Below are 144,179 nucleotides of genomic sequence, written 5' to 3' on the forward strand. Positions count from 1 at the left end.
CCTGGTCACAGTGACTTGATCAGTTGTACTCTATTTTTAAGGTTGTATTAATATTTGCTGAATGATGAGAAATGGTAATTATCTGCCTGCATCTGTGGTCCAGTAATTAATCAGAACTCGTTGACACTATGCACAAAGAATAGAAATGAAAATTGCTTACTGCATGTCTGGAAGTATATCCTCTGTGCTGTGTTTGCTTTTTCTATGACTTGTTAGTGGCATGAAGATTAATTAGCCAATGCTCTTTGAAGATGAAAAATGTAATATTAGAACAACTATAAGTCAGAATTATTATTAGCTTTTATTAAGGGAAACTGGTTGTGTATTTACTAGTTTGAAGATCAGAATTTAACATTCAAACCATGGATGATGTTTAAATTGTGTATTCAAGTGCACAGGTGATGTTCTGTATGGACTCAGGTCATTAATAAGGACCAGCATGTTTCTAACCCATCTGATGCTTTGGGAATTTGGGATGTTAACAAATGTGGGTTTTTTTGGTAAACGTGTAACCACTGAATTTTTTAGCAGTTACACATTTACACAAATGGGTGCACACTGTAGCTGGCTTAAAAGCACTGGCTCCCACCTTCCTCCCCCACCCCCACTACTGCTACATGGGGTTCCTGTGTGTACCAGCTTCCTCCTCCCCTCTCCTCCCCCATGCTACCTCTGTGGTGTGTGATGAAGAGCAATATATAAATGCCATTTATGTATGTATGTATGACCTTGAGACTGCTGGAAGATCAACAACGGTTGTTGAAGTGAAGTCCCATTTTGCTCATCAGACAGTCATACAATACAAGTAGCCACAGTGCAGTCCTTTGTGTTGATCAAGCTGAAACTCAATCTGCCTGAGAGACTGAAAGGTGATTGGAAGCTTACTTTTAATTAGTGAAAGACAGTATCTCTTTCTAAATAAAATCTTCTATGTGCACACAAATGATGCAGCAGATTTCATGGGAAACTTGGTGGTCCATCTCCTCGAGAAGAATAATGTTTCTTTGTAGACTGACCATCATCATGCAAAAACCAAGATGGTGGCAATGAAAAGGAATAAAAAAAGAGCATGGTCCATTTTGCTGTTTGATGGTCAGGATTTCACTCTGCAGATATTTCCACTGAGAAACAACAAGAACAGGTTAGAAACTATTTAGAAAAAGCTAAACATACACAAATCCACGGGTCTGGATTTAATGAATCTGAAAGTAGTGAGGGAGTTGGCAAATGTCATTGCAGAGCCTTTGGCCATTATCTTTGAAAACTTGTGGCGATCGGGAGAGATCCTGGATGATTGGAAAAAGGCAAATGTAGTGCCCATCTTTTAAAAAGGGAAGAAGGACGATCCAGAAAACTACAGACCAGTTAGATTTACCTCAGTCCCCGGAAAAATCATGGAAGGGATCCTCAAGTAATCCATTTTGAAGCACTTGGAAGAGGGGAAAGTGATCAGAAATAGTCAACATGGATTCACCAAGGGAAGTCATTCCTGACCAATCTGATTAGCTTCTATGATGATATAACTGGCTCTGTGGATATGGAGAAGTCAGTGGATACCTTGACTTGAGCAAAGCTTTTGATACGGTTTCTCACAATATTCTTGCCGGCAAGTTAAGGAAGGATTGGATATATGGACTGTAAGGTGGATAGAAAGCTGGCTAGATTGTTGGGCCCAACGGTTAGTGATCAATGGCTCAATGTCTGGTTGGCGGTTGGTTTCAAGTGGAGTGCCCCAAGGATTGGTTCTAAGGCTCGTTTTTTCAATGTCTTTATTAATGATCTGGATTAGGGGATGGATTGCACCCTCAGCAAGTGTGCGGCTGATACTAAGATAGGGATAGAGGTCCACTACATTGGAGGGCAGGGATAGGGTTCTAGGCAAATTGGAGGATTGGGCCAAAAGAAATCCATTGAGGTTCAACAAGGACAAGTGTAGAGTCCTGCACTTGGGATGGAAGAATCACAAGCATTGTTATAGGCTGGGGACTGACTGCCTAAGTAGCAGTTCAGCAGAAAAGGACCTGGGGATTAAGTGGATGAGAAACTGCATATAAGTCAACAGTGTACCCGGGTAAACCAAGAAGGCTAATGGTTTGTTAGGTTGCATTAGGAGGAGCATTTCCAGCGGATCTAGAGAAGTGATTATTCCCCTTTATTCCGTACTGGTAGGGCCACATCTGGTGTATTGTGTCCAGTTCTGGGGCCCCCACTATAGAAAGGGTGTGAATGCATTGGAGAGGGTAGAGCGGAGGGCAACCAGAATGATTAAGGGGCTGGAGTACATGACCTACAAGGAGAACTGAAGTTATGTAGGCTTAATTAGTCTGCGGAAGAAAAGAGGGAGTGGGGATTTGATAGCAGCTTTCAGCTTCCTGAAGGGAGGTTCCAAAGAGGATGGAGAGAGGCTGTTCTCAGTAGTGACAGATGGCAGAACAAGGAGCAATTGTCTCAAATTACAGTGGGAGAGGTCTAGGTTGGTTGTTAGGAAAAACTATTTCATTAGGAGGGTGGTGAATCACTGGAATGGGTTACCTAGGGTGTTGGTGGAATCTCCATCCCTAGAGGTTTTTAAGTCCTGGCTTGACAAAGCCCTGGCTGGGATGATTTAGTTAGGGTTGGTCCTGCTTTGGGTAGGGGGCTGGACTTGATGACCCCCTGAGGTCTCTTTCAGCCCTATGATTCTATGACTTGAAGTGACTCAACAGTAGGGATGTTTGTGTAATAGGGTAACCATGTAACTGCTGAAAATCTTAGCGGTTACACGGTTGCCATTCTCTGAGCTCTGCAGGATAATGCTTAGTTTTATACTGAAGAGCCTACAGCAAAGACTCTCTTGGAGCAGGGTCGCCAGTGCTTCCTGGCTCAGCTCCCGGGGAGGAGGTTTCACTGTGGCAGCAAAGCCACCTCCTCGGCAGTTGCGCAGGCAGCCCTTGTCTGCTTGTCTCCTGGGGAGGCAGTTTCACTGAGTAACCTTACTCAAGGGTAAATATAAAGGCACAAAATGACATGTGAGGAAAATTAACACAAACATACTTTAATGTCAGCGAGCACCTTGAGAAATAATAATACTGAAAGAATCCGGAGGGTTATAATGAAGAACAAATTAGACATGAATTTGCAGTACAACATAGCGGCAAAACAGGACAATTAAACTGGTTAGGGAACAGAAGGGACTGATTTATGAGAATAGATTAAAAATGAATCTCTGTAGATCCGTGATCACCGACCCATCTATCGCGATCGACTGGTTGATCCTGGAGGCTTTGGGGGGCTCCCAACCCCAAGATGCAGGCTGCGCTGGTGCTACCTCCAAGGACCACAGAGGTAGTATGGGCTTCCTGCGAGGTCGGGGGACAGTTCTGCAGCTGTACGCCAGGTCCTGGAAGTGCACGGGCTGCTCTTCCCCCACCCCAACAGCCGGTGTGGTACCTAAAATGGTGGTCCATCATGTGCTGGGCACTTCTTTCCCCTGCTGCCTTCCTGCGCTTGGCGGTGGGGGTGGGATCCGGGACTGTGCCGGCTCCAGCTGCTCGGGAGGCACGCGCTGCCGTGGGGAGCAGAGAAGCAAGGTACGCACTGTCCCAACAGTTGGGGCTGGCACAGTCTGGGACTCCCCCGCCCCTAGTGCAGGAAGGCATCATGCATGCGACGAACCAGCGTTTCAGATACTGTGCCGCTGTTTGGGAGACGGGGGTGTATCCCGTGCACTTCCTGGGCCTTGGCGTGCAGCTGCAGGATCCCCAGGTATAGGTCCCTGTCCCCTCTCCACCACGCAGACCTTCACAGGTACCTTGCCCCAGTACCCACCGGCACTCTGTCCTCTGCCCCACCACCCACAAGCACCCTGGAAGGAAGGGGTGGGGTTTTGGGGAAAGAATGGGGTAGATCTTGGCTTGTCCTGACATATAAAAAGTGATCTTGAGTGTAAAAAGGTTGGAGACCACTGCTATAGATTGGCTAAGAGGTGATTGAGCAGAGACAGGGATGTAACAGTTTACAGTTTTGGGCATAGATACTGAAAATAGAAATTATTTAGCATTGTATTAGGGGATGTAATTAGGGTAAAGGGCTGTGAGGGGGTCACTCACCACCGTAGCGGGGGTCCGTCATCTGTCTCCGGAATCAGTCCATTCCGCCCGCACAGGCCTCCGCTCACGTGGTGTTCCCCCTCTGGAATCTTCTGGTCGCGTTGCTCTCTTCGCCACACTGCCCTCCGGCAGTGCCCAAATCACTCGCTCTGAGCCCCCCTTCCGGGGGATTGATGTCTCTCCAGCAGGCCTGTCCGCAGGCCTAGCAGGCTGGCCGGCTGGCGGTCCGAGCGCCCTGGCCCAGCCTAACTCTCTAGCCCTGCCCTAGCTCCAGAGAGCGTCCTGCTCCCTCGGCGGCCAGGCTCACAGCCTTGCCGCAGGCCTAGCAGGCTGGCCGATTGGCTGTCCAAGCGTCCTGGCCCAGCCTGTCTCTCTAGCCCTGCCCTAGCTCCAGAGAGCGTCCTGCTCCCTCGGCAGCCAGGCACACACTCTTGCCGCAGGCCTAGCAGGCTGGCCGATTGGCTGTCCAAGCGTCCTGGCCCAGCCTGTCTCTCTAGCCCTGCCCTAGCTCCAGAGAGCGTCCTGCTCCCTCGGCAGCCAGGCACACACTGCCTGTGCTGAAGCAGCCCTTCCCCTTTATAGCTCCCAGCTGGGCCTTAATTGGCCAACGCCGCCCAGCTGGGCTGAATTCCCCGGGCCTGCTCCAGGCCAGGGTTTGGCTCTTAAAGGGGCCAGTACAGGGCAGCTGCCCTGTTACAAGGGCTAAAAAAGAAAGAGTAACTTGAATGTCAGAAAAGCTTTCTGACATAAGTAGTTATTCAACTGTGGCATAGTTTTCTGAGAGAAGTAGTGGTAGCCTCATTGCTTTGGATACAGGCAGTCCCCGAGTTACGCGGATCCGACTTATCCACCCAGATGCACAGTGGTCCCTCCACCACGTCCTCCGGGGTGAGAAAAGCTGCTCCGGGTGTTCCTGGTCCGCTGGGGGGGTCCCCAGCAGACCAGGGACACCCCGAGCAAAGCCGCAGAGGCGGCGGGGTCCCGCACCTCCAAGGCTTTGCTCCGGAGCAAAGCCTTGGAGGCGTGGGACCCCGCCGCCTCTGCGGCTTTGCTCCGGGTGTCCCTTGTCTGCTCGGGGTGTCCCTGGTCTGCTGGGAGGGGTCCCCAGCAGACCAGGGACACCCCGAGCAAAGCCTTGGAGGCGCGGGACCCCCCGCCTCTGCGGCTTTGCTCTGGGTGTCCCTGGTCTGCTGGGGGGGGGCGGCGCAGCTAGTGTGCCCCCCCCCCCCCAGCAGACCAGGCTTTTGTTGTGGATGCCTGGGGTAGAGCAGCTGGGGTGCTGCCGGGTTGGTCCTGGGGGGACCTACCCAGCAGCGCCCCAGCTGTTCTGTCCCAGGCTCCAGATTCAGCCGCTGTTGAAACTGATCAGTGGCTGATTCCAGGAAGCTGGGGGCAGAGCAACTCTGCCTCGGGCTTCCTGTAGTCAGCCCCTGGTCAGTTTCAGCAGCAGCAGCTGAATCTGGAGCCAGTTCCGAGTTACGTACAAATTCAACTTAAGAACAAACCTATAGTCCCTATCTTGTACGTAACCCGGGGACTGCCTGTATTTAAAAGTAACCTGCATAGAACTCTGAAAAAATGTACTGTAGGTAATAATAGAAGGCTGTGTAATGATACTCCTGGCTAGTTCATCTCTGGTGACTGAGCTGGGGTCTCTGTATCTAAAAGCCTAAACCTCTGCTGCTTGATCTACATGACCAGATCCACTAGCTCATAGGGAGTAATAGATGAAAACATCAATAGGTGGTCTAATCAGATATGGTGTCATAATGTGTCAGTGTGGGCCACACTTGCAGAGGGAGGGAAATAGAGGGAATGAACAAGTAGATATTTTCTAAAACTAAACTGGTAAGGTCCTATGACTCGAATATTTGCTTATATAGGTGGCAATTGCAGATCTGGTAGACATACACAATGATCCTTTAGAATTCTACCTCCTGAAGAAGTCTAGAAAGTAACTGTTTCTTAAACATTTTACTCCTTCACATTCCTGCCAGTATTTGCAAAAAGAGCTGGGTGATATTGTTGGACAATACCTTTTCTTTATAGATTAATCTTTGTGCATTTGCTGAAACTTTAGAAGGAACTTTAATAGATCTAGAGATTCCAAAGCCAGAAGGGACCACTGTGAATATCTAGTCTGACCACTTGCATTACACAGGCCACAGAACTTCCCCAAAATAATTCCTGGAGCAGATATTTTGGTAAAAAATATCCAATCTTGATTTAAAATGATCAGTGATTGAGAAACCTCCATGACCCTTGCAGATTGTTCCAGTGGTTAATCACTTTCGCTGGTAAAACATATACCAGCGTCTGAATTTCAAACTCTAGCCAGTTTGAATTTCAAACTCTAGCAAGTGGATTATGTTGTACCTTCTCTGCTAGATAGAAGAGGCCATTAGTAAGAATTTGTTCCCCATATAAATAGACTGCATAGATTGTAATCTAGTCACCTCTTAATCTTCTCTTTAACTAGATTGAGCTCTTTGAAGATGTCATTAGAAGCCATGTTTTCTAATCTTTAATCATGATCATGGCTCATCTCTGAACATTCTTATATTTATCATTATCCTTTCCAAAGTGTGAGCACCAGAACTGGACACAGTATGGCTACGTCTAGACTGGCCACAAATTCCAGAAAAGGGATGCAAATCAGGTAAGTCAGCATAGGGAAATCAGCGGGGGATTTAAATATCCCCCGCGGATTTAAATAAACATGTCCGCCGCTTTTTTTCCGGCTTGGGGAAAAGCCGGAAAAAAAGCGTCTAGACTGGCGCAATCCTCCGGAATAAAGCCCTTTTCTGGAGGATCTCTTATTCCTACTTTCAAGCGGACATGCAAAAAGCGGCGGACATGTTTATTTAAATCCGCGGGGGATATTTAAATCCCCCGCTGATTTGCCTATGCTGACTTACCTGATTTGCATCCCTTTTCCGGAATTTGTGGCCAGTCTAGACGTAGCCTATGGGTATGTCTACACTACAGTGTTATTTCAAAATAGCTTATTTAGAAATAGTTATTTTGAAATAGCTTATTTCAAAATAACTCATCTACACACAAAATGCATTTCGAAATAGCACTCCTCAGGGTGGAAGCTCTAAGAGCCTCCCTGATCTGCCGCACTGGGGGCTTGTGCCTCATTCCTCCCTCACGTCCTTCCACTTACCTCTCCCTAACCCCCCTTCCTGATGTCAAATAAAATACATGTATTTTCATGAATACAGACTCTCTTTATTTAACAAAACTGGGGGGAGGGAATGAAACTCTGGTGAGACTGGGGAAAGGAAGTGGGAAAGGGGAGGGGGAAACCTGGGAGGAAGGAGCTGGAAGGGGGAAGCAAGGGGAAGAAGAGGGAGGGGAGGCTCAGGGTAGGAGGTGTCACCGGACCAACTTGATTGTCATGCAAACCTGCTCCTGGGTTTGCATGTGGCCTTTGGTGGCCAGGCTGGCAGCTATCCTGCTATAGACGGCTGCGTTCCTCCGTCTAGTGTGGAGATCATGGACATTGGGGGCATCCCCCCCCGAACCTGAATAAGGTCCGTGATCTCCGCCATGGACCAGGAAGGCGCCTGCCTTCTCCAGGCCCTGGCAGGCTCCTGGGAGCTGGCAGACTGCTCCTGGGGAGAGGTGAAGGGCTGGCTGCTAGTGGCTTGCTGGCTCATGTTTTGGGGCCACTGGGTTAGGGGCAGTGACTGCTGGCTCTGGGCTGGCAGGCTTGGAGCTGGCACAGGCACTGTGGTCAGAGTCTACCCCTTTAAGGGCTCCAGGGAGGGGAGAGGGAGAGAAGTGTTCTTCATTGAGGCTGGAGTAGCCACCAGGACACCCTGGGAAGGCTGGAGGCCCCCATTTCGAAATAAGTGTCTACACAGCACTTATTTCGAAATAGCTATTTTGAATTTGGTGTTATACCTCGTAGAATGAGGTTTACCAAATTTGAAATAAGCACTCCGCTATTTCAAATTTATTTTGAAATAGCGATTTGGCTGTGTAGACGCGATAAAGGTGTTATTTTGAAATAAGTTTGCTGTGTAGACATACCCTATAGCAGCAGTGGTCATATCAGTGCCAATTGTAGAGGTCAAAGAACCTATCTGCTCCTGCTTGTGATTCCCGTTTACGCAGCACAGGATTGCATTAGATTTTTTGGCCACAGTATCACAGTGGACGTTCTTGCTCAGCTGATTATTGACCAGATCTTTTTCAAAGTTACTGTTTACATTCTTTGTTACACATTTACATTTAGCTGCGTTAAAATACATATTGTTAGTCTGTACACAGTTTACTAAGTGATATGCCATTCCCTCAGCTTCGTTATTCAAAGTTTAAAAAGACTGACAAGTTTATATTAGGGGTCTGATCCAATGAAAATTCAAATTAATGGGAAAACTGGCTTTTACATCAGGCCCATGAAATTGTTTGAATTTCCGTTTTAAAAATATAAGTAATGGAAAATAGGGGTGTAAAATGGAAGTGGCATCTCTAGTTTCATTATCAAATTGTTAGCACACTACTGCAATATGATGGTCTCCATTCTCATTGGCCTCTGTTACAGCAGGAATGAGCAATAAGTAGCCCACAGACCAGATGCAGTTCACTAGAGTTAGCCCCTGGCAGGACGCCTGATGCTTTATTTAGTTGCATGTGTGCAGGTATGGCTGCTTGCAGCTCCCATTGGCCAATAAGAGCTGTGGGAAGCAGCAGCCCGCACTGCTTCCTGCAGTTAGATCTGACTTAAAATTATGATATACTGTAATTCACCAAATTATTCCTCTGATAAACAGCATATATGCTAATCGAGATGAGCACCAGATGAGAGAGTCCATGCAACAAATTTCAGTGACTTTGGTGAACGGATTAATGGATCACTTTCTGTAGTTCCATTTAAATGGAACATCTCATGTTTTCTGTGTTAATATGTGACGGTGAATTTGTTTTATTAATTACCAGGGGCTTTATTTATTATGATAGTAAATTATACAGGCAGCTTGTTATTCACTTCTGATTGTTTCCATTACTATTATAGTGGCTATGGTGAAATTATTTCCTATATAGTATTTTATTGTAACCAGGTTCATTGAGTGGGTTTCACTTTCCTTGACATCGGAGGCATAGGCTATTTTCAGCAGCATATATGATTTGATGCATGATTGGCCCAATCTGATATGGCAAATCCTATATTCTTGGAAATGTTGTCTCATAAAGTGTTCTCCCCAGTTTTACCAGAGGTTTGGAAATGTCAGATAAGAATCCAAAGTTTAGATCTATTATTTTTGAACTTTGCCTATGTGGATCAAATTTGGCTTTCCATAATACTTCTGAAATAAATTTCTCTAATTTATATTCTACTGCAACACAGTTTTCCACTGCACAACCTGTCCTTTTATCATTATCAAATAATTACCTGGGTTAGGCATGCTTGTAAGTATTAGTTTGTATTTGACTTTGTTTTATATTAGACTGTCCTGTATCTCTTTTCTGCATGCCTTACTGTGGGATTGGTTGATTCTGCTCCAATTGTGTATAGTTATGCATGCAAGATAACAAGCTAAGAGTAATTAGAGTATATTATTTCAGAGTATAAAATTATTGTTATGAGGTCAGGAAGGAGATTTTTCATTCGTTGTACAGAATTGCACAAATTGTTGGACGCGTTGTGAATTTCTTTAAATTTCCCTGAAGCCTTAGGATTGGCCCCAGCCAGAGACAGGATACCAGACTTATGTTGGTCTGGTCTGACATACAAAGACATAGCTGTCTCATGCTATTTTAGAATCAATTTTTTGGCATTGGTAATATGTCTTTCCACTGTCTACTTTTATGGAGTCAGGTGGATTCATTTTCCTTTCTTGGGAGTATTCAACAGTCACCTTTAGTTTAGGACAGTGATTCCCAACCTTTTCGAACATACGAATGCCTTTTCAATGGATTAAAACTTTATGGACTCCCAAGGGGAGAGGTGGGAAGCAATGGCCAGCACATCTCTGGGCCAGCGCTGCTTCCTCAGCTCCCGCCACCTCTGTTCCCTACCCATCCATGGAGCATACAGAAAGAGGTGGGGATCTTGTGGTCAAAGGCAGCTCCTGCCCTGGCATGGAGCCATGGGAAAGAAGAAAAAAGAAAAGGAAAAGAAAAGTAAGGATTGGGCCTACCGCGGGACTGGGATGGGGAGAGGGCTGGACCATCCACTGCCAGCTGTGCTGCTGTTTAAGGAGGGATGGTGCCTCCTGGGGTATCAAGATTCCCTCCCACGGGCGGGAGACAGCATGCATGAACTGTGAGCCCTGGGCAAGAATTGCCTGGTGGAAAGTCCCAGTCCTGCGGTGGGCCCGATCCGTTCCTTTCCTTACCTAAACTTTCTGTTGACCCCCTACAGTACCGTCATGGATCCCCAGGGCTCTGTGGACTACAGGTTGGGAACCACTGGTTTGGGAGATGTATTTAAATTGTGGAACTGATATCACCTTGGTATGACTTACTCTTCCCCGTACCTTGAGATTAAGTGGCTCCTGTTTAGTTAGGTCTTGTAAACATTTCTTGTATTCATGAGTTCTAATCCCACCTCTGTAATGAATGTACTGTGTGACATGAAATTCTGATACGCCTACTTACTTTGGGGAGCATTTGACTTCACAAGTGGTCTCTTTGACTTCAGTGCAACCAACTGAGAAGTAAGATACTATTCAACATGAGTAAGAATATCAGAATCTGGCCCTTAAGATATCAGAATCCAGCATTTCAGTTGGTCCAATAAAGGATATTATGTCACCCACCATGTCTCTCTTAGATCCTGAGACCAGCATGGATTCAATGCTGCATGCAGTTTCTTGCCTAACAGGAGTGTTTTAGGATTAATCAATGAATATTTGCACAGCACTTCAATAATATAAAGAGCTAAGTATTTTTCTTTCTGTGCCATAATTACGCCTTCATCTGTCCCTCTTGTAACATTCTGTCTGTGTTACTATCTAGTACTTTCCCCTTATATAATTAAATAGACAAGGCATGCAGAGTAGATTCTTTCTTTGCTGATTATTTATTCTGGATCTCAGGGCTGTTAGCTGAAGAAGACACATATAGGTCTCTAGGAATGGGAGGGGAATACATGTCAAATTTTATACCGAGGTCATATTATAACATCTGAATAAATTTCATAACAATGCTGTCTTTTCCAAAACCAGATCTCATTTCCCATGAACATTTGAAATTCTAAAGAGTCTAAGCAGAAAAGGTTTGCCTTTCATCTGTCTCCTTAGGTTATGAGATGCTTATTCTCACACACATTTTCTTTCTCTCATCTCAGTGACTGGCTGATGAATGCTTAGGTGTAAGTATTCCCCTATTGAGGTCTAGCTTGATCATTTTTTTTTTAAAAAATGGTTTCTCTAGTTAAAGGAGTAGCAAATTTTATAGTAATAAGAAAGTCACTATTATGCACACAGACCTCCCTTTGCTGCATACTCTTGTGAGGGATTTGCAGTGTTACATGGCAGGAGTTATGCAGAAGGCACAACTAGAAAAGCATAATGGCCTTAAAATCTATGAATCGATGAAGGCAAGAACAATTATACTGATATACTAAAGTTACTGATAGTTGCCTTCTTGAGTCTGGACTTCTTGAGTATGGAGCATTCTGTATCAGGCTAGTGTCTGGATTGTGATTATTCTTATTCAGGGTCATGGTTTCAGGCATGGAAACAGAAATTCTTGAACCCGGGTCCTCTTCTAATCACTCAACACTTGTTTGTTCTTTAGTTTTGCATTACAAATGTGGTTTTATTATAGAGTGAAAATGTGGTTCTATTGAGATTTTTTGTCACTTGTCAACATTAGCATGTCCTTTGGACAAAAAGGAACCCTCTAAAGACTTCGTATTTGCATGCTCTTGACCAAACACTGTACTGCCTTGTGGCCTGTATAATCCAACTGACTACAGTAGAATTTTATGAGCTTTAAATCAGCGAAGAACATGCTTTGTGGCTAGAATTGTGCCTATTCTATGCTGCTGCACTTGGTACGAAGAGTGAGGAGGGGGTCTGCTACTTTGCTGACTCATTCACTAGCAGCTTCCAAGGGACGCTTCTGGGTCCTAGCCAGCTGGTGTGAGCACTACCATATGCTAAATGGGCACATGCTGTTGCTTTCCATAATAGGTGCGTCCCACTGCATGTCTGGTGAATTCTGACCAATCTTTTAGGATCCCCAGAGCAGAGGACACATCTGGTAGAGATGATGTTCATCATTGCACTTACCAAGGAAGGATTTGGCCCATAGGCAATGCCAAAATTAAAATGACATAGCTTTAAAATCTGATAAACTAAGAATGGGTTTGATACTCCCTTTTGCTGCTCCTTGATATATAGATAGAAGAGGACTGCATGGTCTAGTGTGCTAATAAAGCCTTCCATCCTGGGATTGTCTATGCAAATTCACAATTAGTTTTGTGTGAATGTGGGAAGGTGTGGATATTTGTCGATATAAAACCACCATATAGCTGGCAGCTGTTGTTCCTTGAAAAAATCCTATTTTGGAACTGTAGGGGTGTTGCAAGTTGGGAAAACCAAGACTCACTATTTCAGCTTAGTATTTGTGGGATGTGTCTTTTGTATGCATGTTTATTTTAGGCAGTGTGGCCTAGCGGGCTGAACTTGAGACCTGGGTGCTATTCTGTTTCTGCCGCTGGCTTGCTGAGTGACCTTTGGCAAGTCACTTCACTTCTATGTGCCTCTGTTGCTCCAACTATAAAATGGGGATGTTACAACATATCAGTATAAACTTCCTTAAAATCCACTGATGACAAGCACTTTATAATAGCTATTGTATGTGGGGTACTGACATATCACCTGTTTGTGCTACAAATAGTTCTAACTATTATTGCCTTGTTCCAAAGTCACATGAAAGTAAATGATTCATAAACTTTAAGGTCTCCATCATGATCATCTAGTCTGATGCACCATTAGTTGAGGGTTGATGTTTACATCACAATTGCCAAGCTGTGTTTTGTACATTCTCCTGTCTCTGTGAATAGGGTGGAAATGCAGTGAATGTCATTGACCTGGCAGAGTGAAGAACAGGAAATGCAATGAAATTAGTGTATTTTGGAGAAAATGATGACATGTTGGGCAAAACGATATGCTGTGCTGAAAGCAAGGTGAAAGCATAATGTGATTGGGCAAATTGTCATACTATAAAAAGTCAGAGAACTTTTGAAGAATGAGATAATTGCTCGGTTGAGCTTTAACAAGCGGCCCTGTGTTTTGTTGACACTGCAACAAAGCTCTCATTTTCCTGCTTTGAAAACATAGTAAAAAGCCTTAGGCATAGCAGTGACACATGTTCCTTAGAGAGACTTCAGAACTGCAGTCAGTTTTATTTTTCGTTTATTCCCTTTGCTTATTATGAAGAATTCACTTATAGTCCTGAGGGTGTTAGTGTTCAGTCTCTGCAAACTGTTGATTTGATTCTGCATTGTTAATGATGCATGTAGTTTGATTCCATAGATTCTAAAAAATATTTTAATAGGCTAGGGAACACAAGTGCTATGTTGTAGGGGTGCTCAGAAAGCATGGGAGTTGGAGTAATCTGAATATATGCAGTGAAGTATTGAATTCTGACTCCTTAGAGTACTGCCTCTGTGTCTATAATATCAAATTGTATTATTCGGTTTATACTGTTTTATTCTTTCTATTCTAAGACCTTACACAGAACTGTGTGCTCTCCCTTTTTGTTGCTTATGCTGTAAATTTTATTACCTGGTGCTGGTGTTGATGCCACAGACACTAGTTGCTACTGATGATCCGTGTTTTATCCTAGTAATTCACTTTTTTCCATCCAGAACAGTAGATGACTCTAGTAGGGATTTTTCCTTTTTGTCTGTACTTCTCTGCAGAGGTAAAAGTAAGCGGGTGTACTCTGGTGTGCAGCTCTGGCAAGAGCTGGCGGACCTGTGGCAAAAGGCATCAGGGAGCTATTGGAAGAGCTGGCAGGAACCCGGGTTGCAATAGGACAGTCCCTGTAAGATAAGTTAAGTTACTTTCATTGCTGCTTCTCTGTTTTCAGTTTTTTGGAGTTGCGATGGCACAGCAATATCTTCTGTTCTATATTTTAGAGAGTCTGCACCTCGGTCTGATATATGTCTGTCCATCTGTCTGTGAGTCAGTTTGTTCGAGAATTCCACCTAAACAATAAGAGAGAGCTTCACCAAATCTGATATGCAGCTTCCTCTTATTGTAACTGAACATGAGGACATGGTTTGGTTGTGGCAGAACAATGGGATGTGCATGGAATGTGATTGTTTCTCATCAAACAGAAAGGGAGGAGTGTGATAGCAGTGACAGTTATACTCCAGAATGACCACAGGTGGCAACAAGCACCCCACCATCCTGGATTGTCTCAGGGGGCAACTGCCAGTTGGGCTGGACTGTGGGTGGCCCCCGTTGCCCTCAGGCCACCTCCAGGGAGAAGCTGCAGGTAGAGATGTAAGAAATTAGTCGACTATCTGATCAGCATAAGCTTATCGATTAGCAATGCGACTAGTCGATTCCCCCTCCCCCTCCGCTGCCTCTATCAGAGAGAAGCGGGGGGGGGGGGGGGAGAAGGGAAGGGAGAGCAGAAGCTGATGCTGGGGGGTTCTCTCAGCACCATCTCTGTGGGGGGCAGAGGACGTAGAGGCAGATCAGGAAACAGCATGGCTGGGGACTGAAGCAGACTCCACTCGTGCCACTTCTGCTGCAATTCTGCTTTTGAAAGGTACGAGATCCCTGCCGGGGCTCTTGTACATTTCAGAGGATTGGAGCTGCATGGAACAAGGGGCCAGTAGGGCCCCTGCTGGTCCCGCTCTCCCTGTGGGGCATCCTTTTGAAATGTACAAGAGCCCTCCTGGGGCTCTTCTTCATTTCAAAGGCTCAGGTACCGCAGGAGTAAGGGGCCTGTGGGGGAGTTCCTTGTTGGTCCCACAGTCCCTGTGGGGCTTCCACTTTTGCTACAGTTCAAAGGTGGAGGCGCTTTTATCGACTAATTTAATAGTCGATGGAAATCCCTAGGCTGTAGGTGACTACTACTGCCGCTGAGGAGAAGCCAGTGTGGGTCACGCTGGCTCCAGGGAGAAGTTGGCAGTTGGGCCACATGATGCCCTGGGGAGAAGCCAGTGGGTGCCCCAACCCCCCTCCCATGTCTTCTAAGCCCCTGAGCCATGTCTTCTAACCCCCTGCCCTGATGCTGGCATACCCACCCTCTGCCCTGAGTTCCTCCTCCCACTCAATCCTAATTTCTGATCCCCCTCCCACATTCCCAAGCCCCTACCTTGACACCTGCACCCCCAACCCTTGCAGCTGCCTGCCCTGAACCCCTTCTTAAGGATCCTAGCAATACTGGGTAAATGTGTTAATAAATTTTAACATTATGTGAATTAGGATCCCAAGTCAGCCTTGGGCATTTACTTATGACTTGTCTTCACTAGACTTTTGCACCTCAAGACAGTTAGCAATTTGTAAAAGCTAGTCTGGACACTTTCCAGTTTGATCTAGATTTGTTCTTTATCCTATGTTGATCCATGGAGTGAAGAACAAATAATTGAAACCTTGAGGGAACATGTGGAGAATGTCTTTACTAGGGATGTTAGATATCAATTAATTCAATAATTGCGCAACTGCACAAAATCTTAGTTGTTACATGATTATTCAGTAGTCCCTAAGAGTGAGGCTGGCAGCATAAAGAAACAGCAGCATGGGGCGGCAGCAGCCTCTACGCTGGGGGCCCAAGCTGATAGAAGCTGTGCTCCAGCACATGTGGAAAGCCGACTTAAAAATTATATACAAAACAATGAATTTCATGTTGAAAAACTGCTTTGAAACAAAAAATAAAATGGTTCCATTTTGACATGGATAACTCTGTTTTTCTGAACGTTTTGTCAAAATTGACACATTTTGAAAATTTTTAGCTTAGATAAAAACATCACTCTGCCAAAAAACTGTTTTGATGAAATTTTTTAGCTCCACTGATAACTGCATTGAGTTAATTGGCAATCAGTTAATACAGTATACAAAAGTCCAGTGAAGACAAAAAGAAAGACAAGATAGGTGAGGTAATATCTTTTATTGGACAACCTTCTGCTAGTGGAAGCTACAAGCTTTTTAGCTACAGACTTCTTTAGTACATTTCTCCTGTTTAAGACCAATGTAGTTACACTGAAATGATATAAAACTGAAGTAATGTAACAGTGACTCACCCCAATTAAGTCTTACTGCCAGATAGAGGGCAAGCCCCAAATTTAGCATCTTTGGGCAATCATGTAACAGACCCAGTTCTAATCCTTTCAATCTGGGCTGTAATAAGGATGGTGCAAGCGGGGTGCTTGTGAGGGCGCATCATAATCAGGGGCACAAAGACGCAATAAGTAAAAATAATAAGCTGCAAAAGCGAAGAGTGCAACATGTGCTAACCTGAGGAGAGGGGGCGCATAATTCATATTTTGTCTCAGGCGCAGAAATACCTAATTCTGGCACTGCTTCCAATTAATTGAGTCAGGCGTTCACAGTAACTTTGTCATTTGTCATCGTCCATTTTTTCTTGTTTTGTTTTGATTGTGGATCTTAATTCCTAATTCTGGAGATAGGTAATTTTTTGGAAAACAAAAGTTGAAAGCTGAAGGTCTAGGTGAGAACATGACAAATTAATTTAACTGGTACATTATTGCTCTGTATGGATGTTAAATTTAGATTAATCAACTAATTGAATAGTTTGCATTGATTGTTTGATTAGTCAATAAGGGCACCTCTACTTTTGAAATGTAGCAAGAACCCTGTCGGCTCTTGCTACATTTCCAAGGTGGAAGTGCCACAGAGAGCATGAGGCCAGCGGGGGGACTCAAGCAGTCCTCCACTGGCCCTGCGCTCCCTGCTTTTGAAATGTACAAGAGCCCCCTCTACCTGAAAGTAGGAATAAGAGATCCTCCGGAAAAGGGCTTTATTCCGGAGGATCGCGCCAGTCTAGACGCTTTTTTCCGGCTTTTCCCCAAGCCGGAAAAAAAGCGGCGGCCATGTTTATTTAAATCCCGCGGGGGATATTTAAATCCCCCGCGGATTTCCCTATTCCAAAGTTGGAAATTAGCATGGCTATTTCGTAATAGGGGCCAGTCTAGACGTAGCCTAATGGTGAAATAGCATTCCTCTTGTTAGCTAGGGATACTGGATTCTGGAGATAGTGTCTAGCTCAGGAGAGAGGCTTTCTTATTCTGACCGAAGCAAGTTGACTTTTTCACTGCATTCAAAATGCATGTCTCCAGTGTGCTCACTGGCTGACTGTTGCTGCATCTGATTTACTGGGCTCTCATGGATCCTTGGCTTTTCTCTCTATTGTAACATTTTAATGATATGTTTTTGTGAACACAAGTTCTTTTTACAATTTCATATTTTACCAGAGAACTCAGTCCTGTTCAACTCCCCCAAATCTACACTTTTCAAGTCAGATTTCCCAGGAAGAAAGTCAAATAAATTAGAAATGGGGAACACATTTGTATAATCAATATTTTCTTCAATTTTTTAAAGGTGACCCATGAAGGAAATGAAGTGGGCCTGTGTCTCACCATTTTTTTACAATATACAGTGACGACCTGACCAAATTCGTGTTTTTGTTGTTGTTTTTTAACATTTGAAATTCAAGTCCTGTCCAGTCTATAAGATTCTATGACTGTGTTAGCCATTGCAGTGTAAGCAAGACTACTGAGAAGTTAGCCTTTTTAAATATTGCATTTGTTAAGCTTTCTGTTGTGTATACTGCTGATCAAGTGCTTTACTACCTTGTACTCCATCATGTAACCCTACTTATGTCTAGGGGTGTAAGCGACTAGTCAACTATCTGATAAGCAAATGCTTGTCGGATAGTCAACTAGTGACTTGACTAGTCTCCTCCCCCCCCCGCCCTGGCTGCCTGTATCAGAGAGAGGCAGCAAGTGGGCGGGGGAGCAGGACCCAGTGCTTAAAAGCTGGTTCCCCCCAGCACCATCTCCATGGGGGGCGGAGGAGGCACAGGCATAGCGGGGGGACCATGCGCAAGCTGGGAATCAGCTGATTCCTGGCTTGCACCCAGTCCCCCCACCCCTGCTGCGCTTGTGCTTTTAAAATGTATTAAGAGATTGTGCCTCTTCCTCCCCTACCCCCTAGCACCGGCTCCAATGACTCGACTACCTAGTAAGTATATATTTATTGGGTGGTTGACTACTCAACTAGTTGCTAACATCCCTAGTTCTGGTTAATCAGTGGGGGTGGAGCAGCCCCCTACCCTCCACAGGCAGGAGCACTCCAGCTGGTCGGAGCAGTCCCTGTCCACGACAGGCCTGGCCTGGGTGTGCCATAGGCAGGGGTTCTTCAAACAGTCCGCCCCTCTTTAATCAGTTAACCAGTTAAATGGAATTTTACATTCCAAGTCCTAACCACTGGTCTATCCTCCCTGGGAACCTCACAACTGTGTATAAGAAGGAATTGTTGCGTAGGTAGGGGCGTTAGAACAAATTTTATAGTGGGGTTGCTGAAAGCATTGAACAAAACTGCACACCCTGTATATGATGAAAACCACTTCCAGCCAGGCAGTGCAGCTGCACCACTGTGACAAGTTGTTTTTTGTGAAGGCCTAAAAGCTTTGTCACCTTGTTCTGAAATAATTGTAATCTGATGACTTGAGGACCTCTGGGGCATGCTATGCTATTAAGCCATTTCTCCCACTAACTTTTGAAAATGGGGGGAAATAGGAGGAGTGGAAAAGGGCTGATTTGAGCTTTTGGTTTACTACTATATTTTTGTTATGTTTGGGTGTTAATTTTGTTGTAAAGTTAAGTTATGCCTGCAGCATATGAAGAGTAATGTGTATATAGCCATATTTTTGTATGGTTGTATAGCACTGATCATGATGGGGTCCTGGTCTATTAGCAGGTTTTAGGAGTTTTTTTTTCTAATTGTCTTTGCATTTTAAGAATTGGCCATTTTAAAGTGCTGTGACAGAACTGGAAGGCACTGTTAGCGTTCTCTATTAGAGTGCTAATTCAGCATTGATACAGTGATAACATTTGTAAAAGGCAACAGGACTGTTTGAAGATAAGCTTGAAATCAGCCATTCTGTAACGTGTGTGGTTTTCATTCTTTCTCGTTTTTTTTTAACTCATTGAAGATAAGCATTGCCAAACTTGCCAAGCGTGGCCATGGTTCACTTCTGTTTCACCAAATTCCATTTCCTTACACAAGTGAAATAATTTATGGTCAAATGTGGTAACTTTGGTTTGGTTGATTATTTCATCTTGTTCCTCCAGCTTCTAACTTAGTACTCCCTCGAATAGAAATAGCAAGATATATATTTGCAATTTAAATTTCAGCACTGTAACCCATTGGTTTTTCTGGGTCCCTGCCTGCACCCTTAGCTACCTGAGTTTAACCCTTTAGTCACCAAGTGCTGGCCAGCACTCTTCCTATCCATCCCACCTTGTGAAGGCAAACCCTGACTATTTCTCTTGGCCTGAGTCATACTGCTGGAAGTGTAGGGGTTTGTTAATTCTGCCTTCAGTTCACCTTTAAACTTCTACATGTTGCCTCACCCACACCTCTTTTCTCCTTACCTATTGGGAAGTATATCACTTGGGGGTTCCTTTGTGAGTTCACTCTGCTTAATTTTTGTGTCTGCAGTGTTGTTGATTCCATGTTATGTTATATGGTCCTGTGCAGTCTTATCATGTGCTCTCTTAAGATATTCAACAGAGCTTAAAGACCTAAATTCTTCATTTTGTGAAGTCAATGCAGCTCTGCATGAAAATAGATACCTGTCTGTACACTGTCTCTTGCAAGGTCAAGCCTTAACTGTTCACTTGCTCAATACATGGAAAAATATCAGAAATCCCTGGAAACGTTGACAGACAAGAAAGGGAAAAGACACAAAAATCATGGGATCCATCCCTCTTAGGACAGTCATGGTAAATTAGCACGGGGAGGGAGGGAGGGAGGAAGGTTATCCTCTGTCAGTCTTAAGAATGAAGTGATCAAAAGTTGGTGTAAAACTTAGACCGTGCTAGGACTCAAGCTGGCAAGTCCGCTTTACTTATTTGCTTTTTGACTTTTCAAAAGTCTGTTCAAACATTGAATATTCCTTGACGAACCTGATCTTCCAGTCTGACTGAGAGATGCTTCATACCTGAGGGGGGTTTTGTACATCTTGCTGCCCCTAGGTTATGGGACTTGATGAGGCTCTTTAGTGCTGACCTCTGCCTTCATTTAATGCTGCTGCTGCTGCTTCTACCTCACAATAATGGGTTGGAGCAAAATAGTGCAGTCATGGTTGTCTTTAAAGGGCTGGGATTTCCATGAGTATTCTGTGTAATCGGTCTGTTTTGTCTAATTATCCCTGTCACAGACTAAGGCTCCAATATTGCAGGCACTACACAAATGCAGAACAAAAACATGGTCTGTGCCCTGATGAGCTTACAATCTAAGTAAATGAAGTGTAGCTAATCGGGGGTTACTGCTCTCTGTTACTAGTGAGAGACATGAATTCATTTTACTCAGGTCTCTGTTCCCCAGACTGTCAGATGGTACAAGTGCTGGTTAGGGAGTATATTCAGCCCCTGGAAGTGGCAAAGTAAAGAGTTGCATTGACTACCTTTGAAAGTTGCCTCATTTGAGGGTTCTTAGTTGTGGATAGTAGGTGATCATGCATATTCTTGTTAGCATGAGGAAGATCTTGTGGGAAAACAGTAGTAGCAGTCTATAAAAGAGACATCGTGTTGTTAGAATGCTTGGAACGAACTACCTTCCAAGGAAGTGCTGCCTTTCCTGGGGATTGCTTATTTTTTCATGATCTTGTCCTTCTTCTGCCTCTCTACCTACAATGAACTGTCATGCTTATAAAGGTCGTGATTTCCACAGCCATCCAGTTCAAAGTCTTCTACTTAGCCACAGTGCATGAAGTAGCGTTGCAAGCTAATACACATCTACACTTGGGATGTAAGCAACTAGTTGGCTATCCAGTAAGCATAAGCTTATCGGATAGTTGACTAGTGACGCAACACTAGTTGCTTCCCCTCGCCCCTTGCTTCCTCTGTCAGAGAGAGGCAGCAAGGTGGGGGAGCCAGTGCTGGGAGGAGCCATCTTAAAAACCGGTTCCTCCCCCCCCAGCACCATCTCTTTGGGGGGGCAGGGGAGGTAGAGGCACAGCGGGAAATGGTGCGAGTGGAGACTGAAGCAGTCTCCGCTGGTGCTGGTTCTGCTGCGATTCTGCTTTTGAAATGTCTTTGCATTTCAAAGATTGAGGCACTGCAGGGAGTGAGGGGCTGGTGGGAGAGCCCCACTGGTACTCCTGTACATTTCAAAGGTTGAGGTGACGCAGGGAGTGTGGGGCCAGTGAGGGAGTCCCCTACTGGCCCCACGCTCTCTGCAGGGCTTCTGCTTTTGAAATGTATAAGAGCCCCTGGGTTCCCTGCGGGGCTTCCTTTTGATATGTACAAGAGCCCCAGGGCAAGGCTCTTGCTGCAACAGTTCGAAGGCTGAAGCGCCCTTATTGACTAATTGAAAAGTTGATGGAAATCCCACTGACTATTCAATTGGTTAATTAATCTAAATTTAACATCCTATTCTATTCCCTACCTCACTCACACGTGGGTTTGAGACAATCATCTCAGGGGGTAAGAGGTTAGTTGAGTTTACATGCTCATTCATTTGTTAGCATCTCTACTGGGACTGCCAGTAATGGTGCCCTCTTGTGCCAACCATAGCAGTGGTATGTACTGACATGGATGCCTGTCAGCTTAGAAATTGACTAAGACCACCAAATTATTTTTCATGGTCCACTCAACAGTCATCAGATGGTGGTAACTTCCAGATACAGTCGCTCCCTGAGTTGCAAACTGTCAAGTTATGACCGTTCTCACTTACGTCCAAAGCTCCCATGGAGCGGTCGTAAAGGCGGTCCCTGAGTTACGAACGCGACCCGCACTTATGAACAGCGTGGTCGCGTGTAACTCAATGGGGTCCGAGTTATGAATAGTTCGAGTTACGGACTAAGTGTTGATCCGTAACTTGTTTGTAACTCGGAGAGTGGCTGTACTACTACTACTCAGCTACTTGGTTGGCTTTGGAGTTTAGGTATGGGGTTTTTTGTTTTGTTTTTTGTTTTGTTTTTCAGTTTTAGTTGGCAATCCAAAGCACCGTTGCACCTGCCTGTCGCTCATCTGTCATACTTGCCACCACCGGAACAGCTGTGCAGCAGCAGTCACCATCTGTCTGTCTGAGGACTGATTGCTAGTGTACACATTCAGGAAGTAAATTATAAGAAGAATTTTTAATTTGCTCTCTGCATGTTAAGACCTAAGTAGTGCAAAAAACTCCCCACAGAGACGGAAAGAAAGAAAAAGTCTAGCTGTACCTAACCATCTGGCCACATAAAACTATGCAGCTGCTGTTAGTGACACGCCGATTTCTTTCAGACCAGCTGAGGCAGTCAAATGAACAGCATGGTGAGTATATAACAGTGCACATTAATATTAGCAAACAATCCTGTCAAAATAAGGTGGAATTTAGGACAGAACCTCCCAAGTGCTCTAAAATCTTAGTGGCCTTTGTGATTTGGAAGGCAAACAAGGTTTCAGTACCCATAAACTTTCAGAGTCAAATCCTATGCTTTTAAATATATGGTGGGTAGTTTTGAAAAATTAAACTGACATCAACTAGTCAAAGGACTGTGATCTGCACAAGATACAGTGGGACTCCTGCTTGTTTAAAATTAAGCACCTGCTTTAGTGCTGTGCTGGATCAGGGCCTAAATCTAGTTGCCACCATTGCCAACTCTCATAATTTTATCATGTGAACCATAGGACTTCAAATACCAGAGGGAACCCTCCTTCCCCAATGTATTATTTTAACCCAATCTCATGGTTTTTGTGATCTGAACTTGTGATTTTTGGGAGGTTGGCAATGCTGTGATATGGAAGATGGAGAGATTGTACAGTACAGGCCCTGAGGCATGATGGAAAGAGTGATACAATCTTCCTTTTTAGTCCTGTTCACTAGGAAGAGAGGTGTGGACCACTCGACTCCTCTGAGAGGTCTCATTTTTCTAGTGGCCTAGGGCCTGATCTAGCACCCAATGAAGTCAGAAATAAAGTTCCTATGTACCCATTAGAAATCCAGACCTTGGCTAATTTTGATTTTTACTTTGTAATATCAATAATGAGTTTAGTGCAGAACATTTGTCAGGGACTGATCACTGGCACGGTGTAGATGGCCCCCTGATGTGCAGAGGCCCATCTACTCCTGCCATGCAGTCATTAATCTCGAAAAAATGTGTTGTGTCTCAGCTGTTGTTGCTTAGGCTAATGCTTCTTAGAGCCCATAAGTGCCCTCTTTCAGTTGTTTAGCTTCATGATTACTGAATGACATAGTGCATGATAATCCCGCAGGTTAGCTCTGCAGAGCTTTTATCTCTGGAGCGTGAGGACAGGGTTGAGTTGGACTTGTGGCTTCTGCCTGGTCCCACAGAGCATTGCTACAGGATCTACCCAAATTTCAAATGTTGAATTAATACCATACTGAAACCACAGTACTCACTCTGTCTTCTTTTTAAATCAATTTTAGTTTAGTGAAAAAGAATTGTCACTAAGCATGTTACTTAGTAAGTTCTGAAATATTCACTGACCTGGTCCAATCCCTCTGGATAGGTAGGGCTTTATATATGTTAAACAAGTTTTATAGTAATCCTGATCACAATTGACTTGACTTTCTGGAGCCCAAGGATGCATTGCTAGAGCCCTGCATGGATACAATGTCTACTTGGAGATGTGGATATCTGTGGATAGAAATCTGTATCTGCTGGTTCGCTGCACCCCAAGTAGATGCTATAGACAAAGGAGTGGGGCATGGTGCTGCCACTTCCAGGAGCCATCTCCCTGCACTGGCAGCTAGGGATGTAACTGGTTAACCAATTAAACAGGAGGATGAGCTGGGCTGCAACGGACCTTTATTCGTCATGTACGGGGCAGGGAGGTGGCTCCCCAGGAGCTGATACACATGGGGAGCTGCATGTAACTGTGAAGGTTAACGGATGACTCATTGGTTAACTGCGTACCCGGTTACACTTTCACATAACTATTTCCTACATAGTCTTCCCAGTCGTCTTGAATGAAATTGAGAACAGGACTTAAATAACTACCAGTAGTGAACTCAGACTTTTACAGAATGCTTCCTTTCCCTTTTGCCCCAACCCTCACTGCCCTATATTGAAGCTTGCCTTCGCTGTTATAAAGCCGTCTTTGCTTTTAAAACCTACAACATGCGGTGTCTGCTTACATCGCTAATCTGATATCATTTTGCACCCCTTGCTTCTCTACCAGTGACACCAGCCTTGCTGCCCCTTTAAATACATTCATTCATGCATTGGTGTTTTCTCCCATGCAATTTCTTAGCTGCACATGTCCTTTACTTACTTTACTAAGGCACCTCTGTTGTCTAAAACTCATGTCTCTACTGTCATGCCATCAAGAAGTAGGGAGGAAATCAGAACAAAAAAGAAACAAACCACAAAAAGGCATTTTTTTAAAAAACAGGAACAGAAACAGCAAGATATGTACTTGCCACAGTGCATAACTGAGTGTTCTTATTGTCATTGCTTTGTCCTTCTTCTTGCTTTATTACCCTAACTTGTGTGTTACATTTGTAGACTTCCGTCAGAAAAGTTCATAGCTATAATTTTTTACCTTAAGTGCTCAGTATATCCTGGCTGATTTTAATAGTAATAATTAATAGCTGTAAATTGTTACCCGGACAGTACCAAACTCTTCCTCAGATCAAACAGCAGTCCTGAAAAAGACTGAATACATCTACAGATAGTACAGTGAAATGTGAATGCTTTTTGCTATTGCACGGGCCTATAAGTTAGCACAGTGGTTTTCATTTTTTTTTCTCATGACCCAGTTGAAGAAAATTGTTGATGCCCATGACCCAACATAATTTGCCTAGAGTGTAGGCCCCAGGGTGGGGCTGAGGATGAGAACTTTGGGTTGTAGGAGAGGGCTCTGGCTTTGGGGTGTCAGGGCTGTGGCAGGAGGGGCTTACCTTGGCCAGTCAGTGGTGTAGCAGGGATACTAAGGCTGGCTTCCTGCCTCTCCTTGCACTACAGACCATGCTGGGCCCCAGAAACAACCAGTAGCAGGTTCCCAGCCAATGGGAGTGCAGAGCTCGTGCTCAGGGCAGGGGCAGTGTATAGAGCCCAGTGTACTCTCTCCACTCCCCCTCTCTGCCACCTAGGAACTGGGCCTGTTGCTGGCTGCTTCTGGGGCGTAGCACGGTCCGTGGAGCAGGACAGGCAAGTAGCCTGCCTTAGCACTCCCCTTGTCATCTGATCACCTTGCAACAATGGAACCCAGTGCATGACATTCCATGACTCAGTACTGGGTCACAACCCGCGGTTTGAAATCACTTAGCAGATAAAACCTTTACATGGGTTAGGACTTGATCCAGCATGTCACTGTTGTCAGTAGAAAGACTCCCAGGCTATGTCTACACTGGCGGCTTCTTGTGCAAGAACATCTTGCGCAAGGATTCTTGTGCAAGAAGTCTTGCACAAGAAAACGTCCACACTGCCATGTGCGAGTTGTGCTTTTGTACAAGAGCGCTTATGACAGTGTGGATGATCCCATTTTAGCCATAAGATTTTCTTGCGCAAGAAATCTCTGCCCAGTGTCCATACTGCCCTCTTGTGCAAGAGCTCCTGTGCAAGAGGGCTTACACCTGTCTTGCGCAAGAAGCCCTCTCTTACCACGCTGTACTGTAAATTTCCTTGCGCAAGAGCGGGTGGGCAGTGTGGATGCTCTGTGGATTCTTGCGCAAGAACGGCCCTACTTGCGCAAGAAGCCGTGAGTGTAGACATAGCCCCATTGATGTTAGTGAGCTTTGACTCAGCTGTTAGAGCACAGAATGCTTCCTTTCTCTTTTGCCCCAACCCTTACTGCCTTATTGAAGTCCTTCTGCTGGATTCAGCTGGATCCACTGGTTCATGGGAAATGGAGCTGTTTCAAGGAGAGTTCTAGTGTTGTGACTTTGGTGGTCAATTCTCACATTAACCTGGCATTGCAGAAGTGTTATTCTCTCTGTTTTGGGGTACCAGTTGTGGCCTCTGGCTTCCATAAAATACTATCCTTTTCTCTCTCCCTTATTTTGTCCAATATTTGCTAACTCCCAACAGTACTGAGTATGGCAGATTGGATGAGAATGGGATAATTTGGTTCTTTAACCACAACTGGATTTTTTTAGTTATTCTCACTACACCAAACCTCTCATCTCTCTATAAAGTTGTCACTAAGGGTTACAGCTATTCTTGACAGGAAGGCTTCTATTAGCTGAAGATGTTTACCTTTGGAAGAGTCTACTTGGCGTGTGGTCTGACACTTCTGTCAGCAGAATCTGGGCACTGGGCACAGATTCTCCTGTTGAAGTCATGGTGGGGTTAACTTTATTGTGAGTTCCATACACAGGCTGACTGCAAAACCAGATCCTAAGATAGCAAGTATGTATTAAGGATATTAGAATATGCCCATTGGGATGGGTTTTGAAAAGTGCTGAGTGTTGGCCTAACACTGAAGTTAATATTCAGATTTATGTTGTCTAAAGCAGAAGCAGACTTTTCAAAGCAGACTCTGGAACTAGCTGTTCTGTGCTCCTGATTTTTTACTCCAGTGTGGCTCCACTCTTACCTCCAGGCCTAACTATTCCCTTAGCTTCAACGATTAGGCCACACCACCTCCAACCCAAGTTGTGTTCCTGACGTCTGTGCTCATGGCTGCTGGGGGCAGAATAGAAGAGGTCACTAATGTGTGACACTAAGACTTCAAGTAGCATATCCACAGGTTCTTTGTGCTGCAATAAGCTGAGTTTCTTTATGATTCTTTTCCAGTGAATTGTGGGAGAATCTGTCCTCCTATGTCTATAGAAGGAATTGTGGGAAGGCATTGGAGGACTACCAGCATTTGAATGATTCCGAATGTGTCTCCTCACTGTAAAGTTGGTGGGTTTACTAGCCCCAGAGCAAAAGAGCATCTTGAACATCACCATATTTGGGTCTGGATTTTTTTGTGTGGACCCCTGGAGGGATTTATAGGCAACACTCAAGTAAGAGTGCAGGCTACAGGGTGCTGGAACATTTTTAGGGTGTGTGCGCTGATGATGCAAACCATGTATTTGGTGTTTCTTACTACTGCCTTAAACCAGTGGTTTTAGGATCACTTCTAGTTCCAGTAGCACTGGCAGGCTAACTCTTCAGTGAAAACCTATCCTTAGTGAGTCTGTAGTTGTTCTCTGCTGATTATTCCTTCCTAAGAAAGAGGCTGTAAAGAGTGGGATAAGAGAGGCTTTAGCTGAGGAGAGGAATTAGTTAAAGTTGTTCTGTAGAGGGAAAGGTAAACCAAAGTAGCAGAGAGGATCATTTGCCCTTACCCTGCTGTAGATTAATGCTGCTTTTAGCTTTTAAAGGATTTTTGTAATTCTTGCTGCATATCTTTGCCACTTGCTTCTTTTTGCCTGTCCAGAATGTAATAAAAAGCTGACATGTTTTTATACAGAAAAACTCACTTCTTTAGGTGGATCACCTGGGAATAAAACAAAGAGTTTGGAGGAGCAGTTGTTCACCACAAGTTACTGTCTTCCCCAGTTTGCAAAAATCAAGCTCCCCAAGCAGTTTATCTTCAGTTGCAACAGCAGAAAAGGATCTCAGACAGATGGTCTTGGAATGGGAAACAGGTTGCCGTCAATAGTTTTAAAGACAATAACAAAGCAAATTGTATTGTTAATTCCAGGTGCAACCTTGACTCCAGTGAAGTCAGTGGGAATTTTTTCATTGATTTCAGTGGGGCCAGGATTTCAGCTTCCAGCTATAATTTTCAGGTCAATTTACCAAGATGGCTAAGGAGATACAAGTTTATTTAAAAAAAAAAAAAAGTAGTGATTTTCACCCAGGAGAAAAACCCAAGTCCTCATATGTCACTCTGAGCATAAAGTAATTTTCAGAGTTATTTTTCAGTGAAAATAGTAATCTACAAATGTGTGCAGGACCTGATCCAATGCCCATAATGTCAGTCAGAGTCTAGAAAAGGACTGAAGTGAAAAGATTGAGGACCCCACTTAACCTTGGCCTTGATGTCACTATAAAGTGCTCATCTTGGCACAGTGCACACTAGTTATTAGAAGCCTTTTGGAGGTCAGCAATAACAGGAGAAACACCCCACAAGTGGAAATATGCAGAGGCCTCTACAAAATAGGATCTGTGTTTATGCAGACTCAGCATGCCAAAGAGGAGAGCACAGTTAGTATGCTCTGTCCTTGCATTCCAGCCTTCCCCCACACTCTCTAGTAAGTTTATGGCCTTGTCTGTACCAGAACAATTTGCTGGTAGGGCTTTCCAAGAAAATCCCTATTATTTTACTATATAGCTTGCCCCAGTTCCACATACATAATAAAGTATGCCAGCAAACAGACTTGATTGCTGACACAGCTCTATCTATACAATACTAAGGCTTTTGCTGGCATACATACCTATGTGATTTTTTTTCATACTGCTAATCACTATAGCTATGCTGGCAAAGCTTTCTGGTGTAGACCAGGCCGTAATGTAATTAATAATAGCACTTATCTCGGTAATTTGGGGATGCCCCAATAGTAAAATCTGCAGTAGAAATAGGTTTGTGGCATCGCTGATGCAGACACTCATGTAGTGGACCTTGGCTCTGCAGACTGTTAGGTTTATCAAAGCTTAATTTCAATTACCATGTCAGTTTTTCATGTTTATTGTTTTGCTTGCATGCTTTTATCCCACGGCCACTGAAATGGAAGACCTAGTATGCTGGTCATTCCTTGTTGGAATGAACATCATATTGCTAACATCCGATTGGCAGAAATTAGAAACCTATGTGATTGCTGAGACTATTAAAATTAGGCAATAAGCGTAGTGTGTGCAGCACTTTCAGTTCAGCTCAGTACTGACTTGCAACATGTCTTGCTTATTCCAGTCTTAAGCATGGTTCATCTACAGTGAAAACATGAAGTTGATTTTCGAATATAGATGTTGATTTTATATATAATTGCACATATAAACACATATGTTCAGAGCTGTTCAAATCCATGGATATCTGCTTTTATATATGCATCTGGGGATGTGGATGCAGAAATCAGTGGCTCATTTTGCAAATACAAATTTTGTAGGTGGAACTGTGCAAATACGTAGACTTAAATCCATGGGTATCCACAACTGTGGATGTGGATGCAGATATACACGGATTTTTTGTGCAGAGGCAGATGCGGATATCAGTTTTGGTATCCATGCAGGGCTCTACATATGTTATGTGAACGTGGTTCAGTATCATATATTGTGCTTTTGAATGTCTCATCAATACTCTGCCCACTAATTTCTCCCTGCTAGAATTACTAGCATTCTGAATCCATGCAACTTTCAATAAATGCAATTTAAAGAAAATCACCTGTCATTAGATATTTCCTTCTTCATCCCAATGTTGCAATTATCCTAGAATTTCACTGGTTCAAGGTTCTTTCTGAGATGGGCCAGGGCACCTCTGTGGCAGAGGTGAGGAGTGTTCTAGCCCCCCTGCTTGCCTCCTTTAATTGATTAACAGGTTAAACAATATGGCTGTGTCTACACTGGGCCACTTATTCCGGAAAATCAGCCGCTTTTCTGGAATAAGCTGCGAGCTGTCTACACTGGCCCTTGAATTTCCGGAAAAGCAACGATGCTCTGCTGTACAAAATCAGCTGCTATTCCGGAAAAACTATTCTGCTCCCGCTCGGGCATAAGTCCTTATTCCGGAACACTGTTCTGGAAAAGGGCCAGTGTAGACAGCCCAGTAGTCTTTTCTGGAAAAAAGCCCCGATCGCGAAAATGGCGATCGCGGCTCTTTTCCGGAAAAGCGCATCTACATTGGCCACAGACGCTTTTCTGGAAAAAGGGCTTTTCCGGAAAAGCAGCCTGCCAATGTAGACGCTCCTTTTCCGGAAAAACTGAAAACGGAATAGTATTCCTTTTTAAGCATTTCCGGAAATTCATGCCAGTGTAGACACAGCCTATGTGTAACAGGTTAGCCAGTTTAGTGGGATTTTACATCCCAATTTTAAACTGCATCTGCTACCTCTTTGTTTTATATTATTTCCAGTGTGTGTGGTAATGGAAACTCCTCTTTACCAGTGGGTGTAACTATCTGGATTGGTGTTAATGAGCCAGTCTTCACTAAAGAAGACAGAGCGAGAAAGAGAAAAGCAAACACAAAAATGTCCTTGTCAGCTTTAAGTATAAGGTTGCCAACTTTCTAATTGCACAAAACCGAACACTTTTGTCCCGGCGTCTTTTTAAATTACATTTGTTAAATGACAGTAAATGTTGAGATTCAAAAAGTTAAAGGTTTGTATGCTGTTTAAACACAAATTGTCAATTTCACATTTCAACATATACAAAGTAAATATCTTAAACCAGTGAGGGGCAACTGAGGCTAGTGAGTGGGCCACCTAAGTGGCTGTCCTTCAACTCAGTGGACTGCAAGATTATCATAACCAAGACAGTCTCCTGGAATAGGGTAGTTTTGCTAACTGCATTTGTGTACCTAGAATTTGCAGGGTGTGCTGATTGAACTGGGGCAGCTCTTTGATTACAATGTAGAGTGCAATCCACGCAACTAACTTCATGTGCCCTTGCTTTAAAGTGCATTTCATTACTGTCAAACCAGTAGTAAAAAAATTTCATGGATGAAAACCAACATTTTTCTTACTTCTTTTGTCTGTGAACTTTGGTGATTGTTGATAGATATATGTGTTTGTTGGTTTATGTGTATAGGCTGAAATTGATGCGATCTGACATTTACCAATAAAACTTTAAGCCTTCCAAGCTTAGTGATGAAGTACTGGAGCATTGTGATGAGTAGAGATCCACAGATTCCAAAGTCAGAAGGAGACCACCATGATTATCTCATCTGATCTTTTTTATAACACAGGCCATAAACTTTTTCTAAATAATTCCTAGAGCATATTTTTTAGAAAAACCTCCTTGTCTTTATTTTAAAATTGCGAGTGATGGAGAATTCACCATAATCACTGGTCAGTTGATTCACTGGGTAATTACTACATGGTTGAAACATTTGCACTGTATTTCTGTTTGAATTTGTATTCAACTTCCAGTTATGCTCTACTCTGTGCATTGAATATGATCCTTTATTCTAGTGGTCGGCAGAAAGTGGTGCATGGGCTGGATGTGGTTTGCCAGGGTTAGCCCTGGTCGGCCGAAAGACACTTTGTTTACCTGAGAATCCACAGGTACAGCTGCTCATAGCTCCTAGTGGCTGCGGTTCACTGTTTCCAGCCAATGGGAGCTGGGGCAAGTGGCATGGGCTGGGCAGTTCTCATTGGCTGGTAATGGTGAACCGTGGCCAACAGGAGCTGAAAGCGGCCATACATGAGGACTCTCAGGTAAATAAAGCATTCGGCAGCCTGCTAGGAGCTAACACTGACAAACCATGTCCATCCCACAGACTGCTTATTGCCTGTCACTGATTTATTCATAATGTTTTAGAACGTTTACACTACATTCTTTTTCATCTTCCTTTGCAGAGCTGCTTTTTTTTTTTTTTTTTTTTTACAAGTTGCTGATCTTTTCCACCAAATTTTCTTGCCTGTTGGAATTTCTCTGTGACCCTGGGGAATATATTGCAGAGGTGCCTGCCATTCAGTCCTGTGTTCTGCACCCATCAGCAGGTAAGGTACTGCCATTGCAACACCTGCCACTCACTGTTAAAATGCTTCCACTTCTCAAACATCCCTGCAGAGGGCTCAACTTCAGTGAAATGAAGAGCTGACTCCTTTTAACTTCTGTATTGCATAGTGTCCCATAGCAACTCCACATTGTACTGTCTGCCACTGAAGAATTAGTGCATAACATGGCAGTATCTTGTGATGTTTAAAGTCAGCTCATGTCGATATGTATCTGTCTAGCCGTCTAGCAATAAAAAAAATGGCACCAGTAACCTTCCAATTGTGAATCCATTTGCAGCTGGATTAGAGTTAAGTCTGTGAAAAAGCAACATAAGTGAGTGTTTGAAGCCTGGCACTTTAGAGTTGGGGGGCTCTGCATAAATTCAGTTCATAGTCTGAGAACCCCCATAACATTGAGCTGGAGAGGGAGGTACTTGTAGACCATAAAGCCTATTTTAAACTGGATTAAAGATTTCAGACACTGTTTACCAATACATGATTCATTCATGTGTATTGCTATAAATTGAGTCCAAGGGATTAATATTTGGGATTATGGTTTTCAGGAAGTAAGATGTTTTTTGGGTTTCTTGGAATATTTTCTAGAAAATGCCAATCATTGTGGGTGTGGGCGGTGAAAGAGAGAGGAGGGAAGAGAGAGTGTGTATGTGAGTGTATGACAGAGATATTATGGTTCCTTACTAATCCTTTTCAGTGTGTTGTTTCTTTTAACAGTGATACCATGTATAGTTATGCTGATTTTTTTTCTAGAACAAAAGCTTTCCAGTAACAGCTTTCAAATGATTTTTCTTCCCAAATCATCCCTTTTCTCACCCTTAAGTAGACCTTAAAGGAAGTTCATCCTACTGATTTGACTGAACTTCATCAGCAAAGCTCAGGATCTGCATTTTGCAATGGCTTCATTTAAAAAAAAATAATGTGGGTGACTCCCCTGATGGGTCTCATTGTAAAAATATTTAAACATTTTCTTGCAATACATAACCCCATATATGATGCTTTATTCTGAATTTATAGCAAGGAATAACTGCTGGGATATTCCTGGTGACATTTTTCACCCAAGTGTGTATTCACTCCCTATGCTCGTAAATTCCAATGAGGAGGATTAGATTTCCCCATATATATGTGACTGTGTCTCACATAGGGCTGCTCATGAGCAAAGATGCTACTCAACATCAGGATGGCAAATTGCACCTTGTATTGGTATGATCAATTAAGTAATTTTTGGCAGATTATGCCTGTGTGTGTTCCAAGTGGAAGACTGCTCACACCCTTGTGCATGCCCTATGAGAACTAAGCACAGTCACAGTCCCTGCACTCAGGAGAAAATTAGGAAGGTCCACATTGTGACTGAATCTTATGTAGCGGGAGCACTCAAAAAACCTTCCCATCTTGTGAACCCAACATTATAGTCATAATCCTTGTGTGCTCCAGACTGAAGGACTGCTTCTGGTTAGTGTGCACAGCAGTACTGGCCACACTGGGTGAAGGCAGAGTGATGCCTCCACTAGGGATATGAACGAGCAGTCAACTAGATGACTACTCTCATTGGAGGCAGTAAGTGGGAGGGAAGCAAGAGCCGCTGCTGGGGGGGAGCCAGCTTAAAATGTCACACTGGTAGGGTCATGCTGGAGGGGTCACGTTGTCATGTGTGGCCCCTCGCAGTTTCCAGAAGTACCAGAACATCCAATATTCTGGGGATGCATGAATGGCCACCCTAATATAAACCTGGTATCTGTGCCAATTAGCTTACATTTTAAGGTCCTGACCCTTACAAAGATTTATGGATGTGCTTCACTTTAAGCAAGCAGGCAATCCCATTTCCCTCAAAGGACTATTTCATGCTTAAGATCATGCATGTACACAGGTCTTTGTAGGATAGGGACCTGTGGACGAGCCACGGGGTGCGATCACCCTCTTCCGGCCGGCCAGGGGAGCTCAGCGGACCCCCTCGTCCGACTGTTGGCCCCCGGGTGGGATTCCTGACTCTGGGGCCGGTAGGTTGGGTGCGATCACCCCCTCTCAGGTGAGCGGGGGGGATTCAGCAGACCCGCTGTCCATCCTTCAACTCAGTTAGTGGGTCCCAGGCCCAGAGTTTGGCCCCTCTGGAGTAGGGGCTAGCCCCGTCGGCTTTAGTCTGATAGGCCTGCTGAAGCGTGAGAGCGTTTGCGTGTCCCCTGGTGGGGATTGTGGATAGAAGGGGGGAGGGGGACCTGAGCCCACCCTCTCCACCGGGTCCCAGCCGGGGGCCCTAAGTGCAGGGGGCCCGCATTGCCCCTGCATGCCAGACGGGGTTGCGTTCCCTAAATGCGTCCGTCCACGGGCGCCACAAGGACCCCACCCCGGGCTGCTTCCTCCCCCCATGGGCCCTTGGGGTCCGATTTCTGGCCCCTCCTTGCCTACCGGGGTTCTGATGCTCGGTGCCTGTGGCGCTCCTCAGTCGCTCCTCCTGGGGTCCGCTCTCCTGCGCCGAGTCCCTGCCAGATTGTACCCTCCTCGGGCGGCATGAGTTCCCCCGCTCGGTTTCGGCCTCCAGGCTGGCCGTCCACCGCCTGCGGGGGCTGTCCCAGGATGCCCTGGGGTAGGGGCGGGCCATCTGCTGGCCTCAGGGAGAGGTCCGGTCCGTCCTCGGCCCAGCCCTTCACCGCCTGCGGCGGAGGAGGTTGCCCCCTTTCCTGCTGCCAGCGGGCCCTTTTGAACTGGCCTGCTGGTTGTGATGTGGCCTGAGAACGCCCCTCCTCATCCCCCTGTGACAAGGCAGCTTCCCTCGCCGCGTTCCAGCCATCACTCACGGCCCCGGCCCCTCCCAGCACTGCCGGGGCCCACGGTTTCCCTGCCGCACATGCGTGGGCTCAGGTTCTGGTCCCACCGCCCTTCTCCGGCGGCATTGGGGTGCTGCGATGCTCCGCCCGCGGCCCCGCTCTCCTCCCTCCTCCCCGGGTGGTTTGGCGTGCGTGCCATTGGCGGCCCGTCACAGGACCTAATTAGAAACAGGACTTTTTGTTCTATCACAATAAAAGAAGGATGAATGTAACAGTAATAAAATCCGATCATCCAACTGTGCACTATGTTAGCTTGGTTTATATGGATAACACAGTTGGATGAGAGACATAATTTCATCTCTTATTATTTAGTAGCTTTAAAATTCCATGTTAAACCCTAGCTCCTTGTGCTCCCTTAATATTGCTCCCTGCTCAGTAAAAGTTACCCTGCATTTACTGCCTCTTCTTATTTTATTATTTGTTTTTCTCCCTCCTATATAGATGATACCCAACCAGCCCTCTTCTAGGAAATTGAGTGATGCAACCCACACAGTGTTCCTTGCTGGGGGGCTCCAGGGCCATATGCCTCCAGTGCCTTAAATCTGCACTATGGGTGATGGTCAGGAAAATTCAGCTAGCCACTCTCTCATAACCCTTTTGTGCTGCTGGCAAATCACTGCTGCTGAACCTCTTGAAATAGCTACGAAAGTATCTGCCTACTTGAAATACCAGTTTAACCTGTTAATGAAAAAACACCTCAAAGACAAAACAGTGCTCAACTAAGGTTGGAACAGTTGCATCAGAAAATGATGTGAAACATTAACGGTGTGCATGCCACATCAAGGAAAGATACAGTATTGTGGTCATGCTCAACTGAGCATAACAGCAAGCACATCACGCCCACAGGATCTGTTCCTGAACTCAGTGTTTGTTCAGCTTGAAAAAGGGAAGCAAAACTTGAGACGCTGGAATTGAACACAATAATTTTTAACTGTCTCTGTTCAAAACAGGTGTGATGGGTTGGATCACAGAGAACCCCTTTGAGACTGTCACTTGATGGGCTGATCATAGCACTGAGCCTGCCTGCCTGCCTGCCCTTTGCTGCTGCGGCACCTCATCACCCTGTTCGGTTGAGCCAAAACCTCTGATTCTCTCCCCCCACTCACGGCACAGAGTTGGGGTAACAACCCCCTAGCATAGTAACACCTCAGTCCTGGGAAGGCTCAGTCACAGGGACTTGACACAGCATGTTGATGCACAGCCCCAGTGGGATCAAAAACCCAGATAATTCCATCTTACTCTGTATAAAAGTTTTACACAGACCAAGCTCATAAAGTTCGTTCCTTTTATCAGTGAAAAGAGATATGCAAAGCTCTTGTTCCCTGCGTGCTCCCTCCTCCCCCAGGGTAACAATTATTTACACTTGATTTAGTAATAAACAAAAGTTATTTTATTAAATATAAAAAGTAGGATTTAAGTGGCTGCAAGAGATAACAGATCAAAGTAAGTTACTAAGCTAAAATAAAACAAAACATGCCAGCTAAGCCTGAGAGACGTTGTAACAAATTAATAATTTCTCACCCTAGTTTTATCTGAGGTGAAGTCTTTTCAGGCTTGAGCTGTTCTTTCTCACCTGGATCCAACAGTTCATTTCCATCCCTGTTGTTAGAGTTCTTTTGTTTCCACGTCCTTTCATGAATTCTCTGTGGTGGGGAGCAATCTGTGAAGCCTGCTGAAGATAATCATGGTTTGCCTCTTGTTCCTTATATGGAATTTTCCCAGGGTGGGATGTCTTTGTTCCATGCACCCCATCCCTGAGGAAAAGGATAACATTCAAGATGGATTCCAGTACCAAGTGGCATGATCCTGTCTTTGGAGAACCAACCATAGTTTAGGTTTACAGGAAAAACAAGATTATTTACAGATCACTATAAAATATCAATACAGTTGTGGCTACATAGGCCCCGGCACAGGTTAGCCATGTAAGTATAATCTCATTCAGCCCACTGTACTGAAGTGGCTAGCCTGCCCATGTAGTGATCGCTACATTGTTGCTCTTGGCACACTAGCAAAATCAAAGGTAGGATAGGTATGTCTACCCAAATCTGAAATTTATCCTGGCTTGAGAGTAGATGTACAGTAAACCTTCGCCTTTCATGATGGATATGGGAACACCTCCACTGCGAATGGCGAAATTCATAAATATTGGGAGTTGCGGCTCCTGGCCCCTGTGGTGTACTCCCTGCGACTCCTGAACTCGCTCCAGGAACCTGGAGCAGCAGGGAACTCACTACAGCTGCCAAGAGCTCTGGTGAACACCATGGCACCTGGCAGCTGTACTGAGTAAGCTGCGGGGAACTCTTGGCAGCCACAGGGTACTTGCCACTGCTCCCTCCCCAAGGCCAGGACAGAAGACCTGCAAATACATGGAACCATGAACAGCAATTCTGTGAATCGTGAGGGTCTCCAGTACCCATTAGGTGCTGTGTAACCAACAGGAATGGGCAGATAAAAAGTGTTCTTCAGCATCACTCAGTTTGTCTCAACTTACTATATTAATTTCTTCTCGAATACTTAATACAAGGCCAGGGGAGAAAAGTAGTGTGATTTCCACATTTTTCTCCAAACCAGACCTGTATAAGCAAGTTTTATAGGGCTAGGGACTACAAATAGAGGACAAAGGGGGTAAATAATTTGCTCAGAGTCAAAAAATAAGCCACTACTAGTGCCATCCCCAAACCTTTGAAAAACATATTGGGACTCAAGAAGTCATGAGATTGTTTTGAATTTTTTTTTAAAAATGGGTTATTTTAATTGGTGTTCTCGTTTCTGATCTTTTAAGACACACTTTTTCCAGCTTTTCTTTATAACTGTGAGAGCTAGAAACACATTTTTTAGTAAAAAGTAAGATTCTCAGATACGTATAGGATTCCAGGAGCTGGAGCTTTGAGTATAATGCCAAATATTGTTAGACTCACGATGGAAGCATAAGAGTTGGGGAGACTGAGTCAGTGATAGATTTGGGACCATTACCCAGGAATCCTGTCTTTCTTTTCCTCTAATCTAATCACTAGACCCGTGGTGTCCAACATGCTAGCCACTAGACACGTGACTGTTTGGCCGGTTGAGTGTGACTAGTTTGCTATAGCAATAGCCACAATAATGGCTACTGCTTCAGAGCTGGTTGGACACCACAGCACTAGACAATACTTTCTGAAAATTTAGCATTTTGTAAAACATAACATTGGGGGGGGAGTCCGTTCATAATTTGAAAAAACTAAGATTTTTCAAAAGCTGCTAGTGATTTTGGATGTCTCCATTCTTAGACGCCTTCCTTCTAGCACCTTCAAGTGGCCTATGGCGCACCCAACTTTTAAAAATTAAGGCCACTTTCAGTTATTTAAACTTACACACCCAAAAATTGAGTCAGTCAAAATTCCTAACCAGTTTGACAATGTTTTAAATTGCTAAAATGTTTGAAACGGGAAGTTTTTTGTTAAAAGTATGTGGTGGGAAAAGGGTGTTGTTATAGTAAAATAAAGCTTTCAGCTTGGCAGATGTGGAATAAGATTGGTGGTTTAATTTGTATTTGTATTTCACATTCAAATGGCATGTTAATTTCTTGTACTAAATAAAATAAAGAGAATCAAACAGAGAAGCATGAATCAAAAGTTTGGATCTGAATTTTGGGAAAGGGCACAGTCGAAATCTACATTTGAAATCATACAGCTGAATTCTACAAGTGGCCTCTTAGCTTTAAAACAGACTGAGGGTGCCACCGTCTACACTGCACCCTTAGCTCGAAATAAGATATGCAATTTGTGCTATGCAAATTGCGTATCTTATTTCGACTCTTTTTTGAAATAGGCTATTTCAAAATTTGGTGCATCTACACAATGCCGAATTTAGAAATTTTACATTTATTTCACTTTATAAATTGTCCCTTTTCCACCCTCGTAATCTCTTCAAGGTGTACTGCTCATTGTGTTGCCTATATACAGAAGCTGCAGAATGTGGAGAAGTGACTATTTTACAGGAATGGAAACATTTTTACCAGCTGTACTGATCAGTCTGATGAAACAGGTTTCTTAAAGGCTGCTGCAAGCTATAGTTTCTTACAGTTTCCTAATCACCTGTTTGTATGTTTACAGTCAGCCATAATTACAGTTCTGGGTCCTTAGAATCCCATGTGTCTGAGAGGAATGTAACAAACTTAGCATAATTCAATAGAATTTATTTTGCAAGTAATATCTCCAGCTAAACAGTAAGAATTTTATGGCCGCAGAACTTTTTAAATCTAATTCAGAAATGGATTGCGCCCATGTGAAATAAATATGTGCTGAGCCAAACCACTGCACAGAACTAAAATCTAACCAAAATATGACCTAAGGTTTGGAAAAATGTGGTTGCCTCCCTTTTTCTTTTATTCCGTTTTACTCCCCATCCCCTTTTCCTTTTCCTCTTTTCTTAGTCTAGAAACAGAGAAAGCAAAATATGAGAGAGGATGATGATTAGATATGACTGCCCTAGATGAAATCAGGAAGAACTGAAAAAATCTTTCCAGAATTCTGACCTCCTGTGAATTGCAGTATGAAAGATGAATTCTGGCAGTCCCTACTCAAGTTGATTTCAGTGGAAATTTGACTAAATAAGGATCACAGAACTGAGACAATATTCAGATAAGCTGTGGGAACTTATTAGACAAGGATTTCTGAGCCTTTTGATGTTTGGCATCACTAGTCTGAAGCTTGTTGCAGCTTTAAGAAATTGGCTGATTCATCTAGCAAACTGTTTGAAGTGGCCATGGCTGAAGGAGCTTAAGAAAAGCAAAATTTAAGAATAATACACATCTTCTCCCTCTCCTTCCCCTCCCCCGAATTGATGTCATATTATGAAGAATTTGGACAATGAAATGAAAGGAGGTTTGACGAATATATCATAGACACTTCCTGCTAAGTGATATTTAAAGCATCTCCTAAAAGGAGGTGGCGCACCTAGCTTGTGAATGTTGATTTTGAATTATTGGGGTGCTTGCATGGGGTTAGAGTGCAAGTGCTATCTGCCTTAGTGGAGGCTAACATGAAGCTACATGACCTCAAAAGTACAGCATCAAATGGATGGTGATTCAGACATTTTCTGTTCTTCTTCCATTTCTCTCCTGCTCTCCGGGGACAGAAGTTACTTCACTCCCCTTTATGGAACATCTTATGTCTCCCTATTCATCTGGCCAGCTATTCTTGCGGAGCAGTAAGGAAGTGGGGCTGAGCCCATATTCCATGCACTCCCTACCTGTTTCGTGCTGAGCAACAAGAAAGTAGCCTCCAGAGTCACAAGCAGAGCAGAGGCATATGGGGCACTTCCTAAAGACAGAATTCCTTGGGTACCCACACATAGGGAGCATTTGAAACGTTAGCCACTTGCTCCACTAGAAGGAACAGTTTTGCTTGGACTCTGCAGCCTTCTCTTACCCACACCATTAGGTCATTTTGAGTGTGTCTAGACTACAGAGTTTTGTCGACAAAAGTGGACTTTTGTCGACAAAACTATACCTGCGTCTACACTACCGCTGAGTTCTGTCGACATAACGTCGACAGAACTCAGCAGTTTTGTCGACGCTGGTAAACTTCATTTTACGAGGCATAACATCTTCTGTCGACAGAGTTCTGTCGACAGAAGGTGTTATTGCATGTAAGGTTGTGTCTAGACTACAGGGTTTTGTCGACAAAGAAGCTTGCTTTGTCGACAGAACTGAATGTAGTCTAGATGCTCTTTGTCGACAGAAGCTTTGTCGACAGTATCTGTCGACAAAGCTTCTGTCGACAAAACCCTGTAGTCTAGACGTACCCTTTGACTGAATAGGCTGTCTTTTTAGGAGCCATCAGTGGCTTTTAGCTTGGTTCTTTAACTTTCAATTGAAATTTTAAAACACAATAATAAAGGTTATTATTAAAAAGCAAATAAAAGACCCATTGCACAGACATCCAACTGGCAGAGGGATCACTGCTCAAGGAAGATGCCAGGTGAATTATACTTGGATGAAAGGTTCAGCTGGTTCACATTCCAGAAGGAAAAGGACTACATGGGCCAGGAAAGAAGTACTATTTTAAAACTTTTAACTAGATTTTTTTGAATAGCGAGAAGCCAAATAAAAAGTTGAAAACTCATTTGAAAAAAAGGCACTTGGAGTTGTCTTTTTAAATTACTTGTTTTATAAGAATAACTAAAACTTCTTAAAGTTCTTTTAACAAAAATTCCTGCTTTAATTGTCAGGGGCTGCAATCCTGCATCTTACTTGTGTGGCTTTTTTATGACTGCACACCCTGTCATATGGGTGTATGAAATAGCATAGTAGTGGTGCCCAGTAGCACTGCAGTCGGTAAAGATCTGCTTGCTTCTCCTTCCTAAATTCTCCTATCCGGCGTTTAATCATGTTTGTCATTTATTACAGCCACTTCAGATATCATCAGGCTGAAACTTGGTACTCAGTCCAGTTGCATTTTTAAAGATGTAAACTAATTCAAATTGGTATGTCTGGTTTTGCATTAGAGATTTCTCAGGATCATTCTTCTCACCTCACTCCCAAGTGACTAAAATATATCAGCTTGAAAACGTAAAGGTTACTTAAATGTGGTTCCAAAGTACTTGACAGTGTCTGTAAAGACAGAAAAGCTAAGTATGTTTAACAAATAAAGAGCCAGATTCTGAGCCTCCTGCTCATGGTGAGGAGTACTTTCCTCCTTAAGTATGTCCAGTGCTTTTTTTGTACCGTCACAAAAAAAGCACTTAGTATGCCGAACTGATTTCAGTGGGACTGCTCAGGAATATGCTATTCAGGGTGAATAAGGGTATTGGAATCTGGCTTTTACCAGTAATTTAAGAGCATAAACTGGGTCAGACCAAAGGTCCGTCTAGCCCAGCATCCTGTCTACCAACAGTGGCCAATACCAGGAGCCCCAGAGGGAATGAACAGAACGGATAATCATCAAGTGATCCCTTGCCTGTCACCCATTCCCAGTTTTTGACACAGGCTAAGGACACAATTCCTTCCCATCCTGGCTAATGACCGTTGATGGATCTATGTTCCATGAATTTATTTAGTTCTTTTTTGAATCCTGTTAAAGTCCTGGTCTTCACAACATCCTCTGGCAAGGAGTTCTACAGGTTGACTCTGCATTGTGTGAAGAAATATGTCCTTTTTTGTTTTAAACCTGCTGCCTGTTAATTTCATTTGCTGACCCTTAGTTCTTGTGTTATGGGAACAAGTAAATAATTTCTCTATATTTACTTTCTCCACGCCAGTCATGGTTTTATAGACCACTAGCATAGAGGCACTTTGTTGTCTCTTTTCCAAACTGAAAAGTCCCTGTCTTATTAATCTCCCCTTGTACAGCAGCCCTTATAAGTTTTGTTCCCTCTTTCTGAAATTTTTTTGAGATAAGATGACCACATGTGCATATAGTATTCAAGATGTGGGCGTACCATAAATTTATATAGAGGCAATAAGATAGTCTTTGTCTTATTCTCTGTCCCTTTCCTAATGATTCCTAACATTGTTCGCTTGTTTTGCTGCTGCTTGACATTGAACTTCAAAGTGGGAGAGAGATCATGATTTTGAGGAGAAATTTCCCATTCCCAGGATCCGTGGGCGTCTCCATGATTTGTTGTCCCCCATCTTGGGATGGAAGAAAAGGGTTAGTGTCGTGGTTATGTTAATTTTATACATAGCCCAGTCATTCTTTAAGTGAGAGGAAGATACTCTGCTCGACTGAACAATCTAGGTTAAGCTTTAGCTGGGAAATCCCATGGAATTTTCTTCACTTCCCCCCCCCAAGCTTCCACACTTGGATTTCTCTATGTGAGGGAAAGCTCTGATGTCTGCAGGACTGGGACTTATGGAAATGCTGGGTTTTTCTTTTTCTTCTTCTTCTCTTCATCCTCTATCATCATCATCATCGTCTACCCTGATGTTGACACTGGCTTCTACTCTGAATGACAACTCATTAGGCATGATACCGACCACATATGCATTGTATTATAAGAACATAAGAACAGCCATACTGGGTCAGACCAAAGGTCCATCTAGCCCAGTAGCCTGTCTGCCAACAGTGGCCAGCACCAGGTGCCCCAGAGAGGGTGGACCGAAGATAATGATCAAGCGATTTGTCTCCTGCCATCCCTCTCCAGCCTCTGACAGAGGCCAGGGACACCATTTCTATCCCTTGGCTAATAGCCTTTTATGGGCCTAACCTCCATGAAATTATCTAGCTTCTCTTTAAACTCTGTTATCGTCCTAGCCTTCACAGCCTCCTCTGGCAAGGAGTTCCACAGGTTGACTACACTCTGTGTGAAGAAGAATTTTCTTTTATTAGTTTTAAACCTGCTACCCATTAATTTCATTTGGTGTCCTCTAGTTCTTCTATTATGGGAACTAATAAATAACTTTTCTTTATCCGCCCTCTCCACACCACTCATGATTTTATATACCCCTCAGTCTTCTCTTTTCTAAACTGAAAAGTCCCAGTCGCTTTAACCTCTCTTCATATGGGACCCGTTCCAAACCCCTAATCATTTTAGTTGCCTTTTTCTGAACCCTCTCCAAGACCAAAATATTTTTTTTGAGGTGAGGAGACCACATCTGTACACAGTATTCAAGATGTGGGCGTACCATAGTTTTATACAGGGGCAGTAAGATATTCTATGTCTTATTTTCTATCCCTTTCTTAATAATTCCTAGCATCCTATTTGCCTTTTTGACCACCGCTGGACACCGTGTGGAAGTTTTCAGAGAACTGTCCACGATAACTCCAAGATCTCTTTCCTGATTTGTCATAGCCAAATTAGCCCCCATCATACTGTACGTATAGTTGGGGTTATTTTTTCTAATGTAACTTACCTTTACACTTATCCACATTAAATTTCATTTGCCATTGTGTTGCCCAATCACTCAGTTTGGTGAGATCTTCTTGGAGTCCCTCACAGTCTGCTTCTGTCTTGACTATCCTAAACAGTTTGGTATCATCCGCAAACTTTACTACCTCTCTGCTTACCCCTTTCTCCCGATCTTTATGAATAAGTTGAATAGGATTGGTCCCAGGACTGACCAATGGGGGACACCACTAGTTACCCCTCTCCATTATGAAAATTTACCATTTATTCCTACCCTTTGTTTCCTGTCTTTTAACCAGTTCTCAATCCAAGAAAGGACCTTCCCTCTTATCCCATGGTCATGTAATTTACACAAGAGCCTTTGGTGAGGGACTTTGTCAAAGTCTTTCTGAAAATCTAAGTATACTATATCTACTGGATCCCCCTTGTCTGCATGTTTGTTAACCCCTTCAAAGAACTCTAATAGATTAGTAAGACATGATTTCCCTTTACAGAAACCATGTTGACTTTTGTCCAACAAATTATGTTCTTCTACATGCCTCACAATTTTATTCTATCTGCTACTATGACATGTGATTGGAACTTGAAGCTGGGCTGATGGGAAGGAGGGATGAGATAGTTGTGTAAATTGACAAATATAGCCAAAAGGAGCTGTTAAGAATTCTCACAAACCTTGCTGTGTAGTTTCCTAAATTTCTAGCATTTATCTAGTCCACTCTAGGATGCTACAGAAAATGGGACCTGCTAATGTTGTGACATCAGGGAGAAAGGAAAGATTAAGATACATGTAGAAGTTGAAAATCAGTTGTGTGGTCACTGCCTTTCTTGCTCTTGCTATTTCGAGACCAGTATTTTGTTCTGTAGTTATGTGCATGGTAAGAATGTATGTATATCATGTGCATGGTAAGAATCCTTCTTATTAAATGGTTGTGCAAGGTCATCACTTCAAAATGTGGCATACCACATCCTACATTGCAGGAGCTTCAAAATCTCACCACATTGCTTGTGGCTGCCATTTTGGAGTTGCTCTCTTCAAGAGGAAAGGCTTCTATGTCAAGTTTTAAAAGTTTGGTTTCATTTATAAAAGAGGGTTCAATAGAAGCTGTACTTTCTTCATAGTCCAGTTCTTCATGCTGTCTGAGCTCAAAGATAGCTTTGCTTTTGAAAAAAAATGGATCTTTTCAAAGCCGAAGGGAATGAAATACCTTCTGAAGAGCCAATCCAGATTGATGGCCAGGCTTTCGTAGCTCTTGCAGTACTCTGTACTTTGTTCCAGAAAGTTAAAGTACTTTTAAGAAAAAAGCACAATGGGACCCAGGAAGAGAAGCTTGAAGTATCCTTCATACTTTGATGCAAGGCTTCCCCCCCCCCCCCCAAAAAAAAATTCTCGCACTTCATTAGTTAAGTCTGTGCTGACCTTCTTGAATTTCTCATGGGGGTTGGCAGTAATCTTAAGGCAGTGCTTGTGTTTTCAGTAACTCACACATGAACATGTTAACGGTAGAGCTCGGCAGTTGTGTTGTTAACAGCTGCAGTGTATTGGAAACTCAGCTTTTTACCAAAGTGGGCTCTTTATCTTGGTGCCCTTCCAAGACAATCAGAGCCTTCTTGGAAGACCTTGAATTGGAACCGTGTGGATGTAAGAAAGGCGGTGCAGCATAACACACAGCTCTGGCCTCCTTGGAATCATAGATTTGGAAGGCACTGTACCATGTATAACTGATGAAGATAGCACAGTGATGGCTGAACTGCTACGTCAAGGTCATAGTGTTCAGAGATACTATTAATATCATGCAGGGTAAGCAATTTATGAGAGAATTCATTCAGCAGTTGACAAACATCATAAACATGAGTTGCTTTTAAAGATTATTTTTCTACTATACCATGAATTTGTAAAAAAAAGATAAAAACAGTTTCAATGATGCAGTTATTTATTGAATGAAATTTTGAAATGTCAATTTATTATGTATCACATTATATTCCATTATGTAACAAAGCCCTATGCTTGGATGGACATTGATATCATCACCCTATTTACAGTGAGTTGTAGTACAGTGGTGTTGGGTGAGTCCGTAGCACTGAGACCTTGAATTGCTGCTGCCCAGAGGTGTTGTTACTGATAAAGAACAGACCCTGTTGGTTACTAAAGTGAAGAGTGATGAGGAAACTCATAAATGATATGGATAATGCAGACTAAGCCACTGATCTTCACTGTCTCATAAAACATTCCAACATGTTCATTCCAATTACAGCTCTCACTTTAATTGCTAAACCCTACAACAGGGGTAGGCAATAAGAAGCCATGTGCTGGATACAGTTCACCGCTGGCATGATACCAGACACCTTATTTATCTGGGCATCTGCAGTATGGGCTCTGACAGCTTCTGTGGGCTACAATTTACTGTCTTACATATTTTGAAATAGAGTGAAAGTATACAGTAATTTTCTTTTTAAAAAGGATGCTTGAAATAATAAAAGTAATACAAATACTATTTTGCATGGTTCTTAATATTATTATTTGAGATCTCAAAGCACATGACAAACATTTACTTATTTAATTTACCTTGATATCCCCATGTGGGAGTGGAGGCACAAACTACCCTCCATAGGGTAGTTGTAAAGGTTTAAGATGTTACTCTCCCATGCAGAACTGTGAACTAAGAACATGGATCCCACAGCTATGCAGAGCCCTACTAAGATGATTTCAAAGGTACCCAGTAGAGAGGTTCTGCTGGGCAGATGGAATACGGGATCAGCTGGCCTATGAAGCAGGTATATATTCTCATCTTTCTCAGTCTGTAAAATCTGAGGCAGAAAGATTGAGAATCCAAAGCCATAGAGAGGGTCTAGAGCTGGAATAGGAATTGGGAAGCCTTGTCTTTTTTAGTCTTCAGCTCTGACTACTGTGTTAGCTCACAGCTCCCTGCTTTAGTGTTCATAAAGTCTGTTCATTTGTGTGCATACAAGCATTTGGGGTTTTTTTAAAGTTCTTATATACAGAACCTTTGCTGTTACTTGGTAGTAGGGTTACAAGATGATTTCAAAAAAATACCAGACACGCTTGATCTCAGATGGGGATAGAAGGGGCTGGCCAGGAGGGGAGTGGGGCTGGCCAGGAGGAGGTCAGGGGGAGCGGGGCTGGCCAGGGGAGATCGTGGGTGGGGGGAGGAATGGCCGGCAGGAAGCAGGGTTGGCCGGGACGGGGTTGGGGGGAGCGGGTCTGGCTGGGGGGGGAACCGGCCGGTGGGGAGCAGGGCTGATTGTGGGGAGCGGTGCTGGACTGGCTTGGCTGGGAAGGGATCGGGGAGAGCGGGGCTGGCCGGGGGGGAAACCAGCTGGCGGGGAGAAGGGCTGGTCGGCAGGAGGTCGGGGGAAGCGGGGCTGGCCTCGCCGGCAGGGGGTTGGAGGGAGCGAGGCTGGCTGGTGGGGAGCAGGGCTGACACAGGTGCACGCAGATCCCAGGATGCTGCCCATCCCATGCATGATCCTGGCGGGGTGCACGGGCGAGTCTGGCCCCGGGGATTCCATCCCGCCCCAGGCCCACCCTCACCCCCTCCCTCTCTCTCCTCTCTACTGTGTAGCTGCATACTGCCTGGCTGGTAGACACGCTCACGCAGTGTGAGCATGTCTACCAGCAAGGCAGTATTCAACTACATACCGATACTCATGATAATAATAAAACTTATTTAATTAGAAAATACTGCAAAAGCGACGAGGAGTCCTGTGGCACCTTATAGACTAACTGAAGTGTAGGAGCATAAGCTTTCGTGGGCAAAGACCCACTTCGTCAGATGCATGCATCTGACGAAGTGGGTCTTTGCCCACGAAAGCTTATGCTCCTACACTTCAGTTAGTCTATAAGGTGCCACAGGACTCCTCGTCGCTTTTGCAGATTCAGACTAACACAGCTACCCCTCTGATACTAGAAAATACTGGACATTTATATTTCCAGTATTTTCTCAATTTGTTTCCCGGACAGAAAGCTCAAATACCGGACTGTCTGGTTCAAATACCGGACACCTGGCAACCCTGCTTCGTAGTGTTCCAAGACGTCTTCTCACAGACATGAACATTGAGCCAGATCCTCCTGTGGGGAAACTGACATGTTCCATTGGAAGTCAGTGGATCTGCGTGGACTTGGCCTAACTGCAGAACAAGTCTAATATTTCTGATGAGTGGCTGCAGTTATAAAATTTACTGCAAAATGGCAGCATGATCCAGATGGTGCCCTTTAACTGAGATTTAGGGAGGAGGCTCTTCACAGGCTTGTTTCCTTCTGCTTGGCTGGAAGAGGGAAGTCACCTGTGTAGCAAAGTCTCACCCCCACCCACACCTTGACTATCCCTCCACAAAAGCTCCTACAAAGAGCTCCATGGAGTTTTGGGAATGAAGCTGAGGTTAGGAAATGATAAATCAGAGGACAGGCTTTTCCTGTAGAACTTTATTACTACCCTAGGACCAGCTATAGTAAATGACAGCAGAAACTGCTCTAGTGAGCTGACTTTATTTCCAGATTCTTTATCATTGATTGGTTGCAAATTTAATTTCATTTTATATTTCCTTTACTCTCAACTATTCTTTTTTTTCCCCCTACCAACAAGGAATCATTAAGGAGAGATTTTCTCAAAATAATTGATGCGTTCAGTGCTTCTCCTTTTCCTTCCATTACCCTCTTCTTTTTACCAAGAGGAGCTTTCTTCCCATCAAGTGCTAACTGTTGGTGGAACAAAACAAACTGTGCCTTTAAGAAGTGTGCTTTTTAAAAAGAGTAATTCTTCGTCTTTGGCATGTGTTGAGACATGTTTTCAGTTCGGCTGTGTGGTTTATAAGATCTAAAAATGCGTTTGTCTGGTGGAGTTTTTAACTATTTATTTAAAGAGTCGGAGTTCACTTATCTGTTCTTTAGTTGGATTCAAAAGAATAATCAGCATTTCTAAGGCAATTCTACCCACAACTCTTCTGAAAAGTGGGGGAAATGAAATTAGTATTTTTATTAATTAAAAAGATATTGTAGTCTAGTGCTAATATTCAATTTAAAAGACTATGCTCTAATAAAATAAAACTGACATAGCAAATTCTGTTCTGAAATGTTTCCATACATATATAGATATCACTGCTGTGTTATGTTGTCAGTGTGGTGGCTTGCATGGAACTGAGGGGGAAATTTGGCCCATAATAATCACAGTTGCTAAGATGCATTATTTCTTCTGATATTTGGAGTGTTTATAAAAGCCCCAACTCCTGGAGTATTGTAATATGAAAAACTTTCTTTCTTTCTTTCTTTCTTTCTTTCTTTCTTTCTTTCTTTCTTTCTTTCTTTCTTTCTTTCTTTCTTTCTTTCTTTCTTTCTTTCTTTCTTTCTTTCTTTCTCCCCCTCCCTCCTGTGCCCTCCTCCCCCCCCCCCCCCGCCTTTTGGTAGTTCAGAGAAGCTAAAAATGTGACCAAACAGTGCTCAAAACCCAGAAAGACAAATAAAAACAACCCAGTATTTATTACTGAGAGTAAATTTCTTTATTTTTGGGGATGGGTGGGGGCTGCCTCAAGATTGTTTAATCCTTGGAACTGGCAATGCTATAATAATTAAAATACAGCATTCAATCACAAATTAACATACTTGACAAATAGATGCATGTTAGGGTTGCACTTAAGGGTTTTATTTATCTATTTATTATTTATTTTATTTTAAAAACTGCAATTCTACACAGGGCCCTGGCATTGGACTGCAGCAACTGTGCACACCATATAGGGCCATGGTGTCCAACATGCTAGCCCCTAGCCACATGTGTCTATTTGGCTGATTGAGTGTGGTTAGTTTGCGTTAGCAATGGCAGAACTGGTTGGACACTATGGATATAGGGGCTTCTAGACAGTGGATTGCTGTATCAATTGATCTACCGGTGGTTGATTTAACATGTCTGCTCAGATGAGACAAATTGACTATGTCGGTAGCCTATTTTATGTGCCTCTGTCAGCAGAGGCATGTAGTCTAGACGTACCCTAGGAGAGTGGCCTCAAGGGTTCTGTTCCTACTTTGCTGCCATCTTTCTGTGTAGCACTGGTCACTTCACTTAATCATTGGATCAAAGTCCCATGTGAATTAAAAAGAGATGATAATATTTAATCTTGCTTCACAGTTGTATGCTAGGGTTGAGTTAATTAATGTCTGCAAAGTACTTCAGAGGCTTGGAGCTTTTAAGTGCCAAGTGTTGCTATCTGTATTTAAGATGCATTGATTATTCACTGTGGAGCCATGGCAACACCCCTCCCTTTCCTGTGTCACTAGTTGGTTTTGGTGATCTCATCCCTACTCCTGTGCAATACTTAAGCATTTGGAAAGTCTGTTATTTTCCTGCTATTTAGTCGGAAGTGAGTGGTATGTAGGGGCTGCTCTTTTAGGAAGATGGTGCAGAGCAATAGCAGCACTCCAATGCATTTATATCTCAAAGGCTACATGTGCACGTAGAGCAGTGTGTAGGCTGTTCAGATACTGCATGCCCAGCTAGCATGTGTATGAATAGTGTGTAGACGGTGAGGCACAGCTCAGACAAGTCAAGCCTTCTACACATGTGAGGCCCGGCCCAAAGCACCAGTGTGGCTCTCTCCGAGGCAGACAGTGCCTGTCATGTCTATACTGCTATGTTTAGCAGTGTCATGTCTGCTGCCGGAGTCTTTCCACACGGCAGATAAAGCATCCAGCAGTGAGGAAAGGCTCTGACCAGAGAGAGACAGTAGGAAAAGGCACTAGCACCTTGCTGAGCCTTTGCCCACTGCCTCCCTGCTGCCAAAGTGTTCCCTACTTCTGGACCCTTTCCCTGCAGCTAGAGCCTTGCAAGGTATGTGCATCGTGCCTGTAGTCTACCCACCACTGTAAGAGTAGATGCAGCCAGAGTCAGGGAGCACTGTAGCTCTTCCTCTCTCCCCTAACTCTGCCTTCTTTCCTCTCTGCTCCTTACCCCAGACAGCACTATACTCTCCCTAGCATGCAGCATAATGGCCTAGAAGACAGTGGTTAAGAGTATGGGATTAGGAGTTAGAACTCTGGGGTTCTATTCCCAACTCTGCTTTGGCTCACTGTGTGATCTAGGCCATTCCCCTGTGCCCTTCATTGTAAAGGATAAATGGGCATAATAAATGTTCCTTAATTCCCAGTGGCTTTCAGGCTGAATTAGGACTTGTGGACATGGGGCTGGCACCTCCTGAGAAGTAAGCTAGGAGGCTAATTTTTAAGCACAATAGCTACTCTGTGCCTCAGTTAATGCTTAGAAAGCGATTAAGCTCTGTGAGAGAAAAGTGCCATGTAAGTGCTAAATACCTTTCTGTTCTTATGAATGTGTGTAGGTAGTCTTCATTGAAAGCAAAGTAGCTTATCTGAAAATCAACATTTGGTCAGGTGGAGGCATAGATTGCATGTTAGTGGCATAGGAGGAAGGAGGAGTGTAAATAAAACCTGCCCACTTCTACTCAACAGAAAAAACTGTCTTGGAAGTGGAAATGATTCTTATCCCTTGTGGTTTATGTGAAAGACAGACTTTGGATCTAGTATTCAGATGCAGAGGCCATTCATTGAGACTGAGAGGTAGAAGTTAGTGCAGTTCAGTTATTGATGTGGAATTTGCAGTTACGGAACGAGAGAGCTTTTTTCCTTCTGTTAGCGTATATCCAGGGGTTAGTTAGTATATCTGAAGTGAAGCCCCGTACTGCCTTTAGCAGCAGCACTTCCTATATGCAGTTGAAAACCTATCACAAACACTGAGATTACTCAAGTAAGCATGTGGAGCATTCAAAGGAAAAAGATGAAGAGCAATTAAAAGGAGAGTTTAAAAATTATCTTTGCATCAAGAGAATTGCTAACAGCTATTCTACAAGCACAGCCAATGTGCATGTTGTAAGCTTTTCCTGTGTAGTCAAGAAAGGAGAAAGAACTAACATTCCAAGAAAGATTTAATCCACATTGTGTAAAACCTCTCTAGTTCACAGTGATTGAGAAACAGTAAATGTTTGTCTTCAAAGGAGAGTAGAAACTGAAAGAAGGCAGAATTATACTGTCACAGATTAACCAGGTTATCAGCTAGTCATTTCATTAAAAAGAGTAATGAAATGCTTAGCTGAACGACCTCCCCAGAAAACTCCTCATTACAAATTACCTAGTTTCTCCCTTTGTTCATCCAGATAAATTTCAATGTTCATCCTCTCTGAACAAACAGGGCTCTACTGTATGTGTTTTAGTTCAGTGATTTGTATGCTGTAGAAGTCACCTCATTGCTTAGAATACTGTGATATGTTGTGTTTGTTTTCTTTTCGCTGCTTTATATATAGTGGACTGTTTGTTTTTGTTTGAGGGGTTTAAACATCTGGAACAGAGTAGAAATAACCACGTCTTTGTACAAAAGTAGATTAGATTTAGAACTGTAGTCATAAAAATGATTTTTTCTGTTTCATACATTATGATACCCATCTCCCCTATGCCAGATTGTTGGGGCGGGAAGGGCAGCCAATAGAAAATTAAACCAAGTCTTTGCTTGAGAACTAATATTAGCCCAAAATAAAATATTATTCCCCTGTGATCTGTTCAGTGTCTTATTCTCCTCTCCCTCCCCTGCCAGTACGCAAAGAGCTCAGCTCAGTTTTGGGCAGAGGTGGGGAATAAATACATGAATCCAGATTTTGACAATACTTACAAATGACTGATTCATATAAGGCATCTGTGAATTTCAAAATCAGTTTTCACTCCTCTGACGCATTAATTTGTTATTAAAGACATACATACATATACTTAGGCATGGCAGAATTTAAAGGATTTTATCAATGTTTATTTTAAGCATTTTTTTCTGTTGTTTACAGGTATAGGAAATTATGGGGGGCTTGCCAAGGAATAATTATTTAATGGAAGTAGATATTGAGATTCAAAAAATTAAAATTTGTAACCATTAAAACACAGATGGCTGTGTCTGCACTGGCCACTTATTCTGGAAAATCAGCCGGTTTTCTGCAATAACTTGCCAGCTGTCTACACTGGCCCCTTGAATTTCCGGAAAAGCACTGACGATCTACTGTAAAATCATCAGTGCTTTTCCGGAAAAACTATGCTGCTCCCGTTCGGGCAAAAGTCCTTTTTCCGGAAAACTGTTCCAGAAAAGGGCCAGTGTAGACAGCACAGATTTCTTTTCCGCAAAAAAGCCCCGATCGCGAAAACGACGATTAGGGCTTTTTTGCAGAAAAGCACGTCTACATTGGCACGGATGCTTTTCCGGAAAAAGTGCTTTCCAGAAAAGCATCCTGCCAGTGTAGACGCGCTTTTTCCGGAAATACTTATAATGGAAAACTGTTCCATTTTAAGCATTTCCGGAAAAGGGTGCCAGTGTAGACGTAGCCAGATTGTCACATCACATATCAAAATATATGATGTAAATATCCTTAAACCAAACTCTAATAAGTTTCAAGTAGCATTTTTCTTACTCCATACATTTTTATTATAATCAATAGAAATATGTTTCTATCCGTTTGCATGTGTACGATGAAATCGATGTTTTCTGACACTTGCTAATAAAATTGAATCCTTCCAAGGCTACATATGCTCAACATGTATTCACAGATCTAATCTGTTTGACATTTATATACAAGAAAAACAAATGAGACAAATAATTATTAGGGATGTAGAAGTACATGATTAATCTGGGCTCATTGGTTAACCTTCATAGTTACATGCTGGCTGCCGGTATGTGCGGGGAGCTTGCTTAAAAGTTGGCTCTCGGGGAGGTGCCCTCCTCATTGCTGTCTCTGTATCAGTGCGGGAAAGGGGGACAAGGCTGGTGGGAGCTGGCTCTTCTCATGCCTGGTTTCTGGGGAGCCAAATGTCCCCCTCCCTCTCATATAACTGAATTTCAGTGGTTACATGTTTACTTAGTTAATCACATTTTAACATCCCTAATAATTATAAATGTTCTGTGCAATTTTATCCCACAAGAAAGTTTTATTCATGTTCTGATTAGTATCATATCCTGCAAAAAGTCCTTTTCGTTTAAATTGGGCTGTTTGCAGAGTAATCTGTTACTTACATGAAAATGGCCCCAAGAGTTGTCTAATGCTCATCTGATGCATGTCTAACCTTTTTTAGGAAATTGGTTACAAACATAGGTCAGTGCTTATATTAAAAATACCTCGTGATATGAAACAAAATCTTGGTGCAATATCAAGTCATACATTGGCTAGACTCTTCCACCAACGAATAATTTTTACTAATATTGCAGCATCAGAGAGAGCAGGACGTTCTTCTCTTTGAAGTTAACAAGATAACTGAGCTGCGGCTTTTGTTGAGCCTAGATATGCCGGGGATAGTGAAGCTGTTATTTCAGTTTAAAAAAATTTAAAAATCCCAAATAGTTAACCTTCTTATTCACTCTATTTAACCTCTGAAGTTCCTCAAAATAAAAGAACCAGCTTCTACTTAATGGTGTGTTCTTTCTTTCTTTCTTTCTTTCTTTCTTTCTTTCTTTCTTTCTTTCTTTCTTTCTTTCTTTCTTTCTTTCTTTCTTTCTTTCTTTCTTTCTTTCTTTCTTTCTTTCTTTCTTTCTTTCTTTCTTTCTTTCTTTCTTTCTTTCTTTCTAATACTCTCCCTCTTGTGGCTTATCAGACACTTTCAGTTTAAACAGCCTCTGAGGCAAACACTAGGTTTGTACTGCATGTGTGTACATGAATGTGTGCCTGAGTGTAAGTATTTCTAACGTGGTGGGACATAGGCAGTTATGAAACTTTCCAATAAAGTCTTGGTGCGTCAGTATTGGTGGTTGGTTTTTTGTTTTTTTCCGTTGCCCTCTGATTTCATTTCCAGTTATGAGTGAAGAAAAAGGGGGTGGGGAAAAAACCCTCAAAACCAGATCATTGAGGAAAGAAGCAATTCCCATGACAGGTGGAGCTTGCAGCATATTGAATGAGATTCCTCATTTTTGGTGCACAGGAGCAGGGGAAAGGGGAAATCTTTTCACTTTGGGCAGCTGCTGGTTCAAAGGGGCCCCAGCAAACTGTTAAAGCAACAGTGAGAAGTTTGGTTTTTATTTTTTTAAAAGACTGGAGAAATTATTAACCACAGTTTATGACGTCACAGTTGATCTGATTAAAGGTTTGTTTTCTTGCTGGCAGAGGTGTGCTCTCTAGAGACTGGTTCTCTCTTCTTTTTTTTTTAAGTTTCTTTTTTGAACAACAAACGGAGAGAACTGCTCGTATTGCTGCTGCTGCTGCTGCTGCTCCAGCTGCGTGTGTGTGTGTGTAAAAAGGATGGTGTATCTGTAGCTGCCACGCACAAACACACATTTGACCATGAGGACTCTTCGCAGGTTGAAGTTCATGAGTTCGCCCAGCCTCAGTGATCTGGGCAAGAGAGAGCAGGCAGCCTTGGATGAGCGGGGGACCCAGCAGCGACGGGCCTGCTCCAACGCTACCTGGAACAGGTAAGTTCTTGCTTGGGAGCCTCTACTCTCTCCGACAGCAGCCGACATGATTAATTCCACAATTACCATCTCTTTCTCTGTTTCAGTCTGGAATAGTTTATTCCTAACAATGCTTTATTTCAGAAATGTAACACCATATTGGCTTCTGCATTCATGTATTATGTGTAACCAAAGACCCATTTAGTAACAGGTGGGAACAGTCTTTGAGGCTACTGTTAACCTTTTCCTCAGTGCTGACCAAAAAAATAAACTAGCCCTCTTGAAGATGGTTCAGCCTACGCTCCATTCTGACAGGCAGGAACTTCTTTCAAAGTCCCAGCATACACATACATTCTTTCACTTTGATAGACATTTTAGTTCATGGTTGATTTGGTTTTGTTTAAAAGTGTCTGTATATGTTCTGCTTTGCTGTGTTTTCTGTATATGTTTTGGAAGGGGGAAAATAATCCATAAAGCTTGCTTTTTTCTGTGTATGAATTCTATGTTGATCACGGTTTGTCAAAACAGTAACTTGGAGGAACATTTTCCGAACTGAGTGACTTAGGCATTTAAGAGCCTTAGTCTCAGTGACTTTAATTGAGACATTGACTACTACGTGCCTCAGGCTCAAATTTTTAAAGGTGTTTAGGTGCCTAACTCCTATTAAAATCAAGGTGCCTAAATACCTTTTAAAAACTTGGCTTTAAGTCAATCATTTGAAAATGAGCATTGGGTACTTTGAAAAATGTTACTGATATTTTTAAAAAACACTGATACATATTGACCGTAAGATAGAAATTACTGAACCACCCCTGCCTCTTCCCGCCCCCCATTTTTTTTCTCTTCCTCCCTTCCCCCCTTCTTCCTTATTTTTGGTTCTGTACATCCAACACTCCGGTCATCTGAAGAAATGGGCTGTGCCCACGAAAGCTCATGATACCATCTACATATTTTGTTAGTCTTTAAAGTGCTATCAGACTATCTGTTGTTTTTTAAGTTTATCCTGTACAGACTAACTCGGCTACCCCTCTGAAGCTAATAAGATTATGTCGGTGTACAAAAAAAGATTCTAAAAAAACCCCTCTTCTGTCACTATGATCATGCTGTTATTTGTTTACTCATGTATTTATTATCAGCTCTTTAAGAGCTAGCAGCTTGCGAGGCATTTTAACAATATAAGACAGAAAGGAGAAACTGTCCTGGCTCTGATAAGCTTGCATCTTAAATAATACCAGTATGCACAGGGAGAGCTAATTCAAGATCTGATTCTGCCGCTCTTACTCTCTCTTCACTTCCCCCATTGTCTCACGGGAATCAGTAAGGCTGCTTTCAGAGTAAAACACTGGTCAATGTGAGTTAGAGTGACAGAATATGGTCCTTGGAGCTTTTTATAATGGTGTGCTGACAGCTTTCACTGTCTGGGATTAGCATTTATGGGCCTTGTGGGAGAAGTGAGTTGTCAGACTGGAGAGAGGAGGGTTGCCTGGCAAACTGGGATAGGAAGGGTTTAGGGAACAGTGTGGAAGGGACCTTGTGGTGCTGCATGAACAGTGAGAAAAGGAATGTCTGTTCACATTAGGTGTATCTGCTGTTCTTGGACCATGTTTAGCACCATGTGAGACTTATTTATTTATGAATTTGGAAAAGGTGGCTTTTCCAGTTATGACCAATGGGTATCTGCCATCTGTGCTTAGGAGACAAGATCTCCTGTGCATCTCATATTGTGCAAACTATTCATACACGAGTAGTCTCTTTACTAGTTCGTGGACTCCGTGATTGACCTTTCCTTTTTGCCATGAGGACATTTTTCCCTTTGCTGTGCATACACTGGCATCCTGCAATTCCATAGCACGCATCTCTGAAATCCCTCTGGAGAAACCAGTAGAACTGCTGCCTTGTAAGTCCCATACTAGCTAATTTTGCAGACAGAGTGAGCATCAGTCTCCATGTACCAAGGTGCTCGGAAGTCATAAGAAATATTACAAAACACGAGTGAGTTTAGAGACTGCAGCCTAAGTCCAGGCCCTGCATTTCATATTAAATAATAGAAGGCCATATCTGCAGCAAAACAAGGGGATAAATGTGGCTCTTTCTTTCAGCTTAATGCAGCTCCTATCTCATCTTGGCTTTAAGGATCTACCTTACCAGATATTCTACACACTCTAAAATGTATCTTTATCGTCTCAGGACAGTTGAGGCCCCAATAATGGGTTATTCATACTTTGAAACAATTCCCTGATATCTGTTCAAAATTTTCAGACGTGACAGGGAAAAAAGGGCAAGATTTTCAAGTGACCTGTGATTTGGGGTTACTCCACATTTAGGTGCCCTGCCTGAGACAAAAAGGGGGCCTGTTATTCAGAGAGCAGTTGTTCAGCAATCTCTGAAATGCCGAACTTGGGAACTTTTTTAAGGCATCTCCAGTCGGGCACCTAAGCTTTGGGTCACCCAAAATGACCAATCACTTTTGTAAGCCTTTGCAAATGCATGCTTATTTTGGTTTTGTTTGGGTCTGTGTGTTTGGTGTGGTTGTTTTCTGAAAAACAGAAATGGCTTGTTTAACAAATATATTTCTAAGTGCTGTCTTCAGACAGTGTCCTTTGACTTATGGTAATGCACTGCCTTCCTTACAGGAGAATGATTGCTGCTATTTCAGTCATTGAAATGTTAAATATTCTTGCTAATCAAGGGAGTGACAAGATGCATCAGAAATGTCTTCCACTCTCATCAAGCCAAAATCTGTTATGTTTAAAGATTAGTTGCCATTTCCCCCCTTAATTTTAGCAGCTGTGTCTGGGTGGCAAGGAGGGGATGGTGTTTGTGAGCAGCTTTAAGCCTGATTCGCAGTAAAACTGATACAGGGAGATGTAAAATACAACCCCTCAGAATGTCCCTGTTCCAGCAAAGCTCATGGCTAATGAGAGAAAACTCACCCTTTGGAAGGAAAGACAATAACCCTGGTTCTTTCCTGTGTCTGCGAACTGCAGACATACAGTTTTACCTGAGGTTCCCTATAAGCTTTGCCAGTGGGAGCTTCAGAAGAGAGCCGCTCAAGATAGTGCTCTCTCTAGTCAGCCTCACCACACACCTTATTCTGACTGTGTCACCCATTTTTGAGCCTGTGCTGTCCCCCGTCTTCCCCAGAGGTAGAGCTGTGGCTACTTCCAATGCCAAAATGTAGCTGTCCAGCAGAGTTTCCATCATTATGTTTTCTGGGTTGACATCAGCTTAAGTTCTTGGGATTGTATTTGTAACAGGGTGAATTCTGCTCTTTGTAGCTAGGTGAGAGCAAATGACAGGAGACTGGGTTCCATTTTTTGTCATTGCCCAGCTCACTGCTGGCACATTGCATTCCTAGCAAGGGGTCATCCTCTGCAGGGATTTTCCTTCCTCTCCTTAGCTAAAATTCTATAAAACAGCATGAGACTGTCAAATCAAATGGAAGGAAGCCAATGCTGAGCTTCTGCACACAACTGAGCAAATTAGACTTGGTAGGCACAGCCTCTTCTGTACCTGCTTTCCCATGAACCCCACAAACTCTGAATACCAACTCACCAGCCATCGCATGCTGATTAGCAACTAACAGCAGCATAATTGAATGATACTTCATTAACACTCACAAAATTTGCATGGGATTAAAATAATTTAGGTGCTTTTGCAGCCATTGTCTTCAACTGCTTGTTTTCTGCTGCAGCATAAACAGGGCTGACTACTGACTAAACTGATTGGAATGAGAAACCCGCGGTTTATAATCTTTAGCCTGATAGCCAAGGGGGACCCTCTGAGGGCAAAGCAAATCCAAAGAGGTTTTCTTAATGACTGAACCGGCACAGTCTGCCTAATCAGTGGCTAACATTGGCTGGGTTCTGTTGGGGAAAATCCTATAGCAAAGTGAACATATATTCTGCTTGACATTAAGATAAAAGAGAAAATGATGACAAGTTGAAGGATTAGAAAGCAGTGAAGGAGGAGGAACTGTTTCTTACAGTAATGAAATCAACATTAACAGTAAATCCAAGCTAAGAAACATGATGAGGAACAATATGAATTAGTTTTTGCAGGTATATGCTGTGCAAGTAACTTGCCATTAAGTAGTGCTCAGTGGAGGGTGCAATGTTGTATCTTTAATTAAAAATCCCTATCTTTTCAGATTAAACTAGTGCTTTCCTAATGGAAGAAACCCAAATCTATCAAACTGAAAGTACAGGTTGAACTTCTCATCCGGCACTCTTGGGACCTGGCTGGTGCCAAACCAGAGAATTTGCCGAACCATGGGAGGTCAATATTTTCTAGCAGCATTACTAACACTTCTGCTGCTTACTGGGCTCTCAGAAGTTATTTAGGGATAAATTAGAGCTATAACAGCACAGATCACTGAAACGTGGGATTGGTGACTTTAAACAAATTTTATGGGACTGGGAGTAACTTGGCCACACCCATGATTAGTGGACATCCGGCTAGCTAAAATCATGCCAGACCGTGGATGTTGCCAGACCAGAGGGTGCTAGACAAGAGAGCAACCTGTACTAAGCTTTCTCTTTTGTTAGACATTTTCCCCGTCCCACATTGGCTAATTATTCAGAGACACATTATGTGTATTGACTTAGCTCTTTTTTCCAAGTCCTCAACAAGACCTACTTTTAAGAGACAGTTGGGTTTGAACATAGGAATAAATGGGAGCCAAAAACTCCTTACTTCTACTCCTGATTCTGATACTTAAGTAGTTCATTCGTGAGTTCATTCTCCCTTTCAGTTAGAGCAGTGGTTCTCAGGCTGTAGCCCACAGGCTACTTGCAGCCTTGTGACACCCTCAGGACCATACTATTGGATGTGCCCCACAACGGTAAATAGGTTGAGAACCACGGAGTCAGAGTGTTCTTTGGACACTGTACTGCAGTCTGTGGTAACTGGGATGTATAACTAAGAGAGATTAGTGCAGCCTTTGGCAAGTCTTCAAAATACGCCAGCATGGGCTTCCTGTCAAAAACATTCCTGTCTTCAGCAGCTCACAGCTATGCTGCTTCTTTGTCTTTTGTGATATGTCTTCATTGCCATGGTGTATTTGCCTGTGTTATTCTGCTGGAAATGCTTGATTAGTCTTTTGTTTTGGACACAAATAATTTTAAATTATTACAAGAGTTTATCTTGAAAAAGTGACAAGTGGACAGCTTTGGAGAGCCATGCTAATCATGTTGCAATATCTTTACGTTCACCGTTGTTTCATTTCTTACACTACAATATCTTTCTACACATGCATATACTTGTGTGTATGTCAGCTTCAGATTGTGTTTTGATGTGCTAAAAAGACAAGGGCATTAGGAGAAATATTTGGATTTTCAGCACAAAATGTACTTTTTAAACTACAAGGGAACCAGTAGCAAGTAGATTTGTCTTATTACTTGTATGTTTACCTGCATTGCATATCCAACTATTAAACCCACTGAGGGACCTAGATTTGGTGTTCTCCAGGATTTTTATTCATTTTGTATGATCATGTCTACACTATAGGAGTTACAGTAGAACGGCAAAAGCTCTCTAGCTAAGTCTCCATAGCATCCTAGGAAGAGGTTTTTCTGTCACTGTAAATAATCTGCCTCTCCAGATGGCAGATTAGGTGGATGGAAGTGTCAGCCTTGCATGTCTGCTTCAGGGCTTAGATCAGTATTACTGTGATGCTCTAGCGGAGTGTGAATTTTTCCATGGCTATGTCAACATAACTTCTTAAGTACAGCATAACTTCTTTGTCTTAGAAAGAGCCTTGCTTACTGACCTGCCTTTTTTCTCAGCCCTCTCTCCCATCTCCCACATCTGGATTCTCAAACTGATGGATTCTGCAGATACAGATAGGGCTCTTTACTATTTGTGGCTCATCATGACTCAGTTTGAGGAAACAATGACTTGGGCTCATTAGTCTGGTACTTTACAGAGGCAGGTAAAGAGAAAGAGAACCTGCAGTACCCAGATTAGACAGTGCTACCACACTAGTTTACAGTATATTACTGGGAGGCTTTCAGTTCTTGCTGCAGTGCTATATTTTGTGAAAAACAAGCTGCTAGTACCTATTCAGCCTTGTCATGAACGTAGCATAAGCTACTTATGGGCCCGGGATGTCTTTTCCTCTGCTGCTGCCTTGACTTGGGCACATTATAAGTTTTTGCTCTTCTTTTACATAACTGGAAACCTCAATCCACCAATCCCTTATCACTTCCTACAAACGCTCACACAATTGTGGATGCATTCCTGTTCCCATGTTCTGTGCTCCCTGCTTGTATGCAGCACTCTCCAGAGGAAGTGGAAACCTAGCCCTCTACCCCAGCTGCAGCAGGGCCGACACTGCGAGCCCCGGGGCAAGTTGTGAGCAGGGGCACAAATCCATGCCCCCTGAAGGGGCAGGGCCCTGGGTAGAAGGGGGTGGAAGGGTTGGAGCTGAGAATAGTCAGCCCTTAGTGATGTCCAGACCACACCATGTGCACACATACCCTAGCCCTCAGAGACTTGTAGAGCAGCACTCCAGCAGTAATTCAAAGAGGCTCGAGCCTCCTGGCCATCTGCAGTGGTAGCTGCAAGGAGCTCCGTGTCCCTTTGAATCTCTGCTCCCAGGACAATTGCCCCTTAACCCCCCAACCCCTGATGGCGAGCCTGCCCAACTGTCACGGTGTAGGGGTGTCAGGTGGGGGACTGGATGAAGAGAAGATCACCCAATGAATCATCTGTCTTTCCAGGAGCAGACTTGAGAATTAGGAGCCAGGGAGACTGGCAATCATATGGCTGTGCAGAGAGAGTGCAGCTGTGCTTTAACTAGCCATAGATCACCCACCTCTTACAGGGGAAGAACAGGAGCCAGCTCAGACTTTCCAACTCCTGCTCTCTTTGTGATGTGAATAATTTTGTCCATTACAAACTGAAGTGTAATTGCTACCGTTAATGTCATATAGGTCCTCAAACAGCTATCAGATGGTAAAGACTTAATCATTACCAGCCTCGGTTTCATTCCTAATGATGACCAGCTGGATGTGCATATGTGAGAGTGACTGAGAGAAACTGAAGTAAATTGCAATAGTCAGTGGAGCTATATAGATGTACACCAGCTAAGGAACTGTCCCATCAAACCATACACATGTGTAGTCTATTCAACAACCTCCAATGTGTAAGATTGGTTGGATTTTTTTACTTCATTTGTGTGCTGCTCATATACACTGACATGCATGTGTACATGCATGCACCCTAAGTCCTGGGCCCCAGCAAGTCTTAATCCAGTCCTAATGACGCCAATAACATGAGGTTGCAACCCACTTTGGGGTCCTGATTGACAGTTTGTGAATCCCTGGTATAAACTGAGTTATTACTTACAAGACGGGATAGTAATTGTGCCTTTTTAGGGAAGTGGTCTCAAACCTGGTTCTGACTCTGGAACAATAGTGTGGACACTTAAAAACGTTCTTGACCATCTGAAAGTCCAGATGAGTTTACAGCTGGTTTGGACAAGGGATGTTAGATATCGAGTAATAGAACACTTGACTATTCTATAGTCCCCGGGGGCAGGGCTGGCAACCAGTGTGCTTCAGCTCCCCCCCCCCCTGCAACTCTGCGATTCTGCCTCTGTATCAGAGGCATCAGCCCGGGGTGCCCGGCGGGAGCCAGTCCACAAAGGGAGTCAGTTTAAAAACTGGCTGCCTGCCACCCCACACTGCTTCCTCTGTATCAGAAGCAGCAGCATGGGATAGGAGCAGCCCTGTCCACAGATGGTCTGAGCTTCCCGTGGACAGAGGCTGCTGGGGATAAAAGGGAACTGCAGAGCCTGTACTGGACAGCACTAGCTCCTGCTTTCCCCTCACCCCCTTGCTGCCTCTCTGATATAGATGCGAGTAGTCAACTAGATTAACTGATAAGCCTAGGCTTATCACTTAGTTGTCTAGTTGACTACTCGTTCACATCACTAGTTTGGAATGAGTTTTTATGTCTGCATTTCTCTTTCAATCCTGTTTTACAAAGTAACGTGCTGCCTTGTGTATTAGCTTTGTCAAATACAAACTAGCACAATTAGGATTCGCAGATCGGCTCCAAACGTTACCTTCCAGAACTCAGAAACTTGTGATTTTTCTCCTGCACCACACTACAGTATGATGTGACCTGTAGGACAATCAGATGCAGAGTTCTGATAAACACTGCTTGATAAGTCAGTGGTAAAACCAGGAACAGGGGGGCGGAGATGTGTGTATTGTTTTTAGTTTTCTAAAGATCTTTTCCATCAGATATTCTAAGGGTGAAACTCAACTCTGTGACCCATGTGTTGGTCTGGTAGCACCACGATGGAGCTCTGTTACTATTCTGCATGTTTGGTGTGCAGAAATGTCTGTGAGAGTTCCACCTGTAGACTAGAGATGCATTCTGCAGATTAGGGAGGAGGAGTCAGCGCTGCATTTTCAAGCAAGTTGTGAGGCTTTTCATCAGGTGCAAAATCAAATAGAAAGAGTTTCACTTTGTAGTTAGCAATTCCATTAGTGCTTGGTAGGGTTAAGAGAGAAGGAAAGTGAAACTGATTATTTTGAAGAGCTTGTTCTATAACCACAATAATCACATGCTCTCATAATAATACTCAACTCTGACATTGCATTTTACACCCCCTGAGCTTAATTCACTTTATGGACATGGGCAAGTATCATTATCCCACTTTAAATATAGGGAAACTGAGGCCCAGAAGCTAGCCAAGGTGGCACGGAGTAGATCCTGAAATAGAACCCAGCTCTTGTGACTCACAGTTATATGGACCAAAATACTTTTCAAAGGAGAATAGGATGGTGTGCTGTGCTAAAATCCTTCCTTTTTTCTCCCCGCAGTTGTTCAGACATGTTTGTTTCTGTCAGGTGTGACAGACCCAGACTAGCTGGCTGCCGCACGCTAATGGAGGGAAGACATGCTGGGGTTTGGGTGAACTGCTTTCTTTTCGCTGAATAAAGGAAATCCCAAAACCTAACTGCAGCAAAATCAGGCAGGCACCTGTGTCAATTAGAACTTACTAGAAGTCACAGGCTGATTAGACACCTGCAGCAAATTAAGGCCTGTGGTGCCATCTTAAAAGAGCGAAGGACAGGAAGTGCCGTGTGCAGGAGCTGTGTGGGTGTGAGTGGAGAACTAGTGAGCAGGTACCAAAGGAAAGGTGCTGGGAAGGATTGTTTGGGGAAATGGCCCAGAGAAAAGCTGCCAGATTGAGGGTGGCAGTAACCCTGCCTCTTGCCGCTGCCTTAGGGTCCCTGGGCTGGAACCTGGAGTAGCGGGTAGGCCTGGGTTCCTCCCAGCCTCTGACAACAGCTCAACCTCTGCCTCTAGAATGGAGATCAGGACTCCAGAGGGGATTTTACCCCAAACTTATGAACTAGTCTGTGATGAGTCTGGCTTAGTAGGCTGTGGCTCCTGCCTCTAGTAGAGAGAAAGAGGCTGTGTGGAGGACCATGGCAAGCCTCTGAGGCTAATGCTATCTACCAGTAGTGCAAGACCCCTGGGGACTAGCTGGAGCTTTGCTACATAGGATAATGCCAGTGCATATGTATGTTTTTCTGTCTGGGTTGGAAGTGATTGCTCTTAGTGTATTTTTCGTTTTTAAAGATAAGCTAAGAGAGATGCAATTGAATTTAAAACCATGGAACTACATCAATTTACATCAGTTTAGAATTTTCCATTTGTTTGCTTGTTACTTTGACTATTAACATTGAAATAATTGTAAACATTCATTAACATTTTGACTACTTGCTTATATTGTGCATTTGTATCCATTGGGAGTATTGCATTAACTAGGGGATGTGCTAGAGAACATAGTTTAACAGTCAAGCTACAAGCCTGGGCTCATTGGTTAACCTTTACGAGTACATGCAATACTTGCCCCTCCCAGCATCACGGGGGTGGGGAGGAGAGCAGGGAGCAGCTTTTAAGCTTGGCTAAACACCGGCTCCCAGTATGTGCAGGGAGCTGCTGGCTCCCAGGGAGCCACCTGCCCCCCTGAGATGTTACCTCTATATTATATTATATTATATATATATATATATATATATATATATATATATATATATATATATATATATATATATATATATATATGGGGGGGAGACAGGAAAGGGGAGGTGGAGGGCAGAGCTGGTATGCACAGAAAGCTGCCTACCCTACCCCCAGCATGTAAAGTTGTAATTGCTAAAAAATTTAGCAAAAAAAAAGTTTACCAACAAAAGCTTTTTAACGTCCCTAACACAAACTTGATCACATTCGTTATTTTTCAGCTGTTAATTTAGTCACTTCCAGATTGTGGCTCTCTTGCGCTAACAGAGTGCTGCAATGTCAGGTTGAGAAATTCAAAATATAGTTGTATGACTGTACAACTGTCCAGAAGCCTCCTCCCACTCTTGTGCAGCTGCACACTGGCTATCTGCAATAGCAGTGCTTGTTTCCCAGACTTTAGGGAGGACAGGAACCGTCCATTTCTTTCCCCTCCATTCCTGGGGAATAGGATACTAAAACAAGGACAGTGGATGGTGGGGATGAGTCAGGCTCATAATCTGCCCCATGATTCCACTTCACCCCAACCATAAAGCAAGGCTAGGACATAAAGAGTGGGGAAGAAATTTTCTCTTTAGGATAGAACAGGGCTACTCAGCCCATGGCCCTTTTGTTTGCAGCCCGCGATGCAGTTTGGGTTTACATGAGACTCAACATGCAGCCTGCGGGTGGAAGCCAAAACACAAAAGTAGTCAATATAATGGTCTTCTGTTGATATGCGTTTTAGTAGTTATATTCCTGGACAGTCATTGCTCATTAAAAGTGCTGTCATATGGGTGGAAATTGGGTAAATATTGCATTGTATTAATATCAGCAGAACTGACTTACCTGGGGCCTGTGTGTTGTGTAGTCTTGCTTTAATCTTTTTATTCATGCCCATCAGAGTGAAAGAAGCTATTTGCATATATTTGCATATATATGCAACCACGCTTAAGTAGTGGCCCTCATCATGTTGTAGCCCTCGGCATATGCTGTGAGTATTATTGTGGCCCCTGGGGCTGTGGAGTAGCTCTGGGATAGAGTATATGGTAAGGATGTTAACTAACAATTAATTTACTAGTTGAGTAATCGAAGGAATTTCCATTGACTACTTGACTAGTCGATAGGCACTTCCGCATTCCTTCTTTGAAATGTACAAGAGCCCAGCCCCTCCCCTGGAAATATTTAAACTGATAAGAACCTTCCGTGAGCAGTGCAAAAATGCATTAGTAAGAATGAATCTGTTCGAGAAAATGGTGTAGAACTTCTGTGGAATCATGTGGCAATATAATTGGAGAGGTGGTTGGTAGATATGAAGTCCATCTACATTTGACCTGGGGAGATAGTGCCTAGGTCCGGTAGGCTTACCTGTGCTAGCGCTGACCTAGCAGTGTGCTAGAAACAGAAGTGTAGCTGTCGTGATGGGAGCCACAGGAGTTATCCTTGCTGAGACATTAGGAGCACTAAAGTAGCTGACCCCTCCCACTGCTTTTGCAGCCATGGTTATGATCTGATTATAGTGCACAAGCTCAATTAGAGCTAGCACAGGTATGTCTGTCCAAGTTGGAAATTATAGCTCCAGCTCAAAGGGCAAACATACCATTTAAGTTAACTTCTCATCTATATCCTTAGAAACAAATTTTTTGAATCATGGTGCATGCCTCACCACATCAGATTCAGTCTGAGCTCTTTGGCTTCATCTACCCTGGCATGATTTTGCGCAAATACTTTTAACGGAAGAGTGTTTTCGTTAAAAGTATTTGTTCAAGAGAGCGTCTATACTGGCATGTGCCTTTGCGCAAAAGATTTGCTTTTGTGCAAAAGCATCCGTGCCAGTGTAGACGCTCTCTTGCGCAAGAAAGCTCCAATGGCCATTTTAGCCATCAGGCTTTCTTGTGCAAGAAATTGATGTTACTTGTCTACACTGGCCTCTTGCACAACGGCAGTGTTCTTGCGCAAATACTCGCGGCCACTGTAGATAGGCGGCAAGATTTCGTGCAAAAGCACCTGCTTTTGCGCAAAATCTTGCCAATGTAGGCACAGCCTTTATGTATTTCAGGGCTGTATTGGTGTCTGATCCTTATTCATCTGAGGACAGACCTACATGTAAAACACTGCATCAGCATAGCTGCGCTGCTGTAGCACTTCAGTGAAGACATTCTACACTGACAATTCCCGTTCGCATAGTTAATCCATCTCCATGAGAATTAGTAGCTGTGTTGGTGAGAGAAGCTCTCCTGTCGACATAGTGTTCTGTACAAAGGGGGTTAGGTAAAATAACTGTGTCGTTCAGAGGTATACGTTTTTCACTCCCCTTAGCACATTTAAACCAAAGTAATTCTGAAGTGTACATCTGCCCTGGAAATCTTCATGTTTGGAATCCTCTTCAAGTCATCGGGACTGCTAAACATTGGAAGAGGGCGTAAAGGCTGCCAGATGTTGCAAATTTTCAAATCAGCCCTTCACATTTGGGCAGTCATAAGAACAATAAGAGATGGCAGCCTTCTGCAGTGTGAATTACTGTTGAGTACCCACTTACACTACTAGATAGAGCTTTGAGAATTTGAAGGTTGCTGTTTTGTGCACAGTCGATGTTGATCACAGCACAAACACACAAGCAAAACTGACAGTCTCTAAATAACTTTTGTGTTCAAGAGAAGTACAAGTGGAATTCAGAGTGGGTGTTGAGAAGGGATTATACCTGTACCTGGTTCATCGCTACCTCTGTTGATGGCTAACTTTCATACACATTAAATATCATTTAATTTTTCCAGAAGGTTTTCCTCTAACAAGGGCAGGAGCATAAATCTCAGTGAGGTGGCGAAACAAATTGGCCTATGCTGCTGATGCTTTCCAGTCATGGTACTGTTCTTTTTCGTAAGAAAAATGAATCAGAAACATCCAGTGAAATTAGACACAAACCCATCAGAGAAGTGTGCCCATATTTTGTTCTTTGAAAGTCTTTGAAAACTCTAAACATTCTTATGACCCGAGTAAAAATATTCAAGTGAAATAACATTATATTTATAGACTGAACTTCATTTTTGTTTAATCTTGAACCACTGATTATTGGTAAAGGAGTCAAATAACCATAATTTAAAACATGTACATCAATAATACACAGAATATCATCACCTAGCTTTGTAGTAGTATATTTCCTGTGAAGGGGCCTTTATTCTTGTGATTAAAATATATAGGCCTACATTTTCAAAAGTATCTAATGATTTGGGGTTACCTCAGTTTTGGGTCCTTAAATTGTGACATCTAAAGGGCCTTGCTTTTCAGAAAGACCATCTGCCTCTGGAAATCGGGTCCCTCTAAAGTGTCTCAAGTTGGATAGTAAACATTACTAGTCACTTCAGGCTAAGAAGTCTCTGGGAACTGACGTGCAGCTTATCATAGAATTGGTGGCATTTCCAACATAAGAGAGTAATGACTCATTTCTTAATTTCTGCTTGCAGTATCCATAATGGAGTAATAGCAGTGTTCCAACGTAAAGGGCTCCCAGATCATGAACTTTACAACCTCAACGAAGGAGTTAGGTGAGTAAAACAGCTGTATGTGTTGCCACATAGTTTTTAGAAAATTGATGTTGATGGCTAGCAATGATTGTTGGCAACTTCTACAATGAGGCCTTGTTTCTTCAGTTGTTTGTGTTGGAACTGACAATGAATATCATTCATCTGTCCTTATTGATTAGATGTTGGTTCCTGGTCAGTTATATTTACTGCAAAACTCATTGGAGGGAAAAACTAAATGTAGTGACCTGCTTGTGTCATGGCAACAAATGTAGTCCAATCTCAGTATAGACATAATTTAGAAAACCAGACTTTAAATCCAGAGCAACAGTGTTGACCTTAGTGGTCTTGAAGTGCTCCCATGTACCTGGAAATAGAATTGTGTCCAAAGTTTTCTTTTAACTGGGTTTTCAGCAGATTTGTTTAATAATGTTTTCTTTACAGATTATGATTTGTCTAGCTTTTGCATGATGGATTGGGCTATTTCTTTTAATTAGTTTTAATAATAAAACGTTTCATACTTGTTGCTCAATTGTCTTAGGGAAGAACATTTGCTGACAATTCATACCTGAGCCAATTAAGGACATGTTGCAAAATCTAAACCAAAAGCTTCTGTCATAAACACTACATCAGCAGTTGAAAACTTGTGGTGAAAAACATGCATAATATTGCTTCAGGGTTGGGAATTCCAGTCATGGTCGCATCCATAGGGCTCCTGACGGTTTGGAAATTGTTCCCATGGCTGCAGCAAAGCACAGTCCAAAACAATCAGTTTCAGGAAATGTATAGACCTTTCTTTTGTGAGGCTGCATCATGCATTTAATGCATTAACTTATGTTGGAGGTTTATGGAGACCTTAATTAGTGGGAGCTCCAGGAGTAACACAGAGCAAATATGACCACTGTGCCACCCTGAAAGAACATGTAGTGTATTCTAGCTGGAACAAGAGGGGCAGGTGTAGTATGTGTTCCTCAAGGTTGCTAGCGTGATTATCCTCACACAGTCCCTCAGTGTGAGTAAATGCAAGGTGGTGCCTGACCATTACAAGAGAGCGTGGGGGAGGAGAAGAAGGAATGATACACTGCACATCCATTCAGGGTACCTGCGGAGTCTGCTCCATGGAACTGTAGAATCACCAAGCATAGTGTAGTTTAGTTTTGCATAGCAAGGGCTTTCCTACAGAGTTCACTTGTCGCAAAATAATGAAGTGAAGTTTTTTTTCTGACACACATTTACATAAAAACCCATGATTGGGCTAAAATCCAGCCAGGATCTCCACTCTTAGGGTATGTCTACACTACAATGTTAGTTCGAACTAACGGATGTTAGTTCGAACTAACATTCATAGGCGCTACACTAGCGCTCCGCTAGTTCGAATTTAAATCAAACTAGCAGAGCGCTTAGTTCGAACTAGGAAAACCTCATTTTACGAGGATTAAGCCTAGTTCGAACTAGCTAGTTCGAATTAAGGGGTGTGTAGCCCCTTAATTCGAACTAGTGGGAGGCTAGCCCTCCCCAGGTTTCCCTGGTGGCCACTCTGGCCAACACCAGGGAAACTCGTCTGCCCCCCTCCCGGCCCCGGACCCCTTAAAGGGGCACGGGCTGGCTACGGTGCCCGTGCCAGGTGCAAGCCTGCCAGCACCCAGCCGGCAGACTTTGCACCTGGCACGGCACAGAGCCACCCACCCGATGTCCCCCAGCCCACCCCCTCTTCCCGGGACCAGGCTGGAGGCTCCCGGGAGCTTGCCCGGGACTGCAAGAGGCGGGCACCTTCCTGGGCTAGTGCGGACATCGTGGACCTTGTCCACGATTTCCACACTAGGCACAGGAAAGTGGCTGTCTAGGGCAGGAGAGCTGCCAGCCTGGCCACCCAGGAGCAGGTGTGCATGAAAATCAAGGGGGTCCACTGAGACCCCCGACCCTGAGCCCTGAGCTTACAATGGCCGTACTGGGTCAGACCAAAGGTCCATCTAGCCCAGTAGCCTGTCTGCCGACAGCGGCCAACCCTAGGGACCCTGGAGGGGATGGACCGAAGACAGTGACCAAGCCATTTGTCTCATGCCATCCCTCTCCAGCCTTCCACAAACTTTGGGCAGGGACACCACTCCTACCCCCTGGCTAATAGCACTCCATGGACCCAACCTCCATGACTTGATCTCACTTCCCTTTAAACTCTGTTCTAGTTGTAGCCTTCACAGCCTCCTGCAGCAAGGAGTTCCACAGGTTAACTATTTGCTTTGTGAACAACAACTTTCTCTTACTAGATTGAAGCCTGCTACCCATTCCTTTCCTTTGGTGTCCTCTAGTCCTTCTTTATGGGAACTCAGGAAGAACTTTTCTGAATGCACCCTCTCCACCCAACCCCTGCTTTTAGAGACCTCTATCCTGTCACCCCTCTGTCTCCTCTTTTCTAAGCTGAGAAGTCCCAGTCTCTGTAGCCTCTCTTCATCTGGGACCTGTTCCCAATCCCTGATCATGTTAGTTGCCCTCCCCTCTCCCAGCCTTTCTCTTCCCCTCTCCCACCTCCTTTTCCCAGTCTCCCCCAGTTTTGTTCAATAAAGACAGATTCTATTTTTGACCACAATTGTCCTTTATTTTGTACATCAAGAAAAGGGGCTAGGGAAGGGTAAGTGGAAGGAGGTGAGGAGGGAATGGGGTACGAGCTCCCGATGGGGAGGACTGGGCTGGCTCTGCGGGCTTCTGGGGGTGGAAGCTCTCCTGCAGCCCCCCAATTGCCCCCTCTCCCCAGATGGCAGCCTGCGGCAAGTGCAGCCGGGCTGATGGCCGAGTGCTGTGATGTGGCCAGTGTGGGCACTCCGGGCACTCCAAGCCAGGACTGGTTTTCAAGCGGGGCACCCCTGAGAACTGTCTGTCCGGGGTGGGGGTCGGGTCCCTTTAAGCGCAGCCCTCGGCTAGCCTGAGACAGCATCTCCACGCTCTAAGTCCTCCTCTGATGCCCTGCCGGCACTGCTTCCGGCCATCCTTAAGCCCTGTTCAGGGTCCACTCAATGTGGACATGCTAGTTCGAATTAGCAAAACGCTAATTCGAACTAGTTTTTAGTTCTAGACGCGTTAGTTCGAATTAGCGCTGTAGTGTAGACATACCCTTATTTAGAGGTTTGCTTCCTTTTAGGCTCCAAGTTAGGTTGACCATCTACTAACAGCAGTCTTTTCAGTGATTACCTGGGAATTTTGTTTTTTACACAGTTCTTTATACACCCAATGATCCTTCATAAAAACACTGTTGTAAGGGGAGTATATGTGGCTTCGTCTCAGAAGTCAGGAAGAAGCTGTATATCAAGAGGAAGCATTTGTGCAATTGCCAACTGCTAGGCAGTCTCTTAAGCAGATTAGGACACATTTGTGTACGCAGCAGCAGCTGTCTCTCTTGAACTGCCCACTTTCTGACTTAACTGTATTGTTCTACTGCACATGATCAATATACAGTTTCTTAATCCTTGTAATTATTTAAAATTTGAGCTTTCTTCAGATTTAGTTAAACACATTGTGGATTATTTGAATGCCTGGGTTCAAATGTCATGCTTCAGACATTATTGCTGTAGTTTTATCTAAACATTGAAATGTAATATTATTATAAAATGGAACAAATGTAATGAGTTTCACAACTCAGATATTATTGCATTTATTTCCCTACAAAAAGTATTACCTTTAGGTAAAGAATATTTCACCTTAGATTCTCTATTTTCTTCACAGTTATAGGATAATAAAAGAAAATATTTTCTAACTATATCTAATGCAGGTTCTATTGGCATTTATTGTAATTAAATTGTGAAAAGAATTGAGTAGCATCATAAGACATATTAATACGAGGTGAAATAAGTTACACCTACAATATTTGTGCATCTTCCTGTTGACTCACAAATTCATATATGTGCGCACATGAGTATTCATATGTGTGATTTGTACATATATTTGAAGGTTTTCTTTGTCTATGAATTATACACATAAGCATCAGATCCTCAGCAGATTTAACTGTGTGTAGGATAATTTCCTTCACTGGAGCTATGTTGATTTACACCAGATGAGGATCTGGCTTACTAAATATATGGGTGCCATTCATGTTGGATCCAAGTGTCACTGGATAGGCCATTCTTCCTTCTTTCCCTCCTACTCTTTTCTTCTTTCTCCTTCCTAAGGGAAAATGCAGAAAACCTCACAATGTATCAAGGTGTTTTTTTTTTTTTTTAATAAATACGACATACAGATTAGGGATGTTAAATATCAGTTAATTGAATAGTCGATTAACCTCATGAATTCTTATTGGTTAGTTGACTATTCTGTAGTCCTTGGCGGAGGGGCTGGCAGTATTCATAGTTCCAGCCCCTATCCTGGGGACCTCCTGCAACCCTTTTGGGGAGGGGGTGGGGAGAATGCTTGTAGTCTATAGCGTTAACCTATCAGCTTTTGCTTATCAGTTAATTGGTTAACTGACTATACTATTACATCCCTAATTCAGATATAATAAAATACATATCTTCTCTGCAGCATGAGGGCTTGTGATTAATATAATTTGAATAAGATAGATCAGTGGTTGGCAACCTGCAGCCCATGAGACATTTTGTTCACTGTTGTCCACACACAGGGTTGCCAGTTTCCCGATTTCTGTCTGCATAGGGTTCCCCCCCACCACCAGTATTACTAAAATGAAACACGTGAAGCAAGGGCATGTGAAGTGAGGTGAATGCTAATTGCACACAACGTTGGCTGTATGAGCTGTGCACTGCTATGGTTTAGTTGGGGCACACTGAAAATTCTAGATAAGCAAGTGCAGTTAGCAAAACTATCCTATCCTGGGAGACTCTTGGTTATGATAATCTTGTAGCCCACTGAAGGGAAGCCACTCATGAGGCCCACTCCCTAGCCTAGGTTGCCTATCACTGAGCTTGATCATTAGATCTTGCATACTAACATAGAAATGTTTTTCCTTTAGTTCAGTATGTACAATTTCTGTTTTATGTGATTTGCAGATTTTTCCGTTGGCACAGTCACCATTAGCTTGGATACTGATTGGTCTCTGGATTGGCAGTCTTGGCAGGCACTTGATGCACTAAGTCATTAGGGGTATGTCTACACTAGCCCCCAGCTCGAACTAGGGAGGCTAATGTAGGCATTCTAACTTGCAAATGAAGGCTGGGTTTAAAATATCCTGGGCTTCATTTGCATGTTCCCGTCCGGTCACCATTTTTTAAGTCCAGACTAACTGCCCAATAGGAGGAGTAACAGGTAATTCGAACTAAGGAATTAGTTCGAACTTAGTTCGAATTACCGACTTAGTTCGAATTACCATTTAACTGCCGCATGTAGCCACAGGCAGTTAGTCCGGACTAGTGTCATTTAAAAATGGTGACCAGATGGGAACATGCAAATGAAGCCTGGGATATTTAAATCCCTGGCTTCATTTGCAAGTTCGAATGCCTACATTAGCCTCCCTAGTTCGAACTAGGGGGCTAGTGTAGACATACCCTAGCAGAACCAGAACTAGAATCCAGTTGCCCTGGTCCCACACTGTAACCCTTGGTTCTCAATCTTTTCCATACCGTAACTCCCTTTTCCATACCAGGATTAGTCCAGGTCTCCCTATCCTTTTCAGCCATATGGGAAGAATGGGGTAAGTCTGCTTCCCTTCCCTCTGATTCAAATTTGCCTGCTTCTTGTCTGGAGTTTTGTTTTGGACCCAGCTGCTGCTGATAAAGGTTGTTGAGTTATACATTAAATGTATGTGAGGATGATCAAACAAAGCAGATAGTTCCTCAAGTTAAGTAGTTATAGCTATAAGTGCAAATACAGTCCAAGAAAATAATAATCAAACCCACTAATTTTCTCTACCCTGAATACTGCTATTAAAGAACAGAGAGAGAGGCCCTGGCCTCATTTGCACTGACGTTCCTTTCCACCACAGAGGAAGTGTAAAGATGCTTTAAAGAGAGGAGTGCGTTGCATTTAGGGTAAAAAAGACTGATTTTTTTTTTTGTTCACTTGCACTACTGTAAAACATGGGTAACTCTATTAAAGCCAGTGGAGTTACACTGTTGAAAAACAAGTGTGAGGAAAAAGTAGCCCCAAAATATAACTGATTTACATATTGAGTTCTTTAACACAGGTTTTATTCAGCCCGTATTGGGTGGTTTAATGGGAATTTGGCTGAGATAAGGCTTAAGGTATTGTATCATAATGATTATAATCACCTTAATTTTCAGCCAAGTAAAAAAAGTTTTTTAAAAAAGTTAACAGAAATCTATATGTAGATTCTCTCTCTGCTTAGCTCTTTTGTACCTATACCCATAGGATATGAATAACCGTATAGATTAAACTTGTCAGAGTTCTCTTTTCTTATTCCTTTAGTTGGATGCCATTATTTACGCTTCTCAAAAATTAAGGGAAATCTAGAAGAAAGAGGAAACAGTGAGAAAGCAGGATATCCAGTATTAAAGATGGTGTATATTTATAGCTGCCTCTCCTCTGAGTTTCAGGATGCTAATTGATACAAAGAAGACAAGTTGCAGCAGCATTTCCTCAGTTGCTGAAAGACTTTGTACTTGATAAAAAAAAGTCTTTCTTCACTTCTTTTGTAATTTAATAGATAATAAAGCAAAGGTCAGCTATAATATAGAACTAGATTTTTTTTTCCATTCTGAGTAGCATTTAGATGTTAATTTCAAACTCCACCAAAGAAGCAGCAACAGAAAAGTGTAAAAGTGTATTTTATGAATTTATGCACTTGGACCGCCATACTCTGGGTGTATGTATACTCTGGGTGTAACCTAATCTGGAAACACCTGTGGTATGGACCCTGGCAGGTGGAGGCAGAAGTGACAGCCCACTGCTGTTTCTGTCCCTCCTCCCCCCAGTTGCTTTCTTGCGCAAGAAATTCATGTTGCCTGTCTACACTGGCCTCTTGTGCAAGAACAGTTGCGCAAAAGGGCTTATTCCTGAGCGGGAGCGTCTGAGTTCTGGCGCAAGAAGCCCTGATTTCATACATTAGAACGCCAGTTTACTTGCGCAAGAACACGCGGCTAGTGTAGACAGGCAGCAAGTTTTTGTGCAAGAGCGGCCGCTTTAGCACAAGATCGCGCCAGTGTAGACACAGCCTTGTGGTAACCAAGTAGAGATTTTCCCTGAGCATGCCAGTCAAAGCTCACCAGTTTGGATTAAATCATACGCAAGTGTATTAGCTACAAAAGAGACAGTTTAAGTGATAAAGAATATCAAGCAGATTACCTAGCAAATAAACCAAAACTGCAAACTAAGTTTAATGTACTGGATAGATTGGATATGAATTAGTGATTCTCACCTTAGAGAAGATATAAGCAGGCTGCAGTTTCTTAAATTGCCAGCTGCACTTGCAGTTTCTTAAATTATAGCTTGGAAGCCCCAGGTTTTTCATACAGTGGCTAACAATACCTTTAGCCTGGGTCCAACACTTCCCCCAGGTCCATCTTTGTTCCTCAAATGTTTCCAGGAATCTTCTTGGATGAGGAATGAAGAACTCCAGATACTGTCTCTCCCTGTGTTATATAGCTTTAGCATGTAGTGGGAACGCTTGTTTCAAAACTTTCCACTGATTTGTGTAAATATATTGACATCACAAGATGGTGTCCAGAATCATGTGGCATGTTCACACGTCCTTGTAGAGCAGGGGTGGCCAGCCCATGGCTCGCGAGCCACATGCGGTTCCTCTCCCTCAAAAGGGGCAGCCTCTTTTATCTTATTTTTTTTCAAGTGTTCAGCAGCCGCAGCTGAGACTAGAGTTTCAGAAATGCCCAGCACCCAACATGTATCATGTGGAACTTAACTGACAGATAGGCTGACTCTCTAAATGGGACAAATTTCATCTTGAATACATTGATTATGGCATTAAAGCTAGTGGAATTCAATTGTTTCATTTGATTGTAGTTTATGGGAATTTTATTTGATGTAGTTTAGCACTCCTGCAGTTTTGCCCAGAGGTTCTCATATGAAGGAGTCCCCAAATTCAAAATGACATGCTGCATTTTAACCTGATTTTGCATTGAAACCATGTCAAATTTGGAGTTTTAATTTGACTGGCCCAGATTTACGCTAAATGTTCATGACTCTTGACTCTCAGTTTCTAGCGTGTCACAAAAACCAGAGAGTTTCATTGGAGTTCAGGTTTCTTTATGAACATTTAATACAACTCTGTTATTTAAGTCTCTTAGGGCCCAAACCTGCAGTCTGGAGCTCTAAAACCTCAGACCACACCTCATTCAAGCAAGCCAAACTCTCATTCCTTTGGAATTACATCATTTCTAAATCCACCAGATTGCTCAGAGACACATACCAGCATAGAATATAAAGGTTTTTACATTCTTCCACTTTTGAACTTCAAGTGAAGTGAAAATCTAGTCTCAGTTACATAGGCACAAGTACAGAGTAAGTCTAGTGATTTCAGTGGTGTGACACCAAATTTAGATGAATGCAGCTGAAGGCAGAATTCAGCCTCTCTTCTTTTAGTTAAGGAAATCACACTAATGGTTCATATATTTGTATTATAAATATATTCATTAGCAGGTCTAAATCTCCTATAATAAATATTTTTGAGTATTTAGAGATGTTGGTTTAATGTTAGTGTGCTATCCCTGTTTAATATGCTTCTGGTTAAGCATTTTTGGAAGGAAAGATATGGAACTTAAAACCCTTTGTTAGATCGGCAATCTTCCCCTGTATGCACAACACACATTTGGTAAATTTTTTGGTTGTATAAATTCTTTTTTTATTCTCTGTATTCTCTTAATTTAGGCAACTTCTGAAAACTGAGCTGGGATCCTTTTTTACTGAGTATCTACAGGTTTGTGGACTTTTCATTTCGTTTCTTATATTTGTCAGTGCTTCTGGGTAAAATTATTTGGTGATAAGGCATTGGGCAAACCATTTATCTTGATATTACCATAAAGTTAAGGGTGGAAATTGGATTTGTTCCCCTTTCATCAATTTTCATGTTACATTGCTTGAAATTTCATGACAGCTCAAATACTGAAATACTTTACCAGATGTTTTTCTGTCTTTTAACGACAATATTAAGGAACTTGGTTGGGGTCATTTATACAGAAAGGGTTCAGATCATGGCTGCAGACTGGACAAGATTTGCCCCAACTGAGACAGTGGGATGCCTATTTGACCTAGTACTCTGACATGATCTGTGTCCTGATTCAGAGCCTATGGAAAAACATCCATTGACTTCAATGGCTTTCGTTGAGAGCCTCGTGAGATTTGGTTTTAATATTTTATTTTATAGTGAAAGCTAAAACTTAATATGTAAATATCAGCATAATACATCTTTTTGATAGGGTCCAAATATTTAATCTGGGTGATAATTGTTTGTTATTTCTCAAGCTGCTTGTGGTATAATCAGCAATCCATTTATTAATAATTATATATTATTTTACTTTTAAAATACAATTTCTACCTCCATGGCTTATTAAAAGTTGTAAAAAGCTTTGATGTTCCCAGATGGAAGTTGCTATACACTGGGAGGATTAAAAATATGATTTCTCATTTTACACGTGTCCTAGTAGATTTAAACAAGAAGAGTAAAACTCCATTAATGAGCAGCAGCCATTAAAATAGTTTTCTTGGTTGGCTGGTTTTTTAATCTTCAGTGGCTTCAAAGAAATTAGGCAAGAAATAAAAGATGTGTGTATTTTGTTTACAGAATCAGCTGCTTACAAAAGGCATGGTAATACTGAGGGACAAGATCCGGTTTTATGAAGGTAACTCAGAATTTAGCCATGCTACATCTACTCAGTAGACTTGATCCAAATCATACTGAAATGAATGAGATTCCTCGCACTGACTTCACTGGGTTTTGGATTGAGTCCATACAAACAAATTGTTCTAGTGTCACTTGTGTTTTAATGGCTTCCACCAAGAAGAAATTTTTGCCTAGCACATTGCCAATTAAACCTCCTGTTTGAATGTTTTACCTGATGTCTCAATTATAACCTATTTAAGGCAAAATAAGCTGCGGAGAACAGAATACAATATCTCATTAAATGACAATATAAAACCTGCATTCCCAATTAGCTGAAAAGTCATGGGAACACACTCTGATCTCACTTACACCTATGCAAATCCTGAGTAATTCTGTAGTCTTTAACTCCAGATTTACTCTGGCATAAATGAGGTCAGAATCTGGCCTATTATATTGTCATGACTCAGTTTGTCTGTTTGCAGTTAACGTGGTTATAAATGCCACCTAACTGAGTCAACTATTAATGAGATTTATTTTATATTCGAAAGAATCAAAGTATTAAGTATGTAAATGCAGAGAGAAGGAATAAAAATTCAGAATATTGGCCAGATTCTGCTTTCATATATGCCCATGTAAATGTCAAGTATGTCCATTGAAGACAGTTGTCCACTGGAATTACTCCAGATGAGTGTAACTGGGATAAAGTCTGGCCCTATCTCTGCATACAGGCACCCCACTCTCTCACCTTTGCATTAATTAGAGATTTGTAATTACTGCAAAAGAAATGTCAAATCAGTTTTTTCATGAGTCTATATGAATACAGAAAGGGGGAAAAAACTCTTAAAAATGCTAGCACAAATGTATTGGCAGAATTATATATGGTCAAATCCATTCGGTTTACCTAGCCTCCAGCTGCTATTTTATCTGAATGCAGTAGTCGTCATTCCATGGCCTAGGCTGTTTCGCAGCATTTAGAGGTGATTTTTAAATTAGCCACGCCACACCAGAGGCAGCTGTATTTCATTGGTGGGTGAAGTAATTTTTAAATAAAGATTATAAAATAAAACATCTGCAGACCTTTTGGCATCCAAGATAGTAGTTTAAAAAATGCAGCTTTCTTCCCTGAGTGAGTGCCCACATCCATTCCAATAGGTGTGTGCATGTGCCGCATGCACAATTGTTGGAGAATTTTCCCTGAGCGGTGCTTATTGGATTGACACTGGTGTGGTGCCCCTGCCTTCTCAGTTCCTTCTTACCACCGGTGGCGGTTGTTGGAGCTTCCTTGTGCTATTGTTTTGTAAGCACCGTTAGTGGTATCTGTTTGTTAGTTATACATAGTTCCATTAATAGTTGTCATTAGTGTTAATTAGTTTGGGGGTGTTTCCTTCTGTTTACATTTCCCCTGACCAGGATATGCCATGGTCTCAGGGGTTTAAATTCTGTGAGAGCTGTGGGAAGCCGATGCCCAAGGGCAGTCTGCACTCTTCATGCCTCAAGTGCCATGGAGAGGGACATCAAACTGACAAGTGCCCCGTCTGTGAGAGCTTCAAACCTAGGACAAAGAAAGAAGGTGACCATCACCTGAAGCTCCTGCTAATGGAGGCAGCCCTTTGCCCCCAGCCACTGCCAGAGTCAGCACTGGCCTTGGTGCTGAGGAAAGATACCATGAGGGAACACTGGCATCACTCCCTGGGGCACTAGGTGGGCTCAAACACGTGGCAGTGCTCTCACTACCTGGTGCTGCACAAGAAAACTGATAGAGGCCTGTCCCCCAACAAGAGTTCATTGAAAGACCCTAGTAGGCTGCGCCCTAAGTCAGGGCACCTGAAAACAGGGCAGCAAATCCTGGCACTAGCCTCAGTACAGGGCTTGTTAAGTACAATGCTGGTGGTCTCCCCAAGGCTCAGGGTGGGATTAGGCCCATTCTGGACCCTATCGAGGATATCTGCCAGGCAGCCATGCGGCTGTCCCTCCACACCATTTTGTCTCACTACATCGTTACCCAGAAGGCATGAGACGATGTGGCCTTTGGCAGGGCTGTCCTTCAGGCAGCAACCAGGTGATCTCCAGTCCCTCCTCCCTGGTAACAGCTGGTGAAGCATCTATTGGAATGCACATGAGCAATCACTTGAAGAAAAAAGGTTACCTGCCTCTTGTAACTGTTGTTCTTTAAGATGTGTTGCTCATGTCCATTCGAAATCTCACCCATCTGCCCTCTGTCAGATTATTACGGGAAGAAGGGACTCAGAGAGCAACAGTATCCTATATACTGAGCCATAAAGCTGCCATGCTGAGGGGGCTCCACAGCCAATTCAACAAGTATATCATTAAGGGAAAATTCTCCAAAGATTGTGAGTGCAGCACACACCTATTGGAATGGACATGAGTAACACATCTCAAAGAACAACAGTGTCTGTTGTTCTTTGAGATGTGTTACTCATGTCCATTCCAATAGGTGTGTGCTGCACTCACAATCTTTGGAGAAGACCAGAAGTAAGTAACTGTTTGTTTTTTCTTTCAGGCTGTGTCCAGACTCAGGGGTTTTTTCGAAAAAACTTCCCCTGCGTCCAGACTCAAGCCGCGTTCTTTCGAAATTAATTCGAAAGAACGCGGCTTTTCTTTCGATGGCGGTAAACCTCATTTCACGAGGAAGAACGCCTTCTTTCAAAAGTTCCTCTTTCGAAAGAAGGCGTTCTTCAATGTAAATAGGGCTTCTTCGAAAGAGAGCATCCAGACTCACTGGATGCTTTCTTTCGAAAAAGCAAGCCGCTTTTTCGAAAGTTCAACGTGCAGTCTAGACGCTCTCTTTCGAAAGAGCCTCTTTCGAAAGAAGCCTGCAGTCTAGACATAGCCTCAGTGCCCCACAATGTCAAAACACTTATTAATCTAAATATGCCATTTGATCAGTTTCCTAGAGAAAGCCATTGGCATTACTTATAGCTCTCTCTGAATTTTAAATGTGACCTTGCTGTCTACTTATTTGATTGAAATCAACATTGTTATGGAACCCAAATCAATTAATGAAAAGACAATTCCCCTGACCACAGCAACCAGGAAATAAATTTCACATTAAATTCCCCTCTAGAGCTGAACATAGAATACTTTATTTAACATAACATCTCACAATTGGACATAAGGATTTCAAGGTTTCTTCAGCTTGCTTGCAAAGTATAAGTCCAATTTTTCAGTCCCAAATTGGTTTAAAATTTATTAAATTGCACTGGACAGGTAATTTTTTAAAAAGTTGATTGTTAGAAATAATATTTAAGATACAATACGGGAGAAGCATTTCTAAATTCCTATGCTAGATTGCTAAATTGGTTTAATGCCAGGCATATACCATTGACTTAAAACAGTTCATTAAAATGTGTGTGGTGTAAAAATATTGTGGATGTATGGAAAATATTATATGTGTGTTTCATATAAGAATGACCACATCAGGCCTATGTTTACATAAGCCAAGTTTCCTTTATTCCTGCAAATAGCATAGGAAATGCAAAAGCCTGTTTGACAGCAAAATAAACATGTTTTCAGAGGACATGAAAGTCAAATTCTTTTGTGTGAAATATGCTAATCACCAGTTGATTCGAAGCATTCTTCCACAACCCACAGTAAAAGGCCTGTCTGGGAATATGCACTTTACTGTGCAGATACAGGAGCAGCTGTTCTGAGTCACTGTTGTTGCTGCATGGAAATTCATTGCTTTAAAAAGTATCCAGCACTGAGTAAACAGCCCACAACATATAAGTGATGAGCTCATGCTCGCCAACAGGAGGAAGAAGAGTGGGTGATTGGCCAGGAACCAGAGCAATTTAAAATGGCCCCCAGCTGCCACTGGCAGCCCTGTGGGGATAGGGGTAAGGCAGGCTTCCTTACTCAATGCCGCTCCCAGAAGCAGCCAGCCTGTCCCTGTGGGCCCTGGGACGGGGTTTCTACATGCTTCCCCGCCCCAACTCTGAAGCTCCCATTGGCTGGGAATTGCAGGCAGTTGGAGCTTCGGGAGTTGTGCATATGGGCAACAGTGCACGGAGACCCTCTCTCCACCCCACCCCCGCCTCAGAAGCTGCTGCCAGAGAGATGGGTTGGCCGCTTTTGGGAGCTGCCCAAGGTAAGCGCCGACCCCTTCTGCACGCTAACCCTCAGCCCCAGCCTAGAGCCTACACCCAAACTCCTTCCCAGAGCCTGACCCCTCACACCGTTCTGCACCCCTAACAGGTATCCAAAATCCCTTCCAGACCCTGCACCTCTTGTTTCATCTCAACCCCCAGCCTGGTGAAAGTTAGTGAGGATAGGAGAGTACGTAAAGGAGGGGAGGAAGATGGAGTGAGTTTGGGGTGGGGCCTTGGAGAAGAGTCAGGACAGAGGTCTGGCCTCAGGGAGGGAGCAGGGCGATTAGCCAGTTGACAACACTACTGGGCAGCCATCTGGGAGCCCTGGCTGTGCCCGAAGAGCATGGACAGTAGTGCATCCAGTGGCTCTCTTGGCACAGATGCAGCCATGACCCAGTGTCAGGAAGACCATCGTATGCGTGGGGGGGGTGCGCGGGGGGGGGCAATGACTGCTTTGCTGCCAGCAGGCCTGGATGACCTAAGGTAAAACGTAGTTATCCCAAAAGGATAACCTCAGTTCATGGATGTTTTAGGGGCAAATTTTCAACAGAGCGCAGAGCTGGATTTTCAACTGCTTAGCTCCCGTCCATGCCCACTGTGTACTTCTGGCCAGTTCCTATGCTGAGCTGTTCTGAAAATTCTGGCCACGAGGTTTATAATGATTGAGTTGTCTCCCATAATGGCTGAACTTGTACATTCAAATGCTGATGATACGTCATAGGGATGGCATAGAGTATCTTTGGTAATAGATTTGGGGTCAGGTTTTTCCATTGCATGTCACTTACTGCAGCACTAAACTGGGCTTAAAACACTTCTAAATCAGCATGCACCCTGCCCTGGTGCAGATGATGACACGCGGTGAAGGGCAATGGGGATGTCAGTCCCCTTGTGTTATGCAACCAAGCAAGGAGGAAGGATTAGTTTTCCCAGTGGTTGTACTGCACTGGGGTCTTGATTTGAAACGAGCAGCATTTAAAGGCACCAGCCTATGAGTGGAACAGCCCCATCACCTTGGTTACAAATGGCCCAAGGCTGGAGACATCTACCATTTGCCCTTTTTTAAATTACTTAAGCAGTGGAATGAAGTGACTAGTCATAAAGACCACTATAGGTCGGACCTCCCTTGTGTTTCACCCTCGGTGAGCTCCTGGCCTCTGGCCCGGCTACCTCCATCCCTGGCTGGGACTATGCTCCTTGCCACCAGCCCTGGCCAGGGCTGTGATCTCACCTGCACTGGACCCGTTAGGGCTGGGCTTCCCACTGCCAGCCCAGCTTGGGCTGGGCTGGGCTGGGCTGTGATTCCAAACCTGGCCAGCTGGGGCTCTCTGGTCCAGCAATATCCATGGTCCTGCTGGACCAGAGAGTCCTGGATTGTACAGGTTGAACCTCTAATAATACTTAGACCAAAACATATAGGTGCAGGTCTTGTTGGTCTGTGTCTATATAACACCTGGCACAGGGGTGGGCCATAATTTTTGATGGGGGAGGGGGGTACTCCAAGATTTTGGAAAGTGGTTGAGGACCGCACTCTTCCATGATATTAATGGAGGTGGTCCAGGGTCTGGGATGGAGGTTGGGTGCAGAAGGGAACTTGGGGTAAGGAACTGGGGTGCAAGAGGGAGTGAGGTCTGGGAGGGGGTTTGGGTGAAAGAGACAGTTGTGACCTGAGACATTGGATGAGGTGCAGGTGTTTGGGTTGTGATCTAGGGCAAGGGATTGGGTGCAGGGTCTGGGTAGGGGCATGGGTTCAGGAGGGGCACAAAGGATTTGGCTTATGTGGGGTAAGGGAGCAGGAGTGGGCCATGGAAGAGGGTTGGGGGGAGAGAGGGACTGGAGTGCCAGAGGCAGGCTCTGACCGGGCAACTTTCCTGGGTGACTCCTGGCCAACAGCCCAACAGGGCTCCAGGTAGCTTCCCTGCCTGCCCCACTCCCTGCACAAGCTGCAGGGGCCATGTAAGAGCCTGAGGGGAGGGGGCCAGGGTGCTTCCCAAAGTGCCTGTTCTTCAAACAGGCAGCCCCCATTATGTTTATTTCATGCCTTTTATCCTCTAGGGCCCTGAACTATTTGCAAGCTTGGGCCAAATGTTCCTATTTGAGTTTGTTACTGAGACACGTATGGTTTCTCTTAGAACACGGGAGCCATGTACGTTCCATACAGAGTATTAAGGTATTAATATTGATTTGTATTATAGTAGTGTCTGCAGGCCCCAGTCATGATCAGGGTCTCATTATGCTATGTCAAGGCTCTGTGTGAGGGTTGGCCCTTTTCCTCATAGAAGTGGGCTCAGCTGCACCTGTGCCCCTGCTCCCCTCTGCCCAGGAGCCTCCCTGCAGATTCTGTGGGCAAGCGTTACAAATAGGGCAGACCTGGTGGGGGCAGAGGAGAAGGCCATTGCCTCCTCTGTCGTCAGTAGAGATTTCAAGGAAACAGTCCAGCCTAGAGCTCCACATGGCTGTGATCTATGATGGGGATTGATTGCTCTTTAAGGCAGGATGCCTGGAAGTGCATCACCTTTGGGCGCAGCAGGGAGGCACAGAACTGCACTGTTTCCTATAGAGCCAGGAATTTTCAAACCATCCCTGTGGCTTATTCCTACTGGGGCAGAAGTGGGACGATGTGGTGGCATTTCCATGTTGAGACCCTCAGAGATTTAATTCGCCATCACCCCTTCTGCCCTCTGGGTTTTACTCCAGGGGGAAGTGACCGGCTGGCTTTCTTATACTCTGTACGGGATCTCTCTGACTGAGCTTTGCGTTGGAAGTTCAGTAAGAGAGTTTAATTGTGTGAGCCAAAAGACACAAATACCAACTAATCTTATGTACAAGCTGGGGTGATACTTCTACAGCATCCCAAGTGTTAAAAATGATCATGCGTGATTCTCCTCCGTTCCCCTCTGGAGCTGGTATATTACATCATGTCCTGTATTGCTCAGTTAATGTGTCATTGACTGTTTCCAATATAAAACAAGCTAATGGAGTGCTTATGTGTTTACAGGACAGAAGCTGTTGGATACCTTAGCTGAAACCTGGGATTTCTTTTTCAGTGACGTCCTGCCCATGCTTCAGGCTATTTTCTATCCTGTGCAGGTGAAATATTCCTTTGTTACTTCAGAATGCAGAAAAAGCCGTTTGGCGGGTTGCTCAACGGATTGCCACAACTGTCAGACTATCCCAGAGGGGCCAATCCTTTGGTGCAGCTGTTCTATAGAGTCAAGTCATTTGCATGAATGGTGAAGTACTCATGTGAAAAACATGAAGGGGAAACTTTGAGAAACAGAATTGCACGCAGTGAGGAAGTTTAGTCCTTATGTTAGCTCATACTAGAACAAAAGCATAGGAATAGTAAAATGAAGAGGGGTAATCAGTGAAGCAAGCAGAGCTCTGTTGACTTCAGCATGTGCATATCCAGCTATACCTCGTGCATATGTATATATGTGAAGTGCACTTTGGTATAGTGTTAAAAAAGTTGATGGAAAATTATGTACTCTGTAAGTCATTTTCAGACACACCGTTAGTTTTGTTATTGGTGTACTTCACTGGGGTAAAGTGATTCAGATTCATTGAAGTGAATGGAGTTGGACTCATTCACTCTAGCAGAGAATTTTACCTCAGCTAATGTTAAACATGCTTAAGGCACTTGACCTCCTTCTGAGCGAGAGCCTGGTTTTCAGACACATTCTCCTATTTTGCAGGGTTAATTTTGCATCTACAGTTAACTTCCTACCCCAAGCTCCCTTGTACACTCCACCCAGCCCCTCTATAGAAGTGCGTTCCTTGCCCACTTACCAAAATCTTGGTGTCTCCCCCCCCCCCATTAAAAATTATTGCCCATCCCTGAGTTAAACAAATCAATTACACTTGGGATTCTGACCATCATTTTTAAATGGCTCATTGTCTTTATTGTGACAATTTTGTTCCTAGGGGAAGGAGCCCTCGGTTCGTCAGCTGGCTCTCCTGCACTTTCGGAATATTATAACCCTCAATATTAAATTAGAAGATGCCCTGTCACGTTCCAGAGCCAGGGTTCCACCTTCAATTATTCAGATGCTGCTGATACTCCAGGTGAGGCGTTTTGGTTATATTTTTAACATCTCTGTTTTTGTGCTATATTAGCAACATTCTCAAAAGTGACCACCGATTTTTGGGTGCCCAAATCTGAGAAATCTTGATCCTGGGTTTTAGAGATGCTGAGCATCCACCAGTCCAGGTGAAGTCCATGGAGCTGTAGTTCTCAACATTGCTGAAAATGGAGTTCATGGAGATTCAAACTGTGCAAAGCAAAAATTAAAGGGCCCAAAAATAGAAGTCACTTTTAAAAATTGAGCCTAAATGGATACATGTTTGTTATCTGGTTCACAATTATGGCAGTAACACAACTTTGAATGGGTGCTATGACCTAATGCACTAGCATTTCTGAAGATTGGTGATTTGTTTCATCATAATGCTTAGTACAGATTTGATCATGTCAATATATTCTCTCAAAATTGTTTGTAATTCACAGATGTAAGATTCTGAGTATTGGTGTTTCTTTAAATATGAAATCCTTGGTCACAAATTAGGGATAAGGAGAAAATGATAAAGATAAAAATAAATGAAACTAGGAAAACCATCAAAGGGAGAAGAGATCCAGAAAGAAAAACAGCACCTAGTTTTGAAAAATATTCAAAGACTGTATCTGTTGGAAGTAATGTTTGTGAACATTTAATTAAAGAAAAAAATCACAACAGGCTGTGTGTAGTAAAACATGGGGCAATTGAGGCCTTGTGGTTAGTAGATTTTTATATACAGATGAATTTAGAACAAACAAAAGGAAATACTTTTTCACTGGTGTTCGAGGTCATTGAGAAAATATTTCCTCAGGTCCCAGTGGCCTAATGGATAAGGCATCAGTCTCTGGACCCTAGGATAATGGGCTCAAGTCCCATCCACGAGCTGCCAGGCAGCCACCTACCAGATATGATGGGATTTAAAAGGCTGCCGAATTTAACAGCTAATGATACTACATGTAGTATTCTGTTATGGGTACTGAGATAAGCATAACCGAATTCGTATTTCATGGCCACTGCTGGGTCAGGAATGGGTATTTTGCCTCAGTACCATATTGCAAGTTGTCTAGGTACAATAACAGCAGAGCTTAACGTGGGGGAGGTTGCAGACCCATCAAAAAATTAAAAATGAAGCTGGGGCCCCTGATTATGAAACACTCCTCACTTCTTTTTTTCCAGATGTAAGCACTGGATTTCAGTTTTTTCACCTTCCCCTTTAAGAATTAGATATTAGCCACTACTAGGATGTCAGTGGCAAGTTTTCCATTGTGATTGCAATAGGAGCTGAATAACATTGAATATTAGAAAGCTCAGAGAAGGTGGTGGAATGATCTGTGAGGAACAGTGCTCCAGTTTATTGCACTCCTTCCTCACCCACCAGCAGGAAACATTAACTGGATAATAAATACTGTTTTTATTGACAGTAAAAGGCCAAATTCATCTCCTGTGCAACTCCATTCATTGAAATTAATACTTACATGGGGATGTATTCATCCCTGAATGTTTATTCATATGGATCTCTCATTTACAATCATGTAGCAGGAAGTTAGTGGCAAATTTTTTTGTCAACTTTACCTGGCTTTGCGATTTAAAATCTAGGTGAAACTAAACAAAAGACTTACAGTGTCAAAGAGGATCAGGGAATGAGTCAGTTTCTTTGTTTACAGTCATAAAGGCTTATAGTCAATTCAGAAGGAAGAATGTTTCCCAAACCCAAACATCAAGGTGTATAGAAGTTAATTGTTCTACATTTAACAATAACAGTGCAGTATTTTAAGCTTGTTGAGTATGATTAAACCCTGTTGTGGGTGGAAGTGGGGCAGGGCTAACAAAGTTTGTCATGCTAGCTTTCAAATGACCTGGTAAAGTTTTATGCTTGGATTTCCCAGAATGATGAAGAGTGTTTAGATCTGTCTTGAGTCACCCTCAGGGATGTACTAATTGGGTCCAATCTTTGTGCTTCCAAGCCAGCTAGGGCCTCTAAGGGCATGCCTGCAAAACAAAGGAAAAACTCGATGGCTGGCCCATACCAGCTCACTTGCTCATGGGGCTGTTTTATAGCTGTGTAGACTTCCGGGCTCGGGTTGGAGCCCAGGCTCTAGGACTATGCGAAGTGCGAGAGCCCCAGAGCTCTGACTGTGGCCTGAGGCCAAATACCTACACTGCGGTTTTTCAGCCCCAGAACCCAAACCCTGCCAGCCCAAGTCAGCTGACCTGGGCCAGTGCCAGGGGTTTTATCATTGTGCAGATATGCGCTAAGCTAAGGTATGCTCCTTACAGATCTTTAGGAGATGCAGCAAAAGCCGGCATGCTCACCCCCTTGAATCTATGCTCAATTGTGTGAGCCTTCGGACCCATTCCACATGCTAGTCAGGAAGGCCTGTCCTATGGGCCTTCTGTTTTCTGGTGATGGTCAGATGGGGAGAGAGAGAGAGAGAGACTGGGGCAGATCCTGCTTTTACCTGATATTTCTATTCCTTCTGTCAGGTGACCATTAATCAGTCATCTGCAGATTGTAGTCCTGTGGTTAGCTGAGAAGTTCCAGCCAGTGACAGATCATACTGGGAAAATCAATTCACCTAACCCAGCAACTCTCTCTAACGAAACCTGAGGGTGGACCCCTTATTGGTTGGACCCCCTACGGTGTGTGGGGTGGAACACTGATGGCTTTTTTGTGTTAGCCGTTCTGGGAATTTGGCATTACATTAAGCTGTCCTGGGTGTGTCCTTGATAGCCCTAGGCAGCTACAGTTACAACCTGAAAGTATAGGTCACATTCTTCAACATAGCAGTGACAATGTTCCAATTCATGGCCAATTCATTACACTGGGGGTATGTCTAGACTGCATCCCTCTGTTGGCAGAGGTATGCCGATTAGTCAGGTGGACATTGCAAATGAAGTGGGGATTTAAATATCCTGTGCTTCATTTGCATAAAAATGGCTGCCGCTTTTTGCCGACATTGCACTTTGTTGGCAAAAAGCGGCAGTCTAGAGGGGGATCTGTTGAGAAAGAAAGCCTTTCTCGACAGATCCCTTATGCCTCGTGCAAGGAGGTTTACAAGATCTGTCAAAAAAGGTTTACTTTCTCGACAGATCCCCCTCTAGACTGCCGCTTTTTGCCGACAAAGTGCCACATTGGCAAAAAGCGGCAGCCATTTTTATGCAAAAGAAGCGCAAGATATTTAGATCCCTGCTTAATTTGCAGTGTCGACCTGCCTAATCTGCATCCTTCTGCCGACAGCGGGATGCAGTCTAGATGTACCCTGGGTTGCTTCAAAGATTAAAGCACTCTGGAGGCAATGGGATTTGTTGGTGGTTTTGGATAAACTTGGTACTGGTCATGTAGCTTTTTTGTACTTGTAGATGTGAAGCCCTGTGGCCAGAGAAAGATAGAGTAACACAGGGCTTGCCTTCATGGAAGGGGAATGAAGGTTTATAAAGAAGAGGGACAAGTCACGAGAGAGACCGATCCTTATTCAACATACAGGCCCAGTCTACCAAAGCACGTAAACACATGCTTAACTTTGAGCAGAAGTCTCTCTGACTTCAATAGGACTACTTGCATCTTTAAAGGTCACTATGTACCAAGGGCTTTGCTGGATTGCTGCCAACAGAGGAGAAAGGAGAAAATAGTCACTTTGGGGCATTTCTCAGTGAGAAGGCCTGGAAGTTTATTTGTATAGGGTAAACTTTTCTTTCAGTAAGTTCTTCCATACTCTTGAGACATGGGCTACATTTATCTTCAGCACACCAGGTGGCCTCATCTCAAGGAGTGCACCCCAGCCTCTGATACACTTTCTGCACCAATTTTCTGGCATAAGATGGGATAAGATGCTATATGACTTGGGATAGAAAAATCTCACAATCCACTGCGTCACATCTTTGTCCTTCACACGTGTAGACACTGATGCCTTACAGAGAAAGGGTGGAGATACGAAATTAGGGAGTAGGAAGAGGAAAAGAAGTCAATGAAAGTCTAGTTCAGGAATCTGAATTTGGGAGCCTAGACAAACTGGAGCAGCTAGGTTATGTAAAGAGCAACACAGCATATTAGGGATTATAAAAGGTCAGATACTCAAGTGACTAGTTCTGTGCGTGCCACATGATAAAATCTCATATTCCCTCTGTCCCCACTTTGAGGATGTGTTCACAACAATGTGGGAAGCAATACATTCACTTTTGGAATAAAACTGTGGTATGTCACCACACAGTAGTAACAAATAGCACAGCTCGTACTGTCATTTGAAGGATCAGAAATTATGCCTAGGGCCAGGATTTCCAGTGCATGTTTGGACCACACCATTCAACTAATCTGTCCTACGACCATCTTAACTAACCCTGTGAGGAACACACCACTATCATCTGGCAGTCGAAGAGGAGGAGACCTAGGTGGTGAAATCCTTGTCTTATTAAGGTATTCATCCATAGGTGCTTATGCTTCTCTGCTTCTCCTCTGCCAGCTTAGCAGGGAAAGTGTGGCCAGTTGCGCTGCATCGATTCATAACTGCAGTTTTAGGCTCCATGGCCGAGTACAGACAACATAAATTAAAGCCGCCCTAAGATGCTGTAGTTGGACTTACTGGACCTGCAAGAGCATTACCAGGAACGGGGGAGTTCAAAGAGTAATTTAAGGTACCATTGTGTGGCTTACAGACACATTCAGCCTTCACTCTTTGGGCCTTTCTGTTAAATTAGAAAACAGGAGAATGAGTCAGAAAGGAAGCAGAAAAATGGGGTGAAAACCACAGAGGTTAGAAAGAACAGCTCACAAAACACCAGACAGCCAAAACTGCCACTGTGATTCCCAGAAGGTATTTATTCACAACCTGACTTATTTTGAAAACATGTGGGACAAAGGCCCTTTGTGTGCCACTGGAATGTCTTGTCCCTAGGTGTCCAAATTTAGGCCTGAGAGAGGGTGCATACAGGGATGAGAGAACATGCAGCTGAACATTGGACATAAGGATAGTGTGGAGTCCACACAGAGCGTTTAAAAAACACCCCTCTCCAGGCAGCACAAACTTATTTAAAAAGCTAGAGAATACAGTATACACTATCTCTTGCATTGGGGGATGAAGTCTCTTTACACAGCAGGTCTTAATGGAAAAATAAAACCCTATGGTGGCTTCTGCACTTAATTTGAACTCTTGAGTCTGTCATCATCATGTAAAAACAGACAAAATAAATAAATACCTCTGTCAGTGGGACTTATTTTTTGTCTCTGTTATGTGCCTAAATGTTCTCTGTGTCCCATCTAATTTCCTATGGGTGCAAAGGGCATTTCAAAGGCTGTAATCAAATACAAAGAGTGCCGTTTCCCCATCTGGGCAGCAGCACAGCAAATCGGTCACAATGAACAAAATGACCTGCACACTCTCAGCACAGCAGGGGCTGTTCTTTGGAACTTAAGCTTTTCTAAAACTGAAGGGGAAAATGTATCAGTTGAGGCAAATGTATTATGGCCTCGAGGTTTTAGATTGGCCGTCTTTTGTCAAGGGTAGCCTTGCTGAGCCTTTGAGACTGGAGCACAGGAGACAGGTAGGTAGCTGGTGGTTTGGGGTACGGAGATGTTTATAACTCTCTTTTTGGCTGTTTGGGAAATGGGGAACCTCTGGTATTTACGGATATGAGAAATGAATACATACAAATACACCGGAAGGCCTAGATACAAATCAGCATTTCCTAGAATGTACCTTTTCTCTGCCCCGTGGCCAATATGATTCTCTCCTCCCTTCCCACATTGGAGACCTCTTTTCTGCTGCCCTCTGCGTATTGTTTCTCTGTGCTTTGACCTATCAGCCCCATAGATAAAGATGGCAACGACTGATACCCATGTAAGAACTATAAACCACGATTGGCATCACTCCAGTTGAGACACCTCTAGTGACTTCAGTTGATTTACATGAGCTCAACTATGGCCTCAAATTTCCACTTCAGCAGAGTTTATAAGAGCCATGTGCACCTCTGAACTGTGGCCAGTATAATGTTTTATTGTCTCAGTTATTGAATACGGATGTGTCACAGTAGGTAGGCACTGTTTCATACCCTGGGATGGATCATGTGTTGCCATTGCAATTGTTTGGGTCTTTGCAGAGAGAGAATTTTTTGAAAGAGCAACGTGATTTTCTCCCTGCAGAAAGCATTATTTCTCTTTGTTTTTGCTTTCTTCTTGAATACTGTTTTTTTTTAATTATTTGGCTAGTTCCAGTGCCAAGAAATATTTTCCCCCACAGAATTAAATGTGACCTTGCCATACTGCCATTGTTTCACTTGCAACTTATTATATGACCTCGATCCTTCACGGTTTAAGCTAAAAGTGCTACATCTATAAATGCAAAGGAAAAACCTATGAGTTAGAGTGCAAAAAAAATTTATCTGACAGTACTACGAGCACAACTTACAGTTAACACAAACACTGTGCTAAGTTTTGCCTCAGGGCTTGCTGTAATCCAGTGACCCCAATCTTTGCTAACATAAATTTAAAAAATAATACTTAGGTCATATACAGCATTTTTATTAGTTAATCTCAAAGCACTCTGCAAAGGGAGGTCAGTATCATTATCCTCATTTTACAGATGGGGAAACTGAGGCACAGAGAGGTTAAAGTGACTCACCCAAGGTGACCAAGTCAGCCAGTGGCAGATCTGGGGATAGAACCTGGTCACCAGAATCCCAGTGTGCTGCCCTGTTCAGTCGGCTATCTTCCCTTAAAATTACCTTCACATTTTTCTCGCCTGAGCTGAGCCAGACAGTGAAGAACTGATCCTAAGCAACTGGTCCCTTGAGTCAAGTTGTGTTTTCAGTTACAGCAGTGTAAATCAGGAGTAATACCAGCAAGGTTAAAGGAATGACGCTGGGGCAGATGAGGTCAAAAGCAGAACCTAGAGCTGTTGAGGATGTGACTTAATGATAGTTGGTGGCTAGCAATTTTCCACTTGCAAGCTGTAGTTTTATATTTAAAGAGGGAAACCACATAAGAAGCATTTTTTCTTAGTATATATTTAGCTCTGTTTTCACAAAGCTTTGAGAAGGTGAATTTATTATTTTAGGAGTTGCCACAGCTGAGGTCAGTAGCGGTGTCCCTGGGCACTGGGGTGGGGGAATAACTGTGGTTAGTGTTAGCCATTCTATAAGCTTTAATGAGAAAAACCCACATCATTTCTCAGTGTTAAGTCAGCCTGGGCCAAAATTATTGTAACAAACTCTAAGACAGAGTTTCTCAAAGGGGTCCATGAAACCACTTTGAGACATGAGTTAACAGGTCGCTTCGGTATGTTTACTTATGGGTGCTGCAGCCAGGGAGCCTTGCCTCTCCAATTGGCTCCCCTTGGGCTGCAAACAGTGAACCAGAGCCAATGGGAGCCATGAGGCTCTGTGGCCTCGGCGCTGGTAAGTAAACTTACTGGAGCAGCCAGTTAACAGGTTTCTCAAAGTGTTTTTGCAGACCCCTTTAAGAAACTATGCTCTAAGAGAACCAAGCCTGTTCTATTTGGGGGGATTCTGCTTAAACTCTGGGCAATGAAATTCACTCACAACGTGATTAGATTTATTTTCCTTTTTTAAATTGGATCTATGCTGAAAATTAGCAAGCAGCATACACAACAGCAGAGCCAGTTTCCTTTGTTCTTTGCCTTAATCAGAACGGAAAGAGGAAAAGGAATGCACATTGTCCTTTTCTCTTTGTTCTACAAGCAGATGACTCGCGTGCACCTGCTTCACCTATGTTGTGCCATTATATTTTAACTCTGCATCCTCCCTGTTCTGTAAATGCAAGAAGAGCTGTGTGGCCTAGTAATAGTTCAACGGAATTAGCTTTGGGCCTTGTTTACATGAGAGAGTACTGTAAAATCGTGAATATAATGCGCACCTACCATTTCAACGTCAGAATCCTGGAAAAAACTGAACTCGTATATAATGCGCACCCCCATTATACTCGTGATTTTACAGTATATACAGAGGAAGGAAAGAGCTGCTCCCACCTGCAGGCTCGCCCTGGAAATGCGCATGCCGCACTGGGGAGCCGGCAGTGGAGTTTGAAACCTGCTCCCTGTTCTCCTGCCTGCGCGCCGCGCTGAACTCACCCCTACCGCGGGGCCCCTTGCCCAGCTGCCGGCCAGCCGCGCTGACCTCGCGCCTGCTGCAGGAGCCCCCTACCCAGCTAACCTCACACATGCCGTGGGGGCCCCCTGCCCAGCTGCCCGCGCGCCGTGCCTTGTCCAGGAGCCTGGCGGGGAGGGCGAGTTAAAAACTTTACAGATGACCTCCTATGTATAATGCACACCCTGGCTTTAACCCTTAAAAACCGGGGGAAAAAGTGCGCATTATACTCGCGATTTTACGGTAGCTTCTATTTAATTAAGTTGGTTTAGAAACCAATTTAAATCAGTACAAGCTCCTCTTGTGTAGACACTTTATTTCCCTTGGAATATCTTATACACATTTAGCTTATGTGCTTACCTGCACAAATTGTTGCATTAGTTTGATTTAATTAAACCAGTGCAAAAGGCAGTGTGGATACTCTTATTCTTAATCAAAGTAGCTTATTTCATATTAGCTAAAGTCAGTTAGGAACAGGTTTAATCTGAACCAAAACAAGCAACGCTTCAACCAAAGGAAGAGTGCCCATGCAGAAGCTTACACCAGTTAAACTAAACTGGTTTAATTAAACTAGTGCAAGTATGTGTGTAGACAAGTATGAATTAGGTAAAAAATCAGCTTATATTAAATCAATATAAACCACTCTAAAACTGAAATAAGAGTGCCTTGCTCCCATTTAACTAAATTGTTTTTGACAACTTGAGTGAATTGGTCTGTAGTCACATTTTGGTCTGTATACCAACCTGGTTATCAGAAGTAGTATAGATGCTTCAGGCCACTGAAAAACCCTGATCTAATGAAGGTCATATCACATGGAAAGGTTATGGTTTGAAGAATAAAACAGATGCCAGCAAAGTCTGAGACACTTTTGAGGTTTAGGGTGGAGATAGTAATGCTTTAACCCCAAGGGGAATCTTTGGAGGTAAACATCTAAAATGATTGAAATGCTGGCTGAGGTCCAATATTTACAACACATTCTAAGGCAACCCATTCACATGACACCATTCGCCTGATGTGAATAATAATATTAACAAAAACCAAATTTGCAGTAGTGATGTAAGAGTTATTGGCTAACCTTACCGGATAAACCCCTGGCTACTGCCAGGAGCCCATAGGACCGGCAGCCCGTGGAGCAATTAACCATGTAACTGTTAAGAATTTCAGTCAGTTACACAGTGGTTTTAAAAAAATGTTTGCAGAAGTAAAAATGCAGGCCCATGTTCTTTGTAAGTTTTTTTATTTTAACATTGTATAATTCAAATTCCTCTAATTTCTGAGAGGAATCCCATAGATTTCCAGTGAGATTCACTTTCAACTCCAACTGCATGCAGAAACCGTTCTTATCTCTCTCTTCTTGGACAGACACTGACTTGATGCTGTAATGGTAATAAGGCGGTGCACTACTGAGTGCTTTTCAGCAACAACATTTTTCTGGGAGGCAGCTCAATTCTGCTCACTCTTTCTTTTCCCCTCCTAATACTGCTGAGTCTCCCATTGGTCCTGTGTATAATGAGTAACATTAGATTTGTAAATCAAGGTTGGATATTTTTCTAAAAGAGATGCTCTAGTTCAAACTGGAATTACAACTGGGAAGTTTTATGGTTTGTTATGCAGGAGGTCAGACTAAACCAGGGGTTCTCAAATTGGGGATTGTGACTTCTCAGGAGAGTCATAGTTTCGTGGTGGTACATAAGTTTTAAGCTCCATTGCGCTGACAGCTTCGAGTCCCAATTCATTTAAATTGGACATCCTTCCTCCCCCATACATCTCCTCCCATTGCCTTTTCCTTCTCCACTTACGTCCTCTCTTCTCTGATCCTTTCCCTTACATTCTCTATGCTGCAGTTCTTCTCCTCTCCCCTCCCCCATCCTCCCACGTACCCCAGAGGCAGGAAAGGAAGATGCAGACAGGAAAGCAGCAAAAGCATGATGGCGTGTCAAATGCAGGATGGATGAAAGCTGTGCTTTTCTGCAGGCTGCGCTTTCTCCCATCTCTGCCTATTTTTTCCTTTCTTTTTTTTCTTAGAGCATGTCTGTAAAACTGGGTCAGGGCCTGGCGGAGGCTCTCTGCACAGTTCCTGCTTGCATGGAATGGGAGCTGAGCACACAGGCTGCAGTTATTTCTTTCAGACAGCTGTAGTTGAAAAATGTCTTTCAGTGATGTGTGTAACTGCTGAAGCCTCAGAGTCAGGAGTGACATAAGCTAATTGCAGTGGAAACTGATTATAAATAGTGAACTTGGATAGAATCTGGCACCATGCCGCTTTCCGCAGCTCCCCTTGACTGGGTACGGCGCACCACAGCCAATGGGAGCTGTGAGGCTCTGTGGCTGCGGACACTTAAGTAAACAAAGTGTCGCAGGCCCACCAGTGGCTTACCTGGGCAAGCCTGCGACCCAGCTTTGAAAGCCACTGCTCTAGTGCATGGTTCAAAATTTCTACAGAGCAGTTCTTCCTTTTCTATTCTGTCTGTATTCCATGGGGAGAGGATGTGAGGAAGAAAGGTTTTGCGTCATGTGAAGGGAAAACACATCCTATCTTCCTGTCAGCTGCATTCCTCCTAGCTATTAGTCCCCATGGTCAGGGATGCAACCCCATGCATACGGCCACAAGAACTGCAATACTGGGTGAGACCAATGGTCCATCTAGCTCAGTATCCTGTCTTCTAACAACGGCCGGTGCGAGATGCTTCGAAGAGAATGGACAGACCAGAGCAATTACCAAGTGAGTGATCCCTTTGACTGCCACATGCTAGGACTGGAAAGCAAGGGATCACTCACTTGGTAATAGCTCTGGTCTGTCCATTCCATTTGAAGCATCTGACACTGACCGTTATCAGAAGACAGGATACTGGGTTAGATGGACCATTGGTCTCACTTAGTATGGCCATTCTTATGTTCCCCTTTTTGCACCCTCTGCATTTGCCCAGGAGCCAACTCAGACAACCAGAACTGGCTGTGGATATGAAGATTTTGCCCAGAAAGCAGCTGTATTGTTGAATTATTATTTTTTTATCTTATGTTTCTAGAGAAGGCATGAATTTATAAAATGTATAAATGTGCATCTGTCTGTCCTTCTATCTCTAAGTCCCTTTGTTCAAGAACTACTACATGGTAATAGGACCACCAAATTTGGTATGCAGCTTCCTCTTACCATAATTTAAAGCAAGGTCAAGGTTTGCTTGCACCAGGACAAGGGGATGTAGCTGGAATAGGACTGTTTTTCATAAAATGGAAAGAGAGAGGTCTGGTAGGAGGACAGTTATACTGTAGAATGACCACAGGGAGCAGCAAGGAGTAAAAGATGGCGGCTGGAGCAGCTGTAACACCATTGGGCCAACAAGGGGCAGAGGTGAAAAAAGGGACAGCTATTCTACTATACATTTCAGAGGATTTGTGTGTCTTTTTGTCTCTCTCTGTCCCCTAGTTGGGGGACATGCACCTCTCCCTCGGCTATGTCCACTGCGGCTTCAGTGGCCATGGACAGGCACTTCTTACCTGACCCCAAGCTGTTGTGAGAGAGGGCTGGGGTTGTCTTCTTTCCCCAGAGCAGCCTAGATACTGAGCCCCTTAGTCCCATCCCCATCCCCACAACGACTTAAATGAAAAAAAAAACGTATTTGAGTTAAGGACCTGAGTTTCTATATATTTGAGAGAGTTGGTCTGACTTTCTGTTTGTTCAAGAACTCCTCCTCAAATGGTAAGAGCTAGGACTACCAAATTCAGGATGCAGCTTCCTCTTTAGCATAACTTAAAGCAAGGTAAAGGGTTGGTTGTGTCAGGAAAATGGGATGTGCTGGAATGGGATTGCTTCTCAGGAAACCATACAAAAAAGAGACACAATCACCAGGCAGGCAAAAGGGGATGGCTGGGGGCACTCCTGTCATTCTCTAGTCCAAGACTGGCCCAGCCCCGAGCCTCCTATCCCCAGGCGCCCTGTAGGGAGGGGAGGGGCTAATGTTTCCCCCCTTGCCTGATTCGTACAGGGACGTTGCTGGTTGTTCCCCTTCATCAGGGAGCCAAAGGAAAGTGCAGTTTGCTGCATTCCTCACTCTGGTGGTGGAGTACCAGAGTCAGACAAACCTGGACCTGCCCCAACTGAGGGACATGCACCTCTCCCTCAGCAGTGCCTGCTGGAACTGCAGTGGGCATGGAGAGGTGCTTTTTTTCACCTGGCCCCAAGCTGCTGCAGTGAGAGGGCTGGGGTTGTCCTCTCTCCCCGGAGCAGCCTGCACACTGAACCCCCTCCTCCCCAGCCCCACCCTAGAGCAATGATTCAAATGAAGCATCTACATTTTCATTTTATTTAAAAAATAAAATGAATATGGAGTCACGGACCTGAGCAATGCCGAGTAAATCTTCATTCTGTGTAATTGTTTGTTCTGTGACGGGAATGTAGGGTTAATTCTTATGCAGTAGTCATTGTAGATTCTTGCCCTTAGCTCCCTAGGTGCAAAAGTAACAAGTACATGCCACTCTGTGATACGTGAAACTTATGTGTAATTCATTACCTTGTCGCTGCCTGATAATTACAGGCAATTAAAAGGTAAACAGTTAACCATGTGACTGGAAAGTGCTTAGGTTATGTGAGTGTTCATTTGAATTAAATCATTTCCAGGAGTGAGACTGCCTACTTTTCTATTGTTTCCAGTTTAGTTAGTGTGCATTTTCAGCAAAACATCCTGTAGTGGTTTTTTAGTCACCTTTCAAATTGCTTGCAGCTGATTAACTGGCATGCCACCACAGAGTTTTCTCAACCAACCTGAGAATGGCAATCCCTTGAATAACAGGATGGGAGTGGTAACAAAGAAACCAAGAAGGGAGTGGTTTAACAAAAGAATATTTAGCATTGCCTTTCTCATAATATAATGAGTTGTGCTGGAACTGAGAGCTCTTAACTATGGCACTTAGCAGCAACCCTTAAAACTCTTTTTGTACCACCAGTGCATCGTTTTCATCTGTCACTTGAGGAATCACTCAGTTCCTAGCGAGATACTAGTTTGGAAAAAAGTAAACCAGTCATTGCAATTGAGCTGCCCACCTGTAAGGGAAGCACCCTGTTTGAACCGGATTGAATCACCTTCTCTATCATCTTAACTCTTTGCAAACTACAGTAATTACTCTCTGGGTATGTTCCCTGTAAAGAAAATCTAATTTGCTGGCTACTAGGAGCTGATAGGTGGGGGAGAGAGACATCTACTGTTGTTAAAAGTCAGGACCTGCTTGCAACGATGGAGTTCTGAGTGTTCTTTCAAGAATCTCTTTCCTCTCCTGCCCTGCCTTCCTGCTGTCATGGACCATGACCTCATTGTGCTAGGCATGGTACAAGTATAACAAAAAGACAGTCCCTTTCACAAAGGGTGGAACAGAGAGACAACAAGTGGACACAGAGATTCTGATGGGAGAGTGTAAGGAAATAAAGCAACAATAACAACAGAATTGATTTTCTGACAAATAAATAGTGTAGATCACTGATGATCCTATTGATTCAGGAGTTCTCTAGTGATCTATTCTAGTAGCATCCTTGTAGCATGTGATTTTTGATTGACTCTGGGAAGAAGAAAAAAAGATACATTATCCACGTCATCCTTCCTGTATCCGCTCATCTGGCCTTGATGTGGCTTCTCAATAAATGTAGTGGAGAATTTCCAATGTTTTTCAACATTTGTGAATCACAAAGGGACCATACTACTGCTGGTATGAGCTGGCATAGTTCTGCTGATGTCACCTGTTTCCAACAGCAGAGGATCAGGACTAATAGTTTTGTTTCAAAAACAGTAAAATGAGCAATGTTTATGATAACCTTGTTTTTTACGTGGGAAAAAAAGGAAGAAAAGTTGGTCCTTGGAGACAATCTTTTCATACTGTGCAGAAATCAGTAGGAAAATCACCCAACTTTGAACCAAATGTTGCATCAATTGTAAAGCCATATTTTCAGCTCATGTAAATGGGTGTCATTCTGCTGATTTCAGTGGAGCTACGCTGATTTATTCCAGTTCAGGATCTAGCTCTATACGTGTGAGTAGCAGTAGTTGCAGACCCTTGCTATATAATGGGGGAGAGGGGCGTTACTTTTTGTAACCTTCATTCCTGGCAGGTGATTGCAGCCAGGAAAAAAAGCCTTATCACCACTCAACCATATGTATGTATTCTTATTACATGTTTACATTTTGGGGATTACATATAGTTTGGTTGTAAATTAACTTGGTTTTATTTTCTAAGGCACATGGGCCCTGGCACTGATAGATGAAGATAGAAAACTTTTTCCTATTCCCCAGACATGCGAATGTTTGAAAGGGATACTTGGGAGAAAGTGCCCACACTAGAGCAGGTCAGAAATTTTGGGATGCAACATTTTACTGTTGGAAAATGCCAGTTCATCAAAATCAGAATGTTCTGAGGAAACATGTCAATTTTCATTAAACTTCTGATGGAAACCAGGCTGGCTGCCATGGGGCCAAGGACTCCACAGTTGCCAGCTCCTGGGCTCTGTGGCAGTCTACCTGTCAAGGAGCTTGGGAGCTGGTGCTTCTTTAGGAGTTAGACAACCAAGGAGGATAATTGCTAGCTCCTAGTTCTCCAGGCAGATGGCCCTCCTGGGCAGCCAGCAATCTAGGCTGCCTGACTGGACAACTGGTATCCAGGCTGTACTAATGTCAAGGCAGCCAACTCCATGGTTTGCCTGACTTTCCTGGGGACCCAACCAAAAATTTCACTTCTGTTTTTCCAAAATAGACTTTTTTCAGTCTTTCCCTGCCATAAAAATTTGTGGTTTTTTTTTTGGGGGGGGGGGGCAGGGACTCTTTTCCAAGCTAGTTCTTGTCCACACCTTCTACTTAAATGCCATTGGAATACACTGGACTAGGAGAGAGTTTGGGAGGGATGTAGTGGGGAAATTGGTAAATATTTTGCTATAGAAATAAGAACTGTCCCAGTTTAATAAGGGTATTTGATATGTGTACAATCCCTCTGAGAACTGGGATCCTCAGATCTTTCCCTTTCTCAGTCCTGCACTTCCATCTCCCAGCTTCTCTCCCTGCCTTATTTTGGGCTGGAGGAAAATTTTCAAAAGTGCCTCAGTTCCATTTTTCTGAAGTGACTTGGGTTACTTTTATAAGTACATAGAAACTCATAGTGATGTAGAGTGCCTAGTGCCAGATTCACAAAGGTATTTAGGGACCTACTCTCTTTGATTTCTGTTAGATGGATGCACCTGTGTATATCTGAGCCCGAGCGCATAAGTCACTTTTGAAACAAGGACTTAGATTTTTTTCGAAATCATTCAGATACTTCTGAAAAGTTGTATCCTAAATCTCACTGAAAGCGAGCATAAGGAGAGGAAGAGGTGTGATTAAAGGAAATGAAAGACATATTAACACATTATGGTATGTTAATAAGTCACTTGAGTCAGGATTTGTATGTATTTTGGAGGCTGCCCCTTCATTGCTCACCAGGGTGGGTTGTTGATTAGAATTGGTTGATCAAAATGGTAAAAAAAAAAAATGAGGGGGAGTCATTATTTTGATTTTTAATGGAAAATCACAGAACACCTTTTAATAAATATCAAGTTTGTGGTACAGTTACAAGTCAAATATCCTTTATTTTACCATGAATAGCATTAAAAAAGCCCAGCCTGCTTCATATTGGACACATGAGCTAAATTCATTGAAGAATCTTGGTCTCAATTCAGGAAAGGATTTAAGACCATGTTTACGTGTACATTGAGGCACGTGCTTACTACATGCCTTCCTGAATTGGGGCTGTAATTGTCACCACCTTAGAACTTACATGCCATACAGATCTAAAAGGATAATAAATCCTTAAATATTCAGTCACTCTTCTGAGTAAATCTGTGCATTATATTCTCCAGCTTTACTTAATCATGCAGTGCCTGGTAGTAAATCCATATGTCACTTTTTTTCAATTACTTAAAATGGATCAATTTCTACCTTCTGCCAGTGAGCAACTCCTGTTGATTTTTATCACTGTTGTGCATACCAAATAAAAAATTTGCATTAACTTTCCTCTGCAGTTTGTAAATAAAGGTCTTATAAACTCAGTGGTTGGTAGTTAATCCACTGAATTTATACCAATCGACTTTAAACTGTTCAGTGCATCCACACTAGCTAAGCTAAACTGTGTTCTGACACATGAAGTTTTCCGTTCCAAACTCCCTAGCTCTCTGCTGCAGCTGCAATTCCTATTTCTCAGCAAGGCTTCTAGAAGGAGTGTATTCTTGTAGATTTTCATAAGGCTCTATCAAACCCCACTGGAAGGCTAATACCATGCTCCAGCTCAATTGTCTTTTCTTCGGTAAAGGACATACCGTCTTAAATCCACCCTCCCTGAAGATTGGAGATCAGTATACAGTACACTTCCAATAATCCGGCACCTTTGAGACCTAGGTGGTGCCAGATTATCGGATATCCAGAGTACCAGGAGGTACTATAAGGGGGCATACTCCCAACCCAATTCCCCTTTCCCCCCACGTTATGCTCGGGTCCTGGAGTTGCCAGTACAGCCACGCGTCTCCCTCCAGGTGCTGGGGCACGTACTCTGAGCAGCTGGCTTTTCAATGAGCTGGCTGGGACGTCGTGCACAACCCAATCCCCCTCTTCTCCCCTTCTCTTCTCCAGAGCCAAACACCTCCCCTCCCTGCTGTCACCCAATCCCCCTTCTTCCCCAACCTTATGTCTGGGTCCCAAAGCAGCTGCCTGTGCTCAGTGGCCGGCTGCTAGTACGTGCAGGCTGGATGCTGTGTGTGCTGGGGATCGTGAGTGGAACGGAACAGGTCACAGCGGCCTGGCCGTGAGAGCAGCTGACCCGAGCAGTTCCGGGTTCCAGTTGATACTGGACTATCAGGAGTGCCGGACAACTGGATGGACTAATGGAGTTTTACTGTAGTATGTTTCTCTCCTTCTGCATGCATTTATTATCCCAAGAGATGTCAGTTTTCCTTTTGTGACATGCATGGTCCATCTGAATGTTTTTTCTCACAGCATCAAGGTGATCATTTTTATCCCAAAGTATAAGTGGTTAAGCCAAGAGACGTGTTGAGAGTGACTGTGTCATCAGTGCCTGACTTTTGTTCTTTCTCTGGACAGCTTCTTCCCTGTGCTGAGTGGGTGTTTGCTCCTCCTGTCCCCTCTCGCACAGTCTCTCCTCTTCCCCTGACTCCACTGATTTTTCCCCTTCTTCCCACACTCTTTTCATTTCCCTCCCCCACTCTTCAGTGTCCTCTCTCCCTTATCTTCTCTTTTGTTTAACTGCCTCCCAACAAAATCCCATCCAAAAGACTGAAAAATACCAAAACAAAATGAGAACAAGTATGTTGGCACTAACATGGGAGTTGCAAGCCATCACTGTTTTACTCTGCTTGTGTCTCATGTCTACAACTGGTCAGAAATTTTCTGACAATTTTTTTTCTATCAGACAGCTGCCTGGTCAACTGCTAAATTCTTCCAGGCTGCTCAGGGACCCAGCCATGCAGGCTCTTTAGCAGGCTTCCAAGATTGTCATCTGCAGGGCAGCCTGCCAGGCTCTTCCCATGTGTCTGTACAGCACCTATATCTCCGCTGAGGTCCCTAGACACTGACATAATAGAAATAACCATCAGTGCTCTGTAATTTCCGGGGTGTCCTCAGGATGTAATCGTAAGTAGTGAAGTATGGATTTTGATAGTGTATTAATCTTTGAAAGATGTGCTGAGTACAGACCTTCTCCAGTTTCAATATCATCCACATCTTCAGTACTTAAATCCCCATCATTCTTCCTTGAAAAGATGATCAAGAGCCTGGGACCTCACATCATCATAGTAACCCACTGATGACACCAGTGTTACTTTTTGGATTTCACTCCGATCAGGATTTGGCTCAGTCTGAATGCAGGAACCGAGTCGGTACATGCAGGGAGCCAGCTTCCTGCGTCTACTGCCTCCCATCTGCCCCACTCACCTCCCGCGCTGCTGCCTCTCTATCAGCCTTTGCTGCCCATGTTTATCAGTGAATAGTGTAAATTACTACACGCTAACATCCCTAGTTCATGAAAAGTAAGTTATCTTTTAAAGAATGATTTTTACATAGCTGCAGAGCAAAACCTTCATTAAAGAGCAGATCAAAGTCACTGTTTTATTGATGATGTGCAGTGTTTAGTTTCTTTCTAATGCATGGATCCCTGCACAGTAGTTACCAGCCTGTAACTATCACCCTCTGGATAAAGCAGGCCAGTTTTTAGCACCAGGTCTATCTTTTGTTTTATTCTCATGCTTTGATACACAGCATGGCATAACATGATAACTGAAATGCCAGCTCAGGTACGTACTCTCAAGAACCAGAAAAGTATACCATGCCTGGCTATTGTGGTGAACAGTAAGCCATGCTGAGAGGCAACGTGCACTGCCATTTACAATGGAACACAGCAGTTGCCTGAGATTTCAGTAATAAAGCAGAGTGCAGAGGCATCATCTGAACTAATGGGATTATGGAAGACCTCTCACCCTAATTTTTCATATCCTACTGCATGCTGTAGTACATGCCTGCAGCTATAGCTAGATCACTTCTGGGCTGTGATCCTGTCAGCTTTCTAAAGCTCTCTGTGGGCACGGCTACACTGCAGGCTAAAGTCATGTTAAGATACACAACTTCAGCTACATTGATTGCATAGCTGAAGTCAAAGTACTTTAACCAGCCTTTGGCACTATCTACACTGCAGGAAGTTGAAGGAAGAACACTCTTCCTTTGACTTCCCTTACTCCTTGTGAAATGAGGGTTACAGAAGTCAGAATAAGAAGCCTGTTATTTCGAAATAATTTTGAAATAACAGGCTTACTGTGTAGATGCGCACTCTACTTCGAAATAATGCTGCTGTATAGACATACCCTAGGATAGTTAGGGAGAACTTAAATAGGGGGTTGGTGTCTTAGGTGAGATGAAAAAACTGCTCTTGTGACCATTGTGGTTATTGGAGATTGCACTGAACTTTTTGAAGGAGGAAAGGTTGTGAACCTGCACTGTTACTAACCAAATCCCAGTTTCGATTACTGCATCTTGCCTAAATAGGTTCTCCCTCCCATTTACAGTTAGATACCTGTGGGCTGATACCCCTGATATAAACTGTAGCTATGACAATTTACACCCACAGAAGATCTATCTCCTTCCTCTTCACTTTCTGTCCTCAACTCATTTCCTTTGTGCTGTTGCACAGCTACTGCTCTCTGTCCCAGAGGTAGCTGCATTTCAAAGTTTGCTGATGCCATTCTAGTATCTAGCAATCTTTGCAAAACACTGAGATCTTGCTGTTTGAACACAGCTAAATATGAATGTAAGAGATTATCACCATTTTGCCAGTGTTACCATGTGCTATCATATTGGGGGTGAGGAGTTTAACCCTGAGCTCCCAGAGTCAAGCCATTACGTGGAAATCTCAGTTTTCATGTTTATAAAATAATAAGGTTCGTAGCACTCAGGTTACATTTTCATGAATGTCCCCTAAAAGCTTAAAACCCAGAAGGTAAGAAAAAAGAATAAAAAAGATATCATTTGTCTTAAAAATCATGAAGGTTTCTTTTTCCATCTCTTGATCTTAGGTGTGGAGAGGGTCTGATTCATGATTTTTCAATGCTTGAGTAGATAATATTGCTAAGGCTGTTTTATTTAGCTCATAATTAACAACATACATCAATGTATAAACAAACAACACTATAACTGTACACTTAAAAGTCTTAGAGTAGCAGCCATATTTGTCTGTATCTTTAAAAATGAGTAGTCCTGTGGCACCTTTGAGAACCACTTCTTTGGATGACTTGACCTTGAGTAGAGGAAAAAAAAGGGGGACCTTCAGAAATAAAGGAGAGGGAGAAAAAAATATCTGGCAATTGTAGTCCTGGTGCTAATGAGACTGAGTGGGTTGGAAGTGCCTGATACTTAGCTTTTGATGTCAATAAGGTGTTGAATGTAAGGAAAGCTGGTGCAATAATATGTCATCCAGCTAAAGTCTTTGTTCAGGCCAAAGGAAATGGTGTCATATTTGCATATGAAGGTCAATTCTGCACTCCCTCTCTGTAGTTGGCTTGTGAAATTCCTTTGTAAAAGAATGGCTACTTTTAAAACCATGACTGAGTGTCCATCCAGGCAGGTTAAAATGTTGCCCCAGGTTTCTCTGTGTCACCATTTCTGATGTCTGATTTGTATCCATTTATCCTTTGTCAGAGAGACTGTCCAGTTTGGCTAAAATACATGGCAGAGGGGCATTGCTGGCACTTGGTGGCATAGATCACATTTGAGGGTGTGCGATTATATAAGCCACTGATGTTATGGCTTGTGCGGTTAGGTTCTGTGATTGTCACTAGTATAGATGTGTGGACCGAGTTGGCAATGGGGGGGAGTGTGTCTGAGGTGTGATGTGTGACTGCTGGAAATAATTTGCTCCAGGTGAGGAGGCTGTCTGTAGGTGAGGACTGGCCTGTCTCCCTAGGCTTGTGAAAGTAAGGGATCGTTTTCCAGGATAGGTTTTAGATTGTCAATGATGCACTGGAGGGGTTTAAGTTGGGGGCTGTAGGTGATGACCAATGGTGTTCTGTTATTTTCCTTGTTGGGTCTATCTTGAAGATGCAGATTTCTGGCTCTGTCAATCTGTTTCTTCATTTCCCCAAGTGGGTATTTAAATTTTAAGAATGCCTTGATCTTTTAAACTGGTTTTCCCCAGCACCGGCTCCTGCCTACCTTCCCCTACCCCCCCAGCTGCCTTCCTGTGTTTATCAGCTCCCACCTCCACAAGGCAGCAGCACAGGGTTGGAGGGGCAGGTGGATCCACTGCTCATGGGGATCCAGTTTTTAAGCCAGCTCCTCATGGGCACTGGCTCCCGCTCCCACTCTCCCCCCGCCCCCCCACTTGCTGCCTCTGGGGGATGGGGAGGGAGAGAGTACGTGTAGTCGACAAGATTAACTGATAAGCTCGGGCTCATCAGTTAATTGTGTAGTCATCTACACATTGACATCCCTAATTGTAGGGGGGAAAGGGAGGTGCAAGTTGTTGAAATCCCAGTGGAATTCTTCAAGGGTCTCCTTCCAGTGGGCCCAAATGATGAATGTAGTGTAAGAAGAGGAAGGGCTGTATCATTGGAAGATGATGTTCTACACACCCAGGCTGTGTCTAGATTGGCAAGTTTTTCCGCAAAAGCAGTTGCTTTTGCGGGAAAACTTGCCAGCTATCTACACTGTCCGCTTGAATTTCCGCAATAACACCGACGATCTCATGTAAGAAATCAGTGCTTCTTACGGAAACACTATACTGCTCCTGTTTGGGCAAAAGTCCTTTTGTGCAAAAACTTTTGCGCAAAAGGGCCAGTGTAGACAGCTCAGATTTATTTTGCGCAAAAAAGCCCCGATCACGAAAATGGCGATTGGGGCTTTTTTGCGCAAAAGTGCGTCTAGATGAAAAGCATCCGTGCCAATCTAGATGCGCTTTTGCGCAAATGCTTTTAACAGAAAACTTTTCCGTTAAAAGCATTTGCGGAAAATCATGCCAGTCTAGACGTAGCCCTGATGTTTCCATTCTCCTCAAAGAAGTGACTTTGCAAAGATTGCTTGAGGAGTCTTTACCTGCTCTATTCCCCTTGTCTCCTATATTTTCACCTGAAAGGCTGTAGACCTCAGGCTGCACAGGATATTTAGTTTTACTAATTCTTATAATTTCAGTAGTGCTTAGAGATCCCAACCATGATTGGTCCTGTTGTGCTAGGCACAGTACACAGTATGAGACAGTCAGAAAGTAAGACAAAGAGGGTCTGGTCTACTGGTTGGAGAAGTGGAAGTCATGTCTACTGGTCTGTGTGGTGGCTTATGGATTGGCTGGAGCCTAGCTCAGAAATGATTCATGTGGTTTATGATTCATGATGCATGTGGTTTAATCAAGCTCTAGTTGATGACTCCTCCCCTCACACATAGCTACATCATCACTCCCTCTTTCATAGAAGAGGTCCCTCCCATACATTCAGGCATACTGGTGGAGGAGGAAACATGCTTATGCATGGTGCTGTGCCTGTTCAAGGATCAATACAGGGCTCTGGAGCATTCGACCTAGAACTCATACACCAAAAATAAACAGTTTTACAAGTTCATCGTATAGCCTGAAGATCCTCACATTTCTGGTATTGAGAGGCTATATATTGCTCCACTGAAAGAGTGAGTGTGTGTGTTTTCTGCTATTTAGTCTTTACATGCACAATCCCCTTCCAGAGAATTCAGGAACATCTGTAACAATAGTTTGAGCAGGAAGGATCTTGCAGGTGGTAACAATGTATTTGTGCCAACAGACAAAATAAAACGTCATCACAGCTGCATAGGACACCAGATGCTCTTTAGTTTTTCAAAAAGAATTGAAAAATGTCTGACTGCATGCACAGCTGAGGGCTAAGACTACCTGCTGCCTGTGTAAACAGCTGGAGGTTTTAACTTCATTCAAAGATACTGGCACTTTGAGGTCTCCGTGCTTGAAAAGTGGGGATGCAAATAAACTAAAGTCAAAATGAGGCCTGACGATTAATGTCAGTCTAGTTCTTGCAAGCGAAAGAAGGAACTTTGTGACTAAACTGGAGAGTAAGTTTTACTGGCAGGTGCTGCTGTGTGAGGGCTTGTGGGAGGAGAGAAGATCCCATAGTGCTAGTGAACTGATCATATTCTTCAAATGCCTTTTAAAATAGCAGGCAGAATCCTTCTCCAATCCTAAGGGAGCTCCTAAGTAGGAGCTGAGTGAGGCAGTCTGAGAGCCACTAGCGATTATCTTTGAAAAGTCATGTCTCATAGGATTGATTCCAGAGGACTGAAAAAGGGCAAATATAGTGTCCATCTATGAAAAGAGAAATAAGGACAACCTGGGAAATTGCAGACCAGTCTGCTCAACTTCTGTATCCAGAACTATAATGGAACAGTCAGGCTGCGTCTAGACTGACAAGATTTTGCGCAAAATGGCCGCTTTTGCGCAAAATCTTGCCGCCTATCTAGACTGGCCGCGAGTATTTGCGCAAGAACACTGACTTTGTACTGTACAAAATCAGTGGTTCTTGTACAAATACTCCGACGCTCCCACTCAGGGATAAGCCCTGTTGCGCAAGTGTCCTTGTGCAAGAGGGCCAGTGTAGACAGACAAGTTAATTTCTTGCACAAGAAAGCCCGATGGCTAAAATGGCCATCGGAGCTTTCTTGCGCAAGAGAGTGTCTACACTGGCACAGATGCTTTTGCGCAAAAGAACATGCCAGTATAGATGCTCTCTTGCACAAATACTTTTAACAGAAAAACTTTTCCATTAAAAGTATTTGCACAAAATCATGCCAGTCTAGATGCAGCCTCAGTTTGCAAACACTCAAGATGATGATGGTGATAAGTAACAGCCTGGATATATCAAGAACAAATTATGTCAAACTAACCTAGAAGCTTTCTTTGATAGGGTGACAAGTCTTGTGAATGGGAGGGAAGTGGTAGATGTGGCATATCTTGACTTTAGTAAGGGTATGTCTACATTGTGGGGTGTTTTCTGGGATACCAGAGTATCCCGGAAAAACTCCGCCATGTCCAGGTAACGCGTTTGCTCTTCCACCAAAAAAAGCAGAAGTGCAAACGTGCTCTTTTGGAAGCCCTGTCTTCCTCATTCCGTGAGGAAGAAGGGATCTTCCGAAAGAGGGGAATTTTCCAAAATTTGGTCCAGTGTAGATGGGATAAATTTTGGAAAAGCCTCTTCTGAAATAAAATTGGAAAAAGCTGTAGTGTAGACCTAACCTCTGGCTTTTGATACTGTCTTGATCTTGCATGTCCTTCTTTTAAATAAACTACTATAACATGGATGCAAAACTAGTTCCCAGAAAGTAGTTATCAGTGGTTCACAATCTAGCTGGAGCAGTATAATGAGTGAGGTTTCACAGGGATCAGTTCTGGGTCCAGTTCTGTTCAATATCATCATCAGTGATTTAGATAATGGTTGTTTAATTGGTTAACTGAGTAAATGGGATTTTACATCCCTAGTGGGGACATGTAAAAGTATTTGTTAAATTGGATGCTCGAAATAGAATTAAATACAAATGACCTAATTTGTTAGTGCCAGCATGCCCAGAGACTATAGGGCTGATTCTCAAACTGCAGCACCTGAGCAGCTTCCACTGAAGTCAGTGGCTATAGAGTTAGAGCTGCCACGTAATAAACACACCAGCTAGTTTGTCAAAACCCTGATGTATCAACTTCGGTGTAATTTTTTTCAGTAGGTGAAGCTATCAGTGAGCATTAGGAATTTTGAAGGAACTGGACCTCTTTTATGAGAGGCTCCACACCATGTAGATTTAGGCCCTTATTTAGAATCTCTAAACCTTTGCTCTCTCAGGAGAGGAATCTGCAGTGTGGAGGGTACAGTCACTGCACACGCAAGGGGCATGGGAATAAATGGCAGGGTAAAGTGTAAGGCACTGCTTAGGCGAACAAAGTAGAGTGCCCCACAGTCCTGATTCCCAGGGTATCTATCTTACATGGCTCTCTCCACTCCAAAACCAAGTCTCCTTCAGTGACACTGCTGTTTTAAGTAGTGTAGCATCCCACTGCCTCCTTGATGCTCGAGTCTTTCCTCATTGCAGAGTCTGTTAGCAAGAAAATCTCTGGGAAGGGGGAGGTTGTGTGGAAAGGCTCCAGCAGGGGAGAAGCTTTCACTATCTCATACTGGGTAACACAGTGCAGTGTGGATGCGGCCTGTGTTCCACTGCCACATGTAGCTAGCTACTCATATTACATGCCACTGCAAGTGGAGACAGGGCCTTAGAATGCCCAGAGGGTACCACTTGAGTATGTAACCAAAGTCCTAGATAGGGTTTGTGCAGCAACAGCTTCACTGCTCTTATTACCGAAGCTGGTGTGGCTCAAAGTTAGCTCAAGTAGTCTGCAAGTCCTGGAATCACACCTCCCAATTGCAGTGTAGACATATATACTCTTATACTGTAAGTTCCTGGTGGCAGTCTTTTTGTTATGTGTTTGTACAGTGCCCAACACACAGGGCTCTAGTTTTTGATTGGGCTTCCCATACATTACTGCAATATAAACCATAACAATAATAAACCAAGATAAGACAGCATGTGTGCTTTTGGAATATAATGTAATCAGAATGCCTACTGGCTCTCTGCTCTGGTGAGCAATTTGAGTTTCAGATGTTGAGAGACAGGATTCATCTTCAGTTTTGCTCTTTCTTTCAGGGGGTTCATGAATCTAAAGGAGTGACTGAAGACTATTTGAAACTGGAATCCCTGATACAGAAAGTGGTTTCTCCTTACTTGGGCACATATGGTCTGTATTCCAGTGATGGACCCTTCACACACTCCTCTTGTATTTTGGGTAAGAATAACAGGGGCTTTTATAAAGTCATTGATTTGACATAGTGCAGATGGCTAGCTAAAAACTTCGTAAATACATCATGCCTGTGCCCTAAAATGGGTGACTGTTGATGTCAGATAACAGAGGCGTGTACTTTCCTTCATGGTGCACTGGGGGCATATAAAATTACCGCTAAGCTGCAATTGGACTAAACCTGCTCCAGGTTTTGAAACTCTGAAATAAAATTTGTAATAAAAGAAGGTTGACCTCATGCATAGCACAATCCATAGAACATCAAATTAAATTATCTTAATGGCCCCTTCTGACCTGAAAATCTATGAATAATTCTACATTTTTCTATTACCTTTCAATGAAAGGAATTGAACTCAGATGTTTTATGGAGTGTGAGGTAGAAGGAGAGAGGATGGGCAGATACAAGAAGTGCATCCAGCAATTACTGAATGTAGCTATTCTGAAGTGGAGAGCTGTGCCCTGTAATCAGGACCCAGCAACCTTATACAACTGTTTAGGACTGAAAATAATCATGAAGAATGATCAAAAGCACTCAGTGTCTTCCATAGACGATCCCAACTGATGGCCGTAGCGGTGTAGTGAAGCCAATACTGAATGCTATTCCATTTGAGTAATTTATGTTGTTGAAAATGTAGGGAAATATGCAGGCACTGCAAGTCTGGACGGAAAAGTGATAATTGTACCCATAATTTTAAAAACAAGTAATTTTCTACCCAGTTCAGCTATAAACCGTATTTTCTAGACAGTCGATTTAATCCATTTTCCTCATGAAATTGTCAGTAAAATAGTTCCTGATTTTCACACAAAGCTGAATTGAAAGTGGAGTGTGTTGCAACATGCCTATAAAGAAACAGATCAATTTTATGAGTGCCAGTCTAAGCTGGTTATCTTCAGAACTATAGCCACTCCCCAACTACCCAACCACCTCCCCAACCACCTCCACTTATGACCATCCGCACTTACGACCAAAGCGGTCGTAAATGCAGATCTGAGTTACGAACGGCAATCCGCATTTACGAACAGCGCAGTCGCCATGTAACTCTATGGGATTTGAGTTACGAACACTTCGAGTTACGGACCAAGTGTTGGTCTGTAACTTGTTCGTAACTTGGGGAGCGGCTATATTCTGTATTCATTATTGCTATGACCAGGACATGAAACAGGGTAACTGCTGGTGTTGCTTGGGACACCAAGCCCCTAAGGTGCCAATAGCAAGCCTCAGGAACCAGACTTGGAATCAAACACTGTAGGTTTTTCAGAAGGTTAGGCCTCATTGGCACTAGTTCTGCGGGGTCCCCAAACCCACTCAAGACACATGGCTACGGGTAAGGGTATTTTTTCAGGCCTGACAGGAAAGGGAAAGGTTGCAGCTATTGTACATACCTGACCTTAAAATACTTCATAGTGCGCACTAATCACCTCTCTCCTTGCATAGGCTCCCTCCCAAGCCACTCAAAGCATCCTGAGTGGTAGCTGGATCGGGGCACATAACTCGTAGAACTTTGGAACCTCTGGAAGGATGCTTAATAGTCATTTCATTCTTGTGTGCACACCCATTCCGAAAGGGTCTTAGGTAGTACCAATAATACAAAATTGCTGCCACCTAGTGGTCAGTGTTTGAAAGTGGCTTAACTGAATTCTAACGATTAGCTGAAAAAATCTGGACTACTGTGAAACTAAGCAACAAGGCAATACAAGTAATTTCTAATTAAGTTTTTAAACCAGTATTTTCCAAAGTGATTAATTTTCAAAGAACAGGTGACTGAGGCATAACTGCTGTGCATGGATTTTATATTGTTAAATAGCTTACTTACAATTAGCAGCACCATCTTCTTGGAGCACATTTTTGTTCATTCTGGAGGACGTGGTTTGGTGAAAGGACAAGCTCAATTAAACCAAAAGAGAGTTAGACTCCAACAGATACAGGACAAAAAGCTGGGTCTCAGATCCTCATGGTAAACTTTGATTCCAGGCCTCTCTTCCCATACATGCAGGGAATTTCCAATAACATTAACCTAAGAGCATAATTTCAGTCCTGATTTGTCATTAAATAAAAACACTGTCTCAAATTCTTGCAGTTGCACAATATTTGGCATTCGTTCAAACCCCTAGTTTTTGGATTCATTTGAATGATCGAGAATCTCAGCTTTATTTTTTCAAGTAAGTTTTGAAGAAAAGCTTGAAGATATAGTCCCTGAAGACACAAAAACTAGAAGGTTAAATAAAAAACCCTCAACATTTCTTTTTTAAAAGCTCATTTTTTAATTCACTCGTGTTGTAAGGACCCCTCATTTTTGAATGCTTGGGGAGGTTGGCGGGGGTGCTATAAAAGACAGAGACGTCAGAGATTTTATTTGAGATTTGTGTCTGTTTACAGAGAAGCGCTTCTTTCGACGTTCCAAATCAGGTGACATCCTTGCCAAGAACCCGGTGGTGAGATCGAAAAGCTACAATAACCCACTGCTGACCCCCGTAGCTGAGTACGAAACAGAGGGAATTGCAGCCAATGGAACTGGCATCCGAAGGCACTCCGTTTCTGAAATGACCTCCTGCATGGAGCTACAAGGGTATTCCAATCTCACAACCATCATGGACAATGGCTCTAAAAGCTCGGTGACAACCATGAAGAACTCACTCCCAGGAGACCAGGAAAGACCCAGTGCCAGTTCAGTGCAATGTTCCAGCAAACTCAGTGCAATTGAGCAACAGCAAGGCCTCTTCTGTTCTATGGATGATCAAAACAGGGCTTTTGAGCTGGCCAGGGACCCTGCCTTGATTCCAGTCCCTTCTTCCAGCCCCGAGAATATAGTGGACCAGATTTTGGAGTCAATTGACTCTGATTCTGAAGGAATATTCATAGATTTTGGCAGAGGTTGTTCAAATTCATCAACATACAACATGGATGTGAGCAGACAAAGCATCGTGTGACTGACAGGAGACAAATCCTTAGTTTTATTGTTATGTACAAGTAACTGGTATGTCTGGCCACACAGCAGGGGAAAGGTACACATACAGGGCCAAAACTTCAGCTGGTGTAAATCATCAGAGCAGTATTTAAAAAATAAATAAATAAAATCAGTGGAGCTATATTGATTTACACTATCTGAAGTTATGGCCCCCCAGTTTTTGTTTTTTTTAAACCATCAGACTATTTTCTTCCCATTGTTCTGCAGTAAGATCTCTTACTGTCTTTGTAAGATTGTGGATTGTTTGTGTTTTTTTTCTAAATCAGAAAGTGTCTAATAGAAAGCTGTTAGTTCAGCTGGATAAGTGCATTTAATGGCATAATCCGTTGTACGCCTGCAGTCAGCTTTTATTTTTAGTTGTCTTGAAAGATCCCTGTAAAGGTGCAGATTGCTCTTTAAACAATATGATCTTGGCTAGGGGGGAAGACTTAAAAAAAAAAGATGGTCATAAATTGTAGCAGGATACAATGATTTATAGTGAGTCTTTTATTGGTGTGTTGTGTATGCACTCCTCTCACCTCAATAAGTCAGGGTTATTAAGAAAAACAGTAAAATAAACAATGTGCTACATAATGCGATGCAGTGCCTGGCATCTAATGTTGTGTTTCACAGCCAATCCAGTGTCTAGTTGGGAGAGATGGCCTAAAACTGGCTTTTAGGACTATGTTAATTTGCTTTTAATGTGCCACTTCCAAGAATTTTGTGTAAATTCTTAAAGAATTTTCCAATCTAGCACAATGCAAGTTACTTGTTTCCTGTGTAAATAAAGTTATGGGCTTTAAATATAAATCTTAATTATTTATCAGTGTTCTTAAAGTATTTTGCAGCAGGTATTGTAACTAGGCAGGGAGATTTAAAGGGTTAGATGTTAGAGTATGAACCAGCAGCCCTTCTCAGTATGCAGAGTCCCTACCCATGCCAGCAGTCCCATGGAGTAAGTAGAATTAATCTATTACAAGCGGTATACAAATGATTTCAGGATCAAGCCCCCAGAATGGTGCAAAGGAGCTTAGCTACTTGACCGCCAATAACGTGTAATGTGCACTATGCAGCTAAATCCCAGTTTCACCTAGGTTTTTTTACCTAATGCTTTTAAAATAAATATGGATCCTACCCAGTTGCCATATTGCAATTATTTGTCATGGAGGAGTGAAGTCACAGAATTAACCACAGACCATGGTCTATAGTCCAAGCAGAAGTTGAGAGAGCTTCTCTCACTACTTCATCATATCTTAGTTCTGGCTCAAGAGGGACCTTGGAGACACCTGCACAGTTGCTTAGCCTTACTCCAGGGTGGGCAAATTCTAGCTTGCAAGGTGGATCTAGTCTGTAGGGTTAATCCCTGGCGGGCCCCCACCAGGGATTATTTACTTGCACTTCTGCAGATACCGGATGATCGCACAGCTCTCGTTGGCCACGAATCGCCATTTGCAGTCAATGCAAGCAGCAAGAAGTGGCATCTTGGTCCACGCTGCTTCCTGCCACTCACATTGGCTGCAACCAGCGATCCACAGCATGAGCTGTGATCATCTGATACCTGCAGACGCGCAGGTAAACATATTGATGGGGCCCTCCCAGGGACTATCCCTGGCAAGCTGCCATTTTTTGTATTGCCCACCTCTGCTCTTACTACTGTGGGTAGTTTGTCAAGGCTGAGGTATATTTTTAGGGAGGTGCCCCGGAGCCTTGCACTGCCACTGCCCACTCTACCTGTTCTGTGGGTAAAAAGGACTTTTCACTTGCACTAAATGTATTTTTTTTTAAAAAGTAAGAAAAACATGTTTTGCCCCAGATAAAGTTGTTACTAGCTCTCACAGGGTGGAATGTCTCTTTAAGGGACTCAGATTTAGACCTAATGGACCAATTAGCTGCCTCTTAGGTGTTGGGCCTGAGACCTGGTGGTAGCCTGCAGACCATCTGGCCTTCAGATGAAAGGCCAGCAAGCTACTGAGACCTGCAGGTAATGGGTAAGTACTCAGAGGGAATATTGCCCCATGGCAAGTAATCTAGTTTGTTTGATATGGAGAAATAAAACACAATCCTGAAGTGAGAAGAGGTTGAAATCCTGGCTATTCATGGAACCCAAGGATAGTGTTTCGGTAGAAACACCTCTCAAAGAGTCATGCTTTACTTTTGTTCAAGGCTGGTCAAAACACACAGCTGTTTCCAAACTTGAGCTTGCTCAGATGCAGAACTTGAATATAACAATGACCAGATTAGTTGCATATGACTGGGCTCTGTCACGCTCCAAAACTGGGATTCCCCTAGGGTTTTGATATTAGTATACCCTTAGGAGTTCAACAGGGCTACGATGGAGCAATGGTGAAGCTTTGCAAGCTGAATACCTTTTGCTGTGAGATACAGAGTGTGGCAGGGAGTTTGGACTTGCAAGTTCACACCTGTCTCTGCTTCCCATGAAGATGAGCACTGCACTCTGGGGAGGGACAAGCTGAACAAGCCTGTATTCTAAGGTACAGCTTTTCTAATTGGCCAACCTTGAAATCCTTGTAGTTTCCATACAACCTTTTCTTTCCTTTCTTCCCTCTGAGACATCCACTGCATCTGGTATTTTATTTGAAGGGGAAGGACAGAAATCAGACCCATTAAAAAGAAAAGCTGAGCTGAATCTTGAAAAGAGTGAGAGTGGATGACAGGAAAAGCCACCTTGATATTTACAAGGAAATGGCTTATGGCTTCTTAACTATTATTATAGTGCAGGGTCTCTAGCGCTGCATGCTCTGAAGTCATAAAGAGTCTTGGGACACACATTCACCAGCAAAATATATTCCCTCTCCTCTGCTTTTTCTGTTCTTAACTTTGCATCTCCTACACCTTCTTCTCTATGCACTGGTTTCCGCCCAAAAAACCATAGAAGTCTCAGAAGAGGAGAAATGGTCCCATGTACCCAAGTGGAGCTTAGATACAAACTAGTACAGGGAATATGTGAAGCCATTAATACACAATTAAAAGTCTCAGTGATATTGGCTGACATGCTGACAAACCTCTTGCAAGCAAAAAGAATACCCTGAGAACCAAAGCTGGCCTGTGTGGTAATGTTAGTACAATCAGAATTGGTTGACTAATTTTCAAAGTAAAATCAGGGTCATTGAAGGGTTTTTTTTTTTAAACCAGTAATAACTTAAGAACTATTTTCATTATTTATTTAACCCCAACTGGTAGGGTTTTAAGATAAGCACTCTAACACAGGGGCAGTTGTAGGTGAGGTCTAAAATAAGCTTGGAAATGCACCAGCTCTGCATCTTTACACAGGCTCTTTAAACAGTTATCCCAGGCATAGTGGAGGCAGATCTCAGGTCTCCTGCTAAGGATCTGACTTAGAATTTCCATGCATTGCCAGGGAAAATATCACTGAAGAAGCAGGAGAGATTATTTTCTTGTTTGATACAAAGGACAAATCACTAAAATAAAATTAAAAGCTATCACTCAGTTCAAGGAGTTGCCTGTTTTGCAGTACACGAGTATTGAAAATCCTTTGCATCAAGTTACTACAAGACACCTGCTTGTGCTTGATTACACTACCTTTGGTGGTGATTAAATTCTGGTAGAATTCTTGGTTCTTTACCTTACTTCAACATCAGATGCTCCTCAGCAGGAACAGAGCTTAAAACATCCTACTTTGGGAACTCACTCTATTAAATCCCATATATTGCAAACATACCACATAACATTTTACCAACACTTTATACAAACTTTTCCCAACTAATTTTGCAGGTAAAGAACCATGCCTTACATAATGGACACTCAGCTACTAGACTACGGTTCCCAAAATGCTGTAGGCTTAAGGTGAAAGTTCACACTACCCTCCCAGGCTATAAAGAAATCCTAGATGTACTTCCGTTAGAGAAAGCTCCACAACACAAGGAGGCCCAGGGCAAGTAGTGGCTTTCAATTTTGTTGCCTATTACTGTTGTATAAAGCAAACCTATCATTTGCAAATAAAATATTGCCAGTGCCAAACACCCAAAAATCTAAAACCAGGCCACTCAGAAATCAGGTGATGCCTAAAATTCATGAGATATTTTAAACACTACCAAATGTGTGGCTCTCTTTTAAGAATGCTTTCTGGTTTCTGATTCTATAACCTACATTTCCTTCATCTTTTCGGCCCTGATTTTTTGCCTTGCCCTTCCTACTCCAAATATTTTCTCACCTTCCAGAGACCTTTGATTGAGGGGTAGGGGGAAGGGAACTTCAGGCAATCATCCAAACCAAACAAACAGTGGAAATTGGGGGGAAAACAGGTAATTGGGTGGCTGAGTAACCACTAAAAAAAAATCTCAATGTTTACCTGTTGGAGGCTCTGCAATATAAAGCTTATATTGCAGAGCTCACAGCATAGGGTGTCATCCGGCTCCCTGGGAGCTCCCAGCATGCACTGGCTCCCACCTGCAGCCCCCCTCCCAGGGAGCCGGCTGCTGCTCAGCACTGCTGCCTCTATCCAGTGTGAGGATTTTTAATGTATGAATAGTCAGTCTCTTAGGAGTGGTTCAGTCTTGGCCTAACTTTGCCCTCACTAGAGTCAATGGTTAAAACTCCCATCGGTTTCAATGAAAGCAGAATAGCCCAATGCTGAGTGAACTTAAAATCCCACCTTTAGATTATTAAAATTGAGGGTTATATCAACTCATGCTATTCAGAGATAATATCTCTAAAGGTTTGCAATAATGATTTACATTTGACCTCTTTCACGGTCATAGTAAATTAGGCATTTTAATATTCTTCATACAGGTAACTTGTGTAGTAATTAAATCATGAAAAGAGCCTATTCTTTCAAAAATGTGCACCCTTCAGGTCCTGTGCTGCATTATAGTATTAGAGCGCTGGCTGGCTGCCTGTAATGTGATTGCCTACCTGAAACTAATTGTCTTTTGGTTGCTGTGTCCAGAACCAGAAGAAAGAAAAATAGAGACTAGGGCTTCGTCTAGACCGGCATGATTTTGTGATTTTGCAGAAATACTTTTAACGGAGAAGTTTTTCCGTTAAAAGTATTTCCGCAAAAGAGCATCTAGATTGGTACGGATGCTTTTGTGCGAAATGTGCTTTTGCGCAAAAGCGTCCATGCCCAGAATAGATGCGCTTTTGCGCCAGAAAGCTCCAATGGCCATTTTAGCCATCGGGCTCTCTTGCGCAAAAAATTAAGGTGCCTGTCTATACTGGCCCTCTTGCACAAGTATTCTTGTGCGAGAGGGCTTATCCCTGAGCGGGAGCATCAAAGTATTTGCGCAAGAAGTACTGAATTCTTACATTAGAACGTCAGTGGCTCTTGCGCAAATTAAAGTGGCCAGTGTAGACAGTTGGCAAGTTTTTGCGCAAAAGCGGCCGATTTTGCGCAAAATCTTGCCTGTCTAGACACACCCTAGATGTATAAGTTAAACGGTAGAATTGCTGTATTTTAAAGGCTAATAAAACTGCCAGAGATTGATGCTATTTATTTTGGCTAAGTGAGGTATTTAAGGCTATATTTACATCATCACAGTTAAAGTTCTATTGGCATTTCCATTCCAAGGATTTCTAACTGCAGAAATTGTATTCTGAAATGCAACCCTGTACATTACGTTTACTCTCCATCTGGGAAGACTAGTTCTGTAATGAGAGTTCAGAATGCTTTCCCCTTTAAAAATATTTTATGTGCCTAAATCTTCCAACTAGTTTTGCATGGGAAAAATCAGCTTGGCTGCACATTTAGAACACAACTACTGTCTTTATAAGGAAGACCGCTGTTGTGGTCACACTCACTAGGCTGGGATTCAGGAGGTCTGGGTTTCATTCTCAGTCCTGTCACAGTTCCTGTGAAGAGCTGGTTATGATTTTTGTGTGTCTGAAAATGACAGTTCATCAAAACCAAAACTTTGTGGGAAATGAGGTTACTTACCTCCTGTAACTGACGTACTCCGAGATGAGCATCCCTGGGGGTGCTCCACATCAGGTACAGAGTGTCCCAGCGCCTCTGGACAGAGTTCTGCTAGCAATGTCTCAGCTGGGGCAGTGCATGCGCAGCATGCAAATTCCCTGCCTAGCTATGTGCATGCGTGGCCCCCGCCTCCCTTCAGTTCCTTCTCTCTCCGGAACCCAGCGGAGGAGCGCGACTCACATGATTACTTTTAATTTTATTTCATTTCAAGGTTTCCAAAGTAGAGGGGAGGAATGGAGGGTAGTGGAGCACCCCCAGGGACGCTCATCTCCGAGAACATCAATTACAGGAGGTAAGTAACCTCCTCTTCTCCGTCGAGAGGCGTCTCTGGGGATGCTCCACATCAGGTGACTACAAGCAGTCTGTCTTATGGAGGTAGGGGTTTTGGATCAGGTAAGTATGCCGTCTGCAATCACTAATTTAGTGTGGCGTAAAAGATCCGAGATAAGCGAGTAGTGGCTCGCAAAAGTGTGAGCCGTGGACCACGGTGCTACTGCACAGATGTCCTCAAGTGGAATTTCTCTGAGGTATGCAATCGACGTTGCAAGTGTCCAGGTGGAGTGTGCTTGGATTCGAGCAGGTGGAGGTAAGTTATTACATGAGTAGCAGATATTAATACATGTTGATGCTATCCAACGGGGTAGACTTTGTGATGATATTTTCTTCCCCATGTTATGGTTAGCGATGGAAACAAACAGCTTCAGGAAGAACACAGGTAAGTGTGTTGACTGATTTATGTGAAAGGTTGTGAGGATCTTGGGTAAAAGTTTTTTGGGTATGGCCACGGTTTCGTTAAAGTTGTTGGAATCAGCCCAAGGTTCCTGGGGGGGAGGGGGGAGAGGAGAGACACATCAGGGAAAGGAGCTTGCAGGCCCTCCTGAAACTGTTTAGTCCCGGGGTGGAATATTATTATAGGAGGTAAGTGCACTCTGACTGAGGCTAATGAGAGATTAGATCACTTCAGGTGTAGTAATTATTGCAATATTGCCTGGAGTGTGTGATTGCAGTGATATATTGTGCTCGTGGGCCCAGTGTGTAAATCGTGCCCATTTACTGATATGTGATTTTATAGTTGCAAGCGTTCTGCTATGCAGAAGAACTACATGGATTTTTTGGGAGCACTGGAGCCCTATGTTAGTGAACCATTGAGGAGCCATGCTTTTAGATGGAGCATTGTGAGCTGAAGGTGAGGCGTGCCGATTTGTGGATGATAGAGGAGGTAGGAGACTTATGGTAATGTGATTGGATGGCTCTGTGTCATCCAGCTTAACAGAGGGAACCAAGGTTGTCAAGGCCAGCACGGGGCTACGAGAATCATTTTCGCTTTGTCCCTCCTTATCTTTATGATGACCTTGTTCAGGAGGGGAAATGGAGGAAATGCGCATAGCAGGGGCGCATTCCATGAGCGAGTCAGAGCATCTCCTAGGGAGTGTTTGCCCATGCCCGCTCTGGAGTGATACATCCTGCACTTTCTGTTGGATCTGGTGGCAAACAGCTCTATGGAGGGGTTGCCCCATTGGCTCAATATTTCTTGCAAGACTGAATGGTCCAACTCCCACCTATGGTATTGGGGAAGGGCCCTGCTTAGGCCATCTGCTGTTGTGTTGAGAGCCCCAGGTATATGGCATGCGGATAATTGGATATGCCTTGGTCTTGCCCAGTTCCAAAGGGTTATGGTTTCTCTGAACAGGGGCTGTGACCGTGTTCCGCCTTGTCAGTTTACATAAAACATGCATGCCGTGTTGTCTGCGAAGACATAACCATGTATCCCCGTCGCCTGAGGAAGCAGCTTTTGGCACACTAGACGGATGGCCCTGAGTTTTAATATATTTATGTGCAGGGCACATTCCGCGGGGGACCACAGTCCCTGAACTGTTTCACCTTCTATGTGAGCGCCCCAGCCTGTGAGCGAGGTGTCCATGGTAATGACCACTGAGGGCTCTAAGGATTGGAAAGGTGTACCTGTGGTTAGATTGGATACCTTTGTCCACCATTTGAGAGATGCTTTAACTGATGGAGGCATAGTTAGCCTCTTTGTCAGTGAGTGAATATTTGGACTGTAGTGCATTAGGAGCCAGCCTTGGAGGCATCTCATAAACAGTCTCTCATTAGGAACCATAAGGTTGCAGGAAGCCATATGGCCTAACAGTCGGAGGCAGTCAAGAGCAGTGACTGTGGGCATGCCCTGGAGGGATAATGCCAGGTGCCCGATGTGAGTAGTCCTGTCGGGGTGGGGAGGAGCGAGGCTCTGGCAGTGACAGAATTGAGGTCTGCCCCAATAAATTGGATGGTCTGCGAGGGAGAAAGCATCGATGTAGGGTGGTTCACTAGGAGCCCTAAAGAGTGGAAGCAGTCTAGTACAATGTATGTCGGAGGCACTCTGTCTGCACCTTGCTTTTACTAGGCAGTCATCCACGTAGGAATATATAGTGATCCCTTGTCTCCTTAGGTGGGCAGTGACTGCCACTAGAATTTTGGAAAAGGCTCTTGGAGCTGTAGAGAGTCCAAAGGGTAGGACCGTGTACTGAAAATGGTGTGTACCTAAAGCAAAATGAAGAAAAAGTCTGTGAAAAGGTCTAATAGAATCATGAAAATAGGCATCTTGCAAGTCAAGAAAGGAGAACCAATCACCTGGCTCCAGAGGTGTTTAGGGTAAACATCTTAAACCTTTGTTTCTTAATGAAGCTATTTAGGTATCTAAGGTCCAGTATGGGTCTCCAGCCACCAGACTTCTTCTGGATTAGAAAATAGGGTGAATAGAACCCTGTTCTGTGGAACTGAGAAGGGACAGATTCTATGGTGCCTATATGTAGCAGGTGATCTCTCTCGTTGTAGGAAGATCTTGTGAGATGGGTCCCTAAAAAGGGACAGGGTTGGGGGATTGGAGGAGGGAAAGAAAGGGGATGGTGTATCCCTGGGAGATTGAACTATCCATTTATCAGAGGTAATAAGCTCCCATTGGTGGAAGAAAGGGAGTAAATGAAACTGGAAAAGATTGTAAGGGTTCTGATTTGCTAGAGATGGTGATCTGGGTCTCGATCTCTTGACTAATCTCAAATTTACTTGTTGGATTGCCCTTGGTAGTTGGGGGTTTTGGATTGAGACCGCAGCCTCTGCTGCCTGTTCCAACCACGGTTTTGTTGGTAGGAGGTTGTTCCTGTCTGTGGTATTGGAAGGGAAGCTGCTGGTATCTTGGCCTGTGGTAAGGCTGATACCTATAGGCTACGTCTACACTGGCCCCTTTTTCGGAAGGGGCATGCTAATTTTGAAAATGGGAATAGAGAAATCCGCGGGGGATTTAAATATCCCCCGCGGATTTAAATAAACATGGCCGCCGCTTTTTTTCCGGCTTGGGGAAAAGCCGGAAAAAAAGCGCCTAGACTGGCCCGATCCTACTTTGAAGTAGGAATAAGAGATCCTCTGGAATAGGGCTTTATTCCGGAGGATCGGGCCAGTCTAGACGCTTTTTTTCCGGCTTTTCCCCAAGCCGGGAAAAAAGCAGCAGACATGTTTATTTAAATCCGCGGGGGATATTTAAATCCCCCGCGGATTTCCCTATTCCCACTTTCAAAATTAGCCTGCCCCTTCCGAAAAAGGGACCAGTGTAGACGTAGCCATACTGTCTGGATCTCATTGTAGGGTCCTGGATACCCAAGGATCGCAGGATGGCCGAGGAGTCTTTCATAGACTGAAAGAAGCTCATTGGTTTTTGAAGAGAACAGACAGTTACCCTCAAAGGGCAGATTCTCTAAAGCTGCCTGAAGTTGCCTCGGGAAGGCCGAGGAATTGTACCAAGCGGCCCTGCACATGGTAACAGCCCGCACATAGTAACAGCTGTAGCCAAAACTCTAGTGGCTGTGTCTGCCTCATCAAGTGCCGCCTGGAGCGCTGTGCGCGAAATTACTTGACCCTCAGAGACAATGGCCTTAAAGTGGCCTTTTTTACTGTCCGGCAAATCAATAAATGCATTCATTTTTATATAATTGTTGTAATTGTATTTACTGAGAAGGGCTGAATAGTTTGCCACCCTCAGTTGGAGCGTAGCAGACACGTACACTCTCTTGCCAAAGACGTCTAAGCCTTTTGTTCTCTTTAGCTGATGGGGTTGAGTGATTTTGTTGTTTGTTTCTCTGTTGTACAGCGTCCACCACTAGAGAGTTAGGCATGGGACGTGTAAAGAGAAACTCAGAATCTTTCGGTGGCACAAAGTATTTTCGATCCGCCTTTCTGCTAGTAGGGGGAATTGAGGCAGGTGTTTGTCATAAAGTTTATGCAGGGTGGAGAATGGCTAGATTGATAGGGAGAGCAATTTTTGAAAAAGAGCTGGACTGTAAGATGTTACTGAGATCGTGAGGAGTGTCTTGTACCTCCTCCACTGATATGTTTAGATCTTGTGCTACACATTTAAATAGATCTTGGAAAGAGGCTATGTCTGAGGTATTGCCAGTGGGAGGCAGCATCACTTTTCCCATGTCTGCTAATGAGGTGTGAGCCACCTAGGGAAGTATTGGCTATTATGTGGGGGCTCACCTAGGGAAGTATTGGCTATTATCCCTCTCCAGGCCTCTGTGAGGAGATTTAGTGAAGCGAGGGAGTGGCTTCTCTATGACTGTGTCTACATTGGCACCCTTTTCCAAAAAAGGGATGCTAATGCGACAAGTCGGAATTGCAAATGCCGCGGGGGATTTAAATATCCCCCACGTCATTTGCATGAACATGGCTGCCGCTTTTTTCCGGCTCGGGGCTTTGCCGGAGAAAAGCGCCAGTCTAGACGGGATCTTTCGGAAAATAAAGCCTTTTCCGGAAGATCCCTTATTCCTCTTATAATCAGGAATAAGGGATCTTCCGGAAAAGGCTTTATTTTCCGAAAGATCCCATCTAGACTGGCGCTTTTCTCCGGCAAAGCCCCGAGCCGGAAAAAAGCAGCAGCCATGTTCATGCAAATGCCACGGGGGATATTTAAATCCCCTGCGGCATTTGCAATTCCGACTTGTCTTATTTCTGGAAAAGGGATGCTAATAAATGTAGACACAGCCTATGTGTTTCGTTTTACACCATCTCTTTGTGCTGATGTGGATGATGGCTCCACAGTTGTCACTGTGGAGGGGTATGTCAGCGGAGGGGCTATCCAGAGATATAGAGCCCACGAGGCCATCTGCACTCTGAGGAAGTGTGGTATCATATACCCGTGTCTCCCCACTGTCCCTTGAGGTTGTGGGGGCCCCTCCCACTTCACATTCTTTGTCCTCTTCTGGAGGGAGGGGGGGAAGAGAGAGACTGCACATATGAGTTAGAGAGCAATGAGTGAATATATCCATCCTCACTCAGAATAGGAGACTGAAGGGTTGAGTCGATGTACAAATCTTTACTCTCCCTGTACGTGATGAGGGGAGTTTGCGAACTGGAGGGCTGCGCTAACTGGGAGGAACCCGTGCTTACCTCAGAGGTGAGAGGGAGAGCTGTAACCACTAACGGTTGAGAAAAGGGGGCAGCGTTTAGAGAGTCCTCTGACCCTTCATTGGGTGCCATTGTGAGAGGCTGAGGTACCGATGTAGCTGTCATGGGGGTCAGCATTGCTGGGTTTACCAAGGCTGGCACAGAATGGCTCTTTGCCTCTATTGGTGCAGCGTTTGAAACGCTTTCAGGCTTACAACGCTGTTCGCCCGAGGAGCCTGGACAGTCGCATGGGCTGAGGCAGCTCTTGTTGGAGTAGCTGGATTCCCCCCCCCCCCCACCCCCCACACACACACTGTGTTCTAGTAGGTTGCTGAGGTAAAGAACTTGTCCTCCTTTTAGGGGGCTTAAAGATTTCCTTACTATTAGATGAGGAGCCCTGCCCAGAACCTAGGTCAGAGGCATGACTTTTGTTGCTGTCCATGTGGAGCAATTTAGCTTTAAGCTCTAACTCAGAGCCTGGCTTCGTTTTGGTACAGTGGGAGCAGTCTCTGCAAACGTGAGAGCCGCCCCCCCCCCCCCCCAAATCTTGCATTTTGGGCAAGATTCATGCCCATTGGAGGCAGACATCACGCCGCTACAGCGTGTGCAGCGTTTGAAGCTGGGAGAACTACTGGCTTGAATGCTGAAGCGGCGGTTCAAACCCCACGCCGCTTTTTTTTTTTTTAAAGTAACGACTTAACAGTAGTTAACAGGAAAGACTAGCACTAAACTAAGTTAAACTAACTAACTAAATTAAGTTTGCGCTGAGGCAAGAGCACTACCACATTCCGTCCGCAGCCGGGAATGGGAGAAAGGAACTGAAGGGAGCCGGGGCCACACGCGCGCATAGCTAGGCAGGGAATTCATGTGCCACGCATGCACGGCCCCTGCTGAAACACTGCTAGCAGATCTCTGTCAAGAGGTGCTGGGACACACTACACCTGATGTGGAGCACCCCCAGGGACACCTCTTGATGGAGAACTCTCAGTTTCAGTGAAACTTCCAGGAAGGTTTCTTGGGTCCAGGATGGAAATAATGGTCAAAATGAAAGCAAGAAAATAGCCTATAGCCCAGCAGTCAAGGCACTGACGGGAGATGTGGGAGGTCCAAATTCAACTCCCAGTTCTGAATCATACAGAGCAGGGACTTCATCTTGGAGTTCCCAAACCCAAGAGCAGACTGTTCTGGGTAAATTACACAGTGGCTCTCCCACACCTCAGGAAAAATTTCAAAATGTCTGTTTTGTTCCAAATGGAAGGCAAATATGAAACCCTCCGTTTTTCAAAACAGAATTAGTGTTTTCCAACCAGACCTATTGCATGTGACGTGGGGAAAAAAAACCTTAATCTTTCCATGTGTCAGGTCCCCACTTCTACTCTATTTAATTTGTGAGCTTCTTGTGCCATGGACTCTTACTCCTCATTTATACAGGCTCAAGCAAAACTGGGACCTGATTTCACTTGTATCCACTTGCCATGGGGTCTCAAACTCCCAGCCTATGAATCATCTCCAGCTGGAGCAGTTGTGCAAAGCGCAAGCTAGCCCAGGATTCCTGGCTGGCCTGGGAAGGGAAGGATTTCTGGGGGGAGGAGAGGTGGGAATTGGCACGGAGCAGCAACAATGGTCGGGGCCTCCCCATGGCAGGGGGAGCTGTGGAGCACGTTCACCGAGCACAAACTCCACCGTACTCTGTGTGCTAGGAGTTTGAGACCTCTGCTCTAGCCACAATTATTAAATGGATAAATAATCATTTCTTTCACGTCGACAATGTCCCATGGAGCCTATTTAGTTCTGTAGAAAGATAAAGTTGTTGCCCTTAAAAGCTTTCTATTTTATGACCGATGAAACTGTCCGAGAGACAAGGAAGAATTAATGGTATAAAATGAATGATCTTAAAGCTGTATTCCAAAAGCAGACCGACATCTGCAGCTTGACAAAAGTAACACAGAAAAGCAAGATCGTTAGGCTACCTTAGAGAGGCAGTTTTTATTTGGAACCTAGCATCTGCCAGATTAGATCAGACTCAAGGCCTCTCATATGCAGTACCTGGTTTCCAACTGTGGAATGTTCCAGCCTCCATTAGAGAAGCGGGGCCAAGAGCATCTTTGACACACGGACCCATTGCACCATCACTCCCCAGAACAAACCCAGGGAACTCTACCCAATACTGGTATCACTCCCTGGTGCCACGGGAGCAGCACAGATATTGATCTCTGGCACCAAGATCTGCTACACTGGAGACCGTCATCTGGGGGATGCTCCACACTAAGCACCAGAATAGTTTATGCCTCGATACCTTCCATCACCATGCAATTGTGACACTAATCACCAGGCATCAAAAGCTCAGGAGATACTACCAGCTTGTCTTACTTTCACTTCTGGCATAGGGAGAAGATACTTCATCCCCTTTTAAAGAGTCTGAGTACTTCTATACACACACCACAGTTGTCCTTGTTAGTGGTGTCGGTGGTCGTGAATGAATGTAAGCGGGTGCACCCAGGTGTGCAAATCCATCAAGAGCTGGCAGGGACCCAGGTTGCAATATGCGTGTACCTGTAAGAAATTTTAAGTTACATTCACCACTGCTCTACAATCTTCACAGTTGGAGGAACACTGGCCAAGATCTGCCACAAGGTCCTGGGGTTGGACTGAATGGTCTTAAGAGGCAGACTCATACTCTATGGATCTTCCGGGGTCAGAACTGCCACCATCCAGCTCATCCTCTAGTTCTACCTGGAAGCACTGCCCATCTGATTCACTGCTAAATAGACAGTGTCATGTTCTTTCATGTAGCTGTAATGTGTAACTTTTTTCCAAACTTTCCAATGTTTGCTCTTAAAGTTTTAATAATTTTTTCCTCCAACTGGTTTCTGAATAGAGAGGAGTCCAAGCTGTGAAGTTTGGATCCAGATCCAAACTCTCAGGGTGTTCAGAACCAGAGTGTGTCCTTTCTAATTTGGCAGACACAGGGTTTCTTTTCTTATTTCTTTTAAAAAAAACCTGAAAATTAGAGTGGTATTTTTGCACCCTTCCTTGTTCTTGGTTGATTTCATGTACTGAATTCTCTTTACATAAGAACAGCCATACTGGGCAGAACAAAGGTCCATCGAGCCCAGAATCCCACCGTCTGACAATGGCCAGTGCTAGAAGCCAGAAAGAATGAAAAGAACAGGTATAAGTGATCCTCCTCGTTGCCCATTCCCAGCTTCTGACAAACAGAGGCTAGTGGCTAAGTCACTGATGGACCTATTCTCCATGTATTTATCTAGACTTTTGACACTGTTATAGTCCTGGTCTTCACAACATCCTCTGGCAAGGAGTTCCACAGGCTGATTGTGCCTAGTGTGAAGAAATACTTCCTTTTGTTTTTAAACTTACTGCCTGTTCATTTCATTTGGTGACCCCCTAGTTCTTGTGTCATGAAGGAGTAAATAGCACTTCCTTATCTACTTTCTCTACACCAGTCATGATTTTATAGACCTCAACTCTCCAGTCATCTCTTTCCAAGCCGAAGAGTCCCAGTCTTATTAATCTTTCTTCATAGGGAAGCTGTTCCATACCCCTAATTGTTGTTGCCCTTTTTTCTGAACATTTTCCAATTTCAATATATCTGTTTTGAGATGGGACAACTACATCTGCATGCAGTATCATAAATATGGGCGTACCATGGGTTTATATAAAAGGCAAAATATTTGTCTTGTTATCCATCCCTTTAACAATTCCCAGCATTCCATTCATTTTTTGGATTGCTGCTGCACATTAAGTGATGTTTTCAAAGAACTATCCACAATGACGCCAACATCTTTTTTCTTGAGTGGTAACAGCGGATATATATATAGCTGGGATTATTAATTTCCAGGCTATATACTTGAGAGCTGAGACAGAACTAGAACAGGGATCATATTAAATGGATTCGCTAGCAGTAACCTCATGGTATCTGTGCAATTACCCCTTTCTGTTATAGCTTCTCTCTCCGCCCGCCTCCCCCCCAAACCAAACCAGAATCTGAGATCAACTGGAGCTACTTCCTTGCCTAAAAATCTTGCCATATGTGTAGTACCAAACAAATTGTACTGACGTATCCTGTCAAACTTTGGACTGAGTTTCTAGGTACCTTGTTTGCAATACTGCTGCAGAGTTCTCAGTGGATCAGGAGAGGAGATAGGAAACAGGATAAGGTGGCAGTGCATGATATTCTAAGAGGTGTTTCTGTTGGTTGATGATCCATGTAGCTGCCAATTCCTTGGAAAAAATCTTCTGCTTCCCATGAGCTGTGTGGAGAAAGGGGGCAGCCAGGTGAGGAGAGAAAAGTCAGCGATCAAGTTAAAGTAGTGTGTTCTCCCTCTTTCACGGTCTAACATCTCAAACTACTAGATTAACTAATGCTGCTCAGAGCAGTACATGCTTTCCCTTTACCATGAGACCCATCACAAAGGTTTACAAAATACAGACTTTGGCCAGAACCATTGGCACCATGACTGAAAGTTGGCTGTGCGGCCTCTGCTGGAGAGGAAGCTTACCCCCACAGCTGGCTGGGGCAGGTCAGTGCTAGGACCAAGTTTCCTGCAGGAACCCCATTCTTACAATTTTTTCTGGCATCATCCCAACAGTACCATCTCCCAGTTCATCCTGTGAAGTGAGTGGTGAGTAACTGCAGACCAACAGCCTCCTTGCAAAACTTACCTGAGCTCTTGATTATGTTGCTTTCCTTGGGCATAATTTGAAAGGAGAAAGAAGAAAATGTGATGCCAAGTTCTATTTACTACTTTCAACTAAGTAGTTGCTCTTCAACCCGCAATGTTTATAGCCCAGCCACAGAGCGAATGAATCAATTTTTTTGCTTCAATGCTATGTAACAGGAGTTCTCTGAAGTTACTACATTTAAAATGCTAATTATTATTGATTCAAATTACTGATTACTATGATTGCCTGTGCCAGGTCCGTCAATATATATAGATCTTCTGCGTTTCTCTTGTACATAGCTTATCTTTGGTCATTGCTGCGCTTTTGCCCAGTGCTATGATACTACAGTTCATTTAGAATGCTTCTCTCTTCAAAAGCTTTACAGTCTATGCAATATACACTGTGCTACTATCCAAACTGGCCACTGGATTGCACCATTGCTCCAAATAAACGTACTAGAAAGCCAATGCAGCATTTAAAAGATGGTGATTCACAGAGACTTTAAATAGGCACCAGATATCTTAAGGCCTTGTATTTTCTTCTCCGAAGGCCTCACCAGAAGCATAGGAGCCCTTCTCTACAGATGGGCATATGCAGGTTTAAACTATGGTAGAACCTCAGAGTTCTACACACCAGAGTTACTACTGGACTCAACCACATGCCTCATTTGGAACTGGAAGTTGCAATCAGGCAGCAGACTCTGCTCCTCCCCCCCAAAAAAAGTAAATTTTTTTACAGGACAGCACTTTGTTATAAACAAATAAAAAAAGGCAAAGACTAAAAAAAAAACCTGACCAATTAAGGTACGGGTTTCTGTGATTGTTTCAATGAAACAAAGACACTTAAAAGCAGCATTTTTCTTCTGCATAGTAAAGTTTCAAAGCTATATTAAATAAATGTTCAGGTGCAAACTTTTAAAAGAACAACCATACCATTTTGTTCAAAGTTACACACATTTCAGTTAGAAAATCTCCATTTGGGAGATGCTCATGATTCTGAGGTTCTCCTTTATACTGTAGTGTAAACGGCAGCTTGTGTAACTTGACATCTTTAAATCATGAGTTGAGGACTTCAGTAACTCAGCCAGAGGTTAGGGGTCTGTTACAGGTCTGAGTGTCTATGGGATGGGATGAGTAGAAAGGTCAGGCTAGAGCAGGGGTGAGTAATAATTTGACCTGGGAGCCTCTTCAGAAATTTTTGAAGTGGGCCCGGAAGGAGTGGGGCCTCAGGTGGAAGGGGCGGGATCAGGATACTTCCGTGCTTCCCCACCCACAGACCCTGATTGGCCTGTGGCTGGGAAAGTGCACAAAGTCTCTCCCCCTCAGAGAACTGCCAGCTGTTCTGAGCAGCAGACGGTTCCCTCTAGGTACCAGTGTCCCTGGTGGCAGGAGAAGACTGTGCTCTCCCCTGCTGTCCCCAGGTCAATCAGGGCGCTGGGGATGGGGCGCTGGTGATATCTCTCACTCCCTGCTCCTGCCCTGGAAGGAAGCACCGTGTCTAGTCAACTGCCAGCTGAGCTGCAGCTAGTGGTTAACATTAAGTGCTGAGCCCCTTGTAGGGCTGGAGGAGACTCCGCATGTTCCCTGCACCACCAGGCCAATCAGAACTTAGGGGCAGGGGAAAGCATGCGAAGTCTCCTCTCACCCTGCCCCTGTCCTGCAAGAAGCATGCAGTGCTTAGAAGCACCACCCCCCTTGAAGGACAGGAGGAAACTTTGTGCACACTCCCACCTCAGGCCCTGATTGACCTAGGGGCAGGGGTAGTGGCAGGGCCTCTGTGGGCCAGATCAACTTGCTTGTGGGCCGGATCTGGCCCGCAGAGGCCCTTTTGCCCACCCCTGGACAGAGGATCATGGTGGTACCTTCTGACCTTAAAGTCTAGCAGGTGCTTGGCTCAGTCTGGAAGTAGTACAATATACTGCTATTGGAAAATCTGGTCTGGAGACGGACTCACTTCCCCAATTGAGAAACTCTCTATAAAATGTAGCCCAATTTGACTTCCAGAACTCCAGGAGGGAGGGAGCAGCTGACAACTGCATGATAGTGATTCCTAACACATGTTTTGGAGCACTATTGATGCACTGTGGATGGCTGGCATCCAGCACTTTGGCATCTGGAAACACAGCCATGGCATGAGGGTCTTATGAGGGGTAAAAGGAAAAGTTGGGAGCAGCCGCACCTTTGGACGCAAGGAAAACAACCTGCCAGCAGCTTGCCCTGATGAACCTCCTCCACATGGATCATTAGCTTACTCCCTATACCAGTGGTAGGCACTGCGGCCCATCACTTGTATAGGGAACAAGGCCTGCAGGTTGTCCACCACTGGTATAGGGAGTAAGCTAATGATTCATGTGGAGGAGGTTAATCATGGCAAGCTGCTGGCAGGCTTCCAGACAAGTTGTTTTCCTTGCATAAAGGTGCAGCTGCCCACAACTCACAGCGGCTGGGGTTCATTGTTCCCAGCCAATGGGAGTTGCGGGAAGTGACAACTAGCAAGTCCCTGCGGCCTATGCAGAATCTCATAGCTCCCATTGGCTGGGAACAGTGAATTGCAGCCAATGGGAGCTGAGTGTGACCATACCTGCAGACTCAAACTACCTGTATGGTGACCCACAAGATGCAGGTTATCCACACCTGCTCTATACTCAACTTCACTGGCTCCAATCTGCCCCAGGATCTGGTTTTAAATTGTCATACTTGGTTTAAAGCTGTGTGGACTCATTTCAGCCTGTCTTGTGGACCTTCTTGCTCTACTCAGCTCAGGAATTTCTACCAAATTAAGGCTGCTCTTCCCCCATTTTTTAAAATCACTGGTTGCGCAAGAGCCTTTTCCTCTGCAGGTCTTACCATTCCTGTAAGGACTGCATTCCTGTATATTTTTGCCTCACCAAATGCCCATCATTTAATAAGGGCAGTGTTTCCAGCTGAATTTCTCCCTTGCCTAATCCATCCCACTGCTAGTCCTTCATTAGAGAATTATTGTAAAAAAATATATATTTTCAGACTTAAGTTTTGCAACTGGATTGCATGAAAAACATGTTGATCATAGTAAAGGCTTAATATTCATGGATCTTATTATTGGATTTTCTGTTCTATACTTACCCCTCCCCCCCAAGTTTAAAAGAAGGGTAACTACATAATGAGAGAGGATATACTGCTGTATTGTATCAAAGGTCCTGGAAATTGTCTCCCTTGGAAGTCAATGGGATGCTTCCATCCACAGAGTGCGCAGGACTAAGCCCAGTGCAGGGAACAGCGATGTTCTTTTAAAGACATAGGGGTACAAAGTTTATTTCATGGAAAAAAACCACATTACACAAATACAAAAGTTATGCTTCATAACCATACTTCCACTGTGATCTAAGATGCTCTTATTATAATGTACTGATTTTAAGATACAGATTTTTTTTTAAATGTATTCTAAATGCACTAAAAGGAGGGAGGAAAGAGTCTTGCAACTTGCCAGAGATACATGATTCATTCAGCCCATTTGTTCTGACTGCTCAGTCATTCTTTTGGTCTCTCTGAATTATTTTCTAGGCTTATATTCACTGCTTAGAAAGAGGATTAGTGTCAATTAAGCATGCAAAGATGTGTGGCAGTCCTATGTTGACAAAAGGCCTATGCTGATCATCCTAACTCTGATAGAATGATGCACAGCATTTATGTCTGATGAATGATAGTGTTCAATGCATATATCTTTGCATGCTGGCTAATGGGTTTTGAGGCTTTTATTTATATTCCATTAAGCAGAGCTACAATATTTTAATATAGATGTGAGCTGCTCTGTTTTCCCTGCATAGTTTAAGTATAATACTTTGTATGCTGACACTGTTTCGAGTCTTATTTTTATATAGAACCTGAGTCAGCTGCAATCTGTTTCTTGAATCTTTGCAAGGGGCAAGCAAGGAGGGATAGGGAAACCAAGTGATGGATGGGCATCAGAGCTCACTTGCACTTTTTTACATCAGCTAAGGTAGCAACCCACAACATATTTTGAAGTTCGGACACAGTAATATTTAGCACTTTACACATTTAGTTACTCCTCCAAATGCCCCTGTGAGGTATATATTATTCCCATTTAACAGATAGAAAAAAGTGAGGCAAAAGTTAACTGACTTGTTCAAGCCCCCCAGAAACAATGTGCGCCTCAGCAAGGATTCCAACCCAGGCATTTCTGATGCCTCAAGCAATGCTTAGAGCACTAGGCTAGACTACTCTTACAGCTCTTTCGCCTTTGAGTGCTGTTTAGAGAAATGGTCTAGGACATAAATCAAGGACAGCATCCAGCAGCGAAAGTTATGAACCACTATTTGCACTTTAAACTAATTTGGGGATTTATTTTGTTCAGAGTAACAATATGAATCCCATTGCAAGACCTTCAAAGATGCAGGAATCCATAAATAGGGGAGGAGAGAAAGGATATGATTCTGGAATATTAGCAAAAACCAAAAACCAAACTTTTGGGAGGCAAGGGAAAGAGGGAAAACTGTTTTACTTATATTTGCCATTGAAGAGGCAATAAGATCTACTTATTAGAGCACAAGTCCATTCCTTCCTCTTGGGCAAACCACTGCCTAAGAGATTGGTGATATCTAGTGAGCATTTATAGCTGTGCCTCCTCTTTCACCTGATGCCAGCACTTAAACATAAACATTGGGGTACTTAGCAAGGTCAGTTGCACTATGGAAGTTCTTTGAATTTGCGCCTTGGTAATTTGAATGGTAGAAAGGGGTTTGTTCAAAACTAGGGAAAAGAACAGTGTTTAACCACATCCAGGTGTAGTAAGCATGTCAGCAGAGTGAAAATGCAACCCTATGACATCCCTGTGCAGTGGTACATCAGAACTATAAAGGCATAATATCAGTGGGAAGTAGGCATCTCAAAGGGCATGGAAGAGATGCAGTGTGACCCCAAAAAACATGTTCATAAGGTCACGTGAGGTTGGGATTGTCAAAGGAGACCAAGGACAGTAGATGGCTAAATCTCTCTGGAATTCAGTGGAAGTTGGTGTCCAGGCTGGACCATGGGCTGCCTGTGTGTACTGGTCAGCTGCTAATTTTGCAGTCAGGAAACAAGTAGTGAAGTTGAGAGAAAGCCAGGTCAGAATGCCAGGAAGTCAGGATCAGGCAGCAAGTTGCAAGCAGGGAGTAGAGCCAGGCTTGAGCTAGGTCAGAATACCAGAAAAAAATCAGTCAGACACCAACCTACAAGCATAGGGCAAATAAGATAGTTCAGGATGTAGACAGGTCAGGAAGTCAGGTGCCAGATTACAGACAGGAAGCAAAACTGCAAAGTCAAGGCTAAACAGGGGGTCAGAGTCTAGGGTCTGGAGAAGCAACAAGCAAGCAGTCCGCATTGTCACTTGGGCACCTCTCCTGGTTAAAATACTTAGCTAGTTTGTGGGCTGTGAGTAGAGATGTAAAATCCCATTTAATCAGTTAACCGGTTAAGCTTTGTTTAGCCAGTTAACTGCTTAAACAGGGGCTAGTGTGTGTGCGGTGGGGGGGAGGGGAAGGGAGTGCTCCAACTCAGCTGAACTGGAGCAGCCCCTGCCTGTGGCAGACCTGGAGCTAACCACAGAACCAGCAAAGGTGCTTGTGGTGGGCTCACCAGCCCCCACCCTCTTCTCCCCAAGGTCTGGTCCCTTTAAATGCAGGCCCCACTGCCTAGTCCTTTAAATGGATTCCCTCGTCGTCTGGGATCTGGGAGGAAGGGTAGGGGGGCCTGGGCCCTCCCTCTCCACCGGGCCCTAACCCAGGTCCCTATCAGTGGCGGGTGGTTCCCAACACTGGCTCAGCGTGGCGTCCTCCCTGAAACTCGCTGAGCCCGCTGGGCCTTTTTCTGGCTCCCGCGCTGGGTTGCTTCCTATCCCCTTGCCTGGTCTGACAGTGGTCCCACCTGAAGGTGCGGGTCTAGCAACAGTAGTGACGGTTTCTAGGGAGGCTGCGCAGTCTGGCTCGTCCCAGCGATAACACTGGCAGGGGTAATGGGTCCAGGGCCTCTTGATCCAGCTGCTGTGGCTGTGGCTCCGGCACCTGGAGAGGAGTTCCTTCCCCTTCTGCGGCCAGCCCCAACTGAGCAGCCCGGCAGCCTTTTATACCGGGGCTGCACTGTGAGCATGCCCAGCAGGGCTGCGGGGGAGGGGCTTATTCCACCCAATAGGCGGGCTCTCTGCCCCCTGGTTCAGTGTGGGGCTGGCCAGCCCCGTCACAGTGCTGCTTACTGGTGAACCATTCACATTGCTAGGAGGTCTGCCACTCGTACTTCCTATAGAGCGGGGATGGGGAACTTTTTTTGGGTCAGAGGCTGCTGACTCAGAGAAAAATCAGTTGAGGGCCGCACACAAGTGAGAAGCAAAAACCAAGACAAACCAACTGTGACGAGGTGGTTAACCACCACCCCTCGCTTCTCCCGTCCTAACCCAGCTGCGGGCTCCCGGGCCGCTGGCTTACAGTCCTTGCAAGTGTCCTGTTACCAGGTTGTCCCCACGGGCCGTTGCAGCCTCAATGTCCTGGGTTGGGCTCTGCCCACTCGCGTCCCTGGTCACGACGGCATCTCTCTGCATCCTGCAGGCGTTCCTCTGCCAACGGGGCTCGTCCTCCAGTCCCCATTCGGGTCCAGAGCGCTCCACCACGCCCCCGGGAGTCCTCCAGCCACCGCTCTCTCTGGGCTGCCTGCAAGGGCGGGGGGGGAGACCGGGAGACCCTGCTCCCTCCTGGCTCTCCCCCGTTCTGCCCTTGCCGCCACCCTCTTGAACGGGCGGGTTGCGGACCCGCCCCCGCACAGCGTGCATGCCGCCCAGACTTCCCTGGAGCCTAATGTCCACCCCAGACTGCGGACTTGCGGCTGTGGCCCTGCCTCCAGCAAGGCACCCCTCCTTGGCTTCCCCGGGGTGCTCTTCGGTGCGTGCGCCGAGTGCTCAGACGGCTGGCTTCCTCGGTGTCCTCCCCGCCACGCGCCTCCGCCGGGCCACGAGTGCAGGGAACCCTTTCCCCGTCACACCAACCCTCACTGATGTGGCCCGACTGAGAAACAGAAAGACACTGTCCACATCTGCTTGCATACCAGAGCCTGGGGGGCAGGGACAGGCTAGTAGATTCTGTGTGCTCTGGGAACGGTAAGGGGCTGGAGCACCAGCGAAGGCTCCCCAATTCTGGGAGGAGGGGAGCCCTGAGCCTTGGGGACCGTATCCAAGTAAATCGAGGGCCACATCTGGCCCCAAGGCCTTGGGTTCCCCACCCCTGCTATAGAGCCTCAGCTTAAACTTCCAGTGGGGAGGCAGAAGCATCTTCAATCCCTACTAGTGCTGCAGGTTCTTGGAATTGGGTACCTTAGAAAATCTTCACCTAAATCTTTAATACCCGCCAAGTCAATTTTATACTGTTCTAGTTGTTTAATCAAAATGTAAAATCAAATGCCTTATAGAAGTCTAAGTATATTACATCAATGCTATTACCTTTTTTTTAAACAAAACTTGTAATCTCATCCTTCCCCCCTCAAAAAAAGTTAGACAGGATGTATTTTCCCATAAACCATACTGACTGACATTATACTACCCTTTTATTTATATAAATAAAGTCCACTTCCACCACTCTATTACCTTGTCTTAATGTCAGACTGACAAGTCTATAATTAGCCAGATCACACCATTTATCCTTTTAAACAGTCACATTAGCTTTCTTCCAGTCTACTGAAACTTCCCCAATATTCTGAGACTTATTGAAAATTAACTTTATATGTCTAATAAGCTTCTCAGCCAGCTCTTCTAAAGCTCCCAGATGAAATTTATCTAGACTTGCTGATTTAAAAATGTCTAACTTCAGTAGTTGTTCCTGAGATACTAGTGGGATGGAAAGAGTATTTTCATCATCATATGATATGACTGCATCATTTCTCCCCCTCCCCCAATACAGACCAGAAATAATTTTTGAACACATCTGCCTTTTCTGAATTATTTATCCTTCAATAGCAGTGTTAGGATTCTTTTTGTTCCCACTTTACTTGAAAAAAACACTTCTTGTTGCCCTTAAGTCTGCAGGTCATGTGTTTCCTCTTGTCTTCCTTTACCTTTAATTCTCTAGAATTCCTAGCTTCTAACATACTCATTATTAGTCTGCTTTAATAACCTATAAGTTAATCTTACACATTGTAGCCATTTCTTTAGTAGAAAAAAGGCATTCTTACAATATCTTAGCTATACAAGATAAGATCTTAATGAAGACAAGGCAGTTTGTAGCTTTCACTTGTGTTAACAGATTGAGATAAAGCCTATCAAGGAATACAGAATAAGAGTTGGCCCACTAACGTGATAAAACTATACAGTGTTTTGCCTTCACTAGAATTTACCTCACAGACTCAATAAGTTACCACCAGTTCACATGATGGAATATAAATCCATAAAGAGAGCAACAAACAAAACAAAAATAAAAATATAAGTTTAAGTAGAATTTGGGGCCAAACTCTTCTTGTGTAAGTGAACAGTGTAGTTAACATACAATTATATCATTTGCAATACACCAGCGATGAATATGGTCCACTAACATCAAAACATCCACATGTTCGTTCTCATTATCAACCACTATCAAAAAATATATGGCTTGATTCATGGCTCTTAGTATGGTTTAACAGTCATAGAGCCTAAAGTTTTTATCTCCAAGCAGAAATAAAAATGTATGTTGCTTAGTGTATAAGATTCGGAGCCAGAATCTCTCTCTAGTGGTTCCACAAAGACAAGACAGCAATTCCTGATTTTTGGGGATTGATCCATTTGTGTTGTGGCATTGCCCTAATCTGTTCACCCCAGCTCTACTGTCCTAATGCTTTCATCTCACAGCGCCATCATACTCTGGTCATTTATTCTTTTAAATGGATGGGTTGAGCAGTGCGGACTACATTGGAATAGCACTGATCCTATTGCCTAGTGCCAATCCAACCTTAATTAGAAACTTTGCATTAAATACATCTTAATTGCCATAAAAAGATGAAACCAGTGTGATAATATGAAAGAAGCCATGGGAGGGTTTTAAAAAAGAGAATAGTGGGTATCCACTGTTTTATTTCTGCATGCTTTTAAACAAACTGAGCAAAAAATAAATGTAATAGGGGACTGAATGATAAACGTGGGGCCAGATTCTGATTATTCTTGTGTGAGGGCTCAATCCACTATCCATAGAAATCAGTAGGAGCCTTTTCATTGACTTAAGCGGCTTTTGTATGAAGCCCTAAGTTGGGAGGACAATAACCAGCCTGAGGGCCTGACGTGATTTGCCCACCCCTATCTAAGTGCTTGTGCGGAAGCAGAGTCGAAGAGAGACTCTTTCTATCTTTTTGTGCACTTGCATCCAAAGCAGCTAGAATTCCACTGCTAACATTTTCTAAGCCATAGCACCACCACCAGATGATCCTAAATAGACAGGGTTGGAATAGATCAGGCCATGCTCTGACTAATTCCTTCCATATCACTTAGCAAAATTGAACTAACAGTGTGTTTTTTTTACTTAAGTTAATTGGCTGCCAGTTAATTTGCACTAGCAAACATTTTTATATACAAGGCTGGATGCTCTACAAACATTTGGGAAATGTCTAGACTAGCATGCCCAAATGTATAAGCTGTCTTAAGCGAATTGCAATAGTTTAAGTAAGTTCAAAACTCTAGAGTAGACACAAGGCTTTGAGAACAGCAAATAGTATGTGTGATGGTCCTCCCATGCATTATGAAAATTGGCATATAAATAGGCACAACTCAAAGAGGCTTTAAACAAAATCTCATGTAACCTATCAATTGCAATGTTTAGGGCTGTCAATTAATGATCGTTAACACCTGTGATTAATGCAGAGCACAATTAACAGGGTTTTTTTCCCCACACATTAATTGCAGGCACTTACAGGGCGCTGTCCCTTTAAAATGCTGCCAAGGCATTTAGAAGGGGCAGTGCCGTGGGAGCTCAGGATCAGCTGGAGTCCCCAGCTGACCCCGGGCTCTGTGCAGCACTGCCCCTTTGAAAAGCCACTCCTGCAGTTCAAAGGAGCAGTGCTAGCAGAGCCGAGGATCAGCTGGGGAGTCCAGCTGATCCTGGGCTACCCCAGTGCAGCCCTTTTGAGACGCCAGGGAGCCATTTCAAAGGGGCAGTGCTGAACAGAGCCCAGGGTCAGCTGACTCCACCCTCCCATTCTGCTGTTTCAGAGACTTCCTGCAACTCTATCTTCCCCCTTCCCTAACTAGATGCATGGGAGAGCCCATGTGCCCCTACATTTTCCCCTTCCAGTTTTCTGATTTTCATAAAAGTCAGTAGGACCTGCCCATTGATGCCTAAAAATATTCCCTGAAATTCTGGAATTGATCAAATGTGGCATTCAAAAGTACTCAATACAAACAGGCAGAAAAATGCCATTGAGTTGCGAGAGAGCCTTGCTTTGACCATTTATCAGTACAGGCAGTCCCCGGGTTACATGGATCTGACTCACATCAGATCCCTACTTACAAACGGGGTGAGGCAACCCCACACTAGCTGCTTCCCCCCAGCAGACCAGGGAGACGTGAAGCTAGCGCCCCCCCCCCCCCCCCCCCCGCCAGCAGACCAGGGAGGCTTTTCTCAGCAGACACCTCAGCTTGAGAATAAAGGACTGAGGGAAGTGAGGTGTGGGAGAATAAAACTGAGCTCTGGAGAAATGTTTGGCTAGAGTTTCCCCTACAATATGTACCAGTTCCGACTTACATACAAATTCAACTTAAGAACAAACCTACAGTCCCTATCTTGTACGTAACCCGGGGACTGCCTGTATTATTATTTGTATTCCCAGTACATATTACCTTCTCTGGAAGTCTTTCCCTGATTCCTTATTACAAGTTGTTTGCATTGCAACAGTAAGTGTTGATGTAGAATCATAGTATTGCACAGTAAGGCTGTAGCTTTCTGATACTAAAAATCACAATATAGTGCCATAGCATCAAATCATGATTACAGGCTGAGGTGTCTGCTGAGAAAAGCCGCTCCGCGTCTCCCTGGTCTGCTGGGTGGGGCGCTAGCTTCGCGTCTCCCTAGTCTGCTAGGGGGAAAAGCAGCTAGTGCGGGGTTGCCTCACCCCGTTTGTAAGTAGGGATCCGATGTAAGTCGGATCCATGTAACCCGGGGACTGCCTGTACTTTAATTATTTAACATAACATCTCGCAATTGGACATAAGGATTTCAAGGTTTCTTCAGCAAATTATTATTATAATAATGACCGTTCTCATTATTTATATCCCTGGGTTGATGGACCTTTGTCAAATGGTAGAAGATGGTACAAAAATGGCCAAGAATTGCACTGACTTTTGACAGTTATCGCTGCCAACATCCCCTCTTTCCAGGAAGATAAGAGGACATTTAGGGTATCTGTTTCTCTCCAGCAGATGAGGCACTGTTTATTTAGGGTTGCTTAACAGTTTGTGTCCATGAAAACAATCAATGGAGTACCTCTAATGATGGAAAAATCACCTATTAAGGACAGAAATTGAGCTGAGATGTATAACTGAAGTGAGTTCAGACCGAAGCTCAGAACACAGATATACACACTTTGAGGAAACTATTATTGTTTGTTTGTAGGACAGTAGTGCCTAGAGATCAAACTTTGCAATTGTCTAATATTCTCCAGAAGCAAATGTAAACATACTACAGATTCCCATAAGAAGGAAGTTTCCATTTCTCCTGCATGTTTGGACCTCCTGTTATTTTCTAAATAGCAGATCTGGTTTTGATCTCTACATCTAAGCACAACAATATCTCGGCGTGATTTTTTTAAAAATAGTTAGACTTTCTAATACATCTTCTCCTCTCCAGAAAATGTCTTTTAAATGTCTGCCTTTCATCTCCAAAGCAGAAAAGTACACTTTCATCTTTCTTCTCTAGACATACTTGTGTCACTTCTTTAAAAAAAAAACAAAACTTATCTTATCATAGCCCAAATGCTGTTCTGAAGCACAAAGTTCTGTTCTCTCTATCCTTAGTAATATCTGGGCTGGGGCGGGGGGAGGAGGGTGTTCCCACTGTCTTGCTCGCAAAAAAGATGAAATTGGTATAAGAATATACTCTCATGCAGTATGTGGTAAAATAAATGCATTCAGTGTATGAAAAAGAATAAAGGTAATTATATATTTTGGATGTGATGTTGGCCTATCTGCTATTGAAAACAGATGTAAAACGTTACCTTCAAAACCTTTAGAAGAGTAAAGGATTTGAGTCTTTAGAGATTGCTTTAGAACGGAATGAAACAAAATAATTATGCAAAATTGAAAGAGCCTTCTCCATCCAAAACAGTTCAACATATAGCACTGTGAAATATACAGAGCATTTTCTTGTTCTAATAGAAGCTGCCAGAGTCTCTGTTTTCCAGAGATGTTCTTTGAAATCATTGTGGCCAAAATGATACATTTCAGTAAAATAATATTGACCCAGTATATTTACATGATTGTATAAATAGAATGAGGAATTTCCTTATATTTCCTTATATTTTACTGTAGTAAATACAAACTGTGGGAAATCCCTAAAAAAATCACCAGGAAGTATGGTGGTCACACGCATCTCAAAGGGATTTCAGCTTTGCAAAAAAAAAAACCAAAAAACACCATGATTAGCAGCGATGGGATGCTGTTTGTTTCCTGAAAGTAAAGAAACTGATGCAGACAAACGAAGAATCTGCCACCAACCTGGCTCTCTCAGCATAGTATTTAGAAATTCTGTTGTTGTTTATGCAGTGTATAGTGTGCTGTGTACTTTGATGAAGATCCACAAAAGGGCTACTTCTACTGCAAAATCTGGCCTTTAGGCATCCACTTCTTTTCACAGACCTTGCTTTATAGAGACAAATAAAACACACACAGCTCCTTTCCTAATGATCTTGCAGTATAGATCATTGTATGTAAGGTTAAAGTTGCACTAGTTTAATTTATGTCAATTTTAAGCTAGTTTAATTAAATCTTAGTACAGATTCTTTGTGGTTTTGATTGGCTTATTTTGATTTAGTTTAGACGATTTCTAACTGATCTGAACTAACCTGAAATAAGCCTGATTTAATTGGAAGTGCCCACACAAAATTTTTTACTCTTTTGTCTACACAGGGACACTCAAAAAATTAAATCAATGTAAATAAAGATGTGAATTTTAAGTGGTTTATGTAAACTGCATTAAAACCCTGTATGGACACAGTCATTAATTTAAAGAATTAAAGAGGCATTAATTTGGTTCAGTTTAAATGATTTAAACTCCTTAATGGCAATGTCCATACAGAGATTCAATACAATTTACCTAAACTACTTGAAATTTACAACTTTGTTAAATCAGATTATTTTTCTGG

The 144,179-nt window shown here is 43.6% G+C and overlaps 1 protein-coding gene across 3 annotated transcripts; it reads left to right on the forward strand.

Annotated features, from left to right (window-relative positions):
• Positions 1–31,539: 31,539 nt before the first annotated feature.
• PRR5 (proline rich 5) lies at positions 31,540–115,375 on the forward strand. 3 transcript variants are annotated; one of them, XM_075899804.1, is made up of 9 exons: positions 31,540–31,855; positions 54,697–54,959; positions 68,423–68,503; positions 77,258–77,306; positions 78,171–78,228; positions 85,314–85,405; positions 86,240–86,380; positions 111,681–111,771; positions 114,209–115,375. In XM_075899804.1, the coding sequence occupies exons 2-9, from the start codon at positions 54,829–54,831 to the stop codon at positions 114,757–114,759; spliced, it is 1,194 nt and encodes a 397-aa protein (XP_075755919.1). In that variant the 5' UTR covers positions 31,540–31,855; positions 54,697–54,828; the 3' UTR covers positions 114,760–115,375. The 3 variants fall into 3 exon arrangements, with proteins under 3 accessions (XP_075755919.1, XP_075755906.1, XP_075755912.1); XM_075899791.1 differs by having other exon boundaries at positions 31,693–31,855; positions 111,681–111,819; XM_075899797.1 differs by having other exon boundaries at positions 31,693–31,855; positions 54,846–54,959; positions 111,681–111,819.
• The last annotated feature ends 28,804 nt before the right edge of the window (positions 115,376–144,179 follow it).

The sequence above is a fragment of the Pelodiscus sinensis genome, chromosome 1, assembly GCF_049634645.1.
Source record: "Pelodiscus sinensis isolate JC-2024 chromosome 1, ASM4963464v1, whole genome shotgun sequence".
Classification (NCBI taxonomy): domain Eukaryota; kingdom Metazoa; phylum Chordata; order Testudines; family Trionychidae; genus Pelodiscus; species Pelodiscus sinensis.

Bases quoted from the DNA above. Each gene is read 5' to 3' on its own strand.
- PRR5 (XM_075899791.1), top strand. From the start codon at position 54,829: ATGAGGACTCTTCGCAGGTTGAAGTTCATGAGTTCGCCCAGCCTCAGT. The intron at 54,960-68,422 runs GTAAGTTCTTGC...TTCTGCTTGCAG, and splicing joins TCCAACGCTACCTGGAACAG to TATCCATAATGGAGTAATAG. The intron at 68,504-77,257 runs GTGAGTAAAACA...CTCTTAATTTAG, and splicing joins AACCTCAACGAAGGAGTTAG to GCAACTTCTGAAAACTGAGC.